Genomic DNA, 141,313 nt, shown 5'->3' with positions numbered 1-141,313 from the left:
GATAGAGAGATAGCAACATCAATGCGAGAGAAACATCATGGATCGGCTGCCTCCTGCATGCCCTCTACTGGGGATTGAGCCTGCAACCCGGGCATGTGCCCTGACTGGAATTGAACAGTGACCTCCTGTTTCATAGGTCAATGCTCGACCATTGAGCAACACCAGCTGAGCTGACTTGTAATTTTGATGTGGTCATTGGAGGAGGTGAGCACAGTGTTCACCTACTCCGCCATCTTGAACGGAATTCTCTTTAAGCTGTAACTTTATAGACTCTTCTCTATAGAATCAGTGGATTCCCTTCTTTGCTTAGCTTCCAAGATCTTGGTGGCTGGAAAGTGACAGGTGTTGAAGGGGGTGGGGGGAAGGGAGAGTGGGCAGGGCAGGAGCAGTCTGGGCATTTGATCACGGGAGGAGGGTGTGCTTTAAATTTTATTTTTTAACGTGGATAGAATTGCCATTTGTTTAAAAAAAAAATACTGTTTGTTCTTCTGTATGTTTGAAATATGACAAAAGATTCACTTTGGGAAGCTGGCATGGCAGCAGAAAAGGAACATGGCTAGTGTCAATTAAGTGTGGAATGGACGGTAGGCCTTGTTGGGTTAAGGCAAGGACCGGTCAATAATTGGGTTCTAGAACTCACATCTCTTGGGGTTCTACCTGGATCCACCTATTTCCTAAATATCATTCATCATGTAGAGTTTGCTTTGTTGGGTACACAAGAAGCTCAGGAAATTCAGCCTTTGCACCCCGATTCAGACACGAGAGGCCCTTATTCCCACGGGAAGAGGCCTGGGGGGAGCCCCGCCATCTTCTCCTGGTAGACTTTATCGAAGGCTTCACTCTGGGCCACTGTGAGATGGTTTTTCCAGTCGCCAATGATTCCTGTCAAACACAAAACATGAGTCCGGATCAGATTTACAGATAAGGTGCCACAACTTGAACTTCTCTGTCCGTCTCTACTGTGAATTGATCTTACACTGTCAATACAAAACACACCCCCAATGTAACCACGCAGTTAAAAGCTCCCCGTCTGGATTCAGATGCCCTTGGCTTCAATGCCTGACTACCAGTTGCATAATAATGTAGTTGAGTTTACTGTTTGCCATCTGTTTCACAAGACTGTTCCCAGCTCTAGCCGTTTGGCTCAGTGGACAGAGTGTCAGCCTGGGGACTGAAGGGCTCCGGGTTCGATTCCGGTCAAGGTCATATGCCTGAGTTGTGGGCTCAGTCCCCAGTAGGGGGCCTGCAAGAGGCAGCCGATCAATGATTCTCTCATCATTGATGTTCTATCTCTCTCTCCCTCTTCCTTCCTCTCTGAAATCAATTTAAAAAAAAAAAAAAAGATTGTTCCCAGTACCTACCTCCTGTGACATTGTGAGGATTGAGTGATGATAAAGGCAACAAAAGCGATCATGCCTAAAATGCAGTAATTTCTTCAATGCCTGGCACTGTGTTAGGATATTACACGTCTGCCTCGTTTAACACGCAAGACATTTTTTTAAATATATTTTTATATTATTAAAATATAATGTACCCACCAATGTAAACAAAAAAAAAATGTATTTGTCTCTTCATTTCCCCATTTTATTCAATTCCAGGGATTTCCCCACTTTGCTTTCTTCTGCCTCCCTAAGCTATCATCAATGGATTTCATGTAAACCCCTTTCATCTTCTCCATTGATTCTGATGTATAAAATAAATTGTAAAATTTCCATTTTCTGCAGCATTTTCTCAGTCTATTGAGATTTTGCTTCCTGGCAATTGTCATCAATTTGGCTCAAATAAACTCATAAAAACTGTCAGAGAGAAAGATGTAATTCATCGGCAATGCTTCATTTTCTAAGATTTCTTTTTTTTTTTTCCCTAAGATTGCTTTACAACCTTAGAAATACTTCAAATTATTCCTTAAACTCTCAAAGTCCTGCACAACTTATGTGATTTTAATAGAGTCAGATATTTTCATCACCCCATGTCTTAGTGCATCAATAGAAGCTGGGAGGTTCACTGTCCATTACATCCATGTTGTAAGATTAGAGACTCTCTCTTACCTTTTCTCATAAGACACGCTTTGCTGTGATCCATAAGGACATCAGGGAGTAGAGAGAAATTGCTCATTTTATTGTCTTTCATGGCCTGGAAGGTTACATTCTTGAGGATGGAGTCCAGTTCTTCTGGGCTTAGCTTTGTGCCCAAGAATTGGCTGACCTTCTCCACACTGGCTCTGATGTCCTAGAATGAGAACCACAACAGAGAAAACATGAAATTAGCCCTAGCTGGTTTGGCTCAGTGCATAGAGCGTCAGCCTGCAGACTGAAAGGTCCTGGGTTGGATTCCGGTCAAGGACCCATGCCGGGGTTGTGGGCTCGAGCCCCAGTTGGGGGTGTGCAGGAGGCAGCTGATCAATGATTCTCTCTCATCATGGATGTTTCTATCTCTCTCTCCCTCTCTCTTCCTCTCTGACATCAATAAAAATATATTTTCAAAAAACACATGAAATTAAAGTACAACAGGGAAAAGGGAAGCAAGGAGAGAATGCAGGCGAGGAGGAGACAGAAAACGAAGGAAATCAGGAAGCGGGTGAGCTCGTCATGTTCACGTAGGAAATGTGCAAGCTGAGTGCGTGCCTAGAAGCAAATGCCCATTAGAGACAATTGACTGTGAGACTCATTAAGCCACTTTCTTTTGATGCCAACCGAAGCTTCCTATGAATATCCACTCCTACATAATCCACCCCTACAGGAATCCTCTTCCTGTCAAGCTGGGATCACGTCCTTACTTCCTGTACTGGTCCTGACCCAGTCACGCCTCACCTTCCATGAGTCCCCACCTGACACTGCCCTTTGGTTCCCAGATTTTTGCTGTAGAATCGTCGATGACCCCCAGCAAGTACCTATGTTGTGAAGCTTGTCCTCGTTGCATGCATTAAGTACGTCAAAAGACATAAATTAAAAAATTGAAGAACATGGGCCAACTCATGAGGTCAATGACAAAAAGGCAATGACCCCCACTTGGTCGCATTCCTGGGATCAGCTCTGATTGAAAGTGTAGAATGGAAACATTAAAGAATGAAGGGGCCCTAGCTGGTTTGGCTCAATGGATAGAGCATCAGCCTGCAGACTGAAGGGTCCCAGGTGCGATTCAGGCCAAGGGCACATGCCTGGGTTGTGGGCTCCATCCCCAGTAGGGGGCATGTAGGAGGCAGCCAATCAATGATTCTCTCTCATCATTGATGTTTCTATATCTCACTCCCTCCCCCTTCCTCTCCAACATCAATAAAATATTTTTTTAAAAAACATGAAGGGATTGCCCAGCCAGCGTGGCTCAGTGGTTGAGTGTCGACTTATGAGCCAGGAGGTCACAGTATGATTCCCGCTCAGGGCACATAACCGGGTTGCAGGCTCCATCCCCGGTGGGGTGTGTGTAGGAGGCAGCCAATCAGTGATTCTCTATCATCATTGATGTTTCTATTTATCTGTCTCCCTTCCTCTCTGAAATCAATTAAAATATGTATTTAAAAAAAAAAGAATGGAGGGATTTCTGGGTCATATTCTTAATCAAAGCAATGTACACCTGAAGCCTATGTAATCTTATTCATCAATGTCACCCCCAATAAATTTAATTTAAAAAATAAATACGTAAAATTAAAGAATGGTAGACAGCTATGAATGGAGTTGGAGAGAGTGACACTTTGGTAGAAGAATTACCTGATGCAGCTCCTCATATAATATCAATAGGAAGTTCTCTTTTCCCCTCATCTGAAGCCAGCCGCGAACATGGTCAAACCATGAGCCAAATGGCACTGCAAGAGAAGCCAGGAGAGAAGGTGAGTAGCTCATGCTTCCAAGCCCCATTGGCTAGGCCCATGGTCGGCAAACTCATTAGTCAACAGAGCCAAATATCAACAGTACAATGATTGAAATTTCTTTTGAGAGCCAAATTTTTTAAACTTAAACTATATAGGTAGGTACGTTGTTATTAACTTCATTAGGGTGCTCCTAAACTGGCCTTTGCTAAAAATGTCCTTAATCTGATTGAGGTATGTTCACTGAGATCGACCCCTTCCAACTCTCCCATTCACAGTCGTCTTGTATACTTGTTTCGTCTATGTCCTTTTCGTTCATCCTCTCTATATGTCCAAACCATCTCAACATCTCTTTCTCAGTCCTCGACACTACATCATCTTTCACTCCACAATGTTCCCTAAAATTAACTTAATAAACTTTACTTAAAGTTTGAAGTCTTAGTTAAACTCTAGGTACGTTGAATAAAACTTGATATCATACTTAATAACGATATTATTTATTGATAAAATTAAATTCCTTACAATTTACCTTACAATATCCATAAAATTAAATCATGACAATGACTGACAAACACTAATGTGAACAATGGCCTTGCATCTCCTTGGAAAGTTTGGGTAAGTCAGGTTTGTATGTTGTTGTTTTTAATTTTAGGCACAATTCCAGGTTCTCATCAATAAGACAACGTCTCAATTTACTCTTGATAAGGTTCATGATTAAAAATGATAGTTTGCATAAATATGTAGACCCGAATAAGGAAAGAACAGCAAACGCTGTTCTTAAATTGATGACAAAAATACCTGTAGGACTTGCAGCTGGTTGGAAAAATACAGGTAACTTTATGCTTCGAGTAGGTACTTTTGTCACCCACACACGATTTGCGGACGCAACTAGCACTAACCACTGCACAGTGAGACTGCTGCCTGACTGGCTCACTCAACTGGTGCATGAATCACGCGCGCCCCCCCCCCCCCCCACGCTGCGTCTCCCGTCGCCTGACCAACGGACTCCCCACACTTCTTCTAACGCCACTTCTTTAAAATAGACTCGCCCAGGCCGAAAACCAACTTCTGCGCACGGGCCACGAAGTTTCAGTCGCACTGTACGTGCATGCCCACACGTGGTATTTTGTGGAAGAGCCACACTCAAGGGGCCAAAGAGCCACATGTGGCTCGCGAGCTGCGGTTTGCCGACCACTGGGCTAGGCAACGCTGCTCATGTCAGCCACGCCTTCGGAAGCTGATCAGCAAGTAGGCGACTCTGCACCCTTTCCCGACGCCATTAAGTATTTGATGAGCAAGTGACTCAAGTGCTGGAAATTCGTTTCCTCTCATTTGCACGAGAAATAGAATTCTGCATTTACTGCCTCGATAAGCAGCCAGTTGGGTGCTCTATAGGATACCGTATGTAAGATGAGCTCCAGATCTCCCTGTGAGAAGAAGAGATTTTGAATTTTAAAGAGAATTTAGTTGGGAAATGAAAGAGCTGAACTCGAATTCCACCTAGTTTGGAGTCAATATCTTTGGTGTTTTGTGGTGTGTGTGTGTGTGTGTATGTTTCCTAATGTGATTTAAATGATGTAATTACCTGTAGACAGCACATGTTTTTGCCTCTCCTCCACCCACCCCCATACCTTTGGGACAGCACGTCTAACAGGAATTTTGTTTCTGCCACACGCTGTCTCTATTGAGATGAATGTAGCGGAGGATCAGATGTCAAATGCGCCTGTCACTTTGATATTATTGATTTGTTCCAAATAAGCTAGTTGACAAATAAGGGCCATTTCGATAGCTTTATATGCTTATCTTCTCTCTCTCTCTCTCTCTCTCTCTCTCTCTCTCTCTCTCTCTCTCTTTCCACTGAAGAAGGAGAAGTTACACATGAAAGTGTAAATGCTAAAATACCAGAATTTTCAGTTACCCTAGATAGGTTTGAACCCTTTCCCGTCCCACCGGAAACACTTGTGCGCCTCCTACACAGTCTCATCACCAGACTGTCATTCAAACGTTTTGAATGAGAGCTCTGATTCGTCAAATAAGGGTCCCCACAAAAAGTGTGTCTGTCCTAATCCCAAAATCACATTGGAGATGTGATTTAGGATCTATAGATGCAAAGAATGCAATCACAGGAGTCCCTAGAGCCCTGGCCGGTTTGGCTCAGTGGCTACAGCATCGGCCTGCAGACCAAAAGGTCTCGGGTTCGATTCCAGTCAAGGGCACATACCTTGGTTGCGGGCTCCTCCCTGGTCTTGGCCCTGGTTGGGGCTCATGCAGGAGGCAATCAATCAATGTGTCTTTCTCTCATCGATGTTTCTCTCTGTCTTTCCCTCTCTCTTCCACTCTCCTTAAAAAATCAATGGAAAAAATATCCTCAGGTGAGGATTAACAGAAAATAAAAATTTCAATTTAAAAAAAAATTTTAAAGGGTCCTTGTAAGAGAGATTCAGAGTGTCAGAATCAGAGAAGGGGATGTGATGACAGTACAGTTGGAAGGATGTGGCTATGTGCCAAGGAATATGGGCGTCCTCTAAAAGCTGAAAAGGCAGGAAGTGAATTCTCCCCTAGAGCTTCAAGAATGGAATGCACTAATGCCCTTGAATTACTTTTAGCTCATAAGTGTAGTTTGGATCTCTGAACTCCAGAGCATGAGACAATTTTTGGTTGTTGTTTAAAGCCAATAAATTGGTGATAATTTCTTACAGCGGTGATAGGAAACTAATACACTTCCTGTGTGAGCCACGTCCCACATGGCTTAGGGTTCGGGATCTGGAGAAGGGCTGCATGCAAATGAGGAGACAAGGAATAGTCATTTGGAAATTGGGGGGCCAGGTGGAAAGTCCAACCACAAGAGGAAGGACTTCACTGGTGTCCAGGCCTTGCCAACCTTTATTCAAGTTTAGATACACATCTAGCCCTAGGCAGGCAATTCCATTAACAGACTATCTTAAAGGTCAGTAAATATTAGTAAAGACTTACTCTGAGATTATTTGGTCAGGAAATTGCTTGAGCCACCATTGTCTGGACTAAACAATCGGTGCATAGCTCTGGCCCTTGCCAGGGCTCAAGGTTCACCAGCGTTCTGGGCTCTTTGTTTACATTTCTCTGATAATGAAGACAATGGGTGGCTTCCAACAACTTCCCAAGATGATAGGTGAGAAACGATATCTCAGTAGAGTTTAAATTCACACATCTCTTATTTTGAGTATAGTGAATTACTTTTTTATATGTTTATACTACTTTTAAGAAACATTGTGGGCCCTGACCAGTTTGGCTCAGTGGATAGAGCATCAGCCTGCGGACTGAAGGGTCCCAGGTTCGATTCCGGTCAAGAGCATGTACCTTGGTTGCAGGCACATCCCCAGTAGGAGGTGTGCAGGAGGCAGCTGATGGATGTTTCTCTCTCATCGATGTTTCTAACGCTCTATCCCTCTCCCTTCCTCTCTGTAAAAAAAATCAATAAAATATATTAAAAATAAATAAATAAAATAAATATATTTATATAAAAAAATGTTATGGGAGCAAAGCATGTTGACAAAGGTCCTATGTAAATGGGACTTGCTCAGATTCCACAACATCGAGGTTGGATTGCAATGTCATTGCATAAACCATAAGAAATTAAGACCTGGAAGTGAGGGGCAGGAACTCCACCCTTCCACCTAGAATCCTTATTTTGAGTCACACTCACCATTTCCTTGAAGGAACCATTCAAAATATTCTTCAAGTGAGCCTGGATTTTTGGTGGCCTTGATCGCTTTCCAGAAATAGTAACCAGAAATAAGAATATCTCTGGGATTTCTCATGATGTAGACACACTCAAATGAAAAAAAAAAAAAAAAAAAGGAAATAAAAATAGGTATACTCATTCTCACTGCCCTGAAATTTTTGCAAGTCAAGAAAAATTCAATTCTCATTAAAGTGTTGAGCTTCAATCTAATCTTCTTCCATTCACTCACTTAACAAAATATTGAGAACCCACCATATGACAGACACTTGCTCAGGCTTTTCAGAGGGAACAGTGAGAAACGTGTGGATCATTTTGGTTCTCAAGGACGTTATGACGCAATGAATGGAGAAGTTTTATAAAGGTTTCTCGCGGGCGAAGGGGGGGGGGTGCGGGGGGCGGGGGAATAATGCTATTCCATTTTGGCACCACTGACTAAGAAGCCCTGAGTGTGAATTAAACATCCTGAGTTTTGTTGGGACTTTGACAGCGACACCCTACTCTGTGTTCTTCCAGGAAGTTCCTGTTCTGGGCTTCTGTTGATTTTCCTAGAAATTCCTACCATACCAGCATTTCCCAGATAGGGATTAGGGCAGATGTGAATGGTCTTTATAAATTTCAAAATGGTAGCCAAAACCGGTTTGGCTCAGTGGATAGAGCGTCGGCCTGCGGACTGAAGGGTCCCAGGTTCGATTCCGGTCAAGGGCATGCACCTGGGTTGTGGGCCCATCCCCAGTAGGAGATGTGCAGGAGGCAGCCGATCGATGTTTCTCTCTCATCGATGTTTCTAACTCTCTATCTCTCTCCCTTCCTCTCTGTAAAAAAATCAATAAAATATATTTAAATTTCAAAATGGTAGCATGAATAGACTCATCATGCTGCTTTAAGTGATGCAAACTCAAGAGATAAAAACAAACTTGCACGTTTCTCCAATGTTTCCTCAAAGAGAGAAGGACAAACCGGAGAGCATTATGCTCAGTGAAATAAGCCAGTCGGAGAAAGATAAATACCACATGATCTCACTCATTTGTGGATTATAGAGAACAACAGGGACAGATCCAAAGACTGAGAAACAGCAATCAGGCTATCAATCCCCAGAAGGAAAGTAGGGGAGGGCGGGGGTAAGGGGAAGAGATCAACCGAAGGACTTGTATACATGTATATAAGCCAAACCAATGGACATGGACAAGAGGGGGATGGGAGCATGAGTGTGCGGGAGCGGGGGGGAGGTTGGGAGTTAATGGGGGGGATGAGGACACATTTGTAATACCTTAACTAATAATAAAAAATAAAATAAAATAAAAAAAAAAGAGTGAAGGACAGGTACAGGGGAAGAAGCAAGTAGGGCGGTCTCAGCTTCTAAGCTCTGCTCAGTGTTTGCCTTTCATGTGTACAAAAGAGAGTCAGATAGACTTGGAGAAGACTTCCCTATAACAAGTCATTGTTTGTTTTTTGTGGGATTTTTTTTTTTGTCATTGTTCATAAGTCGTTAAGGAAAGTTATATGCGAGAGATCATGATGGAGATCTATGCATGAAAGTCTCAGGACTAGTAGGATTTGTGTCCTCCGTGAAGAGGAGGGAGAGTGGCAGCCGAGTTCAGTCAGTTCATAAGAGAGGGTCATTGCAGTGAACCACTCAGCACTAAAAGGCAAAGTTTCTGTTGAGAATTCAATTGATAGTCTTATGGGAGCTCCCTTGTACGTAACTAATTGCTTTTCTCTTTCTGCTTTTAAGATTCTCTCTTTGCCTTTAGCCTTTGGCATTTTAATGTTGATGTGTTTTGGTGTGGGCCTCTATGGGTTCATTTTGTTTGGAGCTGTTTGCACTTCCTGGATTTGTATGTCTAGTTCCTTCACCAGGTGGGAAAGTTTTCAGTTATTATCTCTTCCAATATTTTCACAATAAATCTAGTAATACCACACCCCATAAGATTGTTTGAAGGTGTTTTCATACAATGTGAATAATATTTTTTGGTGTCGTATGTTTTAAACTGTAATCTCAGATGAGGCAAAATGCACATGTATAGCCCAGGATCACTCACTGTTAAAGTCTTCCTTTCGAGCTCCTAAAATGACACATTGGAGGGCTGTAGATCTACTGAATGAAAACGACTTGCCCAACATTGATCGTGTCATGATTGGAAAAGCTCTCATGGAGTTTCAAAGGTGAGTGCCAAACTCACATCTCCTCTGAAACTTAGGTGCTGGTTTAGGATTGAGATGCCTCCCCCATGGCCACATCCATGTTGAGGTCCGTGGTGTTAGCGATGCAGCCGGGATTTTTTTTAACTAAAGGCTGAGTGTCCTCTGGAGCAATACCAGGGAGACTGTCTGGACCAGGACACTGCACCTTGGAGCAAGCCTTTAACATATCTTCCTTTACTGAATCACATGTTAGCCGTGTCCTGAGAACGTGGGCATCCTGGGCACCCCGAGAAGTGATCCAAACGGACATTGTCTTATGGGCTCACCTTGGCCTTGGACTTGAAGATTGACTTGGGGAAGAATTGAATGGGGAGGTGGGAGATGTAGAAGCGTGGGTCTTCCTGCTGCTGCTTTATATCTTCAAGCCCGGAAGCGTTTTCTAGCCATGGTGAACGTTTCCAGCTGACCACTGATTGCACCCAGCTGGGATCTCCCCTGGTGTGGATCAGATGGATGATCTCCAATATCCAGTTGGTTCCTGTATAGCAAAAGAACACAGTGTCACCTATTTCAATCTGACTTTTGACTCCATCACTACATTGTGTTTGTTTATTTATTTACTTGCTTATTTATTTATTAAATATGCACCTATCACTTTGCCATTTCAAAACCTTTCTTGGAATTACGTTGTCTTTGGACAATTTCCTAATGCCTCACCATGACTTCAAGATTCCTCATTGATCCCAGCTGGCCTGGCTCGGTGGTTGAGACACATACATCCAAAAACAGAAGTAGCCAGCACAGGGAATAGAGTCAGTAATATCGTAATCAGTATGGGTGGGACCAGGTGGGGACTGGGGATATGGGGCAGAGGGGTGTCAATTTGTAAGAACATAAACGTCCAATCACTATGCTGTGCACCTGAAACTAATATACGGTATGTCCACTATCATCAAGAAATGAATTCCCGCCCTATCCGGTTTGACTCAGTGGATAGAGCGTCGTCCTGGGGACTAAAGGGTCCCAGGTTCGATTCCAGCGAAGAGCACATGCCCGGGTTGCAGGCTCAGTCCCCAGTAGGGGGTGTGCAAGGGGCAGCTGATCAATGATTCTCTCATCATTGATGTCTCTCTCTCTTCCTTTCTGAAATCAATAAAAATATTTTTTCAAAAAAGAGCCCAGCTGGTGTTGAGCAGTGGTTGAGCATTGGCCTATGAACCAAGGAGGCCACGGTTCAACTCCTGGTCAGGGCACAGGCCTGGGTTACAGGCTCAATCCCCAGTGTAGGGCATGCAGAAGGCAGTCGATTTATGATTCTCTCTCATCATTGATGTTTCTATCTCTCTCTTCTCTCCCTTCCTTTCTGAAATCAATAAAAAATATATATTTTTAAAAATCAATGGAAAACATATCCTCCAATGAGGATTAACAATAATAATATAATTCCACGTTGATTTTTCCATTTAAACACATCCAGTCTCATCTCCTGATACTACACTCTCCCTATTCTCCACAAAGTTGTTGTTTTTTTCAGGTTCCTGACTATCCCTCTGTATATTTCAAATCTAGACCATTCCACATGTAACCCACCCTGTTCTGTTCCCTCTCCAACTCTGACAAAGACTCTTATCTTTGATAAAACGTTAGCCAGACTCTTCTGAGTCCTGTACATGACTAGGTCTTGACCTGGGTGGTCTGTGACCATCCTTGCTGAGCCAAGTTTAGCAAGAATTTTTATAAATCAATAATGGGAATCCTTTCACCCCGGATAGCTTACCAAGGTCCCTATCCCCCATCCTTGATGTCCAACACCTTGGCTTCTCTTCGCATGGATCTCGTTAGGCCGTTTTTGCAAGAATTTTCTAACCCTTCATGTCTAATTCAATCCTCTTAGTAGTTTTGCATCCACTGACCTCACTCTGCTCATTAACTACAAATCCCCAGCTGGCTGTTATTTTCAGAGGTGATTTTAGTGTCTCTCTCTCTCTCTCTCTCTCTCTCTCTCTCTCTCTCTCTCTCTCTCTCTCTCATTGCACTAATCTTGAATAAAGTCTTTCTGCCCATTTTATCAAATGTCAGAATATATGTATTTGCTCCTCACAATATTACATTTGCTGTGGACATCGCAGGATAGATGGTTCCTTCTGCCAAGATTCTCAGGTATCCAGTCCCCCATTTTTATTATTATTTTTTTGTTTTGTTAATCCTCACCCAAAGATAGTTTTCCATTGATTTTTAGAGAGAGTGGAAATGGAAGGAGGGATGGAGAGAGAGAGACAGACGTTGATATGAGAGAGACACATTAATTGGTTACTTCACACACACACCCTGACTGAGGCCGGGGATCATACTTGCAACCCAAGTACATACCCTTGACTGGGAATCAAACCCAAGATGCTTCAGTGCACGGACCAACGTTCTAACCATGTAACTACACCAGCCAGGGCACCTGTCCCTTTTAAACACCCATCGCAATCACCTGAATCTCTGCCTTAGCCTCTTCACCCATAAGGCTCTCTATATCTCTACAATGCCCTGGTGGTCACATCCCTTTATATCATAATTGCCTGCGTGAACCCCCTCTTTCTGGAGTGTAACCACACCAGTCATCAAAGCATAGTCAAAGGTGAGGCATAGAGAAGGCACACCTTGGGTAACCCCATTCCCCACCTCCTCAATGTCTCATCCCACTTTCTTACCTGACTTTGGGTAAGAAATTGTGATGATATCTTCATCCCTTGCCACAAATTCATCCTGCAAAGATCTGAGGTCTTCAATGGTAGTTGTAGGGAAAGGAATCCCTTCAATCCACATGTAATCTCCAGCCATTCCCAAAGCCAGCCTTCCAAACTTGGTCTGGTTGTTCCAGCCACAGCAATAGAAGGCAGACACACTGCTTCCTGGTTATGATTCAGATCTTATCTATACTAATAAAAGCGTAATATGCTAATTAGACCAGGCATCTTTCCAAACAAAGCCACGGTGGCAGGGGCCATGGCAGGTAGTTAGGGGCAATCAGGCCAGCAGGGGAGAGCAGTTAGGGGGTGATCAGGTTGGCAGCAGAGGGCATTTAGGGGCAGTTAACATTTTCTATAATATTTTAACTATTTTAACTTTTTTAAATGAACATGTTTTTTATAAATTAAAAAAATAACAATTTTAATGACCAACAAAAGTAATCTTTGAAATGTTTACTTTAATATGTAAACATTACATTTAATTTTATGTTATGTGAATTTCATTTCAATAAAAAAATTTTCCAAAAATTTAAAAATCAGCATGAAAAAAATTTAAAATTGCCAAACTGTCTTAGAAATTATCTCAGAATAAATATTGGGAAATTTATAACTTTGAAAGTTGAATGTCATTGAGCAGGTTGAATTTGAGGCAGTGTGGTTTTTGAAAGGGCGAGGGCTATGCCCTCCATCTTACCCTGGATCCTCCATTTTTAGGCAGCAGCCTTAGCCATGTGCTCGGCAAGAAGCTTCTTCCCAGAAGCCCAAGCCTCTGCTAGCCACACCTAGGATTTCTTTAACCAATGACAATCAAGGGAAGTGTGCGCCATAGACACAACCACATCCTGCGTAACAAGACCCCGACTTGCACCTGGCAAATCAGCAAGGTCCACAGTCCTCTCTTCTCCCCTTACTCCAACCCCCCTATAAATCCCCTCTTCCCACAGAGCTAGCTCTCTCTCTCTGCCCCAGCTGCTGTGTCGGTGATTGTGGGGGGAGCTTGAGCTAGCCCGAATAAAGACTCTATCTGCTTTTGCATTGGACTTGGCTGGCTCCCTGGTGGGTCTTTTGGGGATCCTGAAATCTGGGCTTAACAGTTTTATTTTATTTTATTTTTTAAATATATTTTTATTGATTTCAGAGAGGAAGAGAGAGGGGGAGAGAGATAGAAACATAAATGATGAGAGAGAATCATTGATCAGCTGCCTCCTGCATGCCCCACATTGAAAATGGAGCCCGCAACCCAGGCATGTGCCCTCAGCAGCACTTGTGTAGTAATTTACAGATGATAGCCATTCTGACAGGTTCCAACAGGTGATATATCCTCGTGGTTTTAACTGGCATCTCTCTGATAATTAATGGCCTTGAGGATCTTTTCATATATCTATTGGCCATCTGTATGTCCTCTGGAGAAGAGCCTATTCAGGCCCATTGCCCATTTTTTAATTGGATTTTTTGTCTTCCGTCAGCTGAGTTGTATAAGTTTTTTATGTATTTTGTAAATTAACCCCTTATCGCCCTAACCAGTTTGGCTCAGTGGATAGAGCATCGGCCTGTAGACTGAAGGGTCCCAGGTTCCATTCCGGTTAAAGGTATGTGCCTTGGTTGTGGGCACATCCCCAGTAGGGAGTGTGCAGGAGGCAGCTGATCAATGTTTCTCTCTCATCGATGTTTCTAACTCTCTATCCCTCTCCCTTCCTCTCTGTAAAAAAATCAAAATATATTTTTTTTAAAAATTAACCCCTTATCAGCTCTATCATTAGCAAATATGTCCTCCCACTCAGTGGGTGATCTTTCATTTTGTTGATGGTGTCCTTTGCTGTGAAAAAACTTCTTAGTTTGATGTAGTCCTATTTGTTTAATTTTTTGTTGTTGTTGTTTCCCTTGTCCAAGGAGATATATCAGAAAGAAATATTGCTAAGAGAAACGTCAGAGATTTTGCTGCTTCTGTTTTCTTCTAGGAGTTTTATTGTTTCACATCTCACATTTAAGGCTTTCGTCCATGTTGAGTCTATTCTTGTATGTGGTGCAAGAAGGTGGTCTGGGCCAAAACCGGTTTGGCTCAGTGGATAAGAGCGTCGGCCTGCGGACTGAAAGGTCCCAGGTTTGATTCCGGTCAAGGGCATGTACCTGGGTTGCAGGCATATCCCCAGTGGGAGATGTGCAGGAGGCAGCTGATCGATGTTTCTCTCTCATCGATGCTTCTAACTATCTCTCTCCCTTACTCTCTGTAAAAAATCAATAAAATATATTTTAAAAAAAAGAAGGTGGTCTGGTTTAATTTTTCTACATGTTTCTGTCCAATTTTACCAATACCACATATTGGACAGATGGTCTTGCCTTCTTTGTCAGATATTGACCATATAGATGTGGATTCATTTGTAAGCTCTCAGTTCGGTTCCATTGTTCTCTGTCTATTTTTATACTAGTACCATCTTGTTTTTATTACTATGACCCTGTAGCATAGTTTGATATCAGGTAGCGTGATACAGCCAACTTGGTTCTTTTTCTAAATTGCTGTTGTTATTTGGGGTCTTTTGTGGTTCCAAATAAAATTTGGAGTGTTTGTTCCAGTTCTGTGAAATACACCATTAGTATTTTGATAGGAATTGCATTGAATCTATAGATTGCTCTGGTGGTATGGACATTTTCATGAGGTTAATACTTCCTATTCATGACCATGACGGTATATGCTTTCATTAATTTGTTATCTTTTTCAATTTTTTTCTTTGGTATCTTATACATTTCTGAGGACAGGTCTTTTATTTGCTTGGTTAAATTTATTTCTAGTGATTTCTTAATGAAATTGTAAATGGGACTATTTTCTGGGACAGGTTCTGGGACAGGTGATATATCCTTGTGGTTTTAATTTGCATCTCTCTGATAATCAGTGGCATTGAGTATTTTTTCATACGTCTATTGGCCATCTGTATGTCCTCTTTGGAGAAGTGCCTGTTCAGGCCCATTGCCCATTTTTTAATTGGATTTTCTGTCTTCCTTTAGTTGAGTTGTATGAGCCCTTCATTATAGTTCATTATTGGTGCACAAAGTGTGATTAATTTCTAAATTTTTAAACTTATTTTGCTACTGTATTGAATTTATTTATTAGTTTTAGTAGTTTTTTACTAAACTCTTTAGGGTTCTCTATATACATTACCTTGTCATTGGCAAATAATGACATTTTTACTTGTTCCTTTTTTTTTATTTGAATGCCTTTTATTCCCTCTTTTTGTCTTATTACTATAGCTAGGATTTCCAGGACTATGTTGAATATGAGTCGTGAAAGTGGACTTCCCCATGTCATTCTTGATCGTAAGAAAAATGCCTTGCCCTAACCGGTTTGGCTCAGTGGATAGAGCATTGGCCTGCAGACTGAAAGGTCCCAGGTTCAATTCTGGTTAAGGGCATGAACCTTGGTTGTGGGCACATCCCCAGTAGCAGGTGTGCAGGAAGTAGCTGATCAATGTTTCTCTCTCATCGATGTTTCTAACTCTCTACATCTCTCTCCCTTCCTCTCTGTAAAAAATCAATAAAATATATATTTTTAAAAATGCCTTGAGTTTTTTTCCAGCTGAGTATGATGTGAGCTGTGAGTTTGGCATACCTGGCCCCTTAATATGTTGAGGTATGTTTCATCTATTCCTACTTTGCTGAGAGTTTTTATCTTGAATGTGTGCTTGATTTTGTAATGCTTTTCTTGCACCTATTGATATGATCGTATGACCTTTGTTCTTCATTTTGTTTATGTGGTGTGGCAAGTTAATTGATTAGTGTGTATTGTACCAAACTTGCATCCCAGAAATAGATTCAACTTAACCATGGTGTATGATCTTTTGAACGTATTGCTGAGTTCAGTTTGATGATATTTTTTGAGAGTTGTGGCATCTATGTTACTCAGAGATATTGGCCTATAATTTTCTTTTCTTGGTAGTGTCTTCATTTGGTTTTGGAAGTAGAATAATGCTGGCCTCATAAAATGTGCGTGGGAGTCTTCCCTCCTCTTGAATGTTTTGGAATAGTTTGAGAAGGATAGGTGTTAGTTTTTCCTGGAATGTTTGTGAAAAACCCAGCTTTGAAGCCATTCAGGTCAGGACTTTTGTTTGTTGAGAGATTTTTTTTTTAAATTATTATTACTGCTTTGATTTCGTTAGTTGTAATCAGTCTGTTCAGATTTTCTATTTCTTCTTGATACAGTTTTAGCAATGGATATATTTCTAAGAATGTATCCATTTCTTTCAGATTGTCCAATTTGTTGGCATATGGTTGTTTGTAATATTTTTTTAATAATATTTTTTGTTTCTGTGGTGTCTGTTGTTACTTCTCCTTTTTCATGTCTGATTTTATTGATTTGGAATCAAAACTTAACATTACAGCAAAGGAACCCAGCAAGAGAAAATAAAAAGGAATTCTTAAAAGCCAGAAAACAATGGACAAAATGGGAATGGTAAATCCATAACTATCAAGGATTACCTGGAGGGGGTCAATGGGGGAAAAAGAGGGACATATGTAATACTTTCAACAATAAAGAATTATTTAGGAGAAACCAAGATGGCGGCATAGGTGAACACCAGAGTTTGCTGCCTCGAACAACCACTTCAAAAATACAACTAAAAGTTGGAACAGACATCATCCAGAACCACAGGAAGGCTGGCTGAGTGGAAATTCTACAACTAGAAGGAAAGAGAAAGGCATACCGAGACTCAGAAGAGGTGCAGTGTGGAAGTAAAATACTAAGGTACAGAGGCACACAGGGAGCAGGCTGGTGGCTGAGGGCACGGTTTCGTTTTCAATCGGGAGGGAGTCTCAGGCTCTGAGCTCCAGTTCCGGGTGAGTCTCTGGAGACCCAGACTCATACAGGAGAAGCGGGACTGTCTGGCATCAGTCAGAACTCAAGGGCAGCTTTCTCTCAGAGGGGCTTGCAGCAATTTCTGGGACACTGAGAAGTGGGGTCTCTGAGAGCAGCCATAACTACTAGCCCCGCTCTGTTGATCCCATGGGACCCGCCCCACCCAAGCCCTTCAGGGAGGCTTTTGCTGGATAGCCTAAGGCAGAGGCTAGATTAGCACCTCCCTAGAGATCCAGGAGCCAGTGTGCCCAGGGGTCAGAGTGGGACCACCCAGATTGCAGCTCCGTGGAACCATAAAGGACACACTCAGGGGGCAGACTCAGTGAACACCAAAGCCCCATTGAAGCAAGCCTTGCCCCGGAGGGGTGTCTCCAGCACAGAAGTTCTCCCACTGCAGACACAGCTGATTCTCACAGCCAATTGGCCTGGAGATCAATTCCTCCCAGTGATACCTACAACAATCAAGGCTTAACTACAACAAGACTGTGCACAAAGACCACAAGGGGGTGCACCAAGAGTGTCCTCCTCAGGTAATTGGGGAGGCTGAACCACTGGGAGGACACTTAGCACAGAAAACCACTTTATCAACACAGGGAAGCATAAAAAATGCGGAGACAAAGAAAAAGGACACAAATAACAGAAATGGAGGAAAGCAAACTACTGGATATAGAGTTCAAAACCACACTTTTAAGGTTGTTCAAGAATTTTCTAGAAATTGCCGATAAACTTAATGAGACCTACAAGAAATCTAATGAGACCCTCGAGGTTATGATAAAGGACCAACTAGAAATTAAGCATACACTGACTGAAATAAAGAATATTATAAAGACTCCCAACAGCAGACCAGAGGATCGCAAGAATCAAGTCAACGATTTGAAATACGAAGAAGCAAAAAACACCCAACCAGAAAAGTAAAATGAAAAAAGAATCCAAAAATACAAAGATAGTGTAAGGAGCCTCTGGGACAGCTTCAAGCGTACCAACATCAGAATTATAGGGGTGCCAGAAGAAGAGAGAGAGCAAGATATTGAAAACCTATTTGAAGAAATAATGACAGAAAACTTCCCCTACCTGGTGAAAGAAATAGACTTACAGGTCCAGGAAGCGCAGAGAACCCCAAACAAAAGGAGTCCAAAGAGGACCACACCAAGACAAATCATAATTAAAATGCCAAGAGCAAAAGACAAAGAGAAAATCTTAAAAGCAGCAAGAGAAAGACAGTCAGTTACCTACAAGGGAGTACCCATACAACTGTCAGATGATTTCTCAACAGAAACTTTGCAGGCCAGAAGGGAGTGGCAAGAAATATTCAAAGTGATGAATGCCAAGAACCTACAACCAAGATTACTTTATCCAGCAAAGCTATCATTCAGAATTGAAGGTCAGATAAAGAGCTTCACAGATAAGAAAAAGCTAAAGGAGTTCATCACCACCAAACCAGTATTATATGAAATGCTGAAAGATATCCTTTAAGAAGAGGAAGGAGAAGAAAAAGGTAAAGATACAAACTATGAACAACAAATACACATCTATCAACAAGTGAATCTGAAAATCAAGTGAATAATCTGATGAACAGAATGAACTGGTGATTATAATAGAATCAGGGGCATAGAAAAGGAATGGACTGACTATTCTTGGGAGGGAAAGGGGTGTGGGAGATGCGGGAAGACACTGGACAAAAATTGTGCACCTATGGATGAGGACAGTGGGTGGGGAGTGAGGGAGGAGGGTGGGGTGGGAACTGGGTGGAGGGGAGTTATAGGGGGTAAAAAGAGGAACTAATGTATTAATCTGAACAATAAAGATTTAATTAATCAAAAAATAAATAAATAAATAAATAAATAAATAGACTGGGCATGCCCTGCCTGGTGTGGCCCAGGTGGTTGAGCATCAAAAAAAAACAACAACAAACAAACAAACAAAACAATAAAGAAGTATTTAAGAAAATAAATACAAGACCCGTTTATATGCAACTTAAAAGAGACTCATTTCAGACTGTATGCTGTAGGCATAAAACATCCTCCATGAGTAAACACGTAGTCACAAAAGCAAATGTTTATTTTCTGAGTACATACGGACCTTTAACTCAGAGTGTTTCAGTGTTAAACATTACACAACACAGAATCACTCCTGTTCATAACTCGGAGAAATTGTAGAAAGGATGTAAAATTCATGCCTCGGAGTTATCTATTGGCCTCAATAAGTTAACGAGCCCTTCTGATAGACCAGCGGTTCTCAACCTGTGGGTCACGACCCCTTTGGGGGTTGAACGACCCTTTCACAGGGGTCACCTAAGACCATCGGAAAACACATATATAATTCCATATTGTTTTTGTGATTAATCACTATGCTTTCATTATGTTCCATTTGTAACAATGAAAATACATCCTGCATATCAGATATTTACATGACGAATCATAACAGTAGCAAAATTACAGTTATGAAGTAGCCATGAAAATAATTTTATGGTTGGGGGTCACCACAGCATGAGGAACTAACTGTATTAAAGGGTATCGGCATTAGGAAGGTTGAGAACCACTGCAATAGAGGATTAAAAGTCTTGGTTGACCCACCTGAGTCTCAGCTCCCAGGAACAAGTAAACTCCTGGAAGGAGAAAAATCAGGCAAGGAAATCATTACGAGCTCATTTCGTGTTAAAAGACTGTACACGTTCTGCCCAGACCTACACGTGGGAACATCAGACACACTGCCAGTCGTGGGTAGATGTGGCCCAGACATTTTCAACGGACCAAAGAGAGCACAAATCGAACCTGATTCTCTTAGAAAATTGCCAGAAGGAAGTTAAGATGAGAAAGAAACCATCAGCTGGATTCATGGACAAGGGTGACATGGCTGAGATGACAGTGTCTTTAATAGGTCACAGTGCCCCCCAAGGCTGATGAATGTAGGGCACGCTCTCCCTCCTCCAGGAACCAGCTGGATAAAGGAGACCATCAACCTGCTCCACACCAGGGTGGGTCCCAGCTGGGCGCCATCTGTGGTCAGCTGGGGCCGTTCACTGTGTGTGGAGACCCGGGCAGGGCTCGAACTTACCAAGCAGCAGCAAGACCCTCGCTCCTACACCTCCCACCTCCCCATGCAGCTCTTCCCCAAGTCACCCTTCACATCCAAGGCCAAGGTGAGCTCACCACGCAATGTCCTTTCGGATCACTCCGCGGGCTGTCCTGGATTCCCGCATTTTAGACCACGGCTAACACATGACTCGGTAAAGTGAGATGGTTTAAAACCTTGTTCCAAGGTACAGTGCCCCCAGCACACTCGGTCAGTAGGTTAACCAGCATTTGTATTTCAGGAGAAATGAAGGATTGCCACCCATCTTTTGAATATATATATATTAGAAGCCCATTGCAGGAAAATTTCTGCAAGAATAGGGGTTCCTCGGGCCCATCGCGTCACCAGGCCCCACCGCCCAGGGCCACACACAGGGGTCCTGGCTCAGGGCGGGGCTTAGGCGGCACACGGGGGCCCGGATGGCAGCTCGTGCTGGCCCACCCTGCCTGCAGTATGCAAATTAGCTGCCATCTTTGTTGATGGTTGATTTGCATATCATGCTGATTAGCCATTGGGAGGTGTAGTGAAGGTATGGTCAATTACCATCTTTGTCTATTATTCGATAGGATATATATTTTTTAAAATATATTTTATTGACTTTTTACAGAGAGGAAGAGAGAGGGATAGAGAGTTAGAAACGTCGATCAGCCACCTCCTGCACACCACCTACTGGGGATGTGCCTGCAACCCAGAATCGAACCTGGGACCTTTCAGTCCGCAGGCTGATGCTCTATCCACTGAGCCAAACCGGTCAGGGCCAGAAGGGAAAGGGAAATCAGTGGGACTCTTTCCCCTCCCCACGTGGGAGTCTGTCCTTGTTCTTCAATAAATCTCCACCTTTGCTATACTACCTTCTGTCTGTGGGTTCATTCTTCGATTCCGGCGGACACAGAATCCGGGTTCCAGTCCAGAAATTCCGTATCAGTGGCAGACACAGAGATCACCACCAATAGGAGATCGTATGCCTCACGTTTTCCGGAATCAGGGCACCCACCCCTCCAGGCAGGGCCACCTGCGGGAGCACCCGGTTGGGTCAGGAGGCAGAAAGGAGTGAGGGGGAAGCGTGGTCTTTATTTTGTCACGTTTCCCTGGGGCAGCGGTTCTCAACCTTCCTAATGCCGAGACCCTTTAATGCAGTTCCTCATGTTGTGGGGACCCCCAACCATAAAATTATTTTTGTTGCTACTTCATGACTGTAATGTTGCTACCGTTATGAATCGTCATGTAAATATCTGATATGCAGGATGTATGTTATTGTTACAAATTGAACATAATTAAAGCATAGTGATTAATCACAAAAACAATATGTGTTTTCCGATGGTCTTGGGCGACCCCTGTGAAAGGGTCGTTTGACCCCCAAAGGGGTCGCGACCCACAGGTTGAGAACCGCTGGGGAAGGCCAGGCAGGGCAGGGCCAACAGCTCAGGGTTCACTGGTGTGAACAATGTTGGCCGACTGGGCTGGCCAATGGGGTGGTCTCTGCTGCCCCCTAGTGGAAGCCTCCCGACATTGCATTGTCGCTGAGGAAAGCAACTCAACTATCCCTTCTAACCCACAATTCAGAGGCAATGCTAGGGGTGTTCACATTTGAAACCCAGCTGGCCCTGGGTTGATTTAGGACAGGGAAGGCCTGGCCTGTGTGGCTCAGTTGGTTGAGCGTGGTCCCATGCACCCTGAGGACACCGGTTCGATTCCTGGTCAGGGCACATGCGTGGGTGGTGGGCTCGATCCCCAGTGGGGGGTGTGCAGGAGGCAACCAATCAATGATTCTCTCTCATCATTGATGTCTCTCTCGCTCCTCCCTTCCTCTTTTATATCAATAAAAATATAAAATAAATACAAATCAACAAACGACAAGTGCTGGTGGGGATGTGGAGAAAAAGGAACCCTCGTGCACTGCTGGTGGGAATGCAACTGGTGCAGCCACTATGGAAGACAGTATGGAGTTTCCTCAAAAAACTAAAAATGGAGCTCCCATTTGACCCAGTGATCCCACTTCTAGGAATATATCCCAAGAAACCAGAAACACCAATCAGAAAGGATATATGCACCCCTATGTTCATAGCAGCACAATTCACCATAGCTTAAGATCTGGAAACAGCCTAAGTGCCCATCAGCAGATGAGTGGATTAAAAAACTGTGGTACATCTACACGATGGAATACTATGTTGCTGTAAAAAAGAAGGAACTCTTACCATTTGCAATGGCATGGATGGAACTGGAGAGCATTATGCTAAGTGAAATAAGCCAGTCGGAGAAAGATAAATATCACATGATCTCACTCATTTGTGGAATATAATGAACAACATAAACTGATGCACAAAAACAGATCCAGAGACAGAGAAGCATCGATCAGATGTTCAAACCTAAGAGGGAAGGTAAGGGAAGGTGGGTGTAAGGGGGAGAGATCAACCAAAGACTTGCATGCATGCATATAAGCCTAACCAATGGACACAGACACCAGGGGGGTGAGGGCATGAGTGGGGAGATGGGGGGAGGGCCATGAGGGGATAAGGACACATATGTAAGACCTTAATCAATAAAGAAAAATAAATAAGCCAAAGCCAGCTTGGCTCAGTGGATAGAACTGACTGAAGGGTCCCAGGTTCGATTCTGGTCAAGGGCATGTACCTGGGTTGTGGGCACATCCCCAGTAGGAGGTGCAGGAGGCAGCTGATCGACGTTTCTCTCTCATCAATGTTTCTGACTATCTCTCTCCCTTCTTCTCTGTAAAAAATCAATAAAATATATTTTTTAAAAATAAATAAATAAATGTTAGTGGTGGTTGCACATATCTATGAATAGATAAAGCCATGGAATTGTATACTTTATATGGTGTCTAATGATATGGTGTACAACCTCAAGAAAGCTACCCTTTTCCAAAGGATGTTGTGTGAGGGTGAACGTCTGGTGGAAATTGCTGACACCTTTCTCCTTCCCTTCCCAGCAACCACCTCGATGTCAGAGATCATCCACTGAAGGGAGGGCCCAGCCGGGCACCCTCTGGTGTCAACCAGCATCAATAACCATAGATAGAAAATAAAAAAAAATAAATCCAGGCCGGAACATGTAAAGAATCAGAAAGGCCCATGTTCCCGTGCTCACATCTCTCCATTCAATTTTTCCCCCCTGAGTCGTTTTTTTCTTTTTTTAATCCTCACACTAGGATATTTTTCCATTGATTTTTAGGGAGAGTGGAAGAGAGAGGGAAAGACAGAAACATCGATGTGAGAGAAATGCATTGATGAGTTGCCTCCTGCACACTCCCTGACCAGGGCCCGGGCAACCGAGGTACGTGCCCTTGACCGGAATCGAACCCGGGACCCTTTGGTCCGCAGGCTGACGCTCTATCCACTGAGCCACACCGGCCAGGGCCCCAGAGTCATTCTTCAAGTCCAAGTCCCAGACCAAGGGGAGCAAATCATGAAAGGCCAGTTTGGATCACCCCTCGGGCTGTCCTGGATGCCTGTGTGAGAGGGGCAGATTCAAAACCCGATTCATTCAGTGAGCATGTTAGGAAAGTTTATCCAAAGCTACACATTCGCGCACTACATCGTCTCCTGGGTGTGGCTCCCCAGAATGAGCAGATTTCATGCGCTACGTGGACCTCTGCTGCCACCTAGTGTCCGTCGCTGGGGAGAGCAACTCGACTGTCCATCCTAACCCCAGATTCAGAGGGCATGTGGGGTGTTCACATTTGTTTTCTGTGTGAGTGTGTATGTAAAAAAAAAAAAAGCTCTATTTAATAGAACTTAATTTCTTTTGTTAATATATATATTTTTTATTGATTTCAGAGAGGGAGGGAGAGAGAGACAGAGATAGAAACATCAATGACGGGAGAATAATTGACCGGCTGCCTCCTGCGCGCCCCACGCTGGGGATGGAGCCCGCAACCCGGGCATGTGCCCCGAAGGGGAATCGAACCGTGACCTCCTGGTTCATAGGTCGACGCTCACCACTGAGCCACACCAGCCGGGCACGGTTGTTCGCATTTGAAACGCAGTTGGGCTCCTCTGGCCGAGACCTCTTTGGTAGGGCGTTTCCTTGCCAATCAACAGCTCCACACACCTCTGACGCATAATCACAGGAGCACTTCGCTAGAGGAGGGAGATAGTCTCACTTTGAATCTCCCTAGGCATGTGGATCCAAGTCGGTACTCGTCTTACTTTAAATGATAGGACATAAAGCAAGCTATCTAAATTACACGAATCGCTTCCCATCCATCTTACGTGCTGTGGTGGTGGATGGATGGCGAAAATATCCGTATATCACAGTGTGTTATGTGTGAAATATGTTACCTGAATGCGTCATCCTATATAATAAAAGGCTAATATGCAAATAGACCGAGTGGTCGCTATGATATGCACTGACCACCAGGGGGCAGATGCTCAGCGCAGGAGCATCACACTCGGGGCTGATGGTGGTGGTGGGAGCCTCTCCCACCTCCACGGCAGCGCTAAGGATGTCCGACTAAGCCAGTGATGGCAAACCTGTGACAGGCGTGTCAGAGGTGACACGTGAACTCATTTTTTTTGGTTGAATTTTCTTTGTTTAATGGCATTTAAATATATAACATGAATATCAAAAATATAAATCTTTGTTTTACTATGGTTGCAAATATCAAAAAATTTCTATATGTGACACAGCACCAGAGTTAAGTTAGGGTTTTTCAAAATGCTGACACGCTGAGCTCAAAAGGTTCGCCATCACTGACCTAGCCAGTATGGCTCAGTGGTTGAGTGTCGACCTATAAACCAGGAAGTCACAGTTCGATTCCCGGTCAGGGCACATGCCCGGGTTGCCGGCTCGATCCCCAGAGGGGGGCATGCAGGAAGCAGCCAATCAATGATTCTCCTCATTGATGTTTCTATCTCCCTCTTCCTCTCTGAAATCAATTTTAAAAATCAATAAAAATATATATTTTTTTAAGAAGGAATTCTTTTTTTAATATATTTTATTGATTTTTTACAGAGAGGAAGAGAGAGAGAGAGAGTTAGAAACATCCATGAGAGAGAAACATCAATCAGCTGCCTCCTGCACATCTCCCACTAGGGATGTGCCCGCAACCCAGGTACACGCCCTTGACCGGAATCAAACCCGGGACCCTTCAGTCCGCAAGCCGACGCTCTATCCACTGAGCCAAACCGGTTTCAGCAAAAATATATTTTAAAAAGCCCTAGCTGGTTTGGCTCAGTGGATAGAGCGTCAGCCTGCAGACTGAATGGTCCCAGGTTTGATTCCTGGTCAAGGGCACATGCCCAGGTTGTGGGCTCCATCCCCAGTAGGGGGCGTGCAGAAGGCAGCTGATGTGTAACTCTCTCCCTCTCCCTTCCTCTGAGGAAGGAAGGGAGGGAGGGAGGGAGGACATTTTTTAAAAATATGTTTTTATTGATTTTTAGAGAGAGAGGAAGGAAGAGGGACAGAGAGAGAAACATGGATGAGAGAGGAACATCATCCATCAGCTGCCTCCTGCACGCCCCCTACTGGGGATCGAGCCCGCAACCCAGTGATACCGAATTTTTGGACTGGAACTCGGATTCTTTGAGGGAATCGAAGAATGAATCCTTGGACAGAAAGTGGTAGAGTAAAAATGGAGAATTTTTTAAGGACAAGGACAGACGCCCACGTGGGGAGGGGGAAAGGGTCCCACTGAAGTCCTGTTTCCATGGCTTTTAAAGGCTGCAGAACCTGGTGCCCCCATATCACCTCTGATTGGTCACTATTCCCTTGGACTGGTTACTATAGTAACTCCTGGGCTCAAAGGTTGAATATCACATGGGACATGTGAGGCTCTCCCCTCCCCCCTTCCTTATTGTTTTCCTATTCCCTTTGGGCTTTCCTCTCCTTCTGGATGAAGGGCTTCCTTCTCTTTATTTTGTAAATATAGACTTGGTCTACTCCCAGTTCCTTTGTCTTATGGAAATAGACCTGTTAATGCCTCCTTGTCTTATGGAGATATGACTGCACCTGGCTTCCTTGTGTGATGGAAATATACCTTCTCCCAGTGTTTTTTACCATGGACCCCAATTCTTAAAAAAATATCCCTAAGCCTGCCTAGATCCCCCTAAAATTCGTGCTTCGCCAGGAATCGCACCAGGCACGTGCCCTGAACGGGAATCGAACAGGTGGCATCCTGGTGCCTGGGTGGATGCTCAATCGCTGAGCCCAGCAGCAGCAGGATAAATACTTTAAAAATTCTCTACAGGTTCCAACGTTCTTGCCATTTTGCAAAAGCGGACACAAACACCCACAAAAAAAACCCCAAAACAAAACACATGCCCCCAAGGCCAGGCCGGGCAGCACCCCACTGCTCTCCCAGACGCACGATCTCACAGCCGCCACCTCACACAGCCGTCGCCTGACGCGTCGCCATGGCAACGGGCCGCAAGGAATCCTGGGAAATGTAGTTTCGGCGCCGCTCAAAGAACTCTAGGCTCCTCGATGGATGAAGGCGCCAATGAGATTCCACCCCGGGCCTGAGGACCATCCCTCCGCCCCTCTCCCGGGCCAGTCCGTCTCGGGGAAGAAGAGATCGCAGCCCACGTCGCCCGGCTCTCCCCACCGCACGCCAGGGCGTGGCCGCCCGGAGCCGCGCGGCGCCCCGGAGGTTTCTGGGAGTGCGTGCGCAGTGCGCATCCGCGGGTGAGCGTGGCTCCGAGTCCCGCGGATTTCGGACCGGGACGCGCAGGTGCGGAGGCCGGGAAGGGCGGCGAGGCGGAGGCTGGGTCGGGTGAACAGACCAAGGGCGAGCCGCAGCGCCGGAGAGCGTGTACGTGACTTCACCTGGGAGTGCGGCCCGGGCGGGGCGCGCGGCCGGACTTGCGTGCCACGTGGGTTGGCGCGGAGGCGGCGACGCCCCCTGGACGGCGCTGATTGCGTGCGTGCTGGCGTTCGCGGTTACGTGAGAGGGGCGGGGCCTCCGGCCGGAGTCCGTGGGATGTCCCGGGAGTGTTGGTTGCAGAGGGGAGCCGCGTGGCTTTGTTTAGGGGCGGGGCGAAGAGGCCCTGGAGGCAGTCCCGCGTGTGAGGGGGCGGGGCCTCGCGCTCCTGAGGCGGCGTGGGGGCGGTCCCGGAGCGTGAGGGGCGGGGCCTCGCCCTCCTGAGGAGGCGTGGGGGCGGTCCCGGAGCGTGAGGGGGCGGGGCCTCGCGCTCCTGAGGCGGTGTGGGGGCGGTCCCGGAGCGCGAGGGGGCGGGGCCTCGCACTCCTGAGGCGGGGTGGGGGCGGTCCCGGAGCGTGAGGGGCGGGGCCTCGCGCTCCTGAGGCGGTGTGGGGGCAGTCCCGGAGCGTGAGGGGGCGGGGCCTCGCACTCCTGAGGCGGCGTGGGGGCGGTCCCGGGCGTGAGGGGGCGGGGCCTCACGCTCCTGAGGCGGCATGGGGGCGGTCCCGAAGCGTGAGGGGGCGGGGCTGAGTTCCCGGAGGTGAGTGCGCAGGCGCGCGGGGGGCGCGGGGGTGTTGGCGCTGGAGTCAGGTGGGCGCCGCTGGGAAGCGACCCGAGAGGACGGAGGTGAGCGTGCGTGTGGGGGGTCTGTGCTCCCGCTCCCCCGTGGGGTCGTGAGGCTGCGTTGGGGGGGGGTGGTCCTGCGCCCCAGCCTGTGTGCGGCTGTGAGCCCGAGGCTGCGCGTGAGGGGAAGGGCCGTCACGGTGAGAAACGTGTGATGGCGTCGGTGTGTGGTGAGGAGAGGGTGCGCGTGTGTGTGTGTGTGTGTGTGTGTGTGTGAGAGAGAGAGAGACGGAGCCAGCCGTGGGGGGGTCCGCGGGGCGTGGGGTCCCCGGTCCGTGTAATTTCACTGTGGTCCGTGCTCTTCACCCGGGAGAGCGGTGCCCGCACCCGGAGGGGCCGGGAGCGGGCCCTTGAGGGGGGCCCTGAGGGTGCGTGTGCTCGCAGCGCGCTTGTGCGCGTGCGCGGGAGGCAGGCAGGTGCGGTCACCTGTTGCCTGGGCGACTGAGCGACCCGGCGTCGGAGCTTCTGCCGGGGCGAGTGTGCGTGCTGCGGCCCGGGTTCGGGCCCGCCTGTGCCTGGAAGGGGGTCCCGGTAAGGAGGCGCAAAGGGCTCCGGTGAGACCGAAGTTTTGGACTGGAACCCGGGTTGTCTGTCCGCCGGAATGCACGGACTCCCACGTGGGGAGGGGAGGGGTCCCGCTGAGGCCCCCTTCCCTGCGGCTGAGAAAGGCTGCAGACCCTGGTGCCTTGATGTCCCCTCTGATTGGTCGCTGTTCCCTTAGGCTGGTTCCTATAGTAACTGCTGGGCTCAAAGGGGGAAGCTCACATCCACATTGAGGTTCCACCCCCCCCTTCCTTATTGTTCCCCTAGTCCCTTGGGGCTTCCTTCTCTTTATTTTGTAAATATCGGCCTTTCTGGGCTACTCCCAGTTCCCTCGGCTCATGTAAATAATGCCTGTTGCTGCCTCCTTGTCTCATGGAGATGTGACTGCACCTGGCTTCCTTGTGTTATGGATGTGTACCTTCTCCCTGGGTTTTTTTCCCATGGACCCCAATTCTAAAAAAAAAAAAATCCCAAAGCCTGCCTGTGTTCCCCCCAAATTCCTGCTTCCCTGAGGAAGGCAGCCCGCGTTCGACTGTGCGAGGCTTGCCTCCTGGGGGCCGGGAAGTTAAGCAAGCGGGGTATTGGGGTGAGACCCCCAGCATTGTGCTTGCTGAGCCCTGTGGGGGGCTGGGTGTCGGTGGTGATGCCCTGCAGAGGTGCGGAGTCAGGGGTGCCGTGGTGATGCTAGGGGGCGCTCCTCCTCGAAGCCCAGGGTCCGACCTCCCAGTTGAGCAGCGGCGCCCCAGTTGTCGAGCTGCAGCTGGTTGTCTGCCTTTGAAAGGAGGGTGGCCCCAGCCGGTGTGGCTCAGTAGCTAGACCTTGGGCCTGTGGACTGAAGGGTCCCGGGTTCGATTCCTGGTCCGGGCACTTGCCCGGGTGATGGCTTGATCCCCAGTAGGGGGCATGCAGGAAGCAGCTGAGCAGTGATTCTCTCTCATCATGGATGTTTCTATTTCTCCCTCTCCCTCCCCGTCCCTCCGTCCCTGAAATCAATAAAAATATATTTTTTAAAAAGCAGAAGAGAGGAGGACTGGGCGCTCAGCGTGGCCTCTGGATCCCTTGGAGCTTGGACGCTGACTCTGGATTAGTCACTCGCTGGTTGTGTGACTTTGGAAAAGGTCACTTACATCCACGGCCCTCGGTTTCGCACCCAAAATCGGAATGAAAACGGGAGCCCTAAGTGGATACCAGCCGGGCATGAATGACAGTCGCTTTGTCAGTGACATCATAACGGGAAGGACGCCCAGAGAGGTTCCGAATTCCCTTGCCTGGGTTCCGGGAGGACAGAAGCAGGGAGGCTTCCTGGGTGGAGGGGTCCCCATAGCACGGTCTGGAGGCAGCTCTGAGTCTAGAGCCAGTGGCCAGCAAACTGCAGCTCTTTGGCCCCTTGAGTGTGGCTCTTCCTAAACCTTAGGAGGACCCTAATTAAGTTAATAACAATGTACCTACCTATATAGTTTAAGTTTAAAAAATTTGTCTCTCAAAAGAAATTTCAGTCGTTGTACTGTTGATATTTGGCTCTGTTGACTAATGAGTTTGCCGACCACTGGTCTACACCAGTGATGGTGAACCTTTTGAGCTCGGCGTACCAGCATTTTGAAAAACCCTAACTTAAACTCTGGTGCTGTGTCACGTATAGAAAAAAAATTTTTTAATATATTTTATTGATTTTTTACAGAGAGGAAGGGAGAGGGAATAGAGAGTTAGAAACATCGATGAGAGAGAAACATCGATCAGCTGCCTCCTGCACACCCCCTACTGGGGATGTGCCTAAAACCAAGGTACATGCCCTTGACTGGAATCGATCCCGGGACCCTTGAGCCCGCAGGCCAACGCTCTATCCACTGAGCCAAACCAGTCAGGGCAGAAATTTTTTGATATTTGATAGTAAAACAAAGATTTATATTTTGATATTTATTTTATATATTTAAATGCTATTTAACAGAAAAATAAACCAAAAAAATGAGTTCGCGTGTCACCTCTGACACGCATGTCATAGGTTCGCCATCACTGGTAGACCAATATTCACTATGGGTACTCTGGGCCAGATAATTGGGGGGCGGGGGTTCCATGTATTGTAAGATGGCCCCTGGCCTCTACCCACCAGATGCCAGCATCACACGCCCTGCCCTGGGGGTGAAAGCCAAATGTCCCCCAATGCTGCCAGGCATCCTCCAGATGGACAGCAGCATCACCCCAGTTAAGAGTCACTGTGGACAGGCCGGTGATGAGGGCACCTGATGGACAGTCCCAAGATGGGAGGGAAAGGAGGAGAGGAGGGGGCCGGAGGGGAGAGGCGCTGAGGGGTGACGTCCCCAGAGGTGAGGGCGGGTGTCTGTGGCCTGCAGCCCTGAGAGGCTCTAAGAGGCAGTCACTCATTCAGCAGGCACCTGTCTGCCATGGCCAGGTCCCTGCAGGTCACGGACAAGACAGACCAGGCTCCTGCTCAGCTGTGTTAGAAATGAGGTGAGCCCCCAAGTCAGGGGTCCTGGTGGAACACAAAACACTCGGGAGCCAGGCAGCAAGGGAAGCATCTTCCCCCCCCCCCCCCACTGTCAGCTATTTTATTTTATTTACTTTAATTTCTTTATTGATTAAGGTATTACATGTGTCCTTATCCCATTACCCCTCCACACACACACACACACACACACACACACACACACTCATGCCCTCACCCCCCTGGTGTCTGTGTCCATTGGTTGGGTTATATGCATGCATACAAGTCCTTTGGTTGGTCTCTCCCCCTTCCCCCCGCCCGCCCCTGCCTTCCCTCTGAGGTTTGATGATGCTTCTCTGTCTCTGGGTTTGTTTTTGTTCATCAGTTTATGTTCATTGTATCTCACAAATGAGTGGGATCATGTGATACTTAATCTTTCTCCAACTGGCTTATTTCACTTAGCGTAATGCTCCCCAGCTCCATCCATGCTGTTGCAAATGGTAAGAATTCCTTCTTTTTTTAAAATATATTTTTATTGATTTCAGAGAGGAAAGGAGAGGGAGAGAGAGAGATAGAAACATCAGCGATGAGAGAGAATCATTGATCGGCTGTCTCCTGCAGGCCCCCCACTGGGGATCGAGCCCGCAACGCAGGCATGTGCCCTTGACCGGAATCGAAACTGGGACCCTTCAGTCTGCAGGCCAACGCTCTATCCACTGAGCCAAACCAGCTAGGGCAAGAGTTCCTTCTTTTGTACAGCGGTGTAGTATTCCATTGTGTAGGTGGACCACAGTTTTCTAATCCACTCATCTGCTGATGGGCACTTAGGCCGTTTCCAAATCTTAGCTATGGTGAATTGTGCTAAGGCAAACATGTTTACTTCTACATAAAAGGGTGGGCACACATGGTCTGGAAGCTGCCCTCATGGAGCAGTGGGCTGCTTGGTTTATAATCCCTGACGCAGGTGACCTGTCCTTTGCTTTTTTTTTTTTTTTTTTTTTTTTAATTTATTTTTTACAGAGAGGAAGGGAGAGAGCCAGAGAGCCAGAAACATTGATGAGAGAGAAACATCGATCAGCTGCCTCCTGCACACCCCCCCCACTGGGGATGTGCCCGCAACCAAGGTCCATGCCCTTGACTGGATTCAAACCTGGGACCTTTCAGACCACAGGCCGACGCTCTATCCCAGGGGTCCTCAAACTACGGCCCGCAGGCCACATGCAAATACAAATACGGTATTTGTTCCCGTTTTGTTTTTTTACCTCAAAATAAGATCTGTGCAGTGTGGATAGGAATTTGTTCATAGTTGTTTTTTTTAAACTATAATCCGGCCCTCCAATGGTCTGAGGGACAGTGAACTGGCCCCCTGTTTAAAAAGTTCGAGGACCCCTGCTCTATCCACTGAGCAAAACCAGTCGGGGCTGTCCTTTGCTCTTGATTGGAGCTCAGGTGCACAGTCTTTCCCGATTGGCTAATTCAAAGGGAGGTTGGCCTTTGCTGTGTTAATGTAAAAAAAAAAAACATTGAAACCTGTAAAGAGTTTTTCTGAGATTTTTGAGCCAAACTGTTGACATATGCCGGGAAGCAGAACCTCAACGAATTGAGCTAATGCTCCGGAGAATGGCGGGTTACATCTGTATTTATACATTGCAATCAAAGGAGGAACATAGGTGGGTTACGTGAAATTCATTGGTGACAGATTTAAGGAGGAGGGATAAGCAAAGCAGGGATACCCCTGGGATTGGATAAAAAGTAAAATGATGGACACACACTTAGGTGGGTGCAGGATCAGTTAATATGATAATGAAGGAATCTGTGGTATCTGTCCTGGGACCCAGCACATTTGGTTGTGCCCCAGGGGCTCCACATAAAGGGAAGTTACAAGTTACCCAGACATTTCACAGGGTATGTTATCACAGATGCCAAAAGACAGATAGGCTCAGTTAAGGTAAAGGTTGACCTTGTCAGTGAAGATACTGGCCCAGGACGTAACTGCCCACCATAACTGCTTTTAGTTAAGTTTAATTTCAGACCATCCTTTGTGGTGACTTTAGGTCTGAGTTTGCAAGACTGCCATGCAGGCCTCCCCTGAGCTTGTCAGGTCAGCATGTGGCCCCTTCTGTCCACAGCTGTTTGAAGATGGCAGCGGTCTAAACTGTTCTTTGACAGAAAAGATGACTTGTTTGTTCTCACACCTGGAGCTTGCATTTAGCAGGGAGACCCAGGTTAAACCTGTGACAGGTGGTTCAGTGGCTGGGCATCGACCTAGGAACCAGGAGGTTCGATTCCCGGTCGGGGCACATGCCCAGGTGGTGGGCCTGCTCCCCAGTGTGGGGCCTGCAGGAGGCAGCCGATGCATGGTTCTCATCATGGATGTTTCTCTCTCCCTCTCCCTTCCTCTCTGAAATCAATAAAAATATACTTCAATAAATAAATAAACCTATCACAGGTGACAGTGAGTATTTTGAAAAGTAAAGTAGAGTCCGGCCAGTGTTGCTCAGTGGTTGAGCGTCCACCTATGAACCAGGAGGTCGAGGTTCAGTTCCCAGTCGGGGCAGATGCCCAGGTGGTGGGCTCGGTCCCCATTGGGGGGCAGCCGATCAATGATTCCCTCTCATCGTTGGCGTTTCTAACTCTTCCTTCTTCTCTGAAATCAATAGAAAATATTTTTAAAACGAAAAATAGAGTAGGTGAAGGGATTATGGGATGGCAGTAGGTGCTGTGTTCAGATTCAGCGCCCAGGCTTCCTGTGGGCACCTCGGTCCCTCCAGAGCGGGAATGGCCACCAGCAGTGGCTGCGAGCCCTTGGGCCGAAGTCCAGGCTTCCACAGAGGAGGTCCCATCTCTGGCCCCACCTGGAGGCCCAGAGACTGAGGCTGGGGTTCTGGACCCTGGCTCCGCCTGAGCGTCACCTTGGGAAGCTTAAAAAAAAATTAAAAAGAGGCCCAGATTCAGTCCTCAGAGATTCTGTTCTGATGGGCCTGGCGTGGGGCACAGCTGTCACCAGTCGTTAAGCAGCTCCCAAGGGATTCTGGGGCACAGACGGGCTCCGCCGGGGCATCTGGCTGTGAACGAAATGAATCTGCTGGAGGGGGGGCGGGGGATGAGTGGCCGGTGCTTTCGGGATCCGATCGGCAAAGGCAGCCTGACCCTGCGCCTCCCCGTGGTGGGGACATCCCAGCCCCATCCCGCAGGCGCAGGCGGGGAAGGCTCTCCATGCGAAGGAGAATTGGCAGGGCCCTCCTCCACGTGTTCTGTCGTAGCGGGACTCGGCTGTCGTAGCGGGACTCAGGCCTGTAGAGAATTATCTGTGCATGTCACTGGCCTCTGGGCCGACATCAGGGAGGGGCTGGCCTTCGAATGTTTGCTGGGTCCCGGCTGCAAGGAAGCCAGAGGCTGCCTGTGTGAAGGGATGGGGGTGGAGGGGGGGAATGGCCGTGTGCCGGGAGCGAGCTCAGGTCCATGCCGGCTCCGCCGGCTTCCTTCACCCCATCGCGCAGATGAGCAAACTGAGGCCGAGTCGCTGCCCCACAGCGGGCCGTTGGCGGGGCGAGCTTCGCACCAGCATCCCCTGCCTCAGGCTGCTGCTCTCTCCTCCCCAGCCCTGTGAGGTCCTCGGAGAACATCATCTTGTGGACAAGAACGTGCTTCTCCAGCGAGGGGTGCCGGGTGCGTGGCCATGAGCAACCACAGGACGGCGCTGCCCGGAGCCACCCGTTCCACCTGAGCAGCGCAGGGCAAGCAGGCATGTACTCATCCGGTGAGCAACTTCGAGCGCGATTCTTTTCTCTTTCTACCTTCACACGGATCAGATGTGTCAGGACGCAGAACATGAAACAGAAACCACCAGCGAGAGTTTTCCTGCCTTGAGGCAGCCAGGGAGCCGGGCGATCCGCCTCCTCTGCTGTTGGGGGATGTTTGTCACAAGGGTGCGGCCTCCCGGCCCAGGCTCCCAGGCTCCTGGCCGTCCTGGGGTCTGAGGAAGGAGCCGTGAGGCCTGGTGCCATGTTGAACATAGCCCTGGAGAAGGACAGCCGGGTGTGACCACTGTGTCGTCAGCTGTGTGACCTTGGGCCAGTCACTTAACCTCTCAGTGCCCGTTCCCTCCCCTGTTAGACAAGGACCACACGGGACTGCGCCCAGAGTGGGGCGGGTTAGGTAAGAGTCTGTGTATGACGTTTGGCCTCCCATGTGCTACGAGTCTGGGCCCTGCAATATCCCCTCGGGACCTCACGGCTCTCCCCCCTCGGCTCCTCCCTTCCCCTCCACCTTCGCTCCGGTCTCACCTTCTCCAAGAGGCTCACCATAACCATTCTTTTTTTTTTTTTTTTTGTATTGATTTCAGAGAGGAAGAGGGGGGAGCGAGAAAGAAACATGATGAGAGAAAATCATTGATCAGCTGCCTCCTGCACTGGGGATGGAGCCCACAACCAGGCTTGTGCCCTTGACTGGAATCGAACCTGGGACCCTTCAGTCCACAGGCCAATGCTCTGTCCACTGAGCCACACCCGCCTGGGCATCCCCATAACCATTCTACTTACTGGTGCCACCGGCCTCTGCCCACCCACCAGTCCCGAGCTTCCTCACCCAGCCCTCACTGGTGTCTAAGACGCTACGTGTGTAACAATAGGGGGGGAAACAGGTTATCTGCCCCTGGGTCCCGACTCGGGGCTCCCCATGCGTGTAAATTCCTGAGTGGTAAGAGGGTCGTCTCTTCTAATGAGGAGACTCTGGGTGCTCCCGGGTGGGGGCTGTCCCCCCGAAAGACCAGCCACAATTGGGAGCTTGGCATTACCAGCACCCCCTTCTCCGGAGAGCGGGGAAGGGGCTGGAAGCAGTTAGTGATCGATCACACCTGTGTGATCCCTAAACTGGGGTTCAGAGAGCTCCTGGGTTAGGAACACTTCCACGCACCAGAGACTAAGGCACCCCAGCTCCCCGGGGACAGAGGCTCCTGTGCCCCGGGCTCTCCCAGGCCTTGCCCTGCGCACCTGCTCACCTGTGTCCTCTATCACAGCCTCTGTCATAAACCGCCGCACGGAACGCACTATTTCCCAGAGTTCTGCGAGCCATTCCAGCAAATTGTGGGCCCCAGGGAGCAGGTCGTGGGAACCTCTGACTGGCCTCGTGGGACAGAAGTCGTGGGTCCCCTGGGCACCGGCGACCGGTGTCTGGTAGGATGACCCTAACCTGGCGGCCTGCCACTGTGTCCAGGTAGCAAGTGTGAGAACAGGGCGACACTGCAGGCCACCCCTCTCCCTGGACACACGTGCTCACGTCACACACACACACACACACACACACACAGGACGGAGGCCAGGACCTCGGGAGCACCAAAGCTCAGCTCACAGTGTGGAGAACGACTGAGCTCTTCCCCAAATGTCGTGTAATTTGCTGACTTACTGTGTCTGCGGCTTACGGTCTGTCGGCATGCACACCCGTGAGGGCGAGGCCCCATGCACCCCCAGTGCCCTGGCCCGGTGCCAGAGTGAATACAGCTCTCCACCACGTCTTCACGGAGCCGTCCCCATCTGAGACGTGTGCCGGGTGCCATGGGGGAAACTTGTGGCCTCTCCTGTCCTCTCCGGACACTGCAAGCTGACCTCTGGTGCTCCCCGTGTTCCGACCTCCTGTCCTGTGCATGTGCGCACCTGTGAGCACGTGTGTCCAGGGCAAGGGGCTCTGGGCTCTCACCCTCGAGACCCAGGACAGCCCAGAAGGCCGGCCAGCCTCCTGACCTCTCTTCTCCCGCAGCCCCACCTGCCCTGCGCGCTGCCCCTCCCCAGATGAGGCCTCTCCGAGAGGCGGGAAGGATGCCAGCCACACGGGTGAAGCCCAAGCCCAGGGTAAGCAGCCATCGCTCTTCCTTCCGAGACCCGGACCGTGTGCTTTCCCTCCATGACCGTCCTGCCTCCTGAGGACCCCGCCCAGACCTGGTCCCCGGGTCCCTGCCATCACCACAGGGGAGAGCCTGAGGAGGCCCCGCCCAGACCTGGTCCCCGGGTCCCTGCCATCACCACAGGGGGGGGAGCCTGAGGAGGGCCCGCCCAGACCTGGTCCCTGGGTCCCTGCCATCACCACAGGGGGGAGCCTGAGGAGGGCCCGCCCAGACCTGGTCCCCGGGTCCCTGCCATCACCACAGGGGGGAGCCTGAGGGGGCCCTGCCCAGACCTGGTCCCCGGGTCCCTGCCATCACCACAGGGGGGAGCCTGAGGGGGCCCTGCCCAGACCTGGTCCCCGGGTCCCTGCCATCACCACAGAGCGGGGAGCCTGAGGAGGGCCCGCCCAGACCTGGTCCCCGGGATCCTGCCATCACCACAGAGCGGGGAGCCTGAGGAGGGCCCCGCCCATACCTGGTCCCCGGGTCCCTGCCATCACCATAGGGGGGAGCCTGAGGAGGGCCCCGCCCAGACCTGGTCCCCGGGTCCCTGCCATCACCACAGGGGAGAGCCTGAGGAGGCCCCGCCCAGACCTGGTCCCCGGGTCCCTGCCATCACCACAGGGGGGAGCCTGAGGAGGGCCCGCCCAGACCTGGTCCCCGGGTCCCTGCCATCACCACAGGGGGGAGCCTGAGGAGGCCCCGCCCAGACCTGGTCCCCGGGTCCCTGCCATCACCACTGAGCGGGGAGCCTGAGGAGGGCCCCTGCCTTTGTTTCAGACTGCACTGATCACTCCCCTTCCTTCAGGACCTCCGGGTTCCTGCCTGGGGCAAGAAACGCCCTCCCCAGGTGGAAGACGACAGCCACTGATTTCTCGGGGTGGAGAGCCACACACACCCCCCCCTCCAACCTGCTGAGGTGGGGGAGGGGGGACCGGACTCCATGTTGTGCCCCAAGCTAACCTCCTAACGGCGCGTTGTCCCTTCGTTTACAACCCATTTTACAAGGAGGAATCCTCTCTGACTCTGACTCCCATAACTGCTCAGGCCGCGTGCGTTGGCGGCGGGCCGTGAGGTGGTAAGGCCAGGCCTGGGGGTGGCAACACCATCGCCCTAGGACCAGCTGGCTTTGCCTCTCTGAAGTGATTGTGCAGTGACTTCTCCCTAAGCCTCTCACCGGCGGTTTCTCATTACCAGCAGCTCCGCCCTCTGAGTTGTGCATTGGTTCCCTGTGGCTGCACACGGCACCACTAACTTGCCAGCAGGATCTGTTATCGCCCGTTCCTACCTGGGAGCTGGGCTCAGCCTGGCCTGTGTCGCTGGGTCCTCTGCTTTGGGTCCCATGCTGAAATCCGGGCGTCGGCCGGCTGCGGCCTCACCTTCTCTACTCCTTCCTCTGCTGTCCACGTGGCCCTTCTTCCATCTTTGAACCAGCAGCCGCAAGCCCAACCCAGCTCCTGCCTGGGTCTCCCTGGCTCCCTGCCCGCCTCGCCTGTGATGGGCAGAGAGGAGCTGCCTCTCGGGGCCTGTGAGTCCATTGGCCACCTAGGAAGCCCTGGCAGCCCCCTGCTTCAGGTGACTGAAGAGGGAGACCTTGGTGACATCTGCAGAGACCCTTCTGAGTGAGATGTACTCACAGGCCCTTCAGTGAGCAAATACTTGGCCAGGAGCCAAGTCAGGCTGCCCTGCTCCATGCAGGGTCTGTGAGAGCGTCACTCAGTCACACACACACACACACACACACACACACACACACACGTCTGTCAGTGCTGCGATCCTCTTGGCAGTGCCAGGTCACATCTGTGAGCACTAAGTAGGCCAAGACGTACGGGTAGGAGCCCAGGAAGATGCGCGACTCGGTGCCCAGAAGTCTAAGTCAGCATGCCTTCTGTGCAAGTCTTTTTTTCTCTTCATGTATTTGTATTAACTTCAGAGAAGGAGGGAGAGAGAGAGAGAGAAACATCAATGATGAAAGAGAATCATGGATCAGCTGCCTCCTGCACGCCCCCTCCCGGGATTGAGCCTGCATCCTGGGCATGTGCCCTGACTGGAATCAAACCATGACCTCCTAGTTCAATAAGTCAACACTCAACTGCTGAGCCACGTAGGCCAGGCACACAGTCTTTTATTTTTAAAATCTATTTTATTGATTTTTTTACACAGAGGAAGGGAGAGGGATAGAGAGTAAGAAACATCCATCAGCTGCCCCTGCACACCCCCTACTGGGATGTGCCCGCAACCAAAGTACAATGCCCTTGCCTGGAATCGAGCCCGGGACCCTTCAGTCCGCAGGCTGACGCTCTATCCACTGAGCCACACCGGTCAGGGAAGGCACAGTCTTTAACATGAGGCCACACTGTGTCGTCTTGTGTTAACACTCCTGCCCCTTTGGGCTCCCATCTCCAGATGTCCCGAGTAGGTTCCTGGCCCCTGCATCTCCCGTTTGGGACAGGTCCGCTGTCTGCTCCAGGTGTGTGGACACACGAGCCCGCTGTGACCGTTGTGGGCTTTTCCCTTGCAGGTGGTGACATTCGGGGACCTGGCCATCTACTTCTCCCAGGAGGAGTGGGAGGGACTGAGCCCCGAGCAGAGAGGTCTGTACAAGAACGTCATGTTGGAGAACTACCAGACCCTGGTCTCTCTCGGTGAGCCCCCGCCCCGCTGGCCCTGAGGGACGGGAACCTGGCCGTCAGTCGTCAGGGAAAAGCCACCCCAGTGAGGGTTGGCTTTGTTTTAGCAGCTTTATGGAGATATGACTCGCACACTGTACATTCTCCCTTTGGAGGGGTATGCTCAGGGTTTCTGTTCTATCGACAGGTGTGCATCCATCGGCACAGTCCATCTAGGACACCTTCACCCCAGGAGAAACCCAGGCCCTTCGCACTCACTGTCCCTGTCCCCACCCACGCCCACTGAGCCCCCGCTTGTCAAACTCTAGTCCCTCTCTGGCCCTAGAACTTGCCAGTTCCTGCCTTTCATGGACATGGAGTCACACAGGACGTGGTCCTTGGTGTCTCCTTCTTCCACGGGGCACCGTGTTCTCAAGGTTCATCCAAGCTGCAGTGGGTGACAGCGTTACAGAGAAACCGGACGAGAACCAAACCACACTCTGAGAGTTTGGAGTTACACTTTATTCACCATGGTGGGCCTAGGGAAATGAATCAAATTCTAAGCAAAACTACAAGCAGAACTTCCCTTTTTATGGAAGAGCCAGCCCTTTGTGCGCTTGCTGGCGGCGGCCTTGAAAACTACACAGTTCTATCCAATTAAAAAATGCACCTGGCAAGGCATTGGGTGTACCTAGTCTCTGGCTACAAGGTCAGACAGCTTGGTTTTTCTCTCCCACTATTCAAGCAGGCTAGAAAGCAAAGTTACTTTTTCAGAATTAGAGGCCGTCCAAAGGATAGCAGAGAATTCCGAACAGAAGTTTTACAGAATAGGGGTTTGCCTTCACAACGGCACACCCACAGCACAGTCCTCTTTACGGCCCACTAACAGCCCATTGTACAGGCCACATGCGTGAATCCATGACGGGCACCTGTGCTGTTTCCACTCTACAGCTCTTAGGAATATGCCACTTGACCTTTGTGTCTGAGTGTTTGTGGGGATGCATATTTCCATTTCTCTTGGAGATGCATGTACCTATGAGCGGAATTGCTGCTCACATAGTCGCTGTGTATGTAACCTTCTGAGGACCTTGCTTGTGTTAGAGAGAGAGAGAGAGAGAGAGAGAGAGAGAGGTGTCAGGAAGTCACCTAACAGGCGCTGTTAAAGGGGCACAATGGGCATGGGTGACACAGAGATGGCACTGCAGATGCAGCCACCACCCAGGGCACGGGGAGAGGATGGGCTCTCAGGACTGAGGGATGCACTGCCTGGCATTGTACTCCTGGAAGGGCAAGAGAGGGCCAGCTTTGGGAATGGATGGGGGAAAAAAGGAATTGAAACTACAGAGACCCTGCTGGTAGACCCTCTTGGGGAGCGGCTGGCACAGGAGGGGTGCGGAGTACAGAGCAGACAGGATGGGGTCGGGAGCCACAGGCAGCAGCTTGACCATCCTCACGCTCTTGCTCCAACTTCCCAGGAAACCGGTTGGCTCTGTAGTTAGGAAGAACGGCGGGTGTACCTGAGCCTGCCTCCTCTGCGTTCTCCAGCGGCCCTCTGCCTCCTCCACGCTCCCTTTGTGCCCGCGAATCCCCTTCCCATCGGCACAGGCCTTGGCCCCGGTGCCGTGGTGCCCACGTCCTGCTCAATCCCATGTTTTCCTGTGTGCAGGACTGTGCTGTCGGAAGCCAAGTATGATCGCCTTGTTGGAGAAAGGACAAGCACCCTGGATGGAGAGATTCGTGAGAATACCCTGTGGCCTGGGTGAGTGACAGCCAGGGCCTGGGACCGTGTACAAGCACATGCCATAGTGGGAGGGCCACCTGCAGGCTGACACTCGAGAGCCCCTCCCCCACCTCGTGGCCCCAGGATGACCGTCCCCCACAGGGAGAAGAGTACCATTTCATAGGCCCTTCCTGGGTGCAGGCACTCTTCCCACGGCAGGCTCTCCCAGCACTGCTGTGAGGCAGGCACTGTTACTCCTGTGTTACGGATGAGAACACTGAGACCCAGCTAGAGAGTGGCCGAGGGCTGGGTGTAAGCCCCAGCTTTTAGTCTCAGAAGCTCGGGTCTTAACAGCCTTGTCCCTGCCTCGTCAGTCACACTTTCCTCAGAGAAAGCGTATTCCCACTGATTTAATGCTAGCACTCTGGCGATGATGTTCCAGCTGCAGCATTGTCCTCAGTCCTTTCAAACATTAAAAATCTTTTCCATACTGTTCATTTTGACACCTTGGTAAGAACTCAGTCCCTTATCTAATAGGTTCCTCTTTGGTTGATCAAGTTGTGTGGGATTTTTTTTTACACTTCTCTGAGGCTTTTTAGTTGTGGTAAAAGTACCTATATGATAAAGAGGTAATGTGCTAATGGTTGTCACGCCCTCACGTCGTAACTGCCGATCACCAGGAGACTGCAAGAACAGACGCGTTCATGGCAGAGCTGCTTGCCCGCCATGGAGGGAGGTCCCGCGGCAGAAAACGGCTGAAGAGCAATGTACCTCTGAAGCTGAAAGAAGGCGGCGTCAGCGACAAAATTTATCTGAAGAGCAACTATTGGCACGACGTAGATCTCAAGCCGAAAGAAGCCGGCGTTATCGACAGAAAATGTCTGCAGAGCAACGTGCCTATGAAACTGAAAGAAGGCGGCTTCGGCGACAGAATTTTTCTGAAGAGCAACTGTTGGCATACCGTAAATACGAAGCCGAAAAAATACGGCGTTATCGACAGAATATGTCTAAAGAGCAACGTGCCGCTGAAGTTGAAAAAAGGCGGCTTCGGCGACAGAAAGCATCTAACGGGGAACTATTGGCACAATGTACCTCATTAAATGTGAGGCTAAGCGTGCAGTCATTTCTCAAAAAAATGAGCAGTTTTAAAAATTAAATGAAGAAATTTTGGATGTACTCAATGGAGATTTTCACACATATTTGAGTGATGATTCCATTGATTCAACAGGTAGTACTGAAAAGGAAAATTTTCCCATTGAATTTCTTACTAGTATTACTCATTCAGGAATGCCGTGTCATAAATTAAAATTGATAGCATTACAATCATGGTGCTACTGAGAAATCTTAATAGTAAATAGGTCTTTGTAATGGTCCTCAATTTATTATTAAAAGATTGTGACCTAACATAATCAAAGCAGAAGGAATAACAGAATCTGCAGAGAGGGAGGTTGCTCTGAGGTTGATGTGATTTTTGCCCATCTGACACTGGCCTCCCATATAAATTGATTCAAAGACAGTTTCCCGGGATGCCAGCATTTGGGATGACTATTAAGGACAAACTCTAGACGGAGTAGAAATATTCCTACCTGAACTCCTTTTCGGACATGATCTGTTATATGTTGCTTTCTCTCAAGTTCAAAGGGTGTGACGTTAAAGTTCTAAATACTTCAGCACAAGGGAAATTAGTCACGTACTCTGAAAGTATTTTCACTCTTAATGTGGTGTACAGGGAGATATTGGAATAAGTTTAATCATTTTATAACTTGTTTGTATCAGGGTTATTTTTCTATCACGTTTTTGGTGTTTTTAGATGATGTTTTTTATATCGTTATTGTTTTTATATCATGTCTTGTTATATCATGTTATTTATTAATAAACATACATTATTTCATATACATTTTACTAATTCTCTTTCATCTCTAACACTTCCATTATAGAGAAAGGGCAAATAGCAATATTAACACATTGTTTGCGGGTAGTTTTTATCGCGCACTAACAGGTGGTGCGGGCCATTTTTGCTAATTTTGTGCGCAAATGGCAACGTTCAGTAAAATTACGATAACTTTAGTTTACGTATTTATACGTTACCCGCATTCTACCGCTAGTCTATAAAAAACGTATTAATACGTGTCCCGCGCTCTACTACACTGGTAGAACATATAAATACGTAAAACGTATAAATACGTTTCCCGCATACAATGTGTTAAAATATTTCCTCTAATTAATTCCCTTCTAATGTGCATGAATTTCATTCACCAGGCCACTAGTGACATTAAATATACTATCCTAACCATTTTTAAATGTGCACTTGAGTATATTCACATTGTCATGCAGCAGATCTCTAGAATGTTGTATCTTGTAACACTGAAACACTGCCTTCTAAGTGGTTTGTTTTTTTTTAACAGATCTCATATCTATTCCATTTCTTTTTTTTCTTTTTTTAAAATATATTTTCTTGATTTTTTACAGAGAGGAAGGGAGAGGGACAGAGAGCTAGAAACATCGATGAGAAAGAAACATCTATCAGTTGCCTCCTGCACACCCTCCACTGGGGATGTGCCCGCAACCAAGGTACATGCCCTTGACCGGAATTGAACCTGAAACCCTTGAGTCTGCAGGCCGATGCTCTATCCACTGAGCCACACTGGTCAGGGCTGCCCTATAAGTTCTGGTCCCCCTCAGCCCCTGGCAGCCACCTTCCTGCTCCGTCTCTGCAATTTGGATGATTGTAGCTATTTCATAGGAATGGAATCACACAGTATTTGACCTTTCTGACTGGCTTTTTTTACTTAGCTTGATAGCCTTGAGGTTCATCCATGTTGTACCATGTGACGATTTCCTTCTCTTTTTTAAAAAAATATATTTTATTGATTTTTTACAGAGAGGATTAGAGAGTTAGAAACATCGCTCGCTGAGCTGCCTCCTGCACACCTCCCACGGGGGATGTGTCTGCAACCAAGGCACATGCCCCCAACCAGAATCTAACCTGGGACCCTTGAGTCCATAGGCCGACAGACTCTAGCCACTGAGCCAAACCAGCTAGTACAAGAATTTCCTTCTTTTTAAGGGCATAATATTCCATTGTATGCATACAAATTGGGCCTTCCATATCCGTTCTACATTTGTGAATATAACCAACTGTGGATTGAAAACATTTGGGGGAATGAGGTGATAAGGACACATATGTACTTACAAATATTCTCTCTTTTACCACGTTCAGTGTGGCCAAGCTAGAACACGGTCCAGATCTTGAGTAGAGACAGCTGGGGATTGAGAAAATGAAAGAAAAAGACAGACACAAAGATAGAAGGGAAAAGCTGGGGCCAGGTGCGAAAGCTGTCCTCTCTGATGGAGACACAGTGCGTTTATTTTATACAGTAAGATACCAGGAAGTTTTACTAAAGTTTAAAATAAAGGAAATTATGTGTGTTCTTGTGGCTTCTTTGTCATCATCACTTCTGGCTAGGCACGGATAATTGTGTCCGTTCCAGGCTGCTGGGGGTCTTGTCCAGCACCTAGAAGGGTTCAGGAATCTGGAGGAAGGGCTGTGGTAAATTATTAAAGAGTCCAGAAACAAAACATAATTTTGGAAGGCATTTTGGGGAGCCAGAGGAGACTTACCTAAAGAAATCAAGTTGCCCTAACCGGTTTGGCTCAGTGGATAGAGCGTCGGCCTGCAGACTGAAGGGTCCCGGGTTCGATTCCGGTCAAGGGCATGTACCTTGGTTACAGGCACATCCCCAGTAGGGGGTGTGCAAGAGGCAGCTGATCGATGTTTCTCTCTCATCGATGTCTCTAGCTCTATCCCTCTCCCTCCCGCTCTGTAAAACATCAATAAAATATATTTTTTTAAAAAAGAAACCAAGTTCTCCTGAATCTCTGGACCCCTTGCTCTTTATTAACACAGAGTAGAGGCCTGGTGCATGAAATTTGTGCAGGGGGGTCCCCACAGCCCAGCCTGCACCCTGCCCAATCTGGGTCCTTCTCACAATTCTGGACTGCTGGCTCCTAATTGCTCACCTGCTTGCCTGCCTGGTCGCCCCTAACTGGCCCCCTGCTGGCCTGATAGCCCCTCACTGCCTCTGCATGCTGGCCTGATCGCCCCCAGCTGCCCCCTCCTTGTGGGACTGGTCACTCCTAACTGCCCCCCTCCCCCCCACCGGCTTGGTCGCCCCATGCAGCCTGCTGTTCAATCATTTGGTCATCCCTCACTAACCCCCCTGCTGGCCTGGTCGCCCCATGCAGCCTGCTTTTCCGGTCCTTTGGTCATCCCTCAGGCCCACCCTGGGTTGCTGGGCAGCCACCATCCGAGGCTTGCCTGCACCTCAGGCCAGCCCTGGGCAGCTGGGAGGCTGAGGGGACTGGCAGACACCAGAGCAGGCTTGGCTGTGGGGACGGCACCAGCATCTAGTGGCTGTGGGCGCCACCATCTTTGTGACAGCGTGAGGATCAGTTAACATATTCCCTCTTTAGTAGATAGGATTGTCCTAAGGCAAGGTAGATATACACATCAAACACCAAGGTTTAGTATACAGAGGCATTGTTGTGTTGGGGGAACTGCCTACAGCTGTTCAGGTGTTTCGCCAGTAGGAGGCAGTAACATGTAGACTGAAGTGCCCTCAACTGTCTGGAAGCAAGCAATCAATTATGCATCCTTTTCAGTTTTGGGGAAATGCCCTTAGCCATTCCCAGCAGGCAATAACGTGATTTTTCCAGCCCTTGCTAAAGGCTCAAGGTCCACCAACCTTTTTTTTAAAATATATTTTACTGATTTTTTTACAGAGAGGAAGGGAGAGGGATAGAGAGTTAGAAACATCGATGAGAGAGAAACATAGATCAGCTGCCTCCTGCACACTCCCCACTGGGGATGTGCCTGCAACCAAGGTACATGCCCTTGACCGGAATTGAACCCAGGACCCTTGAGTCCACAGGCCAATGCTCTATCCACTGAGCCAAACCAGTTAGGGCAGTCCAACAACCTTTTGATGAACTTGCATTTATGACCTGCTGGAATTAGCTTCCAGCACTGGTGCCTGGCTGAACTTAGATCAGGAAACCCACTCCCTGGTGCCTGAGCTAAAGGTCAGGCTGACAACACACCTGCCTATGGCAAGGTATGTTTCCAGGTCATGGCTCTGCCAGGTGCCAATGGATTCAGATGACAATCACCTCAGGAGCCTTTCCCAGCTGCTCTTTACATGTAATACCTTAATAAAGAAAAAGGAAAAGAAGACATTTCGGGGGGAAAGGTTAATGTTGCCGGCGGGTACTATGTAATTAAGCCTACAGTGGTTGCATCTATACCAGCGGTTCTCAACCTGTGGGTCGCGACCCCTGAAAATACATCCTGCATATCAGATATTTACATTACTACTCATAACAGTAACAAAATTACAGTTATGAAGAAACAACAAAAATGTTATGGTTGGGGGTCACCACAACATGGGGAACTGTATTAAAGGGTCGCGGCATTAGGAAGGTTGAGAACCACTGATCTATACTAAATGTATACATTTTCCCCCCTTATTATCCTCTTAACAATGCAGTATAGTAACTATTTATACAGCATTTACATTGTTTTCTTTACGTATAATAAGCATTCTAGAGATGATTTAAAGTTTATGGATGGAGATTATGTTGCAAATACTATGTCATTTTATAGAATGGACTTGAGCATCCATGGATTTTAGTCTCCATGGGGATCCTGGACCAATCCCCTGAGGATATGTAGGGATGACTCTACCACGTTTTTAAAATTCATTCATCTTTTTGTTTGTTTTTTTATGTATGTTTTTTATTGATTTCAGAGAGGAAGGGAGAGGGAGAGAGATAGAAACATCAATGATGAGAGAGAATCATGGATCAGCTTCCTCCTGCATGCCCTCCACTGGGGGGGTTCAAGCCCGCAGCCCGGGCATGTGCCCTTGGCCAGAATTGAACCTGGGACCCTTTAGTCCACCGGCCGACGCTCTGTCCACTGAGCCAAACCGGCTAGGGCTCTATTCATCTGTTGATGGACCTGTGGGTTTCTTCCGCCTATTGGCTACTGTGAATAATGGTGCTATGGACACGGAGCACAGATGACACTTTGAGACCCTGGTTTTAATTCCTTTGCATATGTACCCAGAAGTGGGATCACGGATCATATGGTGGTTTTGTTTTTTAATTTTCTGAGAAACCTCCCTACTGCATTCCACAATATCTGCACCATTTCTCATTTCCTCCAGTGGTGCACAAGGCTTCCATCTTGTCAGCAGTGGTTGTTTTCAGTTTTTTGTTCTGTTTTGTTTTTGTGGTAGCCATCCTTATGGGTGTGAGGTGATATTGTGGGCTCAATTTGCATGTCCCCGATGATTGGTGATGTTGAACATCTTTTCATATGTTCATTAGCCATTTGTCTATCTTCTTTGGAGAATTAGTGAAGTCCTTTGCCCATTTTCAATAGGATTGTCATTCCTTGTTTACTTGTAGAATTTCCTTATATATTCTGCATTTTAGCCTCTTATCAGATACTCGAGGCCTGGTGCATGAAATTCGTGCACAGGGAGCAGGGCGAATCCCTCAGCCTGGCCTTCACCCTCTCCAAACTGGGACCGCTGGCTCCTAACTGCTCACCTGCCTGCCTGCATGGTTGCCCACAACTGCCCTCCCCTCCCGGCCTGATCGCCTCCTAACAGCTTGCTCCCCTGACAGCCTGATCTCACCCCTAACTGCTTGCTCCCCTGCCGGCCTGATCACCCCTAACCACCTCTGCCTCGGCCCCTACCACCATGGCTTTGTCCAGAAGGAATCTGGATATCTGGAAGATGTCTGGTCGACCTGGTCTAATTAGCATATTACCCTTTTATTAGTATAGATGTGATTTGCAAGTATTTTCTCCCATTCCTCAGGTTGCCTTTTCACTCTGTCTTGGTGAGTATTCCAGGTGAGCTTGAGAATAACACCGTTCTGCTGTTGGATGAAGTAGTCTGCAGATGTCAGTTATATATTGTATAATTGCATGATGGTGTGGTTGAGTTTTACTGTGTCCTTACTGATCTTCTGCCTGCTGGCTCTGTCCGTTTCCAAGAGGCGGGTATTGAAGTTCCCAGCTGTGATAGCGGATTCGTCTAGTTCTCCTGGTAGGTCGATCAGTTTTTGTCTCAATTAGGTTGATGCCCCGTTGTTAGGCACACACATAGGAATTGTTATGTCTTCCTGAAGAATTGATCCCTTTATCATCTTGTAATTCCCCTTTTTATCTATGATAACTTTCCTTCTTTTTAAGTCGGCTATGTCCAAAATCAATATATCCACTACTGCTTTCTTTTGACTAGTGTTGGGATGGTATATTTTTTCTCCTTCGTTTACTATTAATCTCATGTGTCTTTATATCTAAAGTGGATTTCTTACAGACAGCATATAGTTGGTTCATGTATGTTTTTTGATCCACGCTGACAATTTCTTTTAATTGGTGCATTGAGACCATTTACTTTCATAGTGATTATTGATATAGTTGATATGCAAAATCAGAAATAATATGTAGTAACCATATTTGTTGCTATTCTCTATTTATTGCCTTTATTCTTTGTTCCTATTTTTGCCTTCCACGTCTTTTCTGCCTTTTGTGGTTTTAATTCTTTTTCTATTTTTCTTTAATTTTTTTTCTTCATTTTACATGATTCCATTTTGCCTTTTGCAACATATTACTTATACTTTAAAAACGTTTTCTTTAGTGGATACCCTAGAATTTACAGTATATATTTACAACTAAAAACCAAAACAATGCTTAGAGAAATGGAGTTACACAGCTTTATTACGCCGGCGGTCTTAGTGGAGTCACCTCCAAAAATCTGAACAAAGAAATTCGGTGGAAGCTTTTCCTTTATACCTTTTTTGGCTTCTTTGTTCCCCAAGTATGGAATGGACCTTCCGGATCTTTCGGGGGCTTTGCAAAAAGTCCCATGTGTGGGGCTGGAGGTCATGAGACCAGACCTAAGGGCCTGGTCTGGCACCAGCACTGAAAGCCCTTTCCAGGGGTTGTGTATTTTACGATTCATGGCCTCTGTAACATGGAGCAAACAGACAAGAAATCTTGGCTAGCCCAGACTGCAGGAAAAGGCAGTAGGTTATATTTTCCCATCTGGGTTACATTGTTCTGCTTGAGGAAAGTTCCCTTAGAGGGAACCAGATGTTATAGAAAGAATTAGCCTTTAGCCCTTCTCATCCCACCTCCCTCCCCTTTGTCCCACAAGCTTTTCTTAGCCTTGTGGTACAACAACTATGGGGTTTTATGATGAACAGGCACAACGACCACTCTTAGGTACTTCCTGCTGATAAGGGACAACGACCAAGGGGTTAGCCTCCCGTTTCTTCCTCTCAGAGGGGTTTGTAGGGAATTCTTCTGGTTTGTAGGACTATTTGAAGTTTAAAGGCCTCTAGGCGAGATGAGATAAAGCAAGTTAAGAAATTTAGAAGACATTGTCCTAAGGTTACGGCTATGAGTAGCATTAACAGTGTTCCTGTCAATGGGAGAAGCCATTTCTAGATTACATCCCCCACCCCCACCCAAGCAGCCCAGGACTCGTATAGCTCCTGTCTTCTTTTTGCTGCTCGTTCAGTTAGATCCTTAGCCTTATCGCTGACAATGCCTGACTGACTGGTTGGCATAAAAGCAGCACTCTTCTCCTAAGAAGCAGCAGGTTCCACCTCTTTCTGCTGTTAGTAAGTCTAACCCTCTTGTATCCTGTAGTATTACTGTGGCGAAGGAATCAACTTGATCCTGCAAGGCGATTAGAGTCTCAGCCTCTCTCTCTATATCTTCTGAAAATTCTTGGGTTAAAACTTGATAAGAGGAGATAGAGTGAGCTCTTCCCCCTCCCCCTTCCCCGGCTCCTATGCCTCCCGCAACTCCGAGTGCTATTAGAAGGGGAATCACTTGCAGAGCTCTTTTATATCTAGTTACTGCTTTTAGAAGGGTTTCAAAGGATTGGTTGTTGGGAATAATAGACATATCTGGGGTTAGATAGGCAGGAGTGCACACTCCCGTCCAGTTTGCAGGCAGGCAGGGGTAAGCAGTGGTCCCACACACATTGAATATTCCTGCAGGGGGGCACCGGGGGGAGGTGGTGTTTTCAGCCTTGAGAGTGGAGTTGCCTAGATCATCTGGGAGGTAACCTGTTGGATGCTGGCCCTGTGTACTGTCCAGTAGACCTGTCTTTTCCGTATACAGAGCTTAAGTCCAGTGTAGCAGTAGCTCCCCTGATAAAAGGAAAGACTTACAATAGTGTGAGCCTGGGTCCTGGTTAAGCAGGGACAGGACAGATATGTAGTTGCAATGGAGAGTGGGAACATACAGGCTATGATTAAGGGAAGTATGTTATTCCCCCTGTTCCTGTTCAGTGGGGGTCCACAGCAGTGAACCACTAGAACGAACAGTAGTATAACTATTCCTGCAAGGCAAATGTAGCCGAGGATGGTATAATAAGGAGTGGTCCAGCAATTCATAATGAGGCCTTAATTTTCTTGCTGTGGTGCAGCTGGAGGGGATTTACAAGACCTGGGGTCACCTTCCACTTGGACTGATGGCATAAGTCTACTGGCAGTGAATTCTCTCAACGCTTGTTTGTCTGAGAAAGTCTTTATTTCTCTTTCACTCCTGAAGGATATTTTCACAGAGTATAGAACTTGAGGTTAGTGGTTTCTCTCTTCAAAAGAGAGTTCCCAGTGACTCTTGCAAAAATGAGTATTTAGTTAAAAGCCAACCCTGCCGCCAATTTAATCAGGCTAATGAAATTCTAATTTCACAGTATTATTTTTTCTTAACATTAATTCTGGAAAAATATCAAAAGGTGTTCAAGCAGTTTTAAATTTCTCTTCTGCCCTAGCCGGTTTGGCTCAGTGGATAGAGCGTCGGTCTGCGGACTGAAGGGTCCCGGGTTCGATTCCGGTCAAGGGCATGTACCTTGGTTGCGGGCACATCCCCAGTGGGGGGTGTGCAGGAGGCGGCTGATCGATGTTTCTCTCTCATCAATGTTTCTAACTCTCTAACCTTCTCCCTTCCTCTCTGTAAAAAGATCAATAAAATATATTTAAAAAAAAAAAATTTCTCTTCTGATGTTTTTCACTTTTCACTACTCCTTTAGCATTTCACAACGCAGAGTACTAACCACTATACAATCACAGAGAGCTGCCGGAGCCTTTCCTTTAGCATTTCAAAGGGCTACTTTAGTCATTTTAAATGACTGTTTTGATACTCTTAAGGGACATGTACATTTCAGAAAATGGGAAAAATCAAAGTGAAGGAAAATAATACTGCAATCTATTGTCCCAGAAAGGACACTTTTTTGATTTAGATACACAGCTTTCATATATTTTCAACATTAAAAAATGGGATATTCTTGTGGTAAAGTATGATGAATTTTTCGCTTATGCTCTAGGAAATTGTCTGTCAATTCAACTTAGCTTCTTACATGACGGTTTAAAAATAAATAAATAAATAAATAAGAAAACAGATGTTTAATTTGTTGATGTCTTTCACACTCAGGGTCTAAATGTGAGACCAACAAGTTACATCCCGATCATTGCAACAAACCTGGGCAAAGCATCTACCAGAAACCAGTTTCTGCAGCACAAAAAGGTCCCACAGGAAAGAGAGGCTGCACGAAAAATTCACTCCTAAAGAAACCCAAGAAAGTGCATCCAGGGAAGAAGGCTTTAAAATGTAATGACTGTGGGAAAACCTTTAGTCATAGCTTATCTCTTAAACTTCATCAGAATTCCCATACTGAAGAGAGACCTTATGAATGTAGTCATTGCAGAAAAGCCTTCAGACAGGTCTCATCCCTCCTCCTTCATCAGAGAATTCACAATGGAAAGAAACGCCACGAATGTGATGAATGTGGGGAAAGCTTCACGCAAAGAACCACGCTGCTTCTACATGAGAAAAGTCATGGTGGAAAGGGAACCTTTGACTGTGGGAAGGCCTTGAGTCCGTGTCCAACCCTCAGGATACATCAGAAAACTCTCCTTGATGAAAATGCCCACCAGTGCAGGAAACGTGGGAAATCCTTCATTCGAAGGTCATCCCTTTCACTTCATAGGAAAATCCACAAGGGAAAGAAAATCCATGAATGCAGTAAATGTGGGAGAGGCTTCCGAAAGAAACCAGTCCTTGTTCTACATAAAAGAGTTCATACTGGAGAGAAAACTAATGAGGGTGAGAAGGCCTCGAGTCAGCAGAGCAGCCACCATTTAGAGAATCCTTATAAATGTAGAAAATGTGGAAAATCTTTTAATAGGATCTCATCCATCATGCTTCATCAGAGAATTCATGCTTCGGAGAAACCCTACAAATGCCCTAAATGTGAGAAGGTGTTCCAGCGGCTTTCAACCCTTATTCTACATCTAAAAATTCACAATGGAGAGAAACTGTACAGGTGCAATAAATGCGAGAAGGTCTGTCATCGGCATTCATCCCTTATTCAACATCAGAAAGTTCACACGAGGAAAAAGAAACTCTTTGAATGTAAGGAATGTGGGAAGATGTTTTCTGAAACTGCCAACCTTAAAATACATCAGAACATTCATTCTGAAGAGAAGCCTTTCAAATGCAACAAATGTAGTAAAGTTTTCGGCCGCCAGTCATTTCTTATTGAACATCAGAGAATTCATACTGGAGAAAAACCGTACCAGTGCGAGGAATGTGGGAAAGCCTTCAGTCACCGAATATCTCTCACGCGACATAAGAGAATCCACACTGAAGACAGGCCGTATGAATGCGATCAGTGTGGCAAGGCCTTCAGTCAGAGCGCGCATCTTGCCCAGCACGAAAGGATCCACACTGGAGAGAAACCGTACACGTGCAAGACCTGCGGGAAGGCCTTCAGTCAGCGCACGTCCCTTATTCTACACGAAAGAAGTCACACAGGAGAGAAACCCTACGAATGTAATGAGTGTGGGAAGGCCTTCAGCAGTGGCTCAGACCTCATCCGGCATCAGAGAAGTCATTCCTCAGAGAAACCCTACGAATGCAGTAAATGTGGGAAGGCGTACAGCCGGAGCTCATCCCTGGTTCGACATCAGAATTCCCATTCAGAAGAAAAAGCCTAAGGGTGTCACAAAAGCAAAGACTGAGTCCCAAAGGAGCAGATGCAGAGGCAGGGGGGAAGTGCATTGGTCTCTAACATACATTTTGTAGAAATGGGGCCGTTTGATGATGCTTCCCCCTTTGAAAGCCAAAGGGCAAAAGTCCTTGATGACTTTGACCTAAGAATCTGAAGTTAGCTGAGGCAGAGACCTTATCATAGGTCTTCATTAAGCTCAGATGGTTGGATCGGTCCTTTTTCATAAAGACAATTCTTCATTTGATAAGAATCACTGATATTTTATTCCCAATGTAGTTTTCCTTTATATGTTTTGTTTTTTTTTAAATATATTTTTTACTTCAGAGAGGAAGGGAGAGGGAGAGAGAGATAGAAACATCAGTGATGAAAGAGAATCATGGACCGGCTGCCTCCTGCACGCCCCACACTGAGGATCGAGCTCACAACCCAGGCATGTGCCCCTGACCGGGAATTGCACCATGACCTTCTGGTTCATAGGTGGACCCTCACCCAATGAGCCACGCCAGCCAGGCTCCAATGTACTTTTAAAGTTATTTTAAAGTAGAATTGTAGCTATTTCATTGGTCACATACAACAAAGTGGAACTGTCCACGTTTTGGATGGGGCTTTGAGCCTGATTTAACGTCACATGAAGAGTTTGGGTTGGTCCCTGTAGAATGAGAACTATCACATATAAGGAAGAGACTTTCTGGAAAACCAGGGTACCGCTTTCAGCTGACAGTCATTTTGGGGTGATCATAACGAAGGGTGAATCCTGGAGTGGATAAAGATGACACAGTTAACAAGCCTCATGGCTAATGAAGGAAAGAAAAACATGACATACTGAAGAATGAGGAACTTCAGAGCAAAGAGAAATTACTTGTTTTATTTGAAAAAAAAAAACTTGTCTATATTTATATGAATAAACATCAGTATTTTCATGTAAGAACACTGATGTGCAATAAGTAATTGTTGAAGTCCAACCAAACCCCCAATGTACAGGTCTTTGGAAATGGGGCCTTTGAGAAGTAATGAGGGTTAGAGGAGGACAGGAGGGTAGAACCCTCATGACAGGATTTGTATCTTAACCCTTTGCAGTCCAATTTTATTTTTGGAATTCAAACAGTCTGGTCCAAATTAATTGACGGGATTGAACGTTGAACTTTTTAATGTTCTTATTTTAAAGTTTAAACCAAAACTTCACTGGTTATATTATTAAGTATGTTTAATCAAAGAGTTTATTCTTTAAAACATTTCATAGTGTGGTATCTTTTTTTTTTTAATATATTTTATTGATTTTTTACAAAGAGGAAGGGAGAGGGATAGAGAGTGAGAAACATCGATCAGCTGCCTCCTGCACAGCCCCCCCACCACCACCACCGGGGATGTGCCCGCAACCAAGGTACATGCCCTTGACCGTAATCGAACCTGGGACCCTTGAGTCCGCAGGCCGACGCTCTATCCACTGAACCAAACTGGTCAGGGCAGTGTGGTATCTTTTGAAACATTTCCCCACATGCAACCCAGCACCTTACTGACAATGCATATAATCACAGTGGTTTGCAGTGTCGACCTCAGCTCCACGTTGGACCTGCTCCTAGCGCCTGGTCTGTCGAGTCAGCCTGGACGTTGGACCCAAAAGGGTTAAAAAGTAAGAGCACTTGCTGAAACCGGTTTGGCTCAGTGGATAGAGTGTCAGCCTGTGGAATGAAAGGTCCCAGGTTCGATTCCGGTCAAGGGCATGTACCTGGGTTGCGGGCACATCCCCGGTGGGAGATGTGCAGGAGGCAGCTGATTGATGTTTCTCTTCCATGGATGTTTCTAACTATCTCTCTCCCTTCCTCTCTGTAAAAAAATCAATAAAATATATTTAAAAAGAGCGCCAGGGAGATTTGCTTTCTCTCTGCCATGTCAGGACACAGAAAGAAAGACCAGCGTCTACAGCCAGGAAGCATTCCACCATGCCGGCTCCCTGATCCAGGACTCAGCCTCCTGAACTCTGAGGAATGAGTTTCTTTTGGTTGAAGCCACCCAGTCTGTGGTATTTTGTTATAGCAACTTGAACAGACTAACACATGGGGAAAACCCTGGATTTCTGTACCAGGCTCCTCCTGGGAACTGTTCACCATAATGGCTTTGTCTCCTCCTAGCTTGTGCAGCATACCTAAGACAGAATCAGAGTTCTTTCTTGTAAATTGGTCATATACAGTTGGATGCTTCTCTGTACATCTTCCCTCTGCAAAAGCTGGGGGGTTTTTTGGTGTGTTTTTTTTTAATGTTTTATTGATTTCACAGAGAGGAAGGGAGAGGGAGAGATAGAAACATCGACAAGAGAGAAACATTTGCCCTGGCCGCTTTAGCTCAATGGATAGAGCGTCGGCCTGCGAACTAAAAGGTCCCAGGTTTGATTCCAATCAAGGATACATGCCCGGGTTGGGGCTCGATCCCCAGTGAGGGACTTGTGGGAGGCAGCCAATCCATGATTTTCTCTCGTCATGGATGTTTCTATCTCTCCCTCTTCCTCTCTGAAATCAATAAAAATATATTTTTAAAAAAGAGAGAGAGAGAAACATCTGTCAGCTCCCTCCTGCACACCCCCTACTGGGGATTGAGCCTAAAAGCCAGCCATGTGCCCCGTCCTGGAAGTGAAACAGTGAATTCCTGGAGCATGGGACAACGCTCAAGCAACTGAGCCAGGCCGGCCAGGCTGCAAAAGCTATTTTTGGAAACACCCACATATTGTTACCTTTGTGGAATGTGTGAGCAGATGGGGTAGGTCACTGTAACTTCGATCACAACTGACAGAAAACTACAATTGTGAAGGAGGATTTTTTAAAATTTAAACTTGTCACATCAGTTCTGTAAAATAAGCATAAAATATCTCCAAGATTGCTCTCGCTAGGTGGCTCAGATGGTTGGAGCGTCATCCCATATACCAGTGGTTCTCAACCTGTGGGTTGCGACCCCTTTGGGGGTCAAACGACCAGGTCACAGGGGTCGCCTAGATCATCAGAAAACACATATATAATTACATATTGTTTTTGTGATTAATCACTATGCTTTAATTATGTTCAATCTGTAACAATGAAATTGGGGGTCACCATAACATGAGGAACTGTATTAAAGGGTCGTGGCATTAGGAAGGTTCAGAACCACTGCCATATACCAAAAAGGTGCGAGTTCAATTCCCAATCAGAGCACACACATAGCTAGGTTTCGGGTTCAATCCCCAGTCAGGGCACTTACGGGAGGCAAATGATGGATGTTTCTCACATTGATGTTTCTCTCTGCCCCTTCCTCTCTCTCAAATCAACAAACATACCCTTGGGTGAAGATAAAAAAATCTCGCAAGATCAATTTTTATTATCTTTATTATTCCATTTTTATGCTAACTCGGGTGTTTATTGTTCATTTTCTAAAGTGTTAGGGTGGAAATTGAAGTCGCTGATGTGAGAGTTTTATACCTTAGCAATTAGTGCTATATTTCCTTTTAAGTACAGTGTTAAACCTTTTGATATTCTGTGGTTTTTCATTCAAATACTTTCTATTTTCCCATTCTGGTATCTCTTGACTGATGGGTTGCTAAAAATTGGCCTATTTAGGTCCAAATATTTGGGGATTTTCCAGTTATGTTTGTTATTGATTGCTAATTTAATCTGTTCTGGTCACTAAAACATTTTGTACAACTTGAGCCCTTTTAAATTTTAAAGCCTACCATATTGTCTGTGTCGGTCAACGTGCTTTGTGCATTTGAAGAGATTGTATATTCTGTCCTTGGGTGGAATAGTTTCAAAGTGCCCATTAAGTCAAGTTCGCACGTCGTGTTGTCTAGGTTTTCAGCATCCTTGCTGACTTTCTGTCTCCTTGTTCTGTTGAGAGATGCATGTCAAAGTCTCGTCATTGTGGATTTGTCTATTTCTCCTCAGAACGCCGTCAGTCCTTTCCGCAACTTCAGGTGACTTCCACGCACACACGTCCTGTTCAGGATTCTAGCTAAAAACTAGAGTTCTTACTCGGGTAAAGATGCTGCAGGTGTCAGGGTTGTTTTTCCTGTAAGAGCCCTGAGGCACTTTATCCTGTGAACTCCAACCACCTCAGCCTCTTGGTCTCCCAGCGCCATCACCTCCACTCAGAGACCACACACAGCCTTGGAAATGCCACATGTGGTTCCCTGGGGGAATCATAGTCCCGTATTCCCCTCACTCATTTCCCACTTCCCATGGGCCTGTTTCGTTGCCCAGTGACCAGTCTCATCAACACCAAGGTTTTATAGATTTTGTTAGTATTTCAGGTGGGAAGGTAAACTATTCCCTCCAATTCCATCTTCACCGGAAGTGCAGACCTCATAGAGCATTTAGCGAGGGCAGGGACCACTGTGGGTCTAGGGTTTGTATTTTTTTAAAAAAGTGTTGCAATTAACATTCTTCTACATACGATTTTGTAAGGTTTTACCAATATTTTTTGGAGGATAAATTGGTAGATCACAAGATAGACGTATTTTAACAGATATTGCCAACTTGCCTTTGCTCTTCAGACGAGGATCTAGAATGAAGGCTTCTTAGAGGAATTTTAAGCACCTTCATCCCACCATGTTGGGTTATATTAGTCTAGTTTTTCAGAGTTCCTTCTGCCTACGTTTTCTCCATTGTGCTGCTCTTATCAGAGGGTAGAGTTCGCCAAAGATCCTGGCATGTTCTTTTAGTGTGGCCCTAACTGCTGTTTCTGTATTCTCTTTTTCAGAATGTGTGATGAGGTGGTATCACTTTCCTATTTCAATGATGCTGGCATGTTTATTTTTATTTAATTTGGCTCCCCCTCCCCCCTTATTTTTTTTTTTAGTAGAGGAAATTGGGTAAGACGGACTCTACCAGTAATCCATAGAGCCTCTGCAAGGCTAGAATTTTAATTTTGGAATGAGTAGAGTTCTATCTGGTCTAGCTATTCTTCCTGACCCTCTCTTTTCTGCTTGTTTGGTGCCTTTGCCATTGTTGGGAGATACACTGTGTGCTATTTGTTAACTGCAAAAGAAATTCTTGGTTTGGCCCAGGAAAATTCTGGTATCGACAAGTTGCCGTTCACAAAAAGTTCTGTAATTCATTTTTCTTCACTCAGCACATAGAGCATCTCCTTTCATTTGCTTTTGCAGTGTAAATAATTCCCTGGCTTAACTTGTATTTCTTCTGATCCTACTGAGATTCAGTACGTACCACATGTTCATCAGTCACCTGTTGCCTCTTCGTACCCTTTGCCCATGGCGGGAGGAAGTGCCATTTTCTAAGTGATTGTAAGAGCACTTGTGTGTTAAGAATATGAATTTCATGGGTTAATGATTCCCTCTAATTCTGTTTAAGCCTTTTGTTTATACTGCCTTTGATGCTATACCTAATAAAGTTCTTACACAATCAAACCTAGAATCTTTGTGTGTGTGGCTTCTGGATCTCATGTCACTTAGGAAGATGGTCCTCGTTCTATAAAGTATGTTCCCATGTCCTTTAATCACTGTTTCACGTTTGGATAAAAAAAAAAAAAAAAAGGGGGGATAAAAGAATGAGGGGATCGTTTTGTGCAGAGCAGAGTCAATTTGACCAAAACTGTTAAGCCACTGGCATGTAATATCACCTTTATTATGTATATCTTTATATGTATATCTGTTTGAATGTATATGTGTATGTTCACAGAGACAATCTTTCAAGCCTTAAGAAATTCTTATTAGGATTTCGTTAGGTACAAGGAATCTGTGGGTGAATTTGGGCCTACTAACATCAGTGTAACACTGAGTCTTCCCCTGCAGAAGGATAAATGTCTGCTCAAGCCTTCTTTCACCTATTAACTTTCATCATTTTCTTTGTACCTGTATTCATGTGAGTTGGTTAATGCATTGACTGTATTCTCAAAGAGAACATAATATGAAATATAAAACAAGTCAGATATAAGGGAACAGGGAGTGGTTTGAACTGTGGTGAACTGGAAAACACATGCCCACCTAAAGGTATTCAGATTCCTTTTTAGTTTAATGCATACCATCCCTGGCTGAGTAGCTCAGTTGGTTATAGTCCCGATACACCAAGGTTATGGGTTCTAACCCTGGTCAGGGCACATACAATAATTAACTAATGAATGCATAAATAAGTGGGACAACAAATCAATGTTTCTTTTTAAAAATCTATAAATTAAAAAAAAAATACTTGATGCATACCAAATCAAACATGTTTGTAGGCAGCCAGTTTGAGTATTGATCTATATAGTTTTGGTTACTTTCTCCCTCCAGTCTTAGAATTACAGCTTAGAAGCTCAACTTTTTCTATTTTAAATGGCATAGGTATAAAACAATGCATCCCCCTGGAATTAGGAGCAGGGGTCAAACTTACCCTTTATTTTTCAAGTTTTCTTTTAACTATCTTTTTGCCTTTGTTTAAATGGAATGAAGACTGCATCTCAGTAAGTAAATTCTACTTATCACAAGTTGGTTTTTAAAATCTGACTGCTTAGAATATGTAATGAAGTTAATTTTTCTTACCAACAAAGTCATATATTCCTAGATAGCCATGCTGAAATAGCAGCCACCATCTTTCTCTCTATTATCATGTACTTGAACATCAATCCTACTGTATTAGATACCCAGGTCACCCACCCACCTTTAGAACAATGACCACTGTTCCTAATCAATAATCTCTACAACCTGAGACTGAGCTGCTGCATTTGCTCTTTCTCAGCTAATCACTGTTAAGATGGTCATGTTTTCTTTGAATACCACAGTATCTTTTTATTTTACAGTTTATTGAGAGACTACTTTATGCTCGGCTATCTGCCGGGCCATTTACATGCATGATCTCATTTAATGTTCGCATTAACATTTTTGTTGTTAATTCTCACCCAAGGATTTTTTTTCCATTGAGTTTTAGAGAGAGTAAAAGGAGAGAGAAACATAAATGTGAGAGAGACATTGATTGGTTGCCTCCTGCACATGCTCCAACTGAGGCTGGGGATCAAGCCTGCAACTGAGGTACATGCCCTTGACCAGAATTGAACCCACAACCTTTCACTCTGCAGCCCAATGCTCTAACCATTGAGCAAGCCGGCCTAGGACCCATTAACTTCCGAGGTAGTACCATTATTATTTCTATAATATAAAAATGAAGCCCTAACCGGTTTGGCTCAGTGGACAGAGCGTCGGCATGCGGACTAAAAGGACCCAGGTTCACTTCCAGTCAAGGGCATGTACCTTGGATGCATGCACATCCCGTGGGAGGTGTGCAGGAGGCAGCTGATCAATGTTTCTCTCTCATCGATGTTTCTGACTTTCTATCTCTCTCCCTTCCTCTCTGTAAAAAATCAATGAAATATATTTTTTTAAAAAACTGAAGCTTACAAATGACAAAATGTTTCTCTAAGATTAGAGGGCTAAAAAAGGGAAGAGCAAGGATTAGAACCAAGATCTATTTGATGCAGGCATGAGTTCTCAATTCTGGATAAGTCTTCAAGAGAATGAGATGGATATTGGCATGAGATGGGGCTTTGTAAGGTAGGCTGGAACGAGGTATTGGGGGAAGTTCTTTTAGGCTATTTTGAGGACTGTGTGCTTTAACCTAAGAACTATAGTATGCCAGGAGGGGTTTTAATGAAAGTGATATGATCAAACTATTTTTAATAGATTTGTCTGCAGTGTGACAACTGACAAAAGTAAGTGGTCAACACAGTAATCCAATTAGGAAGCTATTTCCATAGACCATGTCAAGTAGACTATTGTGCACTGGATGAAGATGATGGAGTGGAAATGATTAAAGGAGTGAGATTCAAGGCATATTTAGGAGATAAAACCTATAGCTTTTGGCAAATGGCTGGACATGGAGGGTGAGGAAGAGGAGAGACTCAAGAAAGACTCCATAGCGTGAATTCTCTTGTGATGAGCCAAGTGTGCACGCTGCCTGAACGATTTCCTGCAGTCCTTACATTCGTAGGGTCGCTCTCCAGTGTGAATTCTTTGATGCAGGGTAAGAGAGCCACTGTAGCTAAAGGCTTTCCCACACACGTTACATTCGTAAGGTTTCTCTCCAGTATGGATCCGCTGGTGCTGAGCAAGGCCTGCATTCTGGCTAAATGTTTTCCTGCACTCCTTACACATGTAAGGTTTCTCTCCCGTGTGACTCCGCTGGTGTTGTGCCAGCGACGAACTATTGCTGAAGGCCTTCCCACATTCAATGCATTCATAGGGTTTCTCTCCGGTATGGACCCTCTGGTGCTGATCGAGGTATGCGATCTGGCTGAAGGCTTTCCTACACACCTTACACTCATACGGTTTCTCTCCGGTGTGAACTCTCTGGTGCTGAGCCAGGTGCGCATACTGGCTGAAGGTCTTCCTGCATTCCTTACACTCGTAAGGTCTCTCTCCGGTGTGAATCCTCTGATGCACGATTAGGTAACCACGATGGCTAAAGGCTTTCCCACACACATTACATACGTAAGGTTTCTCCCCTGTATGAATTCGCTGATGCTGAGCAAGAAACGAACCGTTACTAAAGGCCTTTCCACACTCAATACATTCGAACGGTCTCTCTCCAGTGTGAACCCTCTGGTGTTGCGTCAGGTGTGCAATCTGGCTGAAGGCTCTCTTACACTCGTTACACTGGTAAGGTTTCTCTCCAGTGTGAACTCTCTGGTGCTGAGCGAGGTGTGCGTTCTGGCTGAAGGCTTTCCTACATTCCTTACATTCGTAGGGCTTCTCCCCAGTGTGTATTCGCTTATGTTGAGCCAGGTTTGCACTCTGGCTGAAGGTTTTCCCACATTCAACACAGGCATAGGGTTTCTCTCCGGTATGAATTCTCTGGTGAAGAGTAAGGGATGAGCTCTGGTTGAAAACTTTCTCACACTCATTACATTTCAAAAGTTTCTTTTCTACATAGACTTTCTTAGGCTTCATGTCCACAGATTTTTTGCGGTATTTTCTCTTTTGTGGCTCATGCTTATGTGTTCTTTCTTTGGTGGGAAAACCCTGTTTTATAGCAAATATTGCATCCTGGTGGAACGTTTGCCAAGATTTAGTACATTCACTACTTTGATCTTCAGTAAGGATTTCCTTATGCGTGATGATCAGTTGACTAGGATGTACCTCCTTACTTTGCAACTTGTTGTTAAACCAGTCCCCACTTTCATAGTCTTCTATCAAACTGGGGCTATCAAGGCTGTAACTAAGATGGCTTCTTCCTGTTGTCACTACTTTGGATGATTCTTCATAAATAACTTGCTTTGATGAAAATTCACTGTTTTTAAATGCATACTCCCAATCTAAAAGATAGTAAGAAAATAGTGTGTGTTTATGCAGAAGAAAAGAACTTTTAAAACAAAAATCAGCCCTAACCGGTTTGGCTCAGTGGATAGAGCATCGGCCTGCGGACTGAAGGGTCCCGGGTTCGATTCCGGTCAAGGGCATGGACCTTGGTTGCAGGCGCATCCCCAGTGGGGGGTGTGCAGGAGGCAGCTGATCGGTGTTTCTCTCTCATCGATGTTTCTAACTCTCTATTCCTCTCCCTTCCTCTCTGTAAAAAATCAATAAAAAATATTTTTAAAAAAAATCAGTGAATAAAATACATAAGAACTTAAGAGAGTTGATTAAAACATAAATTCTTCATATATAGTCAGTAAGGTAACTATTAGAAAAAATAAATATCCCAGGAATGCAAGGTTGGTTTAATATGTGAAAATCAATGAATGATCATTACATCAGCAGATTAAAGATGAAAAATCATATGATCATTTCAATAGATGTAGAAAGAGTATTTTACTAAATTTATTTGTAAAATTTATCAGCTAACCAGGAATAGAAATGAACTTCCTAAAATTGAAAAGGGCATCTAAGCAAACTAACATCAACTTAATGGTGAAAGACTGAATATAGTTCCCCTTAAGATTGAGAACAATGCAAGTATATGAGCTCTTATAAGTGGTACAATTCAACATTGTACAGGAGACCCAAGCTATTATAATAAATCAAGAAAAACAAGGCATAAGGACCAAAAAGGAAGAAAGAAAACTGTATTGGCAGATAATCTGATTGTCTCTGCAGAAAATGCTCAACTACTAGATGAATCTAGCAAGGTTGTAGGATAGTTCATATAAAAATCACTTTACATTCTTACATACTACCTGCAAACAAGATGGGAGTTTTTAAGAATTCTATTTATAATTATAGCACACAAAAATAAGACTCATAAAAATGTTTTTAAAAATTTTTAAACCACTACACTGGATGACTATAAAATATTGCTAAGAGAAAGAAAACCTTAACAAATGGCTAAAGAAACCATACTCATGAACTGGAAAACTCAATTATGTGAGGATGTCAATTCTTCCCCAAGTTGATGTAGATGTATTGTAATCCCAAGTGAAATCCCAGCAGGCTTTTTGAATAGATTATCTGATATCTGAAAGCTACAGATAGCAAGACGATATGGTACTGGTGAAAGAATAGATGTAGATCAATGGAACAGAACAGAGTTCAGAACTAGACTTCTGCATTTATGTTCAACTGCTTTTCAACAAGGGTACCAACAAAGCAATATAATGGGGGAAAGGAAAGTCTTTACAACAAAGAGTCCTGGAATAACTGACCATCTGGAGGGGGGGAAATGAACCTCAATATTTATCTCACCCAAGAAATTAGCTCAGTGGATCATTACCCAAATGTAAAAATTAAAATAGAACATTCCTAGAGGGGAAAAAATAGAATATGTTGGTGACCTGGGGGTAGCAAGCATTTCTTAGAGATGGCACAAAAGCACCAATCAAGACAAATAAATTGGACTTTATGAAAATGGAAAACTTTGAATGTTCAAAAGACAGCAGTAGAAAAACAAGAACACCAAACCACAACTGGCATACGTATATCACAATACATACAAATGACACAGGATTTGTTCTAAGACCATCTAAAGAAAGAACTCTTACAACTCAATAAGAAGATAAACAACCCGCTGAAAACCTGGGCAAAAAATTGAACACTTCACAAAAGATATATGAATGGCCAATACGTTCATGAAAAGATGCTCAACATTCTTAGTAAAATAATGAAAAAAGAAATGAATCAATCCTTGAACCAAAAAGAAATGAGTGGCAAAAGAGAAAGTAGAGGCATTGCTGTGTCTGGATATTTTCATGTGTTGGAACGACTTGCGCAAAACTCAAAGGCGAGGACAAGGAGACCCTGTGAGAGAATGTATACAAGGAGAGCAAGTTGGGGAGCTTATGCTAAAAGATGCTTCGATGTGTGTCCCAGGCCTGGAGCCTTTAAGGAAGCCACCCAGACAATACGTGTGGCGAGCTGGACCCTTCAGAAGGGCGGAGCTCTGTTTTCTTGGAGTGGCCTCTACCTCCCTAGTTCTCTCTCACTCACCAGAGCATGTGCCTTCTGTCCTGGCCTCCGTTGCCATCCAGGGCTCTCTTCCTTGCTCCAGAAGTGAGATCACCTCTGGCTTCGAAACGGAAACTCCTGCGTAGAAGAAATAAAGGGGAAGTTAGCCAGGCCCTGAAATCAGATCAAGCCCTTGGTCCTCAGGCGGTGGGGGCACTCTAGGGAGAGTTAAGGAAGAGGGAGTGTTTTGAAGAAAGAGGAAGTTGTAGGGATTGTCTAATGAAGCTGCCAATTCTACAAAACTCGGCCTATTTTGGGGAGCAGCAGGAAGAGAAATGCAGCGACGTATATCAGAGGCTCCCCAAACATTATGTGAGGGAGCAGCCCTCTGGGGAGATTCTGAATTACGGGGAGATCTTACCCAGCGATTCCAGGTTCCTGTAGTTCTCCAACATCACCTTCCTGTACAAATTCCTCTGAGCAAGATTTAGCCATTCCCACTCCTCTTGGGAGAAATCTATAGCCACATCCCCAAATGTCACCAAATCCTGAAATGACATAAACATATTTTTGTCCGACTGGTGTTCTTACCCTCACACGGGTGTAGTGTGAAGAGCTAAATCACTTTACTGCTGGAGAGAAATATTACATAGAGTGAAATTTCCTGGTAGCATCTTAGGTTCTGAGCAACACATGTCAAGTAACTGCCGGATGACTTCTCTGTGCTTAGTGTTGATGCTGCCACGCTAAATGTACAATTTCATACTCTCTACTGATGGAGAAAAGACTTGTCACACACAAAAATGGGCAATAACAACACTCAACAGTCAAGTGTAAAATAATACGTTTTTCATACTAAATGCTAGGGCATTTCTCAATATGGAAAATCAAGATAGACTGTGGAAGTGAAGAAACGCTTCAAGGGAAAGACAGGAACATGAGTTAAGCCTTCCAAGATGTACATGGTCTAAATCAGCATTTCCCCAAACTCTACAGTGGAATGTTCCAGATATATCTATATATACATCCCATATATACTCATACATATCCTATCCTATTAATGCTTATAATTTTGATTTTCTAAAATAAGATATGTAATAAGATAGTAAACAAGTTTTATAGTCATTTTGCAAAAATATAACTTAAACCAATGGACGCCATCACAGAGAACAAGCAGAAGCAATAAAAGATTCCCTAACAGCATTTGATAATCCCACTGAGTCTCAAAGACAATTGGTAACCTATCTGCTACCTCAGAGACAAGAGTAATTCTAAGCTCTGATAATGAACTTAAATAGTGAAGGTTTCCAATGTGATCGTGAAGTGCATAAAAAATACCCACAGCTCTCGCTGGCGGGACGCACACAGCTTCCCAGGAGCGAGAGAGTTCTGAATGTTACAGGACAGCTGGCTTGGCTACTGCGTGTTGAATTAAGGATCATTTTTATATATATATATATATATATATATATATATATATATATATAATTGATTTTTTACAGAGGAAGGAAGAGGGAGAGTCAGAAACATCGATGGGTGAGAAACATTGATCAGCTGCCTCTTGCACACTCCCCACTTGATTGTGCCCGCAACCAAGGTACATGCCCTTGACCGGAATCAAACCTGGGACCCTTCAGTCTGCAGGCCGACGCTCTATCCACTGAGCCAAACCTGTTAGAGCAAGGATCTTCTTTATAACATGGGACAAGACCTGGCATGTTTCCTAAAAATTCAAAACGTACATCCTTCCTAAGAGACGCACCTGCTCCAGCCTTACCAGGGCTGGCTGCTGGTCTCAACATGCCCCTTAGGTGTGGCATGTCACAGCCATGCCCGCTCTTAGCTGGGCTGACGGACGGATGGCACTGAATGGGGCGCATCTGGACTGTGCTGGCTGGTCAGGTGCTGAAGGACCACCACACAGGTCAGTACCGAGCCCTGCTGGCACCCGTGCCAGATCTCCCCTCAGCCCAGCAATGGACGGGGAGGCCCAACATGGCAGCGGCCTCTGGGACCCCAGAGGAGTAAGTTCTGGGGTGTTTCCGGTCTTGGTGGTTGTCAAATACAAACCTCACTCCTGTTCTTCCCATAATGCTCCCACTGAAGATGTGTATTCCAGCACATCAGTGATTTTACACAAACATGGAAAAAAATGAGTCGATATATGAGCCGCCACTGCCTGGGACATGGACAGAAATGTTAAGCAGCCTATAAGGGAAACCAAAGTATGACTCCAAGCAACATACATGCACCAGCTCCCATCTCTACGACGCTTCATAACCAGGGAGATCGGGGAGTAAGGGAGGCTTTAGGGAGGAAGGAAGCACAAGTTGGGGCGAATAGATGAATCTTGTGCTAGACAGTGTGGGCCTGTCAACTAGCATCTCCATAAAACTCAGACTTTTGATACAAACTCTTCAAAATTTTGTGCAAAAAAAAAAACCTGTTCCTCACACGTCATTTCTTGTGTAGATGGCGGTGAGCTGTGGTAGGTTTTGCTGGATAAAATCCTTAGGAGACGTTTTTACGCTGCACATACAAACTCACGGATTCCAGGTTTCAGGGGTCCCACTGACATCTTTCTCCTGGCCAATGAGACCTGACTGCCTTTCAAATATTTTTATATTTATCTTGATGTGACAAAACAATTTTTGCACAATTTTGTCATCATTAAGGAAACTTAGAAAATAATATTCCGTATTTCTACCTTCAGTGAATTTTTTCCCTTTTTAAGTTCAAGAATTGGAAGTCCTCCAGCCCACACACACACCAACTCACCGTGTCACCATAGAAGCCATCAAAATTTACAGTTACTAGTTTTGCCAGATGGATAATATTATAAAGTATAAACATGCCGCCGTATCTTAGCTACTAACCCTTGATAATCTTCAGTTTTTTGAACCTTCATTTTTCACTCTGATTCTACACTGTCTCTATTTTCTTAAGATAATTTCTAGACTTTTTCTCTCCATTGAATTAGGATTTTCCAAAGTTACTTAACCTCAGAAAAAAATCTTGACCCTATTGTGACCCAGCAAGAATAGGAGCTAATGAGAAACCATTCAGGCCGGGAGTCAAGTATTGACCTGCACACAAAGAAATACCCATAGGGCAGCGGTTCTCAACCTGTGGGTCGCGACCCCTTTGGCGGTCAAAGGACCCTTTCACAGGGGTCGCCTAAGACCATTCTGCATAACAGATATTTACATTACGATTCATAACAGCAACATTACAGTTATGAAGTAGCAACGAAAATAATTTTATGGTTGGGTCACAACGTGAAGAACTGTATTTAAAGGGCCAGAAGGTTGAGAAGCACTGCCATAGGGGTTCTTCAGGGAGAAGATGGAAGTAGAAGCGTAAACACAGGAAGAAGTTAAGAGCCCCAAGGAGTGACTGTAAACCATGTATAACATGTACTAGTCAGATATCCTGGAGTAAACCCACGGTCGGGGACCTGCCTTGTTCGGGAAGTGGAATGCACTAATTATAGGGCAGTGATGGCGAACCTTTTGAGCTCGGCGTGCCAGCATTTTGAAAAACCCTAACTTAACTCTGGTGCCGTGTCACATATAGATATTTGCAACCATAGTCAAACAAAGACTTATATTTTTGATATTTATTTTATATATTTAAATGCCATTTAACAAAGAAAAATCAACCAAAAAAATGAGTTCATAGGTTCGCCATCCCTGATCTAGGGGGAACGAATGCGAAGATTCGGAGACAGGGAAGAGCCCAGGACGTCTGAGCAAGAGTAAGTGGCCAGTGTGGCTGGAGCGGAGACGCACACGGGCAGGATGAGGTCTGGGAGCGCTGGGGCTGGGTCACAGAGGGCCCTGCAGGCCCGGATAAGGACACCGGGATCTCATTCCAGGTGGAGCGGGGGCCAGGGACAGTCTGGGAACAGGAACGAGATGAGTGCTCGGTCGTCACGGTGGGCACACGGCTCCACGGTATCCTCCTCCCTCCACCCTCTTCAGCTCCTCACGCCCCATCATCCGTGTTCCTGACCCTCAGCGCACACGACCGCTCCCTACAGCCGCACAGTCGCTAACCAGTGACGGGGACACGGGCTTTCCTCCCTGGCGCTCTCTTTCCTCGTCTGTGCAGTGAGAGATTTGGACAGGCTCGCCCTCCACTTTCTTCCTGGCTGTACCGTTTCATGAGCCTGGATCTGTGCTGTCCAACACACCAGCTGCTCACTGCATGTCGCTATTTACATGTAAGTCAGTTAACATTGAGAGTCCAGGTCCTCAGTCACGCCAGGACATACAAGTGCCCCGCAGCCACGGGGAGCACCTTTCTAGTCGGTCACCCCAGGAAGTGCCACTGGACACGGCTGACTCGTGCTTCTGGCCCAGCTTCCTCTTTCCAACCTCTTCTCTAGGTTTTCCCTTAGCAGTTTGCATGGTTTTATGGTTTACATTTAACCTATACATTGTAAGGAAGAAATTTAGTTATTTATGTTTAAATATATTTTTATTGATTTCAGGGAGGGAGAGGGAGAGAGAGATAGAAACATCCATGATGAGAGAGAATCATGGATCGGCTGCCTCCTGCACGCCTCCGACTGGGGATCAAGCCCGCAATCCGGGCCTGTGCCCTTGACCGGAATCGAACCTGGGACCCTTCAGTCCGCAGGCTGACACTATCCACTGAGCCAAACTGGCTAGAACAGGAAGAAATTTTTTTTTTCTCTAAATGCATAACCCATCCTTTCTTCACTAATTTCACATCGTTACATTATACACCGAGTGGCCAGATTATGACGACCACCCCATCAGTACTTCACTGACACTTCCAAAAATACTGAATATTGAAAACTTCCTAAGCAAATACTCTCAAAGTTTTATTATTGTTATTATTATAAGCCCATTGCACGAAGATTCACGCAATAGGCCTTCCTTCCCCTGGCTGCTGGCACCGGTTTTCCTCCGGCACCCGGGACCCAGGCCATTGGTCCAGCCGCAGCGGAGAAGCCAAGCCTCTTCAGTCTTCACTCCGGCCAGCCTTCAGTCTTTGCTCCACGCCTGCATATGCAAAGTAACCGCCATCTTTGTTGGGTTGATTTGCATACTCATCCTGATTGGCTGGTGGGCGTAGCAGAGTGACACCAATTTGCATGTCTCTTTTATTAGTGTAGCTTTGCACAACCACTTCATTGTCCTGATGGGGTGGTCATAATAACCTGGCCACTCGGTGTACAGTAAACAAACTATAATCACGGACACGTGGCCTCCTGAGAGCCATAGGCAGCACTGAACTATTTCTTGGATAAAGATGAAAATGCTGAGAAAAAGGGGATGCTCACTGGGCTTTGGGGGACCCCCTGACACTGGATTGGAGGATATCAGGGCCAGGTCCCTCATGGAGGGGACGCTGGTAGGCTGATGAGTCTCAGGAGAAAACCAGACTGTTCGCACACAGCCTGACAAGCAGCGCAGGCCTGGGAGGGGAGGAGAGATGCTCCTTACCTGGGACATGGCTTTCGGAGCCTGAGGACGGATGGCGGCGCTTCCGGCCCCTCCCTCAGGCTCCTCTCCGGCAGAGGCGCAGCGTCTGGGGAAAGGCGAGCTGCGGAGGGAGAAAGGGACCCTGCGTCACCTGGACAGCCCCTCCCCGCCCCCCACCGCAGACGCAGATGAGGGGTTCCCTGAATCAGTCGCTCCCACGCGTACAACTCTTTCCCCCTGCGCTTTGTTTTATTTATTTTATTTTTTAATTTATTTTTAAAATATACTTTATTGATTTTTTACAGAGAGGAAGGGGGAGAGATAGAGAGTTAGAAACATCCATGAGAGAGAAACATCGATCAGCTGCCTCCTGCACACCCTCCACTGGGGAGGTGCCCGCAACCCAGGTACATGCCCTTGACCGGAATCGAACCCGGGACCCTTCAGTCCGCAGGTCGGCGCTCTATCCACTGAGCCACACCGGCTAGGGCTTCCTCTCTCATTTTTAAAAAAGAGTTGTTTGCCACTCACCCCTCCGCCTTGGAAGGTAAGGCCGCTCACTCAGCGGTCAGAACCGGGTTTGGGGTCACAATGCCTCCCACCCCTGTGAGCACCGCCCCTCCCTGCGGCCGGCGACCCGCCTCAACCTGCTCCCCACCAGCCGCGGGCAGGAGCGTGGGACCGACTCACGGAGCACCGAGCCTGCCCGCCCGTGTGACCATCAACACCGGTCACTCCAACAGCGCACAGTAGGTCTCCCTCCCGCTCCGCTCCCTTCCCCCGCGGAGGGAGGAGGAGGTGGGGGGAGGACCTTCTGCACCGGAGGCCGCGGTCCCGCAGCCGGGCCCCTGGGGTGCAGCCCGAGGCCCGCCCCCGCTCCTCCCCGCCCCCAGCCCCACCCCGTCCTCCCCGCTCACGCCCATCGCCCCTCCTCTCTCTGCCCCCCGCCCCGAGGCGGGTCCCCCTCACGCGGGTCACAGGGGCCACCGGGCCCGCTGTCACGCTCACTGTCACCCCGCCCCACGGGGTGTCACCCCCTCACACTCACACACACACGCTCACTGACACACACACAGGGTCCACCTGTTCACACGGTCACACACTGACACACGCGCCCTCACGCCGTCACAGCCTCGTCACAGCCTCACGGGGACCCCAGGCCCCGCTCCGTCCCCGCCCCCAGGGGACCGCTCACCGCCTCCTCCCCGCAGACGGGCGCCTCCCTCCGCGCGGCGGGCCCAGGCCGGGCGCCCCGCATCTCCGCGGGCCGGGCCGTTGCTGGACCCGCGGACTCACAAAGGGACCGCGGCGCTCGGCGAGCAGCTGGCGCCGGCCGCAGGGACCGCTGGGAAATGGAGTCCAGGGAGGGACGCGGCGCAGTGCATCCTGGGACCGCAGGCTGGGGGCGCCTCCACATCCTCCTTTTGCAGGGTCTCGCCCGGGACACCACCTCCACCCCCGCCCGGCCCCGCCCACGCCGAGGCGGCTGGCCGGACTGCGCAGGCGCCCCTGGCCCGGGCGGTGCCCCCCACTTTGCTGGACTGGCCTAGGGCCGTCCCCCAGGTCCCAGCCCGGAGGTCAGCCTCATGGCTGTTTCCAGGGGGCCTCTGTGACGTCACGTCTTGTCTCTGAAGGTTCTCCCACCGCCCAGCGCGGAGGCAGCGCGCCCTCCAGCCACAGGCACAGGCCTGGTCCCCGCTCTGCCCCCCAATCCCTGGCACCGCAGGCTCCCCAAACTGTGTCGCTGGTGTCAGCGGTTTGAGGTCTGGAATATGCCTCCCGAAAGCCACTGCAGTTCATTCCCCTCCTCTCGGGGATCGGCGCTGCCCAGCGTCCGCAAAGACTAGTTCCTTACACATTATTTAGTTTTTTAAAAATACGTTTTTATTGACGTCAGAGAGGAAGGGAGAGGAAAGACATAGAAACATCAATGAGAGAATCATGGATTGGCGGCCTCCTGCACACCCCGCACTGGGGATGGAGCCCACCACCCGGGCATGTGCCCTGATGGGGAATCGAACCCGTGACCTCCTGGTTCCTAGGTGGACACTCAACCCCTGAGCCAGGGCGGCTGGACCCCATTACCTGGTTTTTTGTTTAGAGCAACTTCTGTCCAATGACACCGTCCGCGCTGGAAGCGTGGATTCCCCCCCCGGTGCTGTTTTCCCCACTGTCTTTCCCCATTCAGGGAGGGACCAGGCATCACGGGGCCGGGGCATCCAGGACCCAGGGGCACCCGGCCACAGGGAGGGACCAGGCATCACCACGGGGGCCTGACGCGCATCGAGGACCCGGGGGCACCCGGCCACAGAAAGGGATCAGAGCATCCAGGACCCGGGGACACCCAGCCACAGGGACCACGCCGCTCGGGATGTGCGGATCCAGGGCTCCCCTCGCTTCCACGCAGATGTGAGCTGCCGAGGGCGTTAGGGGACTCGGCCGAGAGGTCACCCCGTAACAGAAAACTCCTCGACGTCTCGTGTAAAACGTTTTTTGCCGATCTGGCATCCCCATGATCGACATTTATTCCAACACAGATCACATGCTTACAATCGGTTATCAGACAAACTCCTTGGGCCTTTTTCCTCCCTCCAAGCCTTCGGGGGTCATGGCTGCTCCACGGAAATGCTGACTTAATGGCGGAGGCAATTTTTTCGCCCAAACGTTCTTTTACTCGTCACACACAACCGTCGAACGGTCCCAATCAACCGCCGGGTCGGAACCAAACACGACGTACACCGTCACAAGCAGCGCCGCACCCGTGGTCACGGCCCCTCACACACTCGCACCCGCAACCACAGAGGCGATCGCACGCACACAGCACGCTCCACACACCGGCTCTCACACAGCAACTCCCACCGCAGAACGCACCCCGTCGGGTTCCCCCGACTGGCGCACACGGGTACCGCCCACTGCGAAGCATCGCGAGACCGGGCCTCGCGGCGCGCGGCAATCTTTACAGCCTGAAGACTACGTTTCCCAGAATACACTGCGGCGCCGGCCCAATCGCTACGCCGCATCGGCGCGGCTTTGTGCGTCTGCACCATCTTCCGGCTCCAGGCGACGAGTTCGCCAGTACCGACGAGAAAGCTCACCTGGGACAGCGAGGGGGGGCGCAGTCTCGGTGGCACTCGGACCCGAGAAGGCGGCAGGTGAGGGGATCCGGAGTTTCCCGCGCGCTCCGGGGCCCGTGCGAGAGTGGGCGCCGCGGCCGGGCGGGTCTTGGGCCTGGGGGGAACCGGAGCGTCTCGCCTTAGCATCGGTCTGCGGCTTCTCGGGCTCCGGACTACATTTCCCATCGGCCCCCGCGACGCACGCCGGGCCGGCGTTCCCTTTCTGCGTCACAGCTCATCACCCGGGCCACAGACCCCTTAGGTGGGTGTGGAGGGGTCCCCACCCCTGAAATTGCTTGCGGGTGTTTTGCATGGAGTCTTTTTTTTTTTTTTTTTAATCTAGGCTGAAATCTTGTTCCATGACATTCACCAAGAGTTGCAAGGCCCCAAAAGATTTAGAAGCAGAGGCTTAACCCTTGGGGACATTTTAGATGATTTTGTTCAAAATCTGTGACCAACAGCGGGGAAAGGGTTGAGGAAATCCGGGGCCATTCATGCAATAAAATATGACAGATCATGCTAAAACGGTGCTCAGAGGAAGGAAAAATTCCCGTCACACGATACCCAGGAACATTCATAATTATCTCATCTACGCATTACTTGCAATGAAATATTTGTGAATAAGAAAAAAAATATTAGTCATGTGCCGGGCACTGTCCTAAACTCCTTTATAAACAGCTCAAGAAGTGGTTAAAGTGAGGTCACTCTTAACACTTGGATGTTTTCTATTCCAATTTCTTTTTAGGATTTTTACGCCCCCCTCCCCCCATGTGTCCGTAGGGGGGTGGGTTTGACTTATTTTGCTGAATGTTCTTAGGTTGTACAAAGGGTCCATTTGTGGATGTCATTCATTGTTGTGCCATGGCCAGCGCAGCCAAGGGTGAGCCTGAGGAGGGGCGGTGAAGGATTGAAGAAAAGACAAAGAGAATACAGCTGGGGCTTGGTGTATGTATCTCCCATGCCTGGAAGAGGACACAAAAGGCCCAGCCTGCAAGCTGATGCTTTATTTTACAGTCTGATTCAAAAAACAAGGGCAGATTAACATGCATACAAATGTTCTTGTCTTGGCATCACTTAGGTTTGGAAGGAAGGAATTAGGGAGGGCTACAAGGTCAGGCTTAGTTAAGCTAGGACAGTGGTCGGCAAACTCATTAGTCAACAGAGCCCAATATCAACAGTACAACGACTGAAATTTCTTTTGAGAGCCAAGTTTTTTAAACTTAAACTATATAGGTAGGTACATTGTTATTAACTTAATTAGGGTACTCCTAAGGCTTAGGAAGAGCCACACTCAAGGGGCCAAAGAGCCGCATTTGGCTCAGGAGCTGCAGTTTGCCGACCATGGTGCTAGGAGAGCTCTGCCCTCCAGGCTGGGACTTGTTCGTGGCCCTGCCACAGCTCAGCCCCAGGCTTGACCCTAGAGCTGCTCCCGACAGTTTTCTGTGGGCATCGACCATCTGGCTGGGCCCGGATTGACCCGATCACTTGCTTCCTTGTGGCCTGTTCTGAGCTAATTTTCGGTTCTGTTTTCCAGCAGCTGTTTGTGTTCACACAGCTTCTCACGCTGTGATGTCTGTGCAGCAGCCTCTCTGAGCTGATCATGGAGCATGGGACCTGCTTCATCTAACTGGCCTCCCGCACCCACACTCCATCTGTGGACTCAAGGTAGGGCCCACGGCGTGGTGTCCACCGGGCCTTCAGTAAGGCTGTGGGCTCTTTGTGAACTTGGAAGTTGGGGGAAGTGCCCACGAGACTTCTGAAGGTGTTCCATTGTGAGCATGAGAGTCGGATGGTCTGGTTTTGGGGAAGACTTGATTCTTGGCTGGGCAGATCCGGATCAGGCCAGCTCTCTGGGCTTCCTCTGGCCTGAGGCCAAGCTTCCTTGTCTGTGGGATATCCATGGTCTTAGTCACTGGGCCGGGTCTGAGCATCCCCATCTCGGATTTGCACCAGTGACGTTCTCGGGCTGTTTCGGGGAAACAGGAGAGAAAGGCCACTGGGTCCCTGTGTCCTCGCAGCCACTGGAGCTGGGGGTCTCGTGGAGTTGGTTGAGGGCCCCAGTTTGTCCCGTCTCCCTCGGATTGGTCGGGAGGGTGGGGTGAACGGGATGGGGACTTGTAACCAGGGCGTCCTGGGAGCTGCCAGGCAAGCCTGGTCTCTCACGTTTGCTGTTTTCTCCCCCAGCTCTCCCCCCTCAGGACTCTGGCCTTCCCCGAGAGGAGCCGGGAGGAGGACCCCTCAGCCCATGACTTTCCGGACGTCATGTCCATGGTGAGTTTCTAGATCCTGTAAACACTCGCTTTCCTGTTCCCAGCGCTTCCTTCCCACCTGTGCTCCGTCCCAGAGACTCCGGTGCTCAGAGCTTCTTGTTCTCAGGAGTGAAAAGACCGGTTCGCCTGTGTCCTCTCCCGGTTCCCTCTTCTAGCAAAAAATTCTTGGTTTGGGTTTATTTTTCTTTGACTCCATCGAAGTAGGAGTTCTGGGTCGCCCCTGGAGAATTTAGTATGTGCCAGGGTCAGAGTAAGTCACCGTTGGGAACACTCCACGCAGCTGGATTTTAATTTTCACCCCAGATCTGTGTACCAGAGCTTTGGTGTGTAGTAAAAAAGAACGTCCAAGAACATTTAAACCCCAGCTGGTGTGGTTCAGTGGGTAGAGTGTTGGCCTGCGGACTGAAGGGTCCCGGGTTCCATTCTGGTCAAGGGCACATGCGAGGGTTGCATGCTTGATCCCCAGTAGGGGACAGCCAACTGACGTATCTCTCATTCCCTCTCCCTTCCTCTCTCTCTAAATATCAAAACTATCTTTTTAAATATATTTTATTGATTTTTTTTTACAGAGAGGAAGGGAGAGGAATAGAGAGTTAGAAACATCGATGAGAGAGAAACATCGATCAGCTGCCTCCTGCACACCCTCTACTGGGGATGTGCCCGCAACCAAGGTACATGCCCTTGACCAGAATCGAACCTGGGACCCTTCAGTCCACAGGCCGACACTCTCTCCACTGAGGCAAACCGGTTAGGCCTCAAAACTATTCTTTTAAAAAAAAACAAACATATTAGGCCCTCACTGGTGTGGCTCAGTGGATAGAGCATTGTCCTGGACTGAAGGGTCCTGGGTTCCATTCTAGTCAGGGCACATGCCCGGGTTGCGGGCTTGATCCCCAATAGGGGCATGCAGGGGGCAGCTGATCCATGATTCTCTCTCGTCATTGATGTTTCTATCTCTCCCTCTCCCTTCCTCTCTGAAATCAATAAAAATATATTTTTTTAAAAAACACAAAAAAGAAAATAGTTTTTAAAAAAAGAACATTGCCTAACCAGTTTGGCTCAGTGGATAGAGCGTCGGCCTGCGGACTGAAAGGTCCCAGGTTCTATTCCGGTCGGGGGCATGTACCTTGGTTGCGGGCACCTCCCCAGTAGGGAGTGTGCAGGAGGCGGCTGATCAATGTTTCTCTCTCATTGATGTTTCTAACTCTCTCTCCCTCTCCCTTCCTCTCTGTAAAAAATCAATAAAATATATTTTTGGGAAAAAAAATAAAAATTAAAAAAAAAAGAACATTGAACTCCCACCCGTGTTCTCCCGTCATCTGCTCGCTTCAGAGGCCCCAGCTGCAGCCTTTTCCTGCAAAGACTCCCTCCACCTCCTCTCCTCCCACCGAGAGAGGTTCCCGTGAGGTTCGCATGTAACACACCTGCCCGTTGTTGCAGGGGTCAGACCTGTTCAGGGATGTGGCCGTCGTCTTCTCCCGGGAAGAATGGGAGTGGCTGGCGCCTGCTCAGAGGGACCTGTACAGGGACGTGATGCTGGAGACCTACAGCAACCTGCGCTCGCTGGGTAAGGGCGCCTGGTCCGGTAGGTCGGAGGGGACCCGTGGGTGGAGGTGTTCCTGCCTTGTCAGTGTGAGGGGTTAAAGGGCAGCTCCCTGGGCTGAAGCTACGTTGTCGCCAGGCCTTGGGTGACTGTCAGGTCGTCCCCTGTGCCTTCCCACTATGACCTCTCATCCTGGATGACCAGGTCCTGGGCCTGAGCTCTGGGGCCGCACCATCACCAGGCGTCGTGTCTTTTCTCACATCCAGATCTCGCCATTTCCAAGCCTGATGTGATCGCCTTCCTGGAGCAAGGCAAGGAGCCCTGGAGGGCGGAGGAGGCAGCGGCAGGAGGCCTGTGCCCCGGTGAGTGAGGCGCTTGCGGGAGGAGGGAAGCCAGCGCAGGTAACCGTCCAGCAGCGGGGGAGGAAGCCGGTCCTTTGAAGTGGAAAATAGTTCCTCTGAGTCGCCAAGCTCAGAGGTCAGGCTGAGGAGGTACCTTCGGTGGCTTGTCAGCAGCACTTGACAGATGCTCCTGCCTGGAGCATCTCCTGCCTCTTGCCCCTGTCACCTTTCTAGCCCCCTCAGCCCCCCTGTGGTGGGTCCTCTCACTGTCTCTAGGTTTCTGGCTCAGACTCGGCCTGTTCCTTCCTGTTCATCTCCCTTCCCAGGACCTTCTCCGCTGCCAGGCTGAATACCACCCATGCTGGGCTCTCCAGGATGGCGCGGCTGGTGCCACACGGCCATTGACATTTAAATGAATTACAGTGAGCCCGGCCGGCGTGGCTCAGTGGTTGAGCGTCGACCTATGAACCAGGAGGTCACGGTTCGATTCCCGGTCAAGGGCACATGCCTGGGTTGTAGGCCCAATCCCTAGTAGGGATTTCATTTTTTTAGTAACCTCCATACTGTTTCCCAACGTGACTGCCCATCGTACGTTCCCACCAGCAGGGCATGAGGGCTCCCATTTTTCCACATCCGTGCCAGCTCTTGTGACTGTGTTCTTTGGTGTGTTTTTCTTCTTTTTCAATAGTGGCCGTCCTCGTAGCCACGAGGTAGGATATCATAGTTTCTGTTTGGATTTGTCTAGCAATTGGTGATGTTGAGCATCTTTTCATATGCTTATTGACCATTTGTGTATCTTCTTTGGAAAACTGTATGTTTAAGTCCTTTGCCCATTTTTTCATCGGGATGGGTTGCTTTTGTCATTGAGTTGTGGGGTTTCTTTATATAGTCTGGATATGAACCCGTTATCAGATATATGATTTGCAAATATTTTCTTCCATTCTGTACGTTGCCTGTTCACGCTGTTGTTTCCTTTGATGCCCAGTTATTAAGTTTGATGTCATCCCATTTGTATATTTTTGCTTTTATTGCCTGTGCTTTTGGTGCCATCTCCAAGAGAGTATTACCAAATGCAGTGTCATAAAGCTTTCCCCTCTGTTTTCTTCTAGGAGCTTTATAGTTTTAGGTCCTGTGTAGGTCTTCTATTCATGTTGAGTTAATGTTTGTATTTGGTGTGAGGTAAGGGTCTTGCTTCATTCTTTTGTATGTTGATATCCAAGTTCCTCAGCACCATTTATGGAAAACACTGTCCTTTCTTCATTGTGTGGTCTTGGCACCCGTGTCAAAGAGCATCCGACCACACGCGTGAGGGTTTTATTTTGGGGCTCTTTCTTTTGTTCCGTGGTCTGCATATCTGCCTTTAGGCCAGTGCCACACTGTTTTAATTACTGTAGCTTTGTCATATGTTTTGAAGTCAGGAAGTGTGAGACCTTTGTTCTTCCTTTTCAAGATGGTTTGGCTATTTGAGATCCCTCAAGTTCCGTATGAGGAAACCAGAGCATTTAATGCTAAGACGATACATAAGATTTTTAGACATTATTTCTTCGGTTGTCCAAATAATTAACTGTAAAATACTGTGTCTAGGCCTTGGCCGGGTAGCTCAGTTGGTTAGAGCGTCGTCCCAATGCGCCAGGGTTTTGGGTGTGATCCCCAGTCAGGGCACATACCTAGGTACTGGGTTCGATCCCTGGTTGGGCACGTATGGGAGGCAACCAGTCAATGTTTCCCTTCCTCTCTCTCTCAAGTCAATGAAAATATATCCTTGGGTAAGGAGGAAAAATTAATTATTTTTATATATATATATATATATAGAGAGAGAGAGAGAGAGAGAGAGAGAGAGAGAGAGAGAGAGAGAGAGGCCATTTCCAAGCACTACTCTTACAACCTTCTTGATTACCTCACTCTTCTCATTTATGGCATTTCCTCTTTCTCCGTACGATTTGCCCAGTTCCTCAGTAGCCACATTCAGGAGCTTGTTGGCATTATCTTCAGTTTTTACTAGACAAGTCCTCTTTTCTGCAAAAGGAAAAAAACAAGAAGCATACTTGCTCTTTCGTTCTTTTTCAGCCTCAGAGGCCAGGTCTGAGACTAAGGTGTCACCTCCAGAGCAGCCTGTTTGTGAAGGACACGCGACCCGGTGGGCGAGACCGGAAAGCCTTCCAAGTTATGGTCTCAAGTCCTCGAGTCTCCCAGACGACTGGGAGTGCGGAAGCCAGTTTGACGGACAGCGGGGGGATCCAGATGAACGTCTGAGCCACGTGATCGTCAGGCCTGAAGAAATGCCCCCTCTCAGCCCGCAGGCATCCCTTACTTTCTGTGGGAAAGTCCATCCAGGGGACGAGCCCTATGGATATGACGCATGTAGGGAAGCCTTCTGGCCAGAGGACTTCCTCATTCGCCGCCAGGGAATCCACACCAGCGAGAAACCCTATCAGTGTAAGGAGTGCGGGAAGGCCTTCAAGTACGGCTCGCGCCTGGTTCAGCACGAGAACATTCATTCTGGCAAGAAACCCTACGAGTGCAAGGAGTGTGGGAAGGCCTTCAACTCGGGTTCAAACTTCATTCAGCACCAGCGGGTCCACACCGGCGAGAAGCCTTACGCGTGTCAGGACTGCGCCAGGGCCTTCGGCCGGAGCTCCCAGCTGATCGAACATCAACGCATTCATACCGGCGAGAAGCCCTATCAGTGCAAAGAGTGTGGGAAGGCCTTCAATCGGATCTCGCATCTGAAAGTCCACGGTAGGATTCACACGGGGGAGAAGCCCTACGCCTGCAAGGAATGCGGGAAGACCTTCAGCCACCGGTCCCAGCTGATCCAACACCAGGCTCTTCACACTGGCAAGAAGCTCTATGAGTGTAAGGACTGCGGGAAGGCCTTCAATCAGGGCTCCACGCTCATCCGGCATCAGAGAATCCACACGGGTGAGAAGCCCTACGAATGTCAGGCCTGCGGGAAGGCGTTCCGGGTGAGCTCACAGCTGAAGCAACACCAGAGAATCCACACGGGAGAGAAGCCGTACCCGTGCAAGGCGTGCGGGAGGGCTTTCAAGCGGGTCTCGCACCTCGCCGTGCATTACAGGATCCACACGGGGGAGAAACCCTACGTGTGCCAGGCCTGTGGGAAGGCCTTCAGCCACGGCTCCCAGCTGACTCAGCATCAGGTCGTTCACACCGAGGAGAAGCCCTATGACTGTAAGGAAGGGGGGAGGACTTTCGATCGTGGTCCCGCTACTCTTCGACATCGGAGAAGGCAAAGTAGAGAAACACAGGTGAATGTGATAAACGTAGAGAAGCCTTCCATCAGCGCTTACCCCTTGCTGATCATCAGAGAACTTATGTTAGCAAGCAGCCATAGGAATGGAAGTAATGGGGAGAGCCCATTGGCCTAGGCTAGTCATGCAATGGATGAATGGAACTAATGAGGAGACCCCATTGGCTTAGGCTAGTCATGCAATCGATGAATGGAAGTAATGAGGAGACCCCATTGGCTTAGGCTAGTCATGCAATCGATGAATGGAAGTAATGAGGAGACCCCATTGGCTTAGGCTAATCATACAATCCATGAATGGAAGTAATGAGGAGACCCCATTGGCTTAGGTTAGTCATGCAATCGATGAATGGAACTAATGAGGAGACCCCATTGGCTTAAGCTAGTCATGCAATGGATGAATGGAACTAATGAGGAGACCCCATTGGCTTAGGCTAGTCATGCAATCCATGAATGGAAGTAATGGGGAGAGCCCATTGACTTAGGCTAGTCATGCAATCCATGAATGGAACTAATGAGACCCCATTGGCTTAGGCTAATCATGCAATCCATGAATGGAAGTAATGGGGAGAGCCCATTGGCTTAGGCTAGTCATGCAATCCATGAATGGAACTAATGAGACCCCATTGGCTTAGGCTAGTCATGCAATCCATGAATGGAAGTAATGGGGAGAGCCCATTGGCTTAGGCTAGTCATGCATCCATGAATGGAAGTAATGGAGAGAGCCCATTGGCTTAGGCTAGTCATGCAATCCATGAATGGAAGTAATGGAGAGAGCCCATTGGCTTAGGCTAGTCATGCATCCATGAATGGAAGTAATGGGGAGAGCCCATTGGCCTAGGCTAGTCATGCAATCCATGAATGGAAGTAATGAGGAGACCCCATTGGCTTAGGCTAATCATGCAATCCATGAATGGAAGTAATGGAGAGAGCCCATTGGCTTAGGCTAGTCATGCATCCATGAATGGAAGTAATGGAGAGAGCTCATTGGCTTAGGCTAGTCATGCAATCCATGAATGGAAGTAATGGAGAGAGCCCATTGGCTTAGGCTAATCATACAATCCATGAATGAAAGTAATGGGGCGAGCCCATTGGCTTAGGCTAGTCATGCAATCCATGAATGGAAGTAATGGGGAGAGCCCATTGGCTTAGGCTAATCATGCAATCGATAAATGCAAGTAATAGGGAGAGCCCATTGGCTTAGGCTAATCATGCAATCGATAAATGCAAGTAATAGGGAGAGCCCATTGGCTTAGGCTAATCATGCAATCGATAAATGCAAGTAATAGGGAGAGCCCATTGGCCTAGGCTAGTCATGCAATCCATGAATGGAAGTAATGAGGAGACCCCATTGGCTTAGGCTAATCATGCAATCCATGAATGGAAGTAATGGAGAGAGCCCATTGGCTTAGGCTAGTCATGCAATCGATGAATGGAAGTAATGGGGAGAGCTCATTGGCCTAGGCTAGTCATGCAGTCCATGAATGGAAGTAATAAGGAGACCCCATTGGCTTAGGCTAGTCATGCAATCGATGAATGGAAGTAATGGGGAGAGCCCATTGGCCTAGGCTAGTCATGCAGTCCATGAATGGAAGTAATAAGGAGACCCCATTGGCTTAGGCTAGTCATGCAATCGATGAATGGAAGTAATAGGGAGAGCCCATTGGCCTAGGCTAGTCATGCAGTCCATGAATGGAAGTAATAAGGAGACCCCATTGGCTTAGGTTAGTCATGCAATCGATGAATGGAAATAATAGGGAGAGCCCATTGGCCTAGGCTAGTCATGCAGTCCATGAATGGAAGTAATAAGGAGACCCCATTGGCTTAGGTTAGTCATGCAATCGATGAATGGAAATAATAGGGAGAGCCCATTGGCCTAGGCTAGTCATGCAGTCCATGAATGGAAGTAATAAGGAGACCCCATTGGCTTAGGTTAGTCATGCAATCGATGAATGGAAATAATAGGGAGAGCCCATTGGCCTAGGCTAGTCATGCAGTCCATGAATGAGGAGACCCCATTGGCTCAGGCTGATCACAGCTTCCTCCTTTCATCTTGCAGAAAGACGAAGAATACAACAAGCCAGAATGCCTTCATTCAGAGTTGTCCTTCCTCCCGACTCATAAATTTCATACTGAAGAACATTTTTTTATGGGTATAAATTGTTTAGATCGTGATTATCAATGAAGCAGGGAAATTTTGGAAAACGTTTTGTCTCTCATACATTCTTGATTCACCTTTTCTAACTACCCGTGTAATAATTTTAACATTAGCCAAAGGTTTAAATTGTATTGGAAACTGAAAAGAAAAGAAAAAGGAAACAGCCAAATGACTCTTGAGTTCACAAGGAAATAAATCTTGCAGTTATAATAAATGGCAAAGAGAAAAATGGCAATAAGAGGTTGGCCAGGTCGCTCAATTGGGTGGAGCATTGTCTCGATAAGCCAAGGTTTCAGGTTCGATCCCCTCAGGACACATACAAGAATCAACTAATGAATGCATAAATGAGTGGGGGGTGAATCCATGTTTCTCTCAAATTTTTTTAAAGGATGACAATGAGAGTTTTTTTACATCCCAGCAGACTTTAAATGTTGTGAGACATGAAAACCTGTAAGATTATACTCAAATATATTAACTGTACTATTCAAGAAGCCAGAAGAGAGGACAACAAACATAACTATGATGAAGGAACAAATTATTACAAGAGGATGAAGTAGAAAATGGTCGTCTTACAATAGTGTGAGTTTTTATTTCTTCCTGACCCTGGAGTAAACTAATTTTAGGCGATGGTGTCTTAGTTCCCACCTCATTTGATTGTTTGGGGTTATTTTTATACCTTCTGTCACGGACGGAGGGGTTGGTGGCCTGCCTAATAGCCATACTCATTTCCCCTTCCTATTGGCCCATCTGTGTCTTGGCCTTAGAATCTGAAGGTGTCAGGTGCCGATTTTCAGCCTCTGCAGCTCAGGATGGTCTGTCTATTCCAGGGGCCTATGGGTCTTGGGAAGGATTCTCCTCCTTCAGAAGAGACAGGTATTAGGAAGACTCCCTCTCCTCTCACTTCTGCTCTTAGACATTTTCCTCTGAGACATGACGCCCAGAGCTACTGCAGCCATCTTGGGACCAAGAGACAAAACAGAGAAGCTGACTCAACAGCCCTGGCAACACTGGGCAAGGAGACCAGTTCTGAGACTTTGATGCCTTGTTCTGTGAGGAAGAGAAACTTTTTCTGCTAAAGTTGATGGGTAACTGTGGCCTAGAAGTCAATACCTACTTTTTAAATTTTGACATTTTTCTTTATGGCTAAGTACGAGTTGATTTCTGCATATTTCATAACACTCATAACACACACACATACACACACATTTATTGTTAATCCTTACCCAAGGATATTTTTCCATTGCTTTTTTTAAAAAAAATATATTTTATTGATTTTTTACAAAGAGGAAGGGAGAGGGATAGAGAGTTAAAAACATCGATCAGCTGCCTCCTGCACACCACCTACTGGGGATGTGCCTGCAACCAAGGTACATGCCCTTGACCGGAATCGAACCTGGGGCCTTTCAGTCCGCAGGCCGACGCTCTACCCACTGAGCCAAACCTGTTAGGGCTCCATTGCTTTTTAGAGAGAGTGGAAAGCAGGAGGAAAGATACAAAAAAATTGATGTGAGAGAGACTCACTGATTGGTTGCCTCCCGCAGGCACCCTGACCAAGGTATGTGCCCTGATGCAATGGAACCCAAGCCCCTTCAGTCCACAGGCTGACGCTCTATGCTCTGTCCACTGAGCCAAACTGGCTAGGGCTTTGTGTGTGCGTGTGTGTGTGTGTGTGTGTGTGTGTGACATAAGATTCTATTTATTTATGCCTGTAAGTTATAGTGATAAATTTTCCCTGGTCTTGTATTATTTGAAATATTGTTTCAGAATTCCCTAAAATTGAACTTTTTTTTTTATCAAGATCATGAATTTCCAGAAATTTTTACTTTTTAATTTATGTTTGTTACTTAAGCTCTATTTATGAACCATACCATTTATCATTATGTAATATCCAATTCTGCCAGGTATAATGGTCAACAAACCAAGTCTGGCCTACTGCCTGTTTTTATAAATAAAGTTTTATTGGGACACAGCCATGCTCATTTATTTAGTTATTGTCTACAACCGGCAGAGCTGAGTGGTTGGAGGAGGACTAGTCACAAAGCCTGCCTTTGCTCTCTGGCCCTGAAGATAAGTTCGCCGCCTGGCCGGGGTAACTCTGTTGATTGGAGCATTGTCCCATACGCCAAGGTTGCGGGTCCAATCCCCGGTCAGGGCACCTACAAGATTCAACCAATGAATGCATAAATACGTGGGACAACAAATGGATGCTTCTCCCTATCTCTAAAATTAAGTAATTATTGTAATCATACCTTAAAAACCACATGAACATACAATGTGGAATTTGGATGTTTCCCTTTTTTAAAGTGTGAACTAAAATGTCACCTTGGAACTGGAGTGGAAAAGTTTCTTATTTCTCTTACTACCAACTAATCAATCCGACACTTTCCATAGGTAACCAATTCCTTCCATTGCTAAGGCTCTATCACCCTGTTACATATGAAGTACACATTCATCTCTGATCTTGGGTTTCATCCACACAGAGACTCAGTTACCCATTTCAAACTACACCCCAACGCAAGTGGCTCCTTGATAACATCACAAATGTGCCTCATTTCCTCACAAAAGGATATGATTTTAATTATTTTTAGGGAGGGAGGGAAAGAGGGAGAAACATTGATTGGTTGCCTCCCACATGTGCCCGACTGGGCATTGAACCCAAAACTCACCTATGTGCCCCAACCAGCAATCAACTCCAAAACCTTTTGGCTTATGGGACGATGTTACAACAGAGCCACCTGGCCAGGTCTCATTGCTTTACTTTTTATCAACTGTGACCAAGTTTAGAAAGTAAACACCACATTGACTCCCGCATATCAAAACCACCTACCCTGAGCCCTCTAATGATAGTTCCTACTTTGCACAAGGTTTATGGGAGCCTGTCCCAATTCCCCCACTCAAATGTAAAATGGTTGCAAGTTTCTACACTTTAAAAAAAAGAACTTAGAGCCTGGCTGGTGTGGCTCAGACGTTGAGCATCAACCTATGAACCAGGGGGTCATGGTTCCATTCCCGGTCAGGGCACATGCCTGGGTAGTGGGCTCCATCCCCAGTAGGGGGCATGCAGGAGGCAGCTGAACAATGATTCTCTCTCACCATTGATATTTCTCTCTCTCCTCCCTTCCTCTCTGAAATCAATATATATTAAAAAAGAACTTAGGCAATTTCACAAAGCTGGCCTAAGACTTCTCCCATTAAGAAAGGCCTTCTCTACTCTGTGGCTTGTAAATTTCTTCTTAATGAAAGTGATTATTATGAAAATCAAGATAGTAACTATCTTTGGGAGTAGAGGGACTCTGAAATTATATGGCCACTTTCTAGACTGACAAAATGAAAAATCAGTGATCTGTACATTTTTTGTATGCTTTTCTGTATGTATGCTATATTTCACAATAAAAATAGTTTTTAAAATATAAAAAAAAAAGAAAAAAAAAAAAAAGAAAGGCCTTCTCACCCTAACTGGTTTGGCTCAGTGGATAGAGCGTAGCCTGCGGACTGAAGGGTCCCAGGTTCAATTCCACTCAAGGGCATGTACCTTGGTTGCAGGCACATCCCCAATAGGAGGTGTGCAGGAGGCAGCTGATCTATGTTTCTCTCTCACCAATATTTCTAACTCTCTATCCCTCTCCCTTCCTCTCTGTACAAAATCAATAAAATATGTTTTAAAAAGAAAAAAGAAAAAAAAGAAAGGCCTTCTCGCATCACTGGCTCTTAACCGAACCAGCCTTGGTGTTTCCAGGAAACTAGTGTTGGTGTTTTGTAAGGTCTGGTCTGAGGCAAGGCTGATGTGACTCTGTCCAGCCCTACTCTGCCCCTGACCCTAACTGCATGGGTCTGGGTAGCTGCCTCCATCGGCAGACAACATCAGCTTTCGTCTTGGCCGAAACACAAGGAATCGGGTCCAGGCATTTCAGGGGAACCTTAAAAAAAATTATAATAAAGGCCCCATTGAGATAGTAGCTCTTTAGGAGGCAGAGAAAGGGGTAAAATTTTCCTGAAAGGGTAGCTCTCACTCTTTCATGTAGAACTTGACTGCCACTCACCCCTGAATATACTAGTATTTTCATTTGACCAGCAAGGCCTTTTGGGTCCTTTAATTTAAAAAATATATATATATTATTGATTTTTTACAGAGAGGAAAGGAGAGGGATAGAGAGTTAGAAACATCGATGAGAGAGAAACATGGATCAGCTGCCTCCTGCACACTCCCCACTGGGGATGTGCCCGCGACCAAGGTACATGCCCTTGACCGGAATCGAACCTGGGACCCTTCAGTCTACAGGCCGATGCTCTATCCACTGAGCCACACCGGTTAGGGCTGGGTCCCTTGATTTCTAATCATTCAGTCTAAGCTGACTTGCCCTTGAGCGGGGATGACAGGGGGAAGGAGAATAGGGGAGTCTCTGTTTCCAGGACATTGAACTGTTGTAGTTGGTGCTTCTGTCCACACGGTGGCGCTGCTGCATCAGGAAACAGCCTCTGAGCACCGGGAATGGTGGTTTTCACCAATATGTTATTTTCTCTTTTTTCCTCCCTCCCTCCCCCCTCCCTCCCTTCTTCCTTTTTCTCTTTGATCCTAGGATTTCATTAGATCACCCTAGAGGGGACAGGGAACGCCTCTACATGTGGAAATCTCAGAATAGGACAAGCTCCTCTGATTTTTGGTGGGCATTTTACACGACAGGCATAAAACACGACCACTTAAAAAAAGTTCAGCCCCAGCTGGTTTGGCTCAGTGGATAGAGCGTCGGCCTGCAGACTGAAGGGTCCCAGGTTTGATTCCGGTCAAGGGCATGTACCTTGGTTGGGGGCACATCCCCAGTGGGGGGTGTAGAGGAGGCAGCTGATCGATGTTTCTAACTCTCTATCCCTCTCCCTTCCTCTCTGTAAAAAATCAATAAAATGTATTTTTAAAAAAAGTTTAGCTGGTCTGGCTCAGTGGATAGAGCGTCAGCCTGGGGACTGAAAGGTCCACGGGTTCGATTCCAGTCAAGGGCACATGCCCGGGCTGCGGGCTCGATCCCCAGTTGGGGGCGTACCGATGGATGATTCTCTCTCGTCATTGATGTTTCTATCTTTCCCTCTCTGAAGTCAATAAAATATATATTTTTTAAAAATGCATCCATTCCACGTCTACTAGTATTGATTGAGTTACTCGCTCTGTGCCAGGAGCCGTTGTAAACAGAAGTAAGACGAACAGAAGTATTCCCACAGAGCACACATTTTTAGCAGGGGAGTTAGATGATACACAAGCAAATAAACACAGAATGTTATTTCAGACAGCACCGTGGAACACAGCGCCCCATGGGCATGCTTCTTTGTGGTTTAGGTACAGAAACCCCAACCTGGATATGAAAGAAAAATATGGACAAACCTACAAGCCAAACATATTAATAATTTTTTTTAAATGCATTTTTTAAATTTTTATTTTATTTTATTTTTTTAAAATAAGATTATATATATATATATATATATATATATATATATATATATATTTATTTTTATTTTTATTTTTTTTTTTACTGATTTTTTTTTTACCGAGAGGAAGGGAAAGAAAGGGATAGAGTTAGAAACATCGATGACAGAGAAATATCGATCAGCTGCCTCCTGCACACGCCCTACTGAGGATGTGCCCACAACCAAGGCACATACCCTTTGTCAGAATCGAACCCGGGACCCTTGAGTCCGCAGGCGGACGCTCCATCCACTGAGCCAAACGATTAGCACTGCACTTTTTAAAAATTGATTTCAGAGAAGAAGGGAGAGAGAGAGAGAGGATGAGAATCATCAGTGACGAGAGAGAATCATTGATCCACTGCCCCCTGCACGCTCCCACTGGGGATCAAGCCATCAGAGTCCCTGCGTTGCCCAGCGTCCCTGTTCCCCATTCTGTCGACAGCCACACCCCGATGGAGGCCTGAGCCCCCCACCCCTACCTGCTCAGCCCCGCCTTGTGTCCATTCTCCTGGCCGCCCAGCCTAGCAACTGCCCCAACTAGGCACGGACCCCAGAATCCCAGGGGCGCGGCTCTGTCACTCGGGGTGCCCTATGGTTCCGGTCTGGCCCGGCCCAGCCGGCCCTGAGGGGGCGGGTCACCGAAGGAGGTCATGCCACCCCGAGTTGGACTTCCCCGTCTGTCTGCATTCTGCTCGTGGCCTTTGCCACCTCGCGGGACTACATTTCCCAGAGGGCCCAGCGGAGGAGGACACGCCCACTTCCGGCGACGTCGCGCTGTTGATTCTTGCGTGCCGTGCGTGGTGGTGGGCTGGGCGGGGGCAGAGGCGGGGTCGGTGCCGCTGTGGCCGGTGGAGCCGCGAGTGGGCGGGTGTGTCCGCGGGGCCATGCGGGGGGCGGCGAGGACGGCTCGGGGCGGCGTCCCCCGCACAAAGCCCGGTCCCGGTCGCGGCCCGACGGCGGCGGCGACCCCGGCCCCCCTGGTGCGCCGGGGCCCGGGCAGGCCGCGCTCCCGGAACGGCCTCGCCTCCCCGGGCCGGCGACGAGTGGCGACCCCGGGGCCGGAGGACGGAGGTGAGGGGGCGGCGGGGGCCGGGCGGGGTGGCCGGGGCCGCCATCATCCCCTCGGGGGCGGGACCCTGAGGTCTGGGCGGTGAGCGGGAGTCCGAGCAGCGGCCGCGTGGGTGCGGGGGGACGGGGCTGGCCCCGGGGACACCTCGCCAGGCACCCCGTTCCCGTGCTCCGGGGGACGGACACCCCGCCCCGCCCGTGGCCGCCGGGGGAGGAACGGCCCCCGCACAGCCGGCCTCATGCTGCTGGTGGGTTCTCCACCTGAGGAAGCCGTTTTGTTTGTTTTTTAAACATATTTTATTGAGTTTTCACCGAGAGGAAGGGAGAGGGATAGAGAGTTAGAAACATCGATGAGATCGGCTGCCTCTGCACGGCCCCCACTGGGGATCGGGCCCACCACCCGGGCCTGCGCCCTGACCGGGAATCGAACCCTGACCTCCTGGTTCCTAGGTCCGCGCTCAACCCCTGAGCCAGCGGGAGCCCTTTCCGCCCGCGGCTGGGGGAGGGCGCCCCCGGGACCCAGCGTGTGCGGGCCGGTGATTCGGGACCTTGTAGACCTGACCGCTCCTCTCTCTCCCCCTCCCCGCCCCCCAGCTCCGCCTTCCGGGGACCCCGCCCTTCTCCCGCCGAGGGGGCTCCCGCCGGAGGCTGTAGGGACAGGAAATGGCCCCCGAGTCACCTCCCAGGTGAGTTCACAGGTCCTGCTTCCTCGCTGAAGCGCACCCTTGCTTTTCTGGACTGCGAGGTAGCGCAGTGACGGCGAACCTTCTGAGCTCCGCGTGTCAGCATTTGGAAAAACCCTCACTTCGCTCTGCTGCCCTGTGTCACCTATAGAAATTTTTTGATATTTGCAACCGTAGTCAAACAAAGATTTATATTTTTGATATTTATTTTATATGTTTAAATGCCATTGAACAAAGAAAAATCAACCAAAAAAAATGAGGTCGCGTGTCATAGGTTCGCCATCACTGGCGTAGTGTTTATTTTTTTTAATTGTTGAGGTCAATTTTTCACTCTATTTTTCAGTGACAGATGACGTACTCTTATCATATTACTTTCAGGTGTACAGTGCAGGGATTAGGCATTTATGTAATTTACAAAATGCCCCCCCACACACACACACACCATACATAGTTGTTATAATATTATTGACTGTTCTCCATGCTGTACTTTATTTTTTTCTTCTTCTTTTTAAAAATATATTTTATTGGTTTTTTACAGAGAGGAAGGGAGAGGGATAGAGAGTTAGAAACATCGATGTGAGAGAAACATTAATCAGCTGCCTCCTGCACACTCCCCACTGGGGATGTGCCTGCAACCCAGGTACATGCCCTTGGCCGGAATCGAACCTGGGACCCTTCAGTCCGCAGGCTGACTCTCTATCCACTGAGCCAAACCGGTTTCGGCTTTTCTTCTTTTTTAAACTTATTTTATTATCTGTTTGTTTTTCAACATTTTTTTTTTATCCTCACCCGAGGGTATTTTCCATTTATTTTTTTTAAAAAAATGTATTTTATTGATTTTTTTTACAGAGAGGAAGGGAGAGGGATAGAGAGTTAGAAACATGGATGAGAGAGAAACATCGATCAGCTGCCTCCTGCACACTCCCTACTGGAGATGTGCCCGCAACCCAGGTACATGCCCTTGACCGGAATCGAACCTGGGACCCTTCAGTCCGCAGGCCGACGCTCTATCCACTGAGCCACACCGGCCAGGGCCATTTACAATTGTTTCTTGCCTGTACCCCCTTTCACCCACACAGATGAGCCAGTCCCCCGGGGCAGGGGCGGTCTCCGTGTCTCTCTCTTTTCTCTGGGGTTGATGACATGACACTAGATTTCCAGATCACCAGCTAGTATTCCTCGTGTGTATATTCTCTCATTGGAACCAAGAGAAGGCAATCCTTCGATCCCAGGCAGGTCCGGTTGTGAGGGCTCCGTGGCAAAGCACCACAGGTCGGGGGCACCTACACATCAGCCGTTTCTTCTCTCACGGTTCCGGTGGCCACAAGTTCAAGGTCAAGGCGTCCGCCGGGTTGGTTCTCCTGGGGCCTCCTTGCTCAGCATGCAGGTGGCCCCCCTCCTGCCGCCTCTGCTCCCCCGTTCCTGGTACTGCTTCCTCCTCTTAGGAGGACACGGGTCAGACTGCTTAGGGCCCGACCACGTGACCGCGTTTCACTTTTCCTCACCTCTTCTAGGGCCCTGCCTCCACAGGCAGTCACACTGAGGCGTCCTGGGGTTAGCACTTCCACCTTTGAATCTGGGGGACACCATGTAGTCCATAGCAGCCCCGTCATGAGGGGCCAAGCAGACATGTGGTCTGTCCTTCCAGATCGCAGTGACGTTTGGGGACGTGGACGTCGCTTTCTCCCAGGAGGAGTGGGGCCGGCTGAGCTGCGCCCAGAAGGCCCTGTACAGAGACGTGATGCTGGAGAACTACCGGAACCTGGTGTCGCTGGGTACGGGTCCCCCCCTCGCTCCCACCTCCCCTGTCCGCTGCGGGCCGCCCTCTCCAGCCCTCTCCCCTCATAGCACGACCACCTCCCGCTTCTCTCTATCATTCAGGGCTCTGCCGCTCTAAGCCCGATGTGATCTCCTCCTTGGAACAGAGGACAGAGCCCTGCATGGCCAAGACAGGAGGCTGGTGCCCAGGTGAGCGTGGGAGACCAGGTGGGGGCCGCTCACTGGGGGTCACAGGTCAGCCACCTCAGGCAGGCGGGGTCATCAGGAGGCTCCTGAGCTCGGGGCCTGGAGGGCAAGGAAGTCCCCCTGGAATGGACGCCCCGCGCTTTCATCTGCCGTCGCTGCTCTCCAGCTTTGCCCCGTCCCTCTAACACAGCGGTTCTCAACCTGTGGGTCGCGACCCCTTTGGTGGTCGAACGACCCTTTCACAGGGGTCACCTAAGACCATCGGAAAACACATACATAATTACATACTGCTTTTGTGATTAATCACTATGCTTTCATTATGTTCAATTTGTAACAATGAAAATACATCCTGCATATCAGATATTTACATAACGATTCATCACAGTAGCAACATGACAGTGATGAAGTAGCAACGAAAATAATTTTATGGTTGGGTCACAACATGAGGAACTGTATTAAAGGGTCGCGGCGTTAGGAAGGTTGAGAACCACTGCTCTAACATAACCACACTCCTCTGCTCCGGCCGTCTTCCCTAGCTCCCTCCCGCCCCTTGACGGTCAGACTCACGTGGTCCTCTCAGGTCTTTAAAGCATGTTTGGCCGACGCTGGTGTCATGTTCACTATCTTATTTCTCTTTGATGAAATGACTGGTTTATGGACTTTTTAAAAACAATTGTTACCGCTCACACTTCAGAGGAACAGGTGATGCTGACAGGACAGGGGCCCAGAGGCATATGTTACGGTGGCTCACGGGGGCCCCCATGTGGCTCAGGAGGGCTAGGATGGTGTGTTCCTGCAAGGGTTCCACTGAGCATCCATGTTTATTAGTACTAACTTTATTAGTAATAAAGCAGGAGGCTAGTGAGCTGGAGAAGACGTGTTTGCTGAATAAAATGGAGAAAGAGTCACAGTGAGTGTTGCTGAGTAACTCAAGTAAGGATTAGACGGCATTTCCTCCTGTGGCCTCCCTCCCCCTGATCTGTCCTCTTACACTGCACCTCAGATGCCCTCTGTGAGCTCTCTGAGCTGACCTCCCAGTGCTCCCTCCCTCCCGCTGGTCTGTCCCCCCACACTGCATCCTAGATGCCAGGCTGTGAGCTCTCTGAGCTGACCTCCCAGTGCTCCCTCCCTCCCTGCTGACAGCGTGGTGTGTCAGCATTGAGGTGAGGAGGCTCACCATGTGCAGGGTTAAAGCTCCAGAAGCGAGGGAACCTCAGTGAGGTTGGTTAATCAGGGAACAGCTCTCACAGTGATGCTCCTCTGAGGATTGAGTCCTCTGGTTGCCCGGTGGGGTGTTCTTCACTCTGACCCCCAGTGCAAGCGCCGCCTCCTGTCATGATGTCTTTCAGGCGGGAAGGCTGTGCCCGCGGAGGAGGGGCTGTGTGAGGAACAGCTGTCCAGACCAGCGCTGCTGCACAGACGGGCCGGCTGCTGCCTGCAGGGCTCCGGGCAGGGGCAGCTCTGTGATGGCGAGGCTCTGCTCGAGAGGCAGCTGGTAAGTGGGGCCTTGCATGGGGTGCAGAGGGCGTGTTGGCGGCAGCTGGCAGGAGGTGACATTGAGGAAGGCAGAGCAGAGGGCTCCCAGGCACAGCCTCCTGTTTCAGCAGTGTAGGCGGGCAGTCCTCAGACCCAGGGAGACCAGCATGGGAGGAAGGAGGCCGTGCCCGCAGTGAGTGGGGGACACGCTCTCCTTTGCTGTTTTGGTTAATCCTTGCCCCAGGATGTTTTCCCATTGGTGTTTAAGGAGAATAGAAGAGAGGGCAAGACAGACAGAAACAGCGATGGGAGAGAGACACATCGATGGGTTGGTTGCCTCCTGCACGCACCCCGACCAGGGCCTGGGCCGGGGAGGAGCCTGCAACCAAGGTACGTGTCCTTGACCGGAATTGAACCCGGGACCATTTAGTCCGCAGGCTGACGCTCTACCCACTGAGCCACACCGGCCAGGGGAGAAGCTCTCCTCTGAATGCAGCGCTGCCTGCAGACAGGCTCCGCCCAGGAGAAGGAGCGAGCAGGTGTGATGCTCAGAAAAGTGGGAACTTCAGTGCGATGAGTCACAAACATCTGCTAAGTCAGGACACGGCAGCACGTGCTGCTGTGAGGGACCCTGCAACAGGCGCTCCCCTTCCTCTCAGCTGAGAGGAAGCCCCCCGAGTCACCCAATACCCGAGCTGGGGGGCGGCCTTCAGTCGCAGGAGGAAGTCCACGCTGTGGGCGCTCATCCTCCTCCACAGAATCACACATTTCCCACCGCAGAGCAGGCTCTCCTGTTTTCTCCCTCCCGCCAAACGCACGCGCTGTCACTCGGTCCAGCCCCCCGACCTGCGTCACTCGGGAGCTAAGCGAGGGTTCCTGGGGAGACGTCTCTCCCAGGGTGTGGGCCCGGCGCCTCGCCAGGCCGCTGCGGGTCACGGGGATGGCTTCACAGCCCGTCTGTGCCGTTTCAGGGCTTGGCGACCAGCACGCGGGTGGCCAGCGACTCCTCGCAGCAGCCCGGCCCGGCCCAGGGGAGTTTCCCTAAGGATGTGACGCAGGGGAGCCCGGACCTGGAGGCAGGTGAGGCGTCGCTCCCAGCCTGACTTACCCCCTCGGTGCTGAGGTGTGTGCGTGTGGTGGGCGCCCTGCGGTGTCGGGCTGAGGTTGCTGTCGGTTTCTGAGGAGCGTTTGCTGCTGGTGGAGCGGAAAGCCGGTGTCTTCGTTGTGCGTGAAGCGCTCTGTGCTGTCAGGGCCTCCTCACTCTTCTTCCTGCTCCTCCTGTGCTGACCCTTTGCTCCCGGAGCCGAGGGGCTGGCTCTGCAGAGGCCACGAGCGTGACGGACCCCTGTCCTTGTCCACGCAGGGCGCTGTGTGTCCCGGCTGCAGTGGCCTTCTCAGCTGCATCGCGGGAGGGAGCCCTGGCTGGCGAAGAGAGAGCTGGCGGGAGGCCTCTTCTCAGGTGAGCGCGGGAGGCGGGCATGGAAAGCCTTCACCTCGGAGGCGGAGCTGCCCTGGAGGCCGCGTCCTTGCTAAGGCACAGGGGTCAACGCTGCCCAGGCCTGTTGGGCTGGAGGGAAAATTGAGGCCTGCCTCTTCAAAGTTGTCCTCCTCTTCTGGGTGGTGACTTGTGTCGGTAGCCCTCCTCGTGTTTCTGGCCACTCGGACGTGCGTCAGCCACTCTGTTCCTCAAGTGACCTTTCCTGGCCCCGTGGGCTCTTGCGCTGCCTTCCAAAGGTTTCCTCCTCCTCGGTCAGAGGCCCATTCACTTCATGTGCGTCCATTCCTCTGAGAACCACCAATCGACAGTTGACTGAGGGGGCCACTCTGCTTGGCATTGGCAGGTGTTGGAGAGAGACGGAGTTTGCGAGTACGTTACTCAGACCGTTACTCTAATACTGGGAGGATAAGACATATTCATGGATAACTGGCATGAGGTAGAAATTGCAGAATTTCCCATAAGGCATTGCAGGGGCAAAGGAGGGGATCCCGGTAGCGTTCTTGTAGTTGGACAGGGTGGGCGGAAGTCGGATGGCAAGAAGGCGTCAGTGGTGGGGGGTCTCCTCCTTGTTTGCTACACAAGGGAAGGCGAAGAAATTTCTTTGACAAATAATGGTTTGTAGAAAGTGTAATCCTATCACCTGTCTGGATGACCCTGTAAACACAATATGTTATCAAAGCAACTTTGACCCCTTTCAAGTCATGATAAACACGTATTTTGAACGTAGTGGGGATTGTAGTGTCACACAGTCAGTCGTGCACACAGATACTTTCACACGCCCTCCATGTTGCACATCTCAGTTAGGTTACTTCACATCTATTGTTATGGAAAGTGTGCGTACAATAAGCATCCTATGGAAGGGGAAACCAGGTGCTTTGGGGATCGCTGTGTTCCTGGACCTGGACGTCTGCTAGGCTCTGAGAGCTGCTTTGCTTTCAGCAACTCTAGCGATGACCAGGAGTGTGGGTTTCATTGTGTCCTCAGCACATCGGGTATCTTGATGAAAATGCTTACTTATTATTTGAAGAAACATTATGGCCACAAGGTACTTTTTTATTATGAAAACGTTTGAATACTTTCCCTGAATTTGGTTATTCTCTTTATCCTTTTATAAAATGTTTCTCATTTACACCCACGTATCTATTCATGTCCTTTATAGTCTCAGGGACTTTTCTGTAAAGCATACTAGTTTTTTGATGTTCTGTCTCAAACTATTTTCACATCCTATGTAATAAAATCCCGCAAACGGCAGAATGACCAGAATGACTGGTTGACCAGTTGCTATGACGTGCACTGACCACCAGGGTGCAGACGCTCAACACAGGAGCTGCCCCCTGGTGGTCAGTGTGCTCCCACAGTGGGAGCACCGCTTGGCTGACCGGGATGAGTAGCGCTCCCACAGTGGGCCGATTTCCGCAGGCCACGGCCCCCCACCAATGCACGAATCCTGTGCACCGGGCCTCTAGTATGGTAATAAGAGTTTTTGTTTTAAGTAGACCTTTTAAAAATGTAAAACTTCAGAAATTCTTACATAGTCTCATGTATTCTTTTATAATTTCTCCTTCTGTTTATGTCTTTAGAAACTTGATACATGTAGTTTTTTTTTATTTTAATGGCTATCTAGTATTACAGTATATAGATACAGTTCACTTACCTGACTTACTGTTGACGACATTTGAACATTTAGGTCTTTTCCAGTTTTTAAAAAGTGGTCCCGTTTGCACAGATCTCTTTGCATGGTAAAGTACACATGTTTTTAAAGTTTCACGGGTATAGTGCTAAACCATTGGTGAGAAACATCTCCCCAGTAGTATTTGGTTGGTTGGTGTGTTTTGTTTTCTTCCATTTTTGCCAAGCTGTTGAATGAAAATTGAGTTTTATTTAATATTTACTTTCCAGAAGCTTGTGATGTTGAGAATGTATGCATTTAAGTTCATTTGGAGTTCAGATTCTGTTAATGGTGTCTTTATACTCATTATCTACGTTTCTATTGGGTTCTAATTCCTTGCCTTTATATAATATAAGTCCTATTTGGTGAATGTGATACATTTTTTTTTCTTAGTTTTGTGTGGTCTCTAAGTTTGCATGATGTTTCTTGCTGTACAGTAGTTTAAATTGGGTGGTATCTTCATTAATAGAAGCATTTACTCTGTTGAACACTTTTACTCATAGTTTTTCTTTCTTTTTTTTAAAATATATTTTATTGATTTTTTTACAGAGAGGAAGGGAGAGGGATAGAGAGTTAGAAACATCAATGAGAGAGAAACATCAATCAGCTGCCCCCTGCACACTCCCCACTGGGGATGTGCCCGCAACCAAGGTACATGCCCCCGACCGGAATCGAACCTGGGACCCTTGAGTCCGCAGGCCGATGCTCTATCTGCTGAGCCAAACCGGTCAGGGCCATAGTTTTTCTTTTTATTAGTAGATATATTAAATAATATACTTGGTTTCCTTTTTCTTTCTTTTTTCCCCCCTTTTTTCCATTTGCTCTCCTTTCTGTTGCTTACTTACTTGTTTTTTGCTCTCTTCCTGTCCATGACAAATTGTTGAGTCTTCCTATCCATGAACACAGGATGTCTTTCCATTTATTTAACTCTTCTTAATTTTATTGAGCAATGTTTTGTAGTTTTCAGCATCAGTCTTGCACCTCCTTGGGTAAATTTATTCCTAACTAATTTCTTCTTTTAATGCTATTTTTAAAAAAATATATTTTATTGATTTTCTTATAGAGAGGAAGGGAGAGGGATAGAGAGTTAGAAACATTGATGAGAGAGAAACATCGATCAGCTTCCTCCTGCACACCCCCTACTGGGGATGTGCCCGTAACCAAGATACATGCCCTTGACCGGAATCGAACCTGGGACCTTTCAGTTCACAGGCCGATGCTCCATCCGCTGAGCCAAACTGGTTAGGGCTTAATGCTATTTTTTATGGAATTGTTTTCATAATTTCCTTTTCATAGTGTTCATTCTGAGTGTATACAAATGTAGCGATTTTTGTGTGTTGCTCTTGTAACCTGCAATTTTAATTAATTAGCCTATTAACTCTGACACTTTGCTTGTGAATTCTTTAGTGTTTTCTGTATATGAGATCATACCATCTGCAAATTTGGATGCCTTTTATTTCTATATCTAATTGTTCTGGCTAGAACTTCCGGACCAGTGTTGAATAGAAGTAGTGAAAAAGGCATCCTTATTTGGTTTGATTTAAGAAGGAAAGATTTCGGTGTTTTTTTATTATTTAAAAAAAGAATAGCCCTAGCCGGCTTGGCTCAGTGGATAGAGCGTCAGCCTGTGGACTGAAGGGTCCCAGGTTCTATTCCGGCCGAGGGCACATGCCTGGGTTGCAGGCTCGTTCCCCAGTAGGGGGTGTGTAGGAGGCAGCCAATCAATGATTCTCTCTCATTGCCCTGCGGACTCAAGGGTCCCAGGTTTGATTCTGGTCAAGGACATGTACATCCCCAGTGGGGAGTGTGCAGGAAGCAGCTGATCGATGTTTCTGACTCTCTCTCCCTCTCTCTTCCTCTGTAAAAAGTCAATTAAAAAATCAATAAAATATATATTTTAAAAAAAAGAATATTTCCTTTTCCCTATCTTACCATCATCTTTTTTCAGACATTTGTCTCTCTGCATCATCTCCCAATACCAATTTCATCTATGTATATTTATTAAGATACAACTACATATGCACAATTTTGGGTATATGCTAACTGATTTAGCAAAAGGATTTCAGATATATACATTCCTCCCTATAACCTGAAAGTGTGGAATAAAACATATATTTTTTCAGTAGTACATCTGAGCATAATTAATTACAATATTAAGACTCACCATTATTATAAAAACAATCTCCTCAAAATGAGAAATTAAATTGCAAGACCCTATCCTTATTAAATGGCCAGGAAAGAAGCGAAGATTTTATCAGGCTCATGGGAAGTAAACAAATAGGTTCACAAATGTAAAAATGATTCAATGGGACTACTGAGCTTTGGCCATCAACTGGTAATGTTGCTTTTGTTGAAATTATTCAAATAAAATATGGTTTACAGAAGCATCATTTCCTGGTCATAGGGCAGTAATCAGGCTTTCAGATACTCTTAATGCACGTTACAGAGTGCAGTCTCTTTTTGTGCGTTTGGCCTGTTTCTTAGAACAACTTTTGTGATGTGATGACTGTGTGGCATCCAAAGCCAGATAGACAGAGAGTGAAATAATTGAAGTCAGCGAATGTCATAGGGTATATTTTTAGGTGGTGTGATTGCAGAACGTTTTTTTCAACTCCCACTCTTTTGATATGTAACCAGTCCACATATATATTTTCTTCTCATGTCTCCTGAGGTTCCTGTATGGATTCAGTCTGGGGTCTCTCATATACATTGTAGGCTGCATGTTTAAATGCAATAGCTTTTACAAATGCATTGTTTATGTGGTTTAATTCACCATTTAGTGAATCCATTTACAGTTTTCTTTTTAGCATATTTTTTTCTAGTCCATGATAAAGGAAATATTTGTTTTCTTGATATGTTTCAGGCCAACAATCTGTACATGAGACCCAGGAATTATTTCCAAAGCAGGATTTATTTGCTGATGTGCTAACAGACAGAACTTTAAGCACTAATCTGGAATGTTCAACTTTCAGAGAAAATTGGGATTCTGAGGGTGTGTTTGAAAGGAAGCTGGTAGGCTGGGAGACACAATTCAGGCAAGAAACAGTCACTAATAGCAAAACCCTCTCTAAAGAAAGAGAGCATACGTATAACAAATCTGGAAGATGGTTCCCTTTGGACGTTTCAGATGAGAGAGTTAATAACCATGATTCAGTTAAGAAAAGTTTCCCCCAAAATACAGTGGTGATAAAACATACAGGAATCTGCACAGGAAAAAAACTTTTCAAATGTAATGAATGTAAGAAAACTTTTACCCAGAGCTCATCTCTTACTGTTCATCAGAGAATTCACACTGGAGAGAAACCCTATAAATGTAACGAGTGTGGAAAGGCCTTTAGCGATGGCTCATCCTTTGCCCGACATCAAAGATGTCACACTGGCAAGAAGCCCTATGAGTGCATTGACTGTGGGAAAGCCTTCATACAGAACACATCCCTTATTCGTCACTGGAGATACTATCACACTGGGGAGAAACCCTTTGAATGCATCAACTGTGGGAAAGCCTTCAGTGACCACATAGGACTTAATCAACACAGGAGAATTCATACTGGAGAGAAACCCTACAAATGTGATGTGTGCGACAAGTCCTTCAGGTACGGCTCATCCCTTACTGTTCATCAAAGGATTCATACTGGAGAGAAACCGTATGAGTGTGATGTTTGTCGAAAAGCCTTCAGCCATCATGCATCCCTCACTCAACATCAAAGAGTGCATTCTGGAGAGAAACCTTTTAAGTGCAAAGAATGTGGGAAAGCTTTTAGGCAGAATATACACCTTGCTAGTCACTTGAGAATTCACACTGGAGAGAAGCCCTTTGAGTGTGGGGAATGTGGCAAATCCTTCAGCATCAGTTCACAGCTCGCCACTCACCAGAGAATTCACACTGGAGAAAAGCCCTATGGGTGTAAAGTTTGCAGTAAAGCCTTCACCCAGAAGGCTCACCTCGTACAGCATCAGAAAACTCATACGGGAGAGAAGCCATATGAGTGCAAGGAATGTGGGAAAGCCTTCAGCCAGACCACACACCTCATTCAGCATCAGAGAATTCATACCGGAGAGAAGCCCTATAAATGTGTCGAGTGCGGGAAGGCCTTTGGTGATAACTCCTCCTGTACTCAACATCAGCGGCTTCACACGGGCCAGCGGCCTTATGAATGTATTGAGTGTGGAAAGGCATTTAAGACAAAGTCATCCCTGATTTGTCATCGCAGAAGTCACACCGGAGAGAGACCGTATGAGTGCACTGCCTGTGGCAAAGCCTTTAGCCATCGCCAGTCCCTTAGCGTGCATCAGCGGATTCATTCCGGAAAGAAACCGTATGAATGCAAGGAGTGTAGGAAAACCTTCATCCAGATTGGACACCTCAATCAACACAAGCGAGTCCACACAGGAGAGCGGGCCTATAACTACAAGAAAAGCAGGAAAGTCTTCAGGCAGAGCACACACTTCGCTCATCAGCGAGTTCATGCCGGAGAGTCATCCGCACGCCCCTCCTTACCTTCCACGTCAAATCCTGTGGATCTTTTTCCCAGATATCTCTGGAACCCATCCTCGCTCCCATCACCATAATCTCAGTATCGTTCTTCCAGCTAGACTACTCCAGTAGTGTATAGACTGGTCTCTGCTCTTTTGTTTTTGTCCTCGCAAGGTTGTTTTTCATGTGGCAGTCAGGGTGATGTGGGTGTGAGTGTAACTCGCTCACTTCTGATGTAAAAACTTGCGTTGAGGTCCTCTAAACTGGCTACTACCTAAGAGCTCCTAGAACAGTGCCTCATCCACACAAAGTGTGAGTGACTTAGCTCCTTTAAAACATTATTTTGGGACATTGAAGCATTGCCATAGTTAGCTCTGAATAAAAATGGTGCATAACACAAGACCAGGCGGAACAAGGTTTTAAATTGGGAAGATGAGTTTGGGGAAGTCCATGAAGCTTTGCCTATGTCGCTTTAAAACTTGATTCCATTTTGCTGAGTTCGTGTTGTGGGTTTCCACCTTATCTGCATAAATGTAAGGTGCACTTGGTGAGAAAATTTAGCTTTGCATCTGACAACAGTCTTAGGAAGTGTGCAGGGAATATGGATGAGTAGGCCACCTGGAACAATCAGAAAACGCAAGCTTTATATGAATGAAGCTAAAACTACAGACATGTTACTCGAGAATTAGAAAATTTGGCAGGATTTGATCTATTGAAAGTCACCTGGACTCATGAATGAGTTCTCTTAAACTTTCAAGGAACCATTAACCTGAGGTATGCTCATCAACAGTAGGGGTCAGCAGCCCTCGCTGACTTGGCTCATTGGAAAAAGTGTCAGCCTGAGGATTGAAGGGTCCCGGGTTTGATTCTGGTCAAGGGCCCGTACCTCAGTTGCAGACTCGATCTCTGCACCTGGTCAGGTCTCATGCGGGAGGCAACTTATCAATGTCTCTCTCTCACATCATTGTTTCTCCCCCTCCCTTCCACTCTCTAAAAACCAAAGGGAAAATATCCTCAGGTGAGGATTAACAACAAAAGAGTAGGGGTGAGCAAACTGACTCATGGCCAAAGTTTCACTGGCTTTTTTTGAATGGCCCATGACCTAAATTTTTAAAATATATTTAAATGGTTGGACAAGTTAAGAGAATAATATTTTATAACAATAACAACATGACTATTATATGAAATTTACATTTCAGTGTCTGTAAATAAAGTTTTATTGGCTCACAGCCACACATTTTTATTTTTTTACTTATTGCCTTTGGCTGCTTTCATTCTACAAGGTCAGAGTTGAGTACCTGCAACATACAAAATACAGCCTGCACAACCTCAAATATTTACTATCCTTTTACAGAAAAAGTTTTCCCACCCCTGCTCTAGCACAGAGAAGTAATATAAAAAGGTTCTAATTATTTCTTCAAGGAAAATACAACTTTTACATCAACATGAAAACTGTCAAGCGACTTCAAATAGAGGTGATGGGAAACTATTAAACCACATTGAACAATATAAAATGTGAATAAAAAGAAATATATTTTTCTAGATGAAACACTGGATACTATTAAAATATTTGTAAAGTGTTTTTCCCAACAGAGTCCCAGTAGGATATGTTTATTTTGACGGTTTTTTTTTTAAAACCACACGAGGAAAGATAATTTGTCAAGTATAGCCAGACATTTTAACAATAAGTTTCTTTGCATTTGAAATTTTATAAAAAGACTGGTTTTTAATTTTGGGTAATGATGTTTGACAGTCCGTTGTCTACTCTCAAAAACAAAACAAAAACAGCAAATTTACACCTTCCAGGGGAATGTAATACAATTGTATATAATACAGTTGGATTTATTTAGCAGAACATGGAGTCCTAGAACACATTGGTAGAGAGTCAAGTTGGCCCAAATAAAGATGTAAAACTTCAGCATTGAGAAAGGCACCAAAAAGGTATAAAAGACAATTGATAGAAAATATATACAACTTATATGGGAAAACCAACAACAAATTATGTCATTTAGGAACAAAGTGCTATTACACATACAAAGCAATGGGAAGAAGTTGACAGTGTATACCAACAGGCCTGTCACAGTTGAAGAATTCACATGAACAAAGAAAATTTTTGAAGTTCTTAGCCATTACAAATTAAAACAAATTGGCCTCTCAGATGGGTCAAAATCTAGAATTTGGATACCATCCAGCACTGGTATCAGTGGGGAGAACAGGCACTTGTTCATCATTAGCTGTGTGAGTGAGTCTCATACCTTTTTGGAAAGTAACACAAGACTTATCAACATGAATGTGCATTTCTCTTGAAACTGTCATTCTAGATCTGTTAATGTTATCCTTTTGGAATAAATAGGGAGATGTAAATAATATTTATGGCAGATTGTTTTAATTATGACAAAAAGGATTTCAGTGTCCAACCAAGCAGATTAAATTGTAATTATTCAGTCCTGTATTGTCCAGTCAGTATTAAAAGGTTAAGCTCTAGCCCTAACCGGTTTGGCTCAGTGGATAGAGTGTCAGCCTGTGGACTGAAGGGTCCCAGGTTCGATTCCAGTCAAGGGCATGCACCTTGGTTGCGGGCACATCCCCAGTAGGGAGTGTGCAGGAGGCAGCTGATCAATGTTTCTCTCTCATCAATGTTTCTAACTTTCTATCCCTCTCCCTCTCTGTAAAAAATCAATAAATTAAAAAATAAAAAAATGAATAAAATAAAAGGTTAAGCTCTATGTGTGTTTCTATGGAGAGTTTTCTGTCCACAATCTATTAAATAAAATTTGTGGTTTGCAGAACCTTATGTGTAAAGTGATCTTGTAGTCATAGAGTCAAAATTAATACTGAATTGCATATATATATATATATATCTTTGCATGTGCATGTATCTGCATGTTTGTGTATATATTTTTCAGTATATATGTTGAAATCTGTTTTTGTCTTTAACACACACACTTTTTCTAGCTCTTTGTTGGCACTCTCACATTTTTCATTCTGCATTCTGGTGAACTGCCAGTCACATGCTTTCAGTTAAGCCAATTGGATTTGTCATCCTCTGGGTGTGATTGGAGATACCAGGACAGGAGCGGGGGCAATATCCGGCTTTCCATGTGGCCCGAGTGTGTGTTTTTTTTCAGTCAGTACTCATGTTGATTGGGGTCCTTATGGTACCCACTGTTAACTACGTGGAATATCCCTCCTGGACTGGAAGTAGTTGTAATTGAGTCGTCCTCTGGCAACAGCCTGAAGCTTTCTGCCTCTCTACCTCTCACTCTGAGCCATTAAAATGACTTCTTCCTCACATAGTTTTGTTCTGTTTGTTTTTTTTTTATATATATATTTTATTGATTTTTTACAGAGAGGAAGGGAGAGAGAGAGAGAGTCGGAAACATCGATGAGAGAGAAACATTGATCAGCTGCCTCCTGCACATCTCCTACTGGGGATATGCCCGCAACCCAGGTACATGCCCTTGACCGGAATCGAACCTGGGACCTTTCAGTCTGCAGGCCGACGCTCTATCCACTGAGCCAAACCGGTTTCGGCTGTTCTGTTCTTTAAATCTGCAAGGCACCTGGCATTCTTCCAATGTTTGACTTCCAGTTCTAAGTAAGATTTATCATCTTTCGACCAAAGAAAGCTAGCTTGTATAGGAATTGGTACTACAGAATGATCAGACTATAGAGAAGCAGGATGTAGTCATCGAAAGTGTTCACTGTTGCCCTGACTGGTTTGGCTCAGTGGATAGAGCGTTGGCCTACGGACTCAAGGGTCCCGGGTTCGATTCTGGTCAAGGGCATGTACCTTGGTTGCGTGCACATACCCACCCAGTGGGGAGTGTGCAAGAGGCGGCTGATCGATGTTTCTAATTCTCTATCCCTCTACCTTCCTCTCTGTAAAAAATCAATAAAATACATTTTTTTATAAAAGTGTCCACTGTAGGACAGTGATGGTCCAAAAATGCTCTAGTGTGTAGTTTTCCTTGGCATGCAAGACTTTTGTTACGGAGAATGCTCTGAGCTATGTCAAAGGGTTTACTTTTCCCACCCTCTGCCCAAAACAACAAGGTTCTCCCACACCTAGGTACCCTGATTTTTAGTTTGAGAACTTGATGGAGTTCCTGAAGGTAAAATCCATGCATCTTGCCCTAGCTGGCTTGGCTGAGTGGATAGAGCGTCGGCCTGGGGACTGAAGGGTCCCAGGTTCGATTCCGGTCAAGGGCACATGCCTGGGTTGCAGGCTCAATCCCCACTAGGGGGCATGCAGGAGGCAGCCGATCAATGATTCTCTCTCATCATTGATGTTTCTCTCCCTGTCCCTTCCTCTCTGAAACCAATAAAGAAATATATGTATATATAAAATTCATGCATCTTAGGGGACACCTGACAATATGCCAGACGCTTTTTTAGTTGGCGGGAAGACGGCCCTAAACAAGACCGAGAAGCTGTGTGCCGGCCAGGGGTTGACGAAGCAGCCAGGGAGACTGAGGGACAGGTGACCTACCTACACTCCCAGTCACAAATCACATTGCACAGAGCAGCAGGCGAAATCTAAGCGCTCCTGCCCTGCAGGCGCCATCCATCCCCTGGACCCGTCTTTCTGAGCCCCGCCACGGCCATCCGAGGCTTTACCGGCCCAAGCGCCCTGTACCTCACTCGCCCGCCCGAGGCCCTGGGGCTGGTGGCTCTCAGCCTCGGAGCCTGCCCGTGGCTCCCAGGAGCCCCCCGCGCTTGGGAGGGGGCTCCATGGAGGCGGTCCGTGCTTCTGGGGACCCAGAATCGGGGCTGAGGCGGCTCCAAAAGGTTCGATTCCGGACCAGGAGGCACCTGTAGGAGATGCTGACCACTAGGACCGGAGGGGAACCGTGTGCGACAGCTCTGTCGCCTGCTTCGCTGCCGCCCGGCGGGGACTACATTTCCCAGGGGGTGTTGCTGCGCCAGGACACGCCCACTTCCGGCCAGGGCGCGGAGCGCGCGTCCGTTGGGTTCTGTGGCGATAGCGGGAGGGGCGGTGGGCGTGGCTAACGTCGGTGCGTGCGCGTGCGTGTGCGTGCGCGGCCGTGAAGGGGCGTGTGAAGGGAAGTGCAGGCGCCGGCAGGGCGCGCGTTCCCAGCGGCCGGGGCGGGTTGGGGCGGGGCGGGCTGAGGGGCTGACTGGGCTGCGAGCGGGAGCCGTCGCGGGGAGACCGCCCCCCTCGGACCCCGCCGCCCCGAGGCCAGCGTGGCGAACCGGGAGGCCGGCGGGCGGGGCGGGGCAGGGCGGCCGAGGCGGCTGAGGGCCGAGGTAAGCGCGACGGGTGGCGGGGGCGCGGCCGAACCGAGGCCCGGAGGTTGGAGGAGAACTACGTCCGAGGAGCTGGATTGGGGGGCGCGGGGGGCGCCGAGGACCCAGGGGAGAGGGCACCCCCTGTGCGCGCGCTGTTGCTCTTGGGGGGGCACCTCAGTCCTTAGGTGTCGGGGTCCTGCCCCGCGTCGCTGTGGGGCGGGAGGGGGGAGGGGGGGTGTGGAGAACCTTCCTCCTGACAGGGGCCGTTTGGGTGTTTATGGCGTCACGCCCGGGCCTTAGAGAATTCCAGCTTGAAAAGGAGCCCTGACCGGTGTGCTCAGTGGATAGAGCGTCGGCCTGCGGACTGAAGGGTCCCGGGTTCGATTCCCGGTCGGGGCACTTGCCCGGGTTGTGGGCTCGATCCCCAGTGTGGGGTGTGCAGGAGGCAGCCGACTATGATCCTCTCTCATCAGGGATCTTTCTCTCTCCCTCTCCCCTCCTCCCTGAAATCAATTAAATAGGATAAACAACTAGCCTGCTCTCTTTGGTCAGACATGTAATTAACTCACCCCAATACTTTGGCAGGGCCTTCCGCGCCCCAGGGCTGGACATTCCCCATCGCTGTCCTAAATGAAGGAAAATATCCCCGCCTCTCTCCCCCACCCAGGGAGCACAGCGAGGGGGAAGGAGTGCTGCCCAGTGCTGTCCCCTGGGCCTGATAACATCCTGAATGTAGCCCTAGCCGGTGTTGCTCAGTGGATAGAGCGTCGGCGGGGACTGAGGAAGGGTCCCGGGTTCGATTCCGGTCAAGGGCATGTACCTTGGTTGCGGGCACATCCCCAGTAGGGAGTGTGCAGGAGGCAGCTGATCGATGTTTCTCTCTCATCGATATTTCTAGCTCTCTATCCCACTCCCTTCCTCTCTGTAAAAAATCAATCCTATATCTTAATAGCCTAAATGTTAAGTGTCTGGTCATCGCTTCAACCAATCAAAGCATAATATGCTATGACGTGCACTGACCACCAGGGGGCAGATGCTCCAAAGGGTAGGTTAGCTTGCCGCTGGGGTCTGGCCAATTGGAACTGAGCTGGGCCGGGCTTGCCCTGGAGCCCTCCCGCAGTCATTCCCTGGCCCCAGTCATGCACCAGTGGGGTCCCTCGCCTGGCCTGCACCCTCTCATAACCTGGGACCCCTGGGGGGTTGTTGGAGAGCTGGTTTCAGCCCAATCCCCGAGGCCAGGCCAAGGGACCCCACTGGTGCATGAATTCGTGCACGGGGCCTCTAGTAAAATATATTAAAAAAAAATTCCCGAATGTCAACTGTCACTGAAAAGTCAGATTTAAAAACAGAGAAGTGCTGCTCACAGCCGAGTGCTCTGCTGCTTTTCGCTGCATGTGTGGTGGTAGCTGATGGTCGGTGCATGCGCGCTGTGGGGGAGACAGTTCTGAGGCTCTGGGATGGGTGCTAACCCCAAACCTCAGAACAGGGTGATGCGGAAACTGCCTTGTCTCCCCTCACAGGCGAGGACACTGAAGCCTGAGAGAGGACAAGTAACCGCTTCCAGGAGGAGCCAGGCTTCGGGCCCAGGGTCCGCAGACTCCAGAGGCCCCGTTGCACTGGTTCTCAGGCAGTCCCCTCCACCAGGGCTGGAGGTGGGTGCTCTTAAACACTTTTTTAACACAGTTTCTTCTTGTATGTTATTTCTTTATTATTGTACTAGAGGCCTGGGGCACCAATTCGTGCATGGGTGGAGTCCCTTGGCCTAGCCAGCAATCAGGGTAATTAGGGCCTTCTCACCCAGTCCCGATCAGGCCAAGGGGCTGGGGAGGGACCGAGGAAGGGCTCCAGGGCATGTCCGACCCCGTCTGACCCAGTCCCAATTGGTGGACCCCAGCAGCAAGCTAACCTACCGGTTGGAGCGTCTGCCCCCTGGTGGTCAGTGCGCATCATAGGGACTGGTCAAGCGGTAAACCGAACAGTTGACCGATCGGTGGGACACTTAGCACGTTATGCTTTTATTATATAGGATTATTTCCTTTCTTTCTTTCTTTCTTTCTTTCTTTCTTTCTTTCTTTCTTTCTTTCTTTCTTTCTTTTTCCTTTCCTTTCTTTCCTCCTTTCCCTTTTTTAGAGAGAGTGGAAGAGAGGTAAAGAGAGAGAGAAATATTGATGTGAGAGAAACACATCGGTTGGTTGTCTCCAACCAGGGCCTGGGCTGCCCTTGACCAGAATCAAACCCAGGACCCTTCAGTCCACAGGCATTATGCACTGAGCCAAACTCTTAAACACTTTCTGACCAATGAAGAAACCAATTCTGAGATCGGTTTGATAGCTTTAAGAGTTCAGATCCCCAAACCTCCACTGAGCTAGTTATTTATTTATTTATTTATTTATTTATTTATTTATTTAATTTTGAGAGAGAGAGAGAGAGAGAAAACAATTGATGTGTTGTCTTACTTATTTATGCATTCTTTGGTTGACTTCCTGTATGTGCCCCAATGGGGTATCAATCCCACAACATTGGTGTATTGGGACAGTGCTCTAACCAACTGAGCTACCTGGCCAGGGCCTCACTTTTTTCCCTGGGCCCTAGATTTTCTGACCCAGTTTCTCTTACATAAAATGGAGATGAGCCCTGGCTGGTGTGGTTTAGTTGGTTGGGGGCCGTCCTGTGCACCAAAAGGTTGCTGGTTTGACTCCTCTTCAGGGCACCTGCCCAGGTTGCAGGCTCTATCCCCAGTAGGGGATGTGCAGGAGGAAGTCGATCGATGGTGCACTCTCATCATTGATGTTTTTCTTTCTCCCTCTCCCTTCTTCTCTCTCTATCTAACAATCAATAAAAACATTTTTAAAAAATATATATTTTATTGATTTTTTTTACAGGGAAGAAGAGAGAGGGATAGAGAGTTAGAAACATTGATGAGAGAGAAACATCTATCGGCTGCCTCCTGCACGCCCCCCACTGGGGATGTGCCCACAACCAAGGTACATGCCTTTGACCTTTAACCTAGAACCTGGGACCTTTCAGTCTGCAGGCCGACGCTCTATCCACGGAGCCAAACAGGTTAGGGCTCAATAAAAACATTTTAAAAATTAACATAAAAAATAATAAAATGGAGATGCTGCTATTACATACCTCATAGGACTGTTATAAGGGTTAAATGAGCCCATACCTGAAAATATGTGGTGTGGCGCCGGCCACGTAGAAAGTGCTCAACAAGTGTTCACTATTTTTTTTTTAATATATTTTATTGATTTTTTACAGAGCGAAAGGGAAAGGAATAGAGACTGAGAAACATCGATCAGCTGCCTCCTGCACACCCCCCACTGGGGATGTGCCTGCAACCAAGGCACAGGTGCACAGGGGGCTGAGTGAGCTCAGCCCACTGGCGCCCTTGACCAGAATCAAACCTGGGACCTTTCAGTCCACAGGCTGACGCTCTATCCACTGAGCCAAACGGGTTAGGGCACGAGTGTTCACTCTTATTATTATCATCGCTAGAGGCCCGGTGCATGGACTCGTGCACTGGTGGGGTCCCTGCGCCTGGCCTGCGCCCTCTCGCAATCCGGGATGTAGTAGTGTATGAAGTGGCAGGCGGTCAGCTAGGAGCCCACGCGGGCTTGGCCTTAGCACTGAGGCAGGAGAGGCTCACACCTCCTTCGCCGTGCTCGCCAGCGGTGAGCCCGACGTCTGGCACCTGTAGGTCAGCTGAGCAGCGCTCCCGCTGTGGGAGTGCACTGACCACCAGGGAGCAGCTCCTGCGTTGAGCATCTGCCCCCTGGTGGTCAGTGCATGCCATAGCAAACGGTCAAATGGTCGCTTAGGGTTTTAGATAAATAGATAATAGATGATAGATAGATAGATGGATAGATAGATAGATAGATAGATAATTATGCTTTCAGAAAACTGTGGAGTTTAGAGGGAAAATACCAGAACTTTTCCTGATAGAGGAAACTCGCCTCAGGGGAGGCAAGGGACTTTTTTTCAAATTATTGTTTGTCACAAAGCAAAATGAGAACCAGGGTCTGCTGACAGTTTTGTCCAATGGCCCGCAAGCCACATAGACTCTTTCTGGGGAAATTGTTTTTTTAAAATATTTTATTTTTTAAAATATATTTTTATTGATTTCAGAGAGGAAGGGAGAAGGGAGAGAGAGACAGAAACATCGATGATGGGAGAGAATCATGGATCATCGCTGCCTCCTGCACGCCCCTCACTGCGGATCAAGCCTGCAACCCGGGCATGTACCCTTGGCCAGAATCGAACCTGGGACCCTTTAGTCCACAGGCCAATGCTCTATCCACTGAGCCAAACCGGCCAGGGCGGGAAATCATTTTTTCAAGTCTCATAGAATCTACACTAATCCTCGCTGGTTAGCTGCCCTGGAGGCGTGTTTCCTGTTATATTCTGGTGTCTACTTGGAAGAATAGCTTGGGCGAGAGGATCAGGCCCACCCAAGTCAGTGACTGGGCTCCGTTATTGACAAGCTGTGAACCTTGTACAAAAGACTTCACGTCCCAGAGCTTTCATGGGTGAACTGGTGACGGCATTTTCTGTTTTCACTGAAGATCATGAAGGTTAAATCGGGAGTGTAAAGATCGGTGCCTCCCAAAATATGCATGCATGCACTTTGAATGATTATAACGGCAGTGTTTATTAAAATACGTTTCATTTTCAGAATTGAGCTTTCTGCTGTAAAGTGTGCATACATTTTGGTGACAACCTTTATATGCAGCCCACCTGATACATTTCTCTTGTTGATGAATGAGTGGCTTTGAGGGGAGGGGGACATAGGTCGAGTTCAGCCTGAAAACCTGAGCAGAGCAGAACCCCAGCTGTACCGTCCTGGTCTCCCAGCGAATGCCTGGGCTGAGGGCAGGGTGGGTGGGAGTGAGAGAATGAAAAGAGGGAGCTGAAGGCAGAGTTTCTGGGCTGCGGTTCTTAGAGCTGCTCCATCTCACTCCTCTTCTCTCCTCCCCCAGCTCTGCGCTCACGGGGTAGAGCCCGTCGAATGAGGAGCCAGGCAAAGGCGGCAATGGGCATTGACCTTCTTACAGCCATGACCCCGGTGAGTTAGCACACCCCCTTCCCCCCTTACAATAATTTTCCTTTCCGGGGTTTGGTCATGTTCGTTTTCTTCTGAAAATTGTCTGCCTCATAGTTAAACCCTGGGGCTTGGTTTCTGTTTCCTCCCTCCCTGATGAGTGTGGGGTCACAGGGTCGGACTCCAACTGCCCCGTGTCTCTGGAAGCCGCCTCTTCTTCCTGTTTGGTGTTCACTCTTCATTGCCCGCGCTCAGCTGTTTGTACGCCATCTGACTGCACAGCATACAGTCCTTAGAGGAATCGGAGAGCTGCCACCTGCCTGGTTCCTATGTGCCCATCTGGCTCTCAGAGAGCCAGCAGCCTGCTGGGGAAATGAAAAGGCAGCAAACATTTATATAAATACTAGAGGCCTGGTGCATGAAAATTCATGCACTGGAGGGGGAGTCCCTCAGCCCTGCCTGCCCACTCTCACAGTCTGGGAACCCTCAGGGGTGGGAGGTGACCTGGTGGTCAGGGGAAGACAACGCCCCATCACACCTCTGCTGCTGCCACTGCCGGCAGCACAAGCCTCAGGTGGCCCTGGTTACCTGAGCCTCAGGCCGGCCCTGGGCAGCTGGGCAGCTAACATCTGAGGTTTACCTGTGCCTCGGGCTGGCCCTGGGGGGCTGGGGGGCTGAGGGCGGGTCGGCTGCGCCTGCCACGCCCCCACTCCTCCCCCACCCCTCTCCACCCCCCAGTGGAGCTGAAAGGACTGGGTGCCACCAGCGTTTGTGATGGTCAATTTGCATATTCCCACTTTATTAGATAGGATGTTTTTATGGGTTTCAGAGAGGAAGGGAAGGGGAGAGAGAGATAGAAACATCAATGATGAGAGAGAATCATGGTTTGCCGCCTCCTGCATGCCCCCTACTGGGGACAGAGCCCGCAACCTGAGCATGTGCCCTTGACTAGGAGTCCAAACCGGGACCCTTCAGTCCACAGGCCAACGCTCTATCCAGTGAGCCAAACCGGCCAGGGCTGGGCACAGTTCTTAACACCTTAAGAACATTAAGATTTCTTAGAATATGTTGTGTAGGTTGAAATTATGTTCGTCAGGTCGGCGTCCTTCCTTCAGACGTTCCCTTGCAGTCCCAGAGCTCTTTAGTTCCTCCATGTAGAAAGGTGATGTAGCTTCGAATATAGATCAGATATTTAATATTTAATGATACTGTTTTTAATGCAGTCGACGTTTTTTATAAATTTCATAGAATTGCTCTAAGAGCAGAGAATGGCTCTCATATATGTTTTTATTTTTCCCAATTTATACACTATAACTGGGCAGAAAAGTTGTCCAGGAACTAACTCCCACTCCTGGGTCAGTTAGACCCCCGTACAATTACTTACACACATTCCCCCCTCTCCCCCCCAGAGTGTGAGCAGCAGAACCCTTTACCCTGGAGCCCCCCGAGTGGGGACGTGAACACCGGTTGAGCAAGACTGCATTTGTGTCGTTTCAGGACGCAATGACTTTCCCAGATGTGGCCATAGACTTCTCCCGGGATGAGTGGGAGTGCCTGAATCGCGCTCAGAGGACTCTGTACAGGAAGGTGATGTTGGAGAACTACAGGACCCTGGTTTCCGTGGGTAAGAGTGCCTGCCTCCCTCACCTCCCCACAGGAATCTTCCCGCCTTGGCTGTCTCTCGCGGCTTTCTCAGCATTTTCCTACCGTGTCCCTCTTCTCTCCGTACCGTCTGGGCTGGGTCATAATTCTGCAATAGCCACAGCATAGCCCGTTTTCTTCTTTTCCTCTATGCAGGTCTTTGCGTGTCTAAGCCAGACGTGATCTCCTTGTTGGAGCAGGGTGAAGAGCCCTGGGTGACGGATGGCGAGATGGCAGGAGGCCTGTGCCCACGTAAGTACAGGATTGCTAGCACTGGGGAAGCTATTCTCAGGATGTTTCTTCTCTCTAAGACTTGTTGGCCAACAACTCTAAAAGCCCCTCTGAAATGGAAACATCTTGTTCTAACTCCATTAAAAAAAAGGTTATTGGAAAAAAAAAAAAGGTTATTGATTTTATGGAGAGAGATGATGCGGGAGGCGGGGGGATCAATTGGTTGTTCCACTTATTTATGAATTAATTGGTTGATTGTTGTATATGCCCTGCCTGGGAATCGAACCTATGACTTTGGTGTATCAGGAAGACACTTTTAACAACTGAGCTACCAAGTCAGGGCCTCTAACTCCGTTTTTTAAGTCGGTCTTCTCCTCCTCACTGGCACGATGTGCCACCTGGACCTTCACTGATCTCCTGCAAATCCCATAGTCTGTGTCTGGACGCTGTTATGTTCCACTTATGTTGACCTCGTGCCATATTGTTACAGTCATTCCTGACAGTCAGCATTTTTGGATTCCTCAGACAAATTTGTGTTCAGTTGTTTAAAACTTTTCCTTTTTTAAAAACGTGTTTATTGGATTAACAGTCATTATAGCTGTGTTCTTCCTTCTACTTTTAATTATTTTTTCTTTCTTGTCCTGTGATTATTTCTTCTTGCTTTGTTGTTTATATATTGTTTTTCTCCTTTCACACCATCCCACCCTGTGAATTGGAAAGGTTTTCAGTCCCACAAGGTGTTACCTTTATGTTTTTATGTATTTTTGAATCTATATTTTATAATTCACATGAGACTCGGAATACCACCTTTTGATACCCACGTGAAAGGTGAACAGATCAGCTCACTAATGTTACCTCCTGCCTCTTTATCTTCTCCCACTTTTTTAAAAAATATATCTTTATTGATTTCAGAAGGAAGGGAGAGGGAAAGGGAGATAGAAACATCAATGATGAGAGAGAATCATTAATTGGCTGCCTCCTACACTTCCCCTACTGGGGATCAAGCCCGCAACCCAGGCATGTGTCCTTGACCGGAACTGAACCAGGGACCCTTCAGTCTGCAGGCTGATGCTCTATCCACTGAGCCAAACCAGTTAGGGCAATCTTCTCCCACTTTTATTGTCATAATTAGGATTTGTGCCCCAGTTTATTTTCTTCAAACTTAATTATGTATTTTCGCCTGCCCTGCATGAAAGCTGTTTTTCTGGTTTAGAAAACGAGTTAACAGTGTATAAGATATACATTGCGGGGAAATGGGCCTCCGTGAGATGGTTATAGTTTGTTCCATGGCTATAGTGTGGCTTTTTCCTGATATCAGTTATCATATTTCCAAGAAGAGGATTGTTGCCCTGGTTGGGTAGCATCGTTCTGAGACACCATGGTTAGGGGTTCGATCCCCGGTCAGGGCACATACAAGAATCAACCAATAAATGCATAAATACATGAAGTAATAAATCAGTGTTTCTCTCTCTCTCTCTCTCTCTCTCTCTCTCTCTCTCTCTGAGTAAATGTATTAGAAAACAGTATATATGAAATTAAATCAAATAGTTGTTTCTTTAGAAAACCAATAAAACATAAACTGTGAGGACAAATGAGAGAAAACACAAGAAAAGAAATAATAGTAAACAACTAACAGTACATAAGTTCTTAAAAGAATCATAGGAATCTATTTTCCTCAACTCTATAGATAATTTGAAAACTTAAATTAATTAAATGGATAATATTTTTGGAAAGCATAAATTACCACAACTGATGCCAGAAGAGAGAGAATTTCAACAGACCAGTTAAATAGAAGAAATGTAGACAGTCATCTAAGAACTGCCTCCCCGAAGAAAAGCAGCTACTCCAAATAATTACACAAATAAATTCTATAAAAGCTTTTAGGAAAAATATCATCAGCGTTGGTTCACATGTTCTGTGACAGAATAAAAAGAAGTTTTAAAAAATGTGTTAATAAAGACAGCATAGCATTGATACCAAAATAGTACCAAGAAAGGAAATTAACAGACAAATCTCAATTATAAATATTGGTATAAAACCTTTAATTAAAAGTCTTCTTGAAATAATACACCAGAGCCTGACTGGTGTGGCTTAGTGGTTGAGCATCGATCTATGAAGCAGGAGGTCACAGGTGGATTCCAGGCAGGGCACAAACCCAAGTTGTGGGCTGTGCAGGAGATAGTCAATCAGTGCTTCTCTCTCATCATTGGTGTTTTTATCTGTCTCGCTCCCTCTCCCTTCCTCTGAAATCAATTTAAAAAATTTATTTTAAAAGGAAGGTTTTTTAAAAAAAGAAATAATACACCATAGCCAAGGAGACTTTATTTGAGAAATGTCAAATTAGGTTGCGTTGCCTGACTTCGTCTAAGAACATTAACCTCTGTGGGCTTCAGTAACTGTTTGACACCCCTGGTCTCATTTGAGAAGTTTCTGTTCTTCTAGCATTAAATAAAGGAGCCAATTGCTTTCTTACTACCTTTCAGACTCGGAGTGTGTGTGGATGACCAAAGAATTATCTCCAAATCAGGACATTTACGAAGAAAAATTATCCCAGGTAACGATAATGGGAAGACTTACAAGCTCTGATAACTTTGAGTGTTCCACATTAGGGGAAAACTGGAAAGGTGAAGACCTGTTTGAGAGGGACCTGGTAAGTAAGAAGCCACAGTTTAGGCAAGAGACGGTCAATCATATAGGTGCGCTCATTGAGAAAAAAGACCACTCTAACAAACCTGGGACAGCTTTTCATCTGAATACATTTTCTTATGTAAAACACATATTTCCCATTGAAGAGAGAACATACAATTTTGACACAGATAAGGAAAGCTTAAAAACACAGGCATTTGTTAAAAAACACAAGCAAGTCTGTGGAGGAAAGAAACTTCTGAAATGCAAAGACTGTGAGAAAACTTTCAGCAAAATCTCTACCCTGACTCTTCATCAAAGAATCCATACCGGAGAGAAACCCTATGAATGTATTGCGTGTGGAAAGGCCTTTAGCCAGAGTGCCCACCTAGCTCAACATCAGAGAACACACACGGGAGAAAAACCCTTTGAGTGCGCCGAGTGCAGGAAATCCTTTAGCCAGAATGCTCATCTTATTCAACACCAGCGAGTTCACACTGGGGAGAAGCCTTATCGGTGCCAGCGCTGCACCAAAGCCTTCAGCCAGCTTGCACACCTCGCTCAGCATCAGAGGGTCCACACAGGAGAGAAACCCTATGAGTGCATTGAGTGCGGGAAGGCGTTCAGCGATTGCTCCTCCCTGGCTCATCATCGAAGAATTCACACGGGAAAGAGGCCCTATGAATGCGCTGACTGTGGGAAAGCCTTCAGGCAGAATGCTTCTCTCATCCGCCACCGGAGGTACTATCACACCGGAGAGAAACCCTTTGGCTGCGCCAACTGTGGGAAGGCTTTTACAGACCACATCGGACTCATTCAGCATAAGAGAATTCACACCGGAGAGAGGCCTTACAAATGTGACACGTGTGGGAAGGCGTTCAGCCACGGCTCCTCCCTGACTGTACATCAGAGAATTCACACGGGAGAGAAACCATACGCGTGTGCGTTCTGCGAGAGAGCCTTCAGCCACCGCGGCTCTCTCACTCTTCACCAGAGAGTTCACACCGGGGAGAAACCCTACGAATGTCAGGAATGTGGGCAAGCGTTTCGGCAGAGCACACACCTGGCTCATCACCAGAGAGTTCACACCGGAGAGAAGCCTTATGAGTGTCAGGAGTGCGGCAAGGCCTTCAGCCAGAATGCACACCTCGCCCAGCATCGCAAAACACACACGGGAGAGAAGCCTTATGAGTGTGAGGAGTGCGGCCGGGCCTTCAGCCAGATCGTACACCTCGCCCAGCACCGGCGGGTTCACACGGGCGAGAAGCCTTACAAATGTACCGAATGCGGGAAGGCCTTCAGCGATGGCTCCTATCTGGTCCAACATCAGAGACTCCACACTGGGAAAAGACCATACGAATGCCTCGAGTGTGGGAAGGCATTCAGGCAGAGGGCGTACCTGATTTGTCACCAAAGGTGTCACACAGGTGAGAAGCCCTTTGAGTGTAATGTGTGCGGGAAAGCCTTCAGCCACCGCAAATCCCTTACTCTGCATCAGAGGGTTCATACGGGGGAGAAACCTTACGAGTGTCAGGAATGTAGCAAAGCCTTCAGCCAGGTAGCCCACCTGACGCTGCATCGGAGAATCCACACTGGAGAAAGGCCCTACGGGTGTGAGGAATGTGGGAAGGCCTTCCGGCAGAGCGTTCATCTCGCGTATCACCAGCGAATTCATACTGGAGAGTCCTCCTCCTCCTGCTCCTCCTCCTCCACTCGTCCCTCCTCCGCGCCCATGTGCCACCGAGTCCTCTAGTTCAGTCTCCCCAGGCCTCTAGAATCCACCCACACTCCCCAGTCTATGTCCCGTCAGCCTAATCCAGGACTTTTGCAAATAGCGTTACAGCCATTTTCCCTCTTGCTCCCCTCAAGTACATAGTTTTAACACTGTAGTCAGCTTAACCTCTTAAAAATTAAAATGTACTCATGTTACTTTCCATTCAAAACACAGATTTTGAAGACTATTAGGTGATCCATTTAAAGGGCTCAGCACATAATCCGTGGCACATAATTAGAGTAAAAGTTGCCTTACAGATATGTCCACCTACAAGGAAAAGGAACCAGTAGCTCAGGATTACGAAACCTGCAGTCTTCAGAGCAGACAGAGGGCTCTCAACTCTCCCTGTAGGTACGAAAAGTGAACACACCGGGAATTGAAGGAGTCTGTGATCCACAGGGTGACATGGCGGCTTACTGCTCCCTCTGTGTGAATAAATATGAGTAGCACTGATGATGATGAGGAGTGCTTCTCAGTGCACTTAGAAGTGAGAATAGGCCAATCAGGACAAAGTCGTTTGGTAGAATGGAGGACTAGCCAGGGGAGAGTATTGAACACAAACCCAAACAAGCTAGGAAACTCAAATAGATTCATAGCATGGAACAAACTGGAAGAGGTAGTTCAACGCTGTGACTGATTGAAATGCATCATGACAATTCCTGAGATATTGATATTGTTCTAGAGCAGCCGTGGGCAAACTACGGCCCGCGGGCCGGATCCGGCCCGTTTGAAATGAATAAAACTAAATAAAAAAAAGACCGTACCCTTTTATGTAATGATGTTTACTTTGAATTTATATGAGTTCACACAAACACTCCATCCATGCTTTTGTTCCGGCCCTCCAGTCCAGTTTAAGAACCCATTGTGGCCCTCGAGTCAAAAAGTTTGCCCACCCCTGTTCTAGAGCGTAAAATAAATATAAATCTTCCCATCTTGTTCTATGAAACTGAAGACTGATCCCAAAACAGAGAAACGTATACTGCAATCAGCGTATAAATGTACACGCTAAAATGTAAACTTATTTTTTAAAGGCAGACGTGTCTGTACAGAAAGACTCAGTCTGGCAAAGGTTTTTCTCCCCACGTTAAATATGTAAATTCACTGATGTTCCAGTAAAAGTCCCTGTGTATTGTAAAGGCAGCAATAGAATTATGATAAACAAGGAACGTAGTACTCGTTCCGCTAACCTTGATTGAGCACTTACTGTTTCAGATGCTGAGGACACACTAGGGTGCAAAATGTACAAAGAGTTTTTGCTCTTACAGATCAGGTGGGGGAAGACACGAAGAAGTGAAATACACAGTATCTGAGGAGTATGTGACATGTACCGTCATGAGAAATCTAGAGAAGGAGCTTGGGGCCTGGCTGGGTAGCTCAATTGGTTAGAGTGTCATCCCGACATGCCAGGGAGAGTGCAGGTTCGATCCCCGGTCAGGGCACGTACAAGATTCAATGAATGAATGCATAAATAAGTGGAACAGCACATCAATGTTTCTCTCTAAAAAAAACTAAATTTTTTTTAAAAAAGGGACGAGCTAGGGAGTTCTGGGAAGAATGCCCTTCCTACCCCTAGAACGTGTGGCAGTAGCGGCAGGGGAGGGGGGAGAGCAGCAGGAACTGTCAGACACAAAGGGAATAAGGAGAGCAGAGCAGTCGCGATGGCCCAAGGCAGAGAGTAGGACGCTTCAGTGCTGTGGGAAGAGAACCGATGCTGTGTTCACACATTAGCAACAGTGATTGAGAGGCAGGTGGCAGATGTGTTTCTGTAACAGCCTCATTGAGATGTAATTCACACACCATACAGTTCACCCACTTGAAGTACACGACGCATGGACGTGGTCAGAGTTGTGCAGCCATCGCCACAGTTGCTTTTAGAACACTTACTTCACCCCAAAAGCATGCCCGTGTCCTTTAGTAGTTCCCCCCGCCCTGGAGGAGTACTCTGAGCTCTCGGCTCCCTTGTGACTGCTGCAGTCCACTGGAGGGCCCTGTGAGGGGACCTCTTCCCTCTCTTTTCTTTTTTATTAATCCTCGCCCGAGGATTCCATCAACTTTCAGAGAGAGTGGAGGGGAGAAGGAGAGACAGAAGGAAACATCAATGTGAGAGAGACATCTGCACGTGCCCAGACCAGGGCCAGGGATCAGATTGAACCTGCAATGGAGGTACATGTGCTTGATGGAAATCGAGCCCCAGACCCTTCAGTCTGCAGGCCAGCGCTCTATCCACTGAGCCATACTGCTAGGGCGTGAGAAGCTCTCTTATCCAGAGGACATGGCCCCTCTACTTTGGCATAGAAACTAGGAGCACTGCATTCCTTGTTCTACAGGAGATGGGCGCGGGCTTCTCCCACCTGTGTGGAGGGTTCAGACCCTCCTTATATATGTGTGGTCAGAAGCATGCTCATTGCATTGGGAGAATTGGAGTGACACTGAGCTCTCCAGGGAGACCGAGATCTCTCCCTGGCACACTGACAAAGCTTGAAAGGTTAAAGATGTAAAGGTAAGATGTTAAGGTACCAGACAGAGTTAGAATATTCCTATCATCTTGCCCTGGGGCAGATCCTCTTAAGTATTGCGCACGACCCAGGAGCTGGTTTTTATGCGGAAAACATCAGAGTCAAAGTTAATAGACAAATGAGAGACCGAAAGGATATGTTTGCAACAAATGAAGGGTAATCCTCATATTCAGAGCACTGATACACCTCAGTCATAGTCACATCTGCAACTCGGTAGAAAAAGAAGCATTCTTCATTGCAGAGGGAGAAATGGACAAAGCTAACAGCCAGGTCAAAGAAGGTGAAATAAAACAGCTAATGAAAAATACACGATATCACTAGTAGGGAGAAAAATGCAAAATAAAGTGATGATATATCCACTTTTTCCCAATAGATAGATTTTAAATCACAGAAGAGTGATAATACTTGGTGAAAGTGTGAAAAGACAATTCCATGGTCAGTTATACAAGTTGTCATATGTATATATTATTTGAATCAAAATTCCTCAGAAACCAAAGTGTGCAAAGGTAGGTGAACATATGATGGCAAAAAATTTTTTTAAGTGGTAAATTATTAGGGTAATCAGCAGTGGTCGGCAAACTGCGGCTTGTGAGCCACATGAGACTCTTTGGCCCCTTGAGTGTGGCTCTTCCACAAAATACCAACGTCTGGGCCACGAAGTTTCAATCACACTGTACGTGCACACTCGCACGTGGTATTTTGTGGAAGAGCCACACTCAAGGGGCCAAAGAGCCGCATGTGGCTCGCAAGCCGCAGTTTGCCGACCCCTGGGATAATGGGTAAGTGGGTAAGTTAATTATTGTGTATTCATTCAATAGAATTATGCAGTTGTTTAAAAAAGAAATATAAGTGTGTATATAGGCATAGAGAAATAACTGTGCCATACTAAATGAAAAAAAATTTTCAGACCTATATTCTAGCATAAACTCATAATTGTGATATCAAAAATAAAACCTAAGTTATATATTTTTCTGTCTTTCTCTGCCTGTTTTTTCTTGCCCCCTTCTTACAATGACACCATCTCTCCTTTTGCGTAACTGGCCAGCCCTGCCGTATGGTTCTGATGGACCTGGCTGATCGAATTTTCTGGAAACACCTTAAAGGTGTGAGGCTGGTGCTCTTTGGAGCCACCTGGGCTTTGTGCTTTCCAAGGTTGTAATCCCTCAAACTACCCATCATCCTTCCAGCACTTCATTTCTGGCTCATATTCCTCACTTTACAGCAAGTAAACAAACTTAATATACTAGAAGAATCTGGTAGGAAGATGGGGGAATAGGCAATAGGATCTTTGGGAACTTTGAGGTGTGAGGATTGGTTTGGGTTTGAGAAGGGGGAAGTGAGACTTCTGCTTCTTTTCTAGCCTCGGGAAGTCACACCTCCTGGTGTGGGCCCTGGGCAGATATCCGAGTGAGTTATTTTTCGTGGGAGTAGCCTGAGAGGAACAGAGGTCGAGGATCCTGGATAGTGACAGTTTTAAGAGGAAAAGGAACGCTAGTCCAGAGAGTGTAACTGATGCTGGTACCTCACTGCTCTGAGTAGTTTAAACGCAGCTCATGAACTTCTAGTGTCAAGGCAAAAAATTTCAGCTCAGGGTTCTGTGTGATGTGGCTGGGAGATCCTTACACTGTTTGAAGTCACAGGATTAAGGCTGCTCGAGCGATGGCCGGGTAGTCAGGTGGTTAGAGCTTCACCTCAGTACACCAAGGTTGCAGGTTCGATCTCTGGTCCGGGCACATACAAGAATCTACCAATAAATGCATACATAAATGGAACAGAAAATTGATGTATGTCTCTCTCTCTCTCTTTCTCTCTCTCTCTCAAAAAAGAAAAAAATTACTCTCCCACATCCCCCAACCCAAGGTAACCATCATACTGAATCCTGACACATCTGTCTCCCGTTTTCCCTTTTTTGGGGGGAGGGGGGGATGTACATCATTTTCCTACAGAAATGGTTTATAGATTCTGTTAATAGTTACAGTCAGGTTGTAGTCAGGCCCTGCCGTCCTAAGAGCCAAGGCTGCCTCTTAAAAATGACGGTGCAGTTTTTGCCCTCGTCTACTTCATTTCATGCTCCTCACAGCCCAGAGAGCTTTGTTTCTAGGCAACAGCAGGGCGGATGGGTTCTTTGAAGACGTCAGAGAGAGAGAGAGCTGTGCATTCTGCCTAGAGAGTCAGCAATACAGACGGTTCCCCCAATGAGGTTCAGCGTCATGGCCAGGTCTGTGGGGAAAGGGTTCAGCACCACGGACAGTTCAGGCAAAAAATTCTGACATTGGTTTCAGCACCATGGACAGGTCCGGGGGGGGCGGCTCGGTCTGCCTGGCTTGGCTCAACAGGCAGGTCTGTCTGAAAAGGGATTTCAGCACCACGGACAGTGTATAGATGGGGAAAGGGGTGGCACCACCACAGACAAGGTCGATCCCAAAGAGGGTTCAGCGCCCTGGCCAGGTCTAGGGGGGAAGGGTTTCAGCACCGTACACAAGAGCCTTGGGAATGTGTTTCAGCCTTGCGGACAGGGCCGTGTGCTTCAGAACCATGGACAATTCAGCAGACCCCCCCCCCTCCCGCTAGACAGGCCTATGGGGAGGTTTCAGCACCACGGGCAGGTCTATGGGGGTGGTTTCAGCACCACGGACAGGTCTATGGGATGTGGTTCAGCACCACGGACAGGTCTATGAGGAAGTGGTCTCAGCACCACGGGACAGGCCTATGGGGAAAGTGGTTTCAGCACCACGGACAGGTCTATGAGGAGAGTGGTTTCAGCACCACGGACAGGTCTATGGGAGTGGTTTCAGCACCACGGACAGGCCTATGAGGAAAGTGGTTTCAGCACCACGGACAGCTCTATGGGGGTGTTTCAGCACCACGGACAGGTCTATGAGGAACGTGGTTTCAGCACCACGGACAGGTTTGTGGGCCGTGGTTTCAGCACCACGGACAGGGCTTAAAAAGTACATGCAGGCCTATCTGTATGGCGTTCAGCACCGCGGACAGCGCGCCAGTGCCCTGCTTTCCCAGGGGCCTCTGTAGCTGCCTGTGCTCTTCTGAGCAGATTCCTGACCCCACTTCCCACCCTCACCCCAGAGTCTCTGAATGCTGGCATCTCAGCCGTCCAGGCTCTCCTGGTGTGAACCTCAGAAGCACAGGCACCAAATGCTTACCATGCCCCAGAGGGAATCCTGGTTTTCTCCATACTCACACAAAAAACTCGACCCTGCTCAGTGCCCTGCTGGACACTCGGCTGCACAGGCTCAAAGTCCAGAAGTCTCCCTTGAGTTCTCCTTCTGTCTCACCTCTCACACCCTGTCCATCAGTGAGTCCTCTCAGCTCCATCTCCACAGTGTATTCAGAATCGGTCCCCTGTGCCACCCCCTCATTCCGGTCACCATCATTCTCATTTTCACCTGGTTTATTGCAACCGCCTCCTACAGGGTCCTTCCACTGTACCCATTGCCCCTTCGCGAGCCCCTTCTCCGAACAGCAGCTTGAGGATGTCAACCAGGTTATATGACCCCCTTTCTCTGTACCATCCCATCCATGCCTTCCCAGCACACCTGCGATCACATTGTAAGATGTTACTGTGGCTTTCAAGACCCTGGATGCCTCTCTGGTCTTATCTCCCATCACCCCCTTTATTGCCTGAACACTGGACACACAGGCCAGGAGAAAATACCTCCAGATGAACAGGCAAAGGATATTGATATCACAGGCCAGGAGAAAATACCTCCAGATGAACAGGCAAAGGATATATATATATATATATATATATATATATATATATATATATCCTCCTATAAGTAACCGCTACACAAACCGATAGAATCATGCAGGGAGGGTATAAGCAGGCAATTCACAGATGAGAAGAGTAACCTGGCGAACAGACATGTAAATTTGCTCCACCTCACCAGTAAGCAGGGAAAAGAAAATATGATTATATAAAAGGAGATCTTTCCCTCATCTATGACTTCGTAAAACATTTTAAAAATTTAATATATATGTTTTAATGTTGACAGTGTTATAGAAGTCCCCTTTTTCTTCCCTTTTGACCCCTTTGCAGAGCCCCTACCGCACCCCACGCCTTTACCACACTATTGTCTGTGTTCATGGGTTATGCATATCTCTTGGTGAATCTCTTTTCGTCTCCCCCCTCTCTGAGAAAAACATTTAAAAATTAAAAAAAACATGCCGAGGCCGGTTTGGCTCAGTGGATGGAGCGTCGGCCTGCGGACTGAGGGGTCCCAGGTTCGATTCCGGTCAAGGGCATGTGCCTGGGTTGCGGGCACATCCCCGGTGGGAGATGTGCAGAGGGCAGCTGATCAGTGTTTCTCTCTCATCGATGTTTCTGACTCTGTCTCTCTCCCTTCCTCTCTGTGGAGAATCAATGGAATATATTTTTTAAAAATGTGTTTTTAGTGCTCTAGCTGGTTTGGCTCAGTGGATAGAGCATTGGCCTGTGGACTGAAAGGTCCTGGGTTCGAGTCCAGTCAAGGGCACATGCCCGGGTTGCGGGCTAGATTCCCCAGTAAGGGGTGTGCAGGAGGCAGCTGATCGATGATTCTCTCTCAATCTTAATGTTTCTAACTCTCTCTCCCTTCATCTCTGAAATCAATAAAAATATATATTTTTAAAAAATGTGTTTTTATTGATTTTTTAGAGAGAGAGGGAAAGGGAGAGGAAGAGAGATAGAAACATGGATCGGCTGCTCCTGCACGCTCCCTACTGGGGATGGAGCCAACAACCCAGGCATGTGCCCTGACCTGGAAAGAACCAGCGACTTCTCAGTGCACGGGATGATGTTCAACCAGCTGAGCCACACCGGCCAGGGCTTTTATTTTATTTTATTTTATTTTATTTTATTTTATTTTATTTTATTTTATTTTGATGTAGCCTCCAGGAGAGCAGTTTGGAGGTAGTCGCTGCATTGTTCAAGGTGCATAATAATGATAACAAGGGCCGCTATCGGTTAACAGCTATTGGCTATTAAACAGCATATAGGCATTATTTATTTATTTTTTACCTTCACAGCAATCCTGCGAGGGAGTAAGGCATATTCTTTCTAAAAAGAATGGGAAACTGAGGCACGGAGATGACAAGTGGCAACGACACAGTAGTGGCAAAGGGCAGAGCCAGCCCCTGACCCCCGGGTCCCCAGGCTGCCACGCTCCTGCCAGCGCCTCCCTCCCTCCCTCCTCCCCCACCCCCTGCCCTGATCGGGACCTAGTGGTTGCCTTAGTGCAGCGGTTCTCAACCTGTGGGTCGCTACCCCTTTGGGGGTCGAACGGCCCTTTCACAGGGTCGCCTAAGACCATCGGAAAACACATGTATAATTACATATTGTTTTTGTGATGAATCACTATGCTTTCGTTATGTTCAATTTGTAACAATGAAAATGGGGGTCACCACAACATGAGGAACTGGATTAAAGGGTCGCGGCGTTAGGAAGGTTGAGAACCATTGCGGGCTTAGTGGGATGTGGACGTAACGTCCAGGCCCATCGGCGGGGGGTGGACAGCGCTTCCCACTGAGGCCGACCTCTCGGCCATCCCCACCCCCCAACCCCCGCGCTGCGGGCACGGCGTCACTGCTCCGCTCCCCTCCCCACACCCTCCCCCCTGCCAGGCGCAGGCTCCCCGGCCAGGGAAGGAGGAGGGGACTAGCCGCCCTCCCTCCCTCTCCTCCCCTCCCTCCCACCCCACCCCGTCCGCAGCCTCCGCGCCTGCGCAGCCGAGATTCCTGCCGCGCCATCTCTGCAGCAGCGCCTGGACGGGTCTGGTTGGGGAGGGTGAGTCCTTCCAGGGGCCCCGCGGGCGGCGGGGGCGGGGAACGGGGCTGGGGGCGCGGGCGGTGGTGAGGGGACCGGGATGGGAACGAGCGCGCCCGGGGCGAGGGGCCAGGGCCGCTGCAGAGGTGGCCGAGGGCTGGGTCGGGCTGTGCCCCGGCCGGTGGGTTCGTTGCCCCTGAATTTCGGCCTGGACGCCGGGAGGGCGGGTGCCCTACGCCGATGTCCCCGCGTCTGTCCGCGCGCGGTTTGCCGCGGGGGCTCCGTGTCCCGGTGCGCCCTCCCCGCGCGCGTGTGCGCCGGGCGTGTCTGGGTACGTGTGCCCCCCCCCCCCCCCCCCGCTCCCCGCAGCGGCTGGGCGTTCGGGGCAGGGAGACGGGGTTCGCCTCCCCGCCGGCTCCAGGGAGCCCTGCGGCCCTGACCGGGGCCTGCGCCCTCCGTCCGCACAGTGTCTGCCGCCCTGGCTCAGCCACAGGACGCGCGTGCGCAGCGCCTGGCCCTCCGCCGCATTGCGGACCGGCCGCCGGCTGCAGTTACTGTTATTGTCGTCGCTGTTGTTCCCGTCCCCCTGCCCCCCCCCCCTCCCTTCTCCATCAGCAGATCCAGCTCCTTCCGACCTGGACCCGTGGCTCTGGGCTTCTCCCTCCGCCACCCTCCCCCCTGCATTCCCTGGGCTTAAACGCACGATCCAGGACGTCTCCCACCGAAAATAAAACAAAACCAGAAACGAAACAGCTTTCCATCCAGACCGATTAATTTCATTTTAGTTTAGTTGTTGGCAGATCTCCCCCTCCTGCCCCCCTTTCCCCTCCTCCACCTCCCTCCTCCCTCCCTCCTCCCTCCCTCCCTCCCTCTGGCCTTCACTACACTGAAGTCTGGGTTTTCTTATTTATTTATTTATTTATGTGTTTATTTTTAAAAATATATTTTATTGACTTTTTACAGAGAGGAAGGGAGAGGGACAGAGAGTTAGAAACATCGATCAGCCACCTCCTGCCCCCCCCCCCCCCCCCCACTGGGGACGTGCCCGCAACCAAGGCACATGCCCCTGACCGGAATCGAACCTGGGACCCCTCAGTCCGCAGGCCGACGCTCCATCCACTGAGCCAGACCGGTTACGGCTATTTATTTATTTTTAATCCTCACTCAGGGATATGTTTTTATTGATTTGAGCGAGAGAGGAAGGGAGGGGGAGAGAGAGAGAGACACCCGTCAATTGCCTTCCTGCAGTTGCCTGGACCAGGGTTTGAACCCCCAACCTGGGTATGTGAACTGACCGGGAATTGAACCCGCAACCTCTTTGGTGTAGATTAAGATGAGGAGCCACCGGGCCGGGGCTTGTCTGGGTTTCTTGGAAACTGTGTCTGTGCTGGTGGCCCCTCCCACCACCCCCTGCACCTCCCCAGCCCACAGTGACCCGCGCACTGCAGCCCAGGCCTAACCCAGCCCACCGCCTGTGCTCACTGGCTCCCAGACTGTCTTCCTTCTACTTTTTTAAAAAAATAAATATATATATTAAATTTAAATATGTGTTTTAATTGTTGACAGCATTACGGATGTCTCCCATTTCCCCCCCCCCCCCCCCCTTAGCCTCCCTCCACCTCAGGCCTTCACCCCACTATTGTCCGTGTCCATGGGTTGTGCATATGTGCACATAAGTTCTTTGGTTAATCTCTTCCCGCCCCCACCCTCCCCTCTGAGACATGCCAGTCTGTTGCATGCTCCTATGTCTCTGGCTGTATTTTGTTTTGTCCATTAGATTCCACGTATGAGTGAGATCATGTGGTGCTTGTCGCTCTCTGACTGGCTTATTCCACTGAACATGGTGCTCTCCAGGTCCCTCCATGCTGCCTCAGAGGGTAAAACACACTTCTTTTTTACAGCTGCATCGTATTCCATGGTGTAAATGTGCCACAGGTTGGGGTTTTTTTTGTTTGTTTGTTTTATTATTTTTTATCCACTCATCTACTGATGGGCACGTGGGCTGTTTCCAGGTCTTAGCTATTGTAAATTGTGCTGCTATGAATACACGGGTGCATGTATCCTTTCTGATTGGTGTTTTGGGATTCTTGGGGTATATCCCTAGAAGTGAGATCACTGGGTCACATGGCAATTCCATATTTAATTTTTTTTAAGGCAGATCCATCATTTATTTATTTGTTTTAAATATATCTTTATTGATTTTTTTACAGAGAGGAAGGGAGAGGGATAGAGAGTTAGAAACATTGATGAGAGAGAAACATCAATCAGCTGCCTCCTGCACACCCCCTACTGGGGATGTGCCCGCAACCAAGTTACATGCCCTTGACCAGAATCGAACCTGGGACCCTTGAGTCCGCAGGCCGACGCTCTATCCACTGAGCCAAACTGGTTAGGACCATATTTAATTTTTTGAGGAAACTCCATACTGTTTTCCACAGTGGCTGCACCAGTCTGCATTCCCACCAACAGTGCACTTCTGGGACTATATCCCAAGAATCCCCAAAACACCAATCAGAAAGAATGTGTGCACCCCTATGTTCATAGCAGCTCAAGTTACAGTAGCCCAGATGGGGGAACAGCCCAAGGGCCCACCCATGGATGAGTGGATAAAGGAGCTGTGGGACATGTACACCATGGAATACTATGCAGCCGTAAAAAAGAAGGATCTTGTACCCTTTAAGACAGCATGGAGGGACCTGGAGAGTATTGTGCTAAGTGAAATAAGCCAGTTAGACAAACCCATCCCTTAAACAAAGAAAATGTGGACATTTTCTTACATACCTACACGGCCATTTCCACACTAAAAAAATCAATGAGAATTCCTTGATGTCACAGAGTACTCAGCCCAGAATCAAATTTCCTTGAGGGTCTCATTTTAAAAATTGGTTTTTACAGCAGGTGCCTTTGAACGAGGCTCCAGACATGGTCGCACAGGAATTTGATTGTTGAGTTGCTCACATTTCTTTGAAGTAGAGCATCTGCCTTTGGTGTGTTTTGTACTGATTTTTAATTTTTTTTGAGAGAGAGAGAGAAAAACATCAATTTGTTGTTCCATTTATTTATTTAAATATATTTTTATTGATTTCAGAGAGGAAGAGAGGGAGAGAGAGAGAAACATCAACGATGAGAGAGAATCATGGATCGGCTGCCTCCTGCACGCCCCACACTGGGGATCAAGTCCACAACCCGGGCATGTGCCCTTGACCGGAACCGAACCGGGACCCTTCAGTCCTCAGGCGACGCTCTATCCACTGGGCCACACCGGCCAGGGCTCTTCCTTTTTTTTTTTTTTCATGACAGCAAAACAGAAAACCAGGCCTGCAGGAGGCTGGTGGAGGGACAGACCCTTTGCTCTGCAGCCAGAGGGAGTCTGTGTGTGAGTGTCTCCCAGGAACTCCTGGCTCTGCCTTGGCACATGGAATGAGTGTGTGTGTGTGTGTCTGTGTGTGTGTGTTGCTTTATTTGTCTCCAGAGCACACATCATTGTTCCACACACTGTCTCTCTCTCTCCCGGCACTAGACCGTAACCCGATGAGGGGAGGGCAGGGAGCTCTGCTCCCGTCAGTGCGTCCCTGGGTGCCCAGGACCAGCGCCCGGCACCCATGGCGCTCTGTGCGTACTTGCTGAATGTCTGTTGGTCCTCAGGTTCCAAGCCTGCACCCAGGGGACCCAACGGGACCTTTGGACCGAGGAGAAGACCACCTGGAGACATGCAGAGTCTGCGGCCTGAGCAGCTGCGGGGGCTGATGCAGCCCGAGATGACCCAGCTGCTGCTGCCGCCCTACGAGACCAGGGTGCCCTACGAGACCAGGGTGCCCTACGAGACCAGGGCCTGGGACCAGAGCAGGACCTGGGACCAGAGCAGGGCCTGGGACCGGCGCGCCGCCTTCCTCCAGGACTGGGTGGCGGTGAGGGTGCCTGCCGGTGCTGGTGACCAGAAAGGTGAGGGCGCAGGTCCCGCGGGAGGTGGCGGGGAACTCGAGGCAGAGCCTGGGGAGGACGAGACAATCGTTGCTTCACTGACCCATTCAACACGTTTTTCAAGTTTTATTTAGTTACTAGTGGCCCGGTGCACGACATTCATGCACAGGGGGGTGGGGCGGGGGCAGGGTGTCCCTCAGCCCAGCCTGCACCCTCTCCAACCTGGGACCCCTCAGGCCTAAATCAGCAGTCAGATATCCCTCTTGCAATCCAGGACTGCTGGCTCCTAACCTCTCAACTGCCTGCCTGCCTGATCACCCCTAACCACTCTGCCTGCTGACCTGCTCACCCTCAACTGCCCCCCCTGCCGGCCTGCTTGCCCCCAACTGCCCCCCCCTCCATGGTCTGATCGCCTCCAACTGCCCTCCCCTGCCAGCCTGATCGCCCCTAACCACCTCTGCCTTGGCCCCGCCACCATGGCTTTGTCCAGAAGGATGTCCGGAAGGTCTCCTGGCCTAATTAGCATATTACCCTTTTATTAGTATAGACTAGAGGCCTGATGAGTGAAATTCATGCAAGAGTAGGCCTTCCTTTCCCCAGCTGCTGGCACCGCCTTCCCTCTGGCACCCGAGGGACCCAGGCTTCCCTCACAGTCTTCGTCCGGAAGGTTGCTGGAAGATGTCCAGTCTGTTTAGCATATTACACTTTATTATTATAGATTTTTGTTAGTCCTCACCCAAGGATATTTTTCCCATTGATTTTTATTTATTTATTTATTTTATTTTCCATTGATTTTCAGAGAGCGTGGCAGGGAGAGAGGGAGGGAGGAGAGAGAGAGAAACATCGATGTGAGAGAGAGCAAGCAGAGCCCCCTAGCTGGCCTGATCTCTCACACACGGCTCCTTTCTCACCCACCTCCCCCTCACACAGACCTGTCTTCTCAAGAGACCAGGCTCCCCCAGGAGTGGAAAGCGGTGGAAGATGACTCGGAGGAATCCCGGGTAAGTCGGGGTTCCCGCCTGTCACGAATGTCCCACCTGCAACCTCAGTGAGCTGTCTCACTCCCTTCCTGCCATTTCCCTGCCCCACAAATGTCTGTTGAGGGATGTGAGCCCCACGAGGTCGCCCACGGGAAACAGAACACATTTCTATGGTGGCCAGACATGGCGTGGAAGGTGTCCCTGGGGTGTGTGTAACTCCAACCACGAATACCCTCAACTCTTCACTCATAAATTCATTATCACTTAACCACTCATTCATCTACTCCCTCATTCAGCCACCCTAACTTTCATTTGTCTACTCATTACACATCCATTCCAGCCATCCACCTGTCCATCATCCACCCATCTATCCATCCTCCATCCATTCTTCCAGCTATCCATCCATCCATTTACTTATCCATCTATCATCCACCCATCCATCCATCCCATCTGTCCATCTGTTCATCATCCATCCATCCATCCATCTATCCATCCACCATCCATCCATTTATTCATCTATCTATCCATCCAACCACTTATTCATCCATCCATCTATCCACCTATCCATTTATTAATTTGTCCTTCTGTTCGTCCATCCATCCATCCATCCATCCATCCATCCATCCATCCATCCACCCACCCACCTTATCTGTCTATCTGCTTCTCCATCCATTGACCCTCCCATTTACCCATTGAACATCCCCCAACCATTCAACTGTCCTCACCCGAGGATATTTGTCCATTGGTTTTTAGAGAGAGTGGGAGGAAGGGAGGGAGGGAGGGAGGGAGGGAGGGAGGGAGGGAGGGAGGAGACAGAGAGAGAAACATCGATTGTGAAGGAGACACATCGATTGGTTGCCCTCTACATGAGCTCCGACTGGGGCCAGGGATTGAACCTGCAACCCAGGTATGTGTCCTTGACCGGGAATCGAGCCCTCAACCCTCCAGTGGGTGGGCCGATGCTCTCACCACTAAGCCACACCACCCAGGGCTGGGACGCATCCATTTAAGATGCCCGTTAGATATCCGAGTGGAGGTGGCAAGTAGACAGTGAGATGCATACGTCGGGAATTTGGGAGAGGGGCTGGGTCAAGAAATACACACGCACAGGCATATGGGGGTCAGTAGAGTCTAGATCAGTGGTTCTCATCCTTGGCTGCACATTAGAATCACCTGGGAATCTTTTTAAAAATCCTGATTTCTGGGCCTCATCCTCCGGAAATTCTGTTTGTTATGGGGTGGGGCCACAACATTAGTAGCAAAGAAACAGAATTCCCGGAGGATGAGGCCCAGAAATCAGGATTTTAAAAAGATTCCCAGGCGATTCTAATGTGCAGCCAAGGTTGAAAACCACTGGTCTAGATGGTATTTAAAATGGTGAGACTTTATCGCTTTGAAATTGTCCTCCCACGTTCCGATATTTCCTCTTCTGGGGCGTAGGGATGCTACGTCCGTTATCTTTCATCCGCCCCGGAATTCCATCAGCTCTTCTGTCCACATGCGGGTCAGTCCCGTGGCCCCGTTTTCCCGCAGGTAACAGCGGTGGCCCCTCCCTTCCCACTTTCATCCTTCTCTCCCCCTTCGGTTTCAGGGCGCCGTGGAGTGGCCGCGACCCCCCCAGCAAACGACCTTACTCCTGATCGTGTGCGGCCTCTTCCTGTTCCTGGTGTTAACGGGGATGCCCGCTGTGTTCTACATCTAAGCCCGTTCGGAAGGCGGCGAAGGAAGCGCCCGGGTGATCTTTTGAGAGAGAGATGGAGGGAGGGAGAGAGAGAGAAACGTCGATGTGTTGTTCCACTTACTCCTGCACTCCTCGGTTGACCCTTGTGTGAGCCCCGACTGGGAACCGAACCCCCAGCCTTGGTGTATCCAGACAAAGCTCTAACCAACTGAGCAACCCAGCCAGGGAGTCCTCCCTGTCCCCAATTTTGAGCACTTCACTCATTTACCGTTCCTTTTGACAAAACCACGTGCTATCCTAGTAGACGTAGTCGCACCGACGTGCTTCTAGTCCCAGCCGTGGCCACGTCGTGAGGTCCGATCATTCGTGTTCTGTTCCGTAGGTCGTTGTGCTTCGAAACTCGGTGATTGGGTTTATTTATCTGGTACAACCAGTGTTGTGTCTGTGACTTCCCGCACGGTGGACAGAGAACGTGGCCTGTGACAATGTGTTTCCCACACCTTTCCAGAAAGCTTTCCCCGTGGCCAGAACGTGTCCCACACTACCACACGTCCCACGGGCATTTAAGAGGAATACGTAGCTTCTGCCCGTGGAACTGGAAACCCGGTCAGTCAGCTCAGTCTCACCAGTCGTGTTGTTCGGAGCCAGGCGCCGGGTCCTAGTGGCCTAAACCCCCAGCTGCCGGAAGCCAGGGAGGCCGCGCGGAAACCCGTTGGCACAGTCCTGTCTGCCAGTGCAGTGTTCCTAGCTGTGTCTGTGTTCGTGTTCATCAGCTGTGTGCTTTGACGCCTGCGTGTAGCATTGTGACGTCCTTGCCAAGTAGATTAAGAACTCGTGGCCACACATGTGTCCGGCGTTTAGGACGAGCTCAATAAACGGTAGTGAAAACCCGACTCGGCGTCTTCGTCAAATAGAAAAAGACCGTCTTTAACCCGCTGAATCCTTGGCCTTCAGTTCTATCTTGTCTCATGACAGCCCTGTTTTTTTTTTGTTGTTTTTTTTTTAAAGATTTTTTAATTGGGGCAACCAAGGTTGGGTTCCCTCCCTGCAGCAGGTAGTTTTTCTGTAATAAAACTTTGCTTTTGCTCAAAAAACAAACAAAACAAAACAAAAAAGATTTTTAATTGCTGTTGTTTTTTTGTTGTTGTTTTTTTGTTTTTGTTTTTTTTTAGAGAGAGAGGAAGGGGGAGGGAGAAAGAGAGTGAAACATCAATCGGCTGCCTCCTGTTTGCAACCTTTCGTTCACTGGGGATCAAGACTGAACCCCCCAGGTGTATGGGACGATGCCTAACCAATCTGGCCACAGGGGGCAGGAATACATCCTGATTTTTAAAAATTCCTGTGTGTGTGTGTGTGTGTGTGTGTATAGACATGCGTATTTAGAGTCTGTGTCATTTTTATAAAAAATGTGTGTTGATTTTTAGAGAGAGATGAAGGGAGAGAGATAGATGGAAACATCCATGAGAGAGGAACATCATGGACCGGCTGGTGTGGCTCAGTGGTTGAGCGTCCACCCAGGAACCAAGAGGTCCCCAGTTCAATTCGTAATTTATATATATATATATATATATATATATATATATATATATACTGATTTCAGAGAGATGGAGATAGAAACATCAATGATGAGAGTCATTGATCGGCTGCCTCCTGCACACCCCCTACTGGGGTTCGAGCCCACAACCCAGGCATGTGCCCTTGACCAGAATCCAATTCAGGACCCTTCAGTCCGAAGGCCGATGCTCTATCCACTGAGCCAAACCGGCCAGGGCCCAGGCGGACTCACTTCCACGGGCCTTCCCACGGCCTCACCGAGTCAGCTGGCGGGATTTGGGGGGCGTATCGGATCCTGTCTCCTCTTCCTCTCCTGCTGATTGCATTCAACAAGCCACGGCTGGCCCTTGTTAAAGGCATATGCGTCCTGACTGGCACATTCCTCGGGATTGGCAAATACAGAAGCTCAGCCAGGCCGGCGTGGCTCAGGGGTTGAGCGTCCACCTATGAACCGGGAGGTCAGGGTTCGATACCCAGTCAGGGCACATCCGGGGTTGTGGGCTCGATCCCCAGTGGGGGGTGTGCAGGAGGCAGCCGATCAATGATTCGTTCTCATCATTGATGTTTCTCCCTCTCCCTTCCACTCTGAAATTAATAAAAAATATATTTTAAAAAATAAAATGGGGGTGGGGGGATCGGGGGTGCCTCCCTGGCTGCCAGGGGGCCCTGGCTTGTCATTCTCCTCATGAATCCGCCCACTCCCAGGACGGGCCAAGGGCTGGGGGCCAGAGGCTGGGTCGCTGGGGGACGGCCGTGCACGCGGCCACCTGCTCCCCTTGGCTTCCCTGAAACCCCTGCGTTTCAAAGCAGCGGTTCTCAACCTGTGGGTCGCGACCCCTTTGGGGGTCGAATGAACCTTTCACAGGGGTCGCCTAAAACCATCGGAAAACACATATATAATTACATATTGTTTTTGTGATTCATCACTATGCTTTAATCATGTTCAATTTGTAACAATGAAATCGGGGGTCACCACAACATGAGGAACTGTATGAAAGGGTCCCGGCGTTAGGAAGGTTGAGAACCACTGTTTCAAAGGCTCCAAGACAAGGATTTGTGCGAACTCCTCCACCAGGGGGCGCAGCCTCGCACAGCAGGCGGACGGGCAGACTCCCATCACCCTCTCCCCCCTCCCCTGCTGCCGGGACCAGGGTCACAGCCGGGCAATGAGCCACCAGGGGAGGCAGCGACCATCGGAGCAGCGATGCCCCGGGGGCAGCAGATTTCTGCGTGGGAGCCCTGCCCTGCAGACACGGCCCCGCGCCTGCGTAATAGCAGCGCGCTCCAGCCTCTGCGCCTGCGCACTGTGATCAGGCCGGCTCTCCTTGAGTGGCAGAGGCTGGCCCCACCCACGCCCCAGCTGAACCCCCGGCCCCGCCCACGTCCTGGCTGACCCCGCCCGCTGCTGGGGGGTGGGTTTCTCCTGTTCTCTTGGGTGATGGGACTGGACCCCATGAATGTAAACTAGGATTCCATTTCACTCATTCATCCATTCGCCGGGCATTCCCAGAGCACCTACTGTGCGCTGAGGCCCAAGCTGGGCGAAGTCTGGACCAGAGGGAGGAGCCAGACTGTGTGGTCCATGACCCCGAGGGGATGTTAGGGCTGGCGTTGAGGAATGTTCACCTATTATTCACATACCCGACCTATTAATTTATATCTCCTGAGCACCTACTGTGCGCTGAGACCGGAGCTGGGCCATGTCTGTGGCACAGGGAGCAACCAGCTGTATTGACCCCAACCCTAAATGACTCCAGGACGGATGCTGCGATGGACAACTATTCATTTGGTCACCAGGCACTTCTTGAGGACCTACTATGTGCTGAGGCCTGGGCTTGGCAAAGTTTGAGTCAGTGGAAAGAACCAGAATGTGTGGTCTTTGATTCTGAGGGGATCCAGGGCTGATGCTAAGGATGCTCACCTGCTATTTACTCATTTACTTGGCCTATTAATTGATATCTCCTGAGGACCTACTGTGTGCTGAGAACTGCGATGGGCGCTGTCTGGGGCATAGGGAAGAACCAGCTCTGTTGTCCCCAACCCTGAGCAACCCAGGGCTGGTGGTGGGATGTGCAATTATTCATTCAGTAACCCAGCACTTCTTGGGGACCTACTGTGTGCTGAGACTTGTCCAGGAGATCCTAGAAGTTAAAAAAAAAAAAAAAGGCACTCTTCTCCCAGGCCCTTACCAAAGGGAGTAAACCTTTTATTCATTTATCGAACAAATGCCTGCTCAGTCATGGAATCAACAATTACAAGGCCAGCCCCAAACCCACAGATACTTCTTCGGGTCCGCGTTGGTGGTTCACGTTTATAATTCTGAACCCGAGCGGGGGCGGGGAAGGGTGTCAGGGGGTCTGGCAGATGCAGGGTGCAGCCCCAGCCCCGCGACATCCTCCGTGGGTGGCCTTGGGCAAGTCACGAGTTTCTCTGAGCCTCGGTTTCCTCACAGGCAGCAGGGGGATGACCGGGTATCTCCCCACTTGTGCCATGAGGCTGGAGAGGAGGGGGCGCGTGGACTGAGCATGGTGCCTGGAGCAGGAGGCCCGTTACCCCTCAGCTCTGACTCTGCTGGTCCCCGGAGTTTTCTGCGGGGTCACTAGGGCTAACAGGCTTCTCCCCCCGGGGCGAGCGCCGGGGTCCAGTTGGGGGTGGCGGCTGCGCGGTGGGGACCCCGCGCGGGCTGCGCTGGTGGGACTCCCGGTCGCTGTGCGTCCTCTGGTGGCGGGTGAGGGCGGAGCAGAAGCTGAAGGCCCGGCCGCAGCCGCCGCACTCGTAGGGCCGCTCGCCCGTGTGCACGAGGTGGTGCTGGATCAGGGAGCCGCGGTGGCGGAAGGCCTTGCCGCACTCGGGGCACGAGTAGGGCCGCTCCCCGGTGTGCGTGCGCCGGTGCAGCGAGAGCGCCGCGCCCTGGCGGAAGGCCTGGCCGCAGTCCCCGCACCGGAAGGGCTTCTCGCCCGCGTGGATCTTCTGATGCTCCAGGAGCGAGGACACGCGGCCGAAGGACGCCCCGCACTTGGGGCACTTGTAGGGCCGCGCGCCCGTGTGCCGCAGGCGGTGCTGCGCCAGGTGCGAGCGGTGGCTGAAGGCGCGGCCGCAGGCCCCGCAGGCGAAGGGCCGCTCGCCCGTGTGCACGCGCCGGTGCTGGGCCAGGTGCGCCCCCTGCGCGAAGGTCCGGCCGCACTGGCCGCAGGCGAAGGGCCGCTCCCCGGTGTGGGTGCGCAGGTGCTGGGCCAGCGACGCGCTCTGGCCGAAGGACGCGCCGCACTCGGCGCACCGGTAGGGCCGCTCGCCCGTGTGCACGCGCCGGTGCTGGGCCAGGTGCGCCCGCTGCGCGAAGGTCCGGCCGCACTGGCCGCAGGCGAAGGGCCGCTCGGCCGTGTGCGTGCGGCGGTGGCGCAGCAGCGCCGAGGGGAAGCGGAAGGCCTTCGGGCACAGCGCGCAGGCCAACGGCTTCTGGTCGCTGTGCACGCGCTGGTGCTCCCGCAGGGCCGCGCGGCCGCGGAAGGCCTTGGCGCACTGGCCGCAGGCGAAGGGCCGCTCGCCCGTGTGCACGCGCCGGTGCTGGGCCAGGCGCGCGGGCCGCGTGAAGGCCTTGTCGCAGTCGGGACAGGCGTGCGGCCGCTCGCCCGCGTGGGTGCGCCGGTGCGCCGCCAGGTAGGAGCCCTGGCTGAAGGCCCGGCCGCACTGGGCGCAGGCGAAGGGCCGCTCGCCCGTGTGCACGCGCAGGTGCAGGGTCAGGTGCACGCGCTGGCGGAAGGCCCGGCCGCACTGCGGGCACGCGAACGGCTTCTCCCCGGTGTGCGTCCGGCGGTGCAGGGTGAGCGCCGAGCAGTAGCGGAAGGCCTTGCCGCAGTCCTCGCACTTCCACGGCTTCCCCGGCCCCGCGGCCTCGGCATCCTTTGGGGGCTTTCGCTTTCCCTGTGCGGCGCGCCTGGGGGGCCGGCGGGGGGCCTGGGTGACCTGCGGGCTCGGTCTGGCTCCTGGGACCCCCTCCCGGTCGTCCGCACGGTCCCCGGCGGGGTCGTCTTCACAGGCCTCTGGCTGCAAACCGCTCTCCTGGTCTTCCTTCCGGTCCTTGACGCGACCCTCGTGCACCCGGGCTTCTCCCAGCTCAGGGCGGCGGGAGGCGGCCGTGGCCGGGAGGCCGTCCATCCCTGCTCCCCCCGCTGCTGCCTTGATTTCTCTTCTCAGAACCGGATCTGGACAAGATAAACCAAAACAAAAAATAAAAATCAAAGAGGTTTGCCGTTTGTCCTGCACTGGGAACGGCGCAGCACTGGGTCACAAACGGGCAACGAAAGGGCGACAGACATGCTCAGAGGCAGACATACACACATCGCGTCCCACAGACACACACGGAGTTGCACACAATTACACCTCGGGGGGCAGTTACGGCACCAACTCAGCCTTGCACGCCCTAACACGGGCCTCCCTGAGCGGTGGTACAGTCCTCCCCACGCACGGGAGGCGGGATCTCGCGCACCTGCACGGCTCCGAGCGCACCTGCAGTCACCTTTGCACATGCACACGCAGCTACACACACGCGTGCGCGCGCGGTGACGCACACCGGCCTCCTCACGCATAGTCACGCGCAGAAGTCACAGGCACACCCAGGGGGCCCGGCTCCAGGCTGGCGGGCACACTGCACACCGACACGCCCGTGGAACCACGCCCCTCTCGCCCAGGAGGACAGCTGCACACGTGCCCAGAGTCACACATGGACAGAGGTCCCCACGTGCATGGACACACGCTCGTTGATGCACACACGTTTGCAAACGTGTGCAAACGCAGTGACACGTAGGCACAGGCTCACACGCCGAGGCTGAGTGACAGGGACAGGTTACACACTTGCACGGAGCCACGCAGGTGCAAACACACGGGGACACATGCACACGCCGCTGGAGTCACGGACGTGAAGACACACACACAGGCGCGGGCACGCGCACATCCACCGGCGCGTGCGCACATCACGCGCCCCGCGCCCTCGCACCCCGGGACCCGCTTCGAAGGCCTGGAGCGGCTGCGCCGAGCCTGGTAGGTTCGGGTCAGGTTCTCCTCGGTCTCCGGCCCTGCCAGGCCCGCGCGGACCTCCGGTGCCCCCTGGTCCCGTGGTGGCGCGGACGTGCAAGCCACACAGTTCAAGGTGGAGGTCGCCGCGGACCGGGCCCCAGGGCCAGGCTGGCGCGGAATACGCGTGCGCACCGAGAGCGACAGCCCGCGCACGGCTCCAAAAACTACAACACCCAGAAGGCGTCGCGCGCCAGTCTGCGCTGCGACTAGGGGCCGCAGCGCCTGGGTAAACGAAACTGCAAGTCCCAGAAGGCCTTGCACCTGCACTGGGAGCCTCGGAGGGGCGGGCGGCTGAGGGTGGGGCTTAGACTTGTCAGGTTAGAGCTCCGCCCATTACGGCCTGGAAAGGGTGGTGGGCGGGGCCAGTCCTATGGTGGCTGGACTCTTCTTTTTTTAAAAAAATATATTTTATTAATTATTATTATTTTTAAAAAATATTTATTGATTTCAGAGAGGAAGGGAGTGGGAGAGAGACATAGACATCAATGATGAGAGAGAATCATTGATCACATGCCTCCTACTGGGGATGGTGCCCGCAACCTGGGCATGTGTCCTTGGCTGGAATCGAACCCGGGACCCTTCAGTTAGCAGGCCGCTCTATCTGCTGAGCTAAACCGGGTAGGGCTATTTAAAAATATATATTTTATTGATTTCAGTGAGGAAATGAATAAAATATATTTCAGAGAGGGATAGATATATAGAAACATCAATGATGAGAGAATCATTAATTGGCTGCCTCCTGCACGCCCCCCACTGGGGATCAAGCCTGCAACCTGGGCATGTGCCCTGACGGGGAGTCAAACCGTGGCCTCCTGGTTCATAGGTCGATGCTCAACCACTGAGCCACATGGTCCAGGCTGGACTCTCCTAACTCAGGAGGTTTCAGAGTCCAAAGGCTTAGAAAAAAACGCGTCTGAGGACTAGAGAGGCTACGTCACTTACCTCAAGCCACACAGCACAAAAGGGTGGGAGCTGGTGTTTGCAACCCACAGTTCAAACGGTTTCAGGCGGTTGTGGAAGCCTGAAAACGGGTGCGATTGCCCGGCCGGTGTGGCTCAGTGGTTGAGCGTTGACCTACGAACCAGGAGGTCAGGGCACATCCCCAGGTTTCAGACTCTATGGCCAGTGGGGGGCGTGCAGGAGGCAGCCGATCCATGATTCTCTCTCATTGACGTTTCTCTCTCTCTCTCTCTCCCTTCCTCTCTGAAATCAATAAAAATGTATATTAAAGATAAATAAATGATAAGGAAGTAGGCCAAACGTGAAGCAAGATAAACACAGTGTTGATCTTCAGTCACCGTGAAGGACACTGCGAAGAGAGACCCACGGTTTCTCCGAGGAGGCGATGTGGCCAAGGCGAGTGAGCCACCACCAGGGGGCGCTGGGCACCAGGGAATGAAGAAAACCCGCCCAAACAGAGCCTTTTCCTCACAAAATAAGGGAAAATGGAAGATTCCAGCGGGAGCCTCTGGGATCAGGGGGGAGGCTGGGGAGGCAAAGGGGTCACGCGCTGTGAGCGGGTTGGGGTCCCCAGTCCTTTGGGCCCAGGAAATACGGGTTAAGGCCCTCCGCCCAACCCCCCAATTTTTTACAAACGGCTCCGGAAGCACAAGGAAGAAACTTGAACCCGACACGGCTTTCCTGAACGCGGCTTTGGAAGCCAGAAAACCGGTGCCCGCGCCCCTGCCCCCTCCCCTCCCTAGCGCCTGGGTTCGGGAGTGCGAAGATAGCGTTAGCGGTTGCCATGACGACGGGGAAGCCAAGCAGGACGTCACTGGAGTCCGTTGTGTCTGGGTTCCCCGGTCCAGTTCTCTGTAACCTGCTCAGGGCCGGTCTGACTCGGGTGATGATGCCACAGCGGGGCCCCCTGGTGGTTAGAAGCGCCTTGTGCATCAGGGGACCCGGGTTCAAGTCCACCTCCCAGCTGAGCGTCTTGGACAAACTCTTTTTGTTGTTGTTGTTTTTTTAAATTTTTTATTGATTTCAGAGAGGAAGGGAGAAGGAGAGAGAGAGAAACATCAATGATGAGAGAGAATCATGGATCAGCTGCCTCCTGCAGGCCCCCCACTGGGGATGGAGCCCTCAACCCAGGGATAGCCCTGGCCAGCTTGTTCAGTGGCTAGAGCACCAGCCTGCGCACCTGAGGGTCTAAGTTTGATTCCCAGTCAAGGGCACGCACCTGGGTTGCAGGTTGAATCTACCAGCCCCACCTTGGGGGTGTTCAGGAGGCAGCCAATTCTCTCTCTCTCTCTCTCTCTCTCTCTCTCTCTCCCCTCTCCCTTCCACTCTCTAAAAACCAATGGGAAAAAAATATCCTTTCACGTCTTGGGTGAGGATTAAAACCAAACCAAACCACAACAAAAACCAGGGGTAAAGAGAAAGGGAAG

General features: G+C 48.6%; 6 protein-coding genes across 16 annotated transcripts in view; 3 read left to right on the top strand and 3 right to left on the bottom strand.

Annotated features, from left to right (window-relative positions):
* LOC118655128 (bile salt sulfotransferase-like) overlaps window positions 1-12,571 on the bottom strand; it is a 12,727-nt gene extending 156 nt beyond the window's left edge. The window contains exons 1-6 of the mRNA XM_036306602.1: window positions 12,365-12,571; window positions 9,992-10,203; window positions 7,485-7,611; window positions 3,705-3,799; window positions 2,049-2,229; window positions 1-882 (exon numbers count right to left, since the gene is read on the bottom strand). The exon at window positions 1-882 is cut by the window's left edge and continues 156 nt beyond it. Of these exons, the coding sequence (XP_036162495.1) occupies window positions 770-882; window positions 2,049-2,229; window positions 3,705-3,799; window positions 7,485-7,611; window positions 9,992-10,203; window positions 12,365-12,494 (858 nt within the window). The 5' untranslated portion in view covers window positions 12,495-12,571 and the 3' untranslated portion in view covers window positions 1-769. The remainder of the gene's footprint in view (window positions 883-2,048; window positions 2,230-3,704; window positions 3,800-7,484; window positions 7,612-9,991; window positions 10,204-12,364) is intronic.
* A 14,199-nt stretch (window positions 12,572-26,770) lies between these two features.
* ZNF667 (zinc finger protein 667) lies at window positions 26,771-53,492 on the top strand. 6 transcript variants are annotated; one of them, XM_036306569.1, is made up of 7 exons: window positions 27,743-27,822; window positions 34,405-34,562; window positions 36,557-36,648; window positions 37,878-38,255; window positions 39,202-39,325; window positions 40,956-41,048; window positions 51,535-53,492. In XM_036306569.1, the coding sequence occupies exons 4-7, from the start codon at window positions 38,178-38,180 to the stop codon at window positions 53,097-53,099; spliced, it is 1,860 nt and encodes a 619-aa protein (XP_036162462.1). In that variant the 5' UTR covers window positions 27,743-27,822; window positions 34,405-34,562; window positions 36,557-36,648; window positions 37,878-38,177; the 3' UTR covers window positions 53,100-53,492. The 6 variants fall into 6 exon arrangements, with proteins under 6 accessions (XP_036162459.1, XP_036162461.1, XP_036162462.1 ...); XM_036306566.1 differs by lacking the exons at window positions 27,743-27,822; window positions 37,878-38,255 and adding an exon at window positions 26,771-26,960; XM_036306568.1 differs by lacking the exons at window positions 27,743-27,822; window positions 37,878-38,255 and adding an exon at window positions 26,879-27,006.
* Window positions 53,493-60,065: 6,573 nt separating this feature from the next.
* Window positions 60,066-71,249, bottom strand: ZNF583 (zinc finger protein 583). 2 transcript variants are annotated; one of them, XM_036306585.1, is made up of 5 exons: window positions 71,088-71,249; window positions 69,914-70,013; window positions 64,858-64,984; window positions 64,479-64,574; window positions 60,066-62,374 (listed from the first exon to the last, which is right to left on the bottom strand). In XM_036306585.1, exons 2-5 carry the CDS (start codon window positions 69,920-69,922, stop codon window positions 60,897-60,899), a joined length of 1,710 nt encoding a protein of 569 aa, XP_036162478.1. In that variant the 5' UTR covers window positions 69,923-70,013; window positions 71,088-71,249; the 3' UTR covers window positions 60,066-60,896. The 2 variants fall into 2 exon arrangements, with proteins under 2 accessions (XP_036162478.1, XP_036162477.1); XM_036306584.1 differs by lacking the exons at window positions 69,914-70,013; window positions 71,088-71,249 and having other exon boundaries at window positions 64,858-64,996.
* Window positions 71,250-72,940: 1,691 nt separating this feature from the next.
* ZNF582 (zinc finger protein 582) lies at window positions 72,941-82,735 on the top strand. Its single transcript, XM_036306586.1, is given in 8 exon segments — window positions 72,941-73,044; window positions 74,543-74,670; window positions 75,190-75,214; window positions 75,216-75,276; window positions 76,716-76,842; window positions 77,085-77,180; window positions 79,227-80,428; window positions 82,487-82,735. Coding segments are annotated over 7 exon segments (1,695 nt in total). The 5' UTR covers window positions 72,941-73,044; window positions 74,543-74,612; the 3' UTR covers window positions 82,613-82,735.
* A 6,122-nt stretch (window positions 82,736-88,857) lies between these two features.
* Window positions 88,858-133,192, top strand: LOC118655115 (zinc finger protein 470-like). Of its 5 annotated transcripts, XM_036306564.1 has the most exons (14): window positions 88,858-89,110; window positions 89,702-89,793; window positions 91,439-91,565; window positions 91,672-91,758; window positions 93,105-93,250; window positions 94,203-94,311; window positions 94,595-94,690; window positions 111,108-111,193; window positions 112,667-112,793; window positions 112,967-113,062; window positions 125,664-125,738; window positions 129,363-129,659; window positions 130,569-130,639; window positions 132,210-133,192. In XM_036306564.1, exons 1-14 carry the CDS (start codon window positions 88,924-88,926, stop codon window positions 132,318-132,320), a joined length of 1,707 nt encoding a protein of 568 aa, XP_036162457.1. In that variant the 5' UTR covers window positions 88,858-88,923; the 3' UTR covers window positions 132,321-133,192. The 5 variants fall into 5 exon arrangements, with proteins under 5 accessions (XP_036162457.1, XP_036162458.1, XP_036162454.1 ...); XM_036306565.1 differs by lacking the exon at window positions 125,664-125,738; XM_036306561.1 differs by lacking the exons at window positions 125,664-125,738; window positions 129,363-129,659; window positions 130,569-130,639; window positions 132,210-133,192 and adding an exon at window positions 115,525-118,198.
* A 2,872-nt stretch (window positions 133,193-136,064) lies between these two features.
* On the bottom strand, window positions 136,065-138,495 carry ZNF835 (zinc finger protein 835). The gene has a single exon (XM_036306587.1). It carries the CDS (start codon window positions 138,006-138,008, stop codon window positions 136,410-136,412), a length of 1,599 nt encoding a protein of 532 aa, XP_036162480.1. The 5' UTR covers window positions 138,009-138,495; the 3' UTR covers window positions 136,065-136,409.
* Between the last annotated feature and the right edge of the window lie 2,818 nt (window positions 138,496-141,313).

Source organism: Myotis myotis, unplaced genomic scaffold (genome assembly GCF_014108235.1).
Source record: "Myotis myotis isolate mMyoMyo1 unplaced genomic scaffold, mMyoMyo1.p scaffold_m19_p_42, whole genome shotgun sequence".
NCBI lineage: Eukaryota > Metazoa > Chordata > Mammalia > Chiroptera > Vespertilionidae > Myotis > Myotis myotis.
Note: the sequence above shows the minus strand (reverse complement) of the source record. Positions and strands in the feature narration are given on the sequence as shown.

What these genes read in the sequence shown, in the direction of transcription:
- ZNF667 (XM_036306566.1), top strand. Translation starts at nt 26,776, where the DNA reads ATGAGATTCCACCCCGGGCCTGAGGACCATCCCTCCGCCCCTCTCCCG. An exon ending in AGCAGGCATGTACTCATCCG is followed by an intron (nt 34,563 to 36,556) that starts GTGAGCAACTTC and finishes CTTCTCCCGCAG; the next exon opens with CCCCACCTGCCCTGCGCGCT. An exon ending in CCAGACCCTGGTCTCTCTCG is followed by an intron (nt 39,326 to 40,955) that starts GTGAGCCCCCGC and finishes TCCTGTGTGCAG; the next exon opens with GACTGTGCTGTCGGAAGCCA.
- ZNF583 (XM_036306584.1), bottom strand. Translation starts at nt 64,996, where the DNA reads ATGTCATTTCAGGATTTGGTGACATTTGGGGATGTGGCTATAGATTTC. An exon ending in CAGGAACCTGGAATCGCTGG is followed by an intron (nt 64,575 to 64,857) that starts GTAAGATCTCCC and finishes TCTTCTACGCAG; the next exon opens with GAGTTTCCGTTTCGAAGCCA. An exon ending in GACAGAAGGCACATGCTCTG is followed by an intron (nt 62,375 to 64,478) that starts GTGAGTGAGAGA and finishes ACTATCTTTTAG; the next exon opens with ATTGGGAGTATGCATTTAAA.
- LOC118655115 (XM_036306561.1), top strand. Translation starts at nt 88,924, where the DNA reads ATGCGGGGGGCGGCGAGGACGGCTCGGGGCGGCGTCCCCCGCACAAAG. An exon ending in CTCTGCTCGAGAGGCAGCTG is followed by an intron (nt 93,251 to 94,202) that starts GTAAGTGGGGCC and finishes GTGCCGTTTCAG; the next exon opens with GGCTTGGCGACCAGCACGCG. An exon ending in TTCTTACAGCCATGACCCCG is followed by an intron (nt 111,194 to 112,666) that starts GTGAGTTAGCAC and finishes GTGTCGTTTCAG; the next exon opens with GACGCAATGACTTTCCCAGA.
- ZNF835 (XM_036306587.1), bottom strand. Translation starts at nt 138,008, where the DNA reads ATGGACGGCCTCCCGGCCACGGCCGCCTCCCGCCGCCCTGAGCTGGGA.